The sequence below is a fragment of the Ylistrum balloti genome, unplaced genomic scaffold (assembly GCF_031769215.1).
Source record: "Ylistrum balloti isolate Yb309-2 unplaced genomic scaffold, AGI_CSIRO_Ybal_v1 Utg370108, whole genome shotgun sequence".
Lineage (NCBI taxonomy): Eukaryota > Metazoa > Mollusca > Bivalvia > Pectinida > Pectinidae > Ylistrum > Ylistrum balloti.
In genome coordinates, this window is record NW_026782131.1 from 96,142 (window position 1) to 231,119 (window position 134,978).

Below are 134,978 nucleotides of genomic sequence, written 5' to 3' on the forward strand. Positions count from 1 at the left end.
GATCAGATTATGTCTTTTTTAACCAAAGAGAGATGTCCATGTATAAATTTCTGGCATTTCTGTCGTAAAGAAATAGCCAGAGAAGCCAACGTTTGAATGAGTGGATCAAAAACTGTGTAGGTATTGCTACATGTTGACTGCAGGTAATGTTATACATAATGGTTAAATGTCAAGACAATTTAGAAAAACATGAGACCAGGTCAGGTTGCCTACTTTGTTGAAACAATGAAATGTTACACATTCTGTGAATTGTCATTGTGAAAAGTTCAACAACATAAAGTTAGTTCAACTTCCTGATACACAAATTTCAAGCTGTTACAGAAAGCAGATATCCTTACGTCTAGGGAAAGTAAGGATTTTAAGGTGATGTTACAAAGAAAAAAACTGAAGTCGTTCATAACAAATCTTTCTCCCATTAAAATGATGGACTGTTTTGCCAGCAGGATGTTTTTTCTCTACCAGTTATTTCAACCATATTGCTGTTTGTGAGCAGAGTGTTGGTACCAGCATATCCTAGGTATCCAAGATTTTCACCTGACGTGAGTTTATACTGAGCATATCAGATCAGATCTTATCCAGAGGAAGGAAAATAATTTTGAAACCATGGTTGCTTGAAACAATGATAAAATATTTCATAAACATAACCATGTTTCCAACCAAAAATCAATAACAAGTGGATTTGTGTTGAAAAAAAATTGCTGTTTAAATGTTGTGTTGCTGCTGTGTGATAGTAGCTTGAACTATGGTACAGGATTGGATGTGCTTGTGGTGACTCTCCTGGGATAAATGACAGCAAGAATTCCGCTTCTGTTGTTTATTATACTTCCCATTAAGTCTTGAAAGCTAGAATTATGTGGTAAACTTTAAAAAACACTAAAAAAAAAGGAAAAGTCATGCTGGTTTAATGCCACTTAGCTGTGTATGAAGTGTCATTTTTCAGTGCTGTACGTTCCTGACAGATTTTAGTGAATGTGCTGCTCGGTAATATTAGTGTCAAGACATACAGAGAAGAATTTGTAGCTAAGCATGAGGAGAGAAAAACAATAACATAAGGAAAAATCCAAACTATAAACTAAAGGATTGTGTAATTATACACTACAGAAACATTTCCTGCACCACATGTGGTTCTCATGTAAAATCCAGGGTCGAGGATGGCATACATAGAACAGGGCTTCTGTTTTATAGCAGATTAATTAGAAGAATCACAAGTTTTGTTTTCATTTATTTTTCTTATGTTTTTACATACATGTGGATCTATATTATGATGTTTGCTTGTACAAGATAAACATGTATTTCTCATGAGCCATTGGACATTGTTGTTTCTTTACCTGATCAGTCAAGATTTAATTGCTAATATCACTTCTGAAATAGGTGATGCTATTTTGTAAAACATGAATTGTTTAGCTTTTATCACCCTCTTCTTTAGTTCTTTTGGCAATTCTGTTTAATAGAAAATGACATGGCTGTTTTTCACCTTGAAAAAAACAAACACTTTAGATAAGAAAATAAAAAAACCTATTCAATGTGATCCCTTTGAGAGATTTTATCAGTGGTCTATGACAAAAATACTATACATATATATTGTTTTATAAAAAAAATAAAGTTTTTAGGTTTGTTTTGATTTTTTTTTTTGAACTGGACAGAAACAAAACAAAATTATACTCTTTTGTAACCCATGATGAAAATGTGAGATAAATTTAGGCAAATAACATGTATTTTACAAATACAGTGTTAAAAGATACTGCTAATTTTTGTAGGATTTTACAGCTAGAGTCCATTTCTAAAATACTGATGAGTCCAATAACTTATAGATCATAGTAGATTCTCAGAATTTGAATGAGTTTCATAGGAAAAACACGAGTCCAGGATTCAAATATTTTAAAGGTGGTACAGTGTTTTCTAATTCCAATATGATAAAATTCATAGTAATTTAACCTCCAATCATAGACCACCTACCTGTAAAGGTCAGTTATCTCAGGTACCTTGATTAACCCAAATATGGACATGCTTGGATGAACTAGCTTAAAAAAGTCCCTGAAGAACTCCTCTTACTGTAAAAAAAAAAAAATAAATAAGGTATGCTATTCCAACTAAACATTCTGTAATTAATGGTGTCTTGTTGCTGAAGGTTTTACATGTGAATTTTATAGATAATATTAGAGGTTTTGTAGACCGTTCTGACAGGATAAGTTGATACTTATGGCAGAATGACAAACTCAGACTGGCTAGTTTATTGAGTAGGCTGGACTACAGGGACTGTTTTATAGGTATCACAGTTCCCAAAAGCATGGCACAATGTGTCCATCACCTTCACTAGGAATTACCTACCATCATTTTAGTTGTACGTAGATGTTGCTTCTCCGGAAATCAAACATATGGGATTTAGACCAAAGTTGATAGTCCATTTGTCTGGAGGTTGGACAAACATGGCTCCACATGAATACTACTTCTTTCCTTTTGGGGATATGTACTTCAACCTGAGTGACTATCATATTGGAAACTTAAGTAAATCAGGTCAGATCCGATATTGACTCCTTCTGTAATGGTCAGTATCGTGTTTGACTAGAGTTACTATTTATAGAATAATATGTCAAATAATTGCTCCTCTGGATACAGAAAATTTATTGATTAAATGTTGATAAATCCTTAAAACAAGGTTCTAAACACAGAAATGTCAGTATATTGAAGTATATTTTTTAGAAAGGGCATTTAAACAAAATACATTGCATCTTATTTATTATTTTTTTTGCCTTCAAACATGTCTGTAACAAATATGATATTGGGTTCTGTGATCTTTGGCCTACTTCAGCAAAAGCACAGCTAATTAGAATTCCTAAAATTCCCCCCTCCCTTCAAAAACCAAAAACAAAACAAAAAATCCTGCCATTATCTTAAGTAAGAGTTATCTGTCTTACATAACAGACCCATATTTTTTGTTGGAGTTATCTCTCATAATTTGTACACCAGTTTAGCTTATATTTTTTCAAATTATTTCATAAACTGCCAACAACTGTGATAAATTCATCCATAGTGATTATTTGCTTGCCGGTGTTGAATCACTTTAAAGCTGAGCATATATCCCTAAGTGATAAGGAATTTATCAGTGGATTGCCAGGTTTTGCTGTGTTATAGGGCTTCTTCTGTCTCAATGTTAATAGACATGGAAACATGTTCTACATTTTATGATAAGGCTAGATCTATTTCAAGGTCAGATCGTTCAGGGATTATACGATAGCACTTCATTTCTAGGTCGTAACTTCAAATGAATGCTTCAGAGGTTTTAGGATTTGTTTGATTATTTAGAGCAGATAAAATTTCCGTGTTTGGAACCTAAAATGTGATTTCTTATCTGGAGTTGTCAAGGATTTTACAGAATTTGACAATTGATTTTCGATAGGAATGTGGGAATGGATGTGACTGACAGTACTTCTGGTCTATATATAAACGTCAGGAATTACTTCGGAGTTTTAATATGAAATCTTATCACGAAACCATTTTATTTGTGATACTGCTTCTGGCATATTGTCATTACTTGATTGTTTTCGACTGAAAATTTGAAATTTGATTTCAGATTGTTAGTGTTTTACTTTGTAATGTACAACCAAAGTCATCTCAGGAGCGTCCATCAATCAAGGTACCTATCTTAGGTGTGGTGTTGGAACAGGAGATCTCGGTCAAGCATATCATTATAAATAGATCATACTTACATACACTAAGCCTCAATTTTCCGGGCTGACAGAAGAACTTAATTTTGAATAATTAAAGCAGATGCTAGCGTGAAGGATCCATTATGGTATTGAATGCTGCACTGCTGTTAAGCTTTGTGGGATTGGATTTCAGATATTAAGATATATTTCTAGACGAGCAGTATTTGATGTACCTGTAGGCTGTAATTTCATGCCACACAGAGGTTCATTAGATGGCAGTTTAATGTTAAAATCAATCTAAATAATGACAACAGTTATTGTACATTTGACTCTCGGAACAGAATAAAGTCATCACCATTAAAACAAAATCTATATCCATGATTACAAACTGTAAAAATTGCAAAACGGAAGCAAAGATGATACATGTTATATTCAAATAATATATAAAGTCCTGAAAGATGAATTGAGGTCAGTTTTATAGTGTTTTTTACATCAATAATTGTTTTTGTCAGTAGTGAATGTAGTTGACATAGCATTGACCCCATATATGTATTAATTGTTACAAATTGGACTGATACAGATTGCACTGTTTATATGTATGGAATGGTGGAATTGAGATGGGGGGAGGGGGAGGGGGTGTGAGGGGTGAGGGAAGGGGAGGTTAGATGGAGTACATGCAATCCTGAACTCAAACAAGAGTTATACAATACAAATAGGCTGTATTGATCTGAGATCCAGAGATGTTTTATCCAGACAGAATAAATGTCAAAATAAAATGTCGGAGTATTAGCCTAATTGACTTAAATATGTGAGGTGAAATGATTGATGGTGAGGCTCATGTTTCTGTCATGTAGATTGGCCCTGGTGTTTGCAGTAAAACTGGACAATGTTGTAATCAATATCAGCATCTGTGATTTTTTCTGTGTCAATATTAACTTTGTGTTCTCATCTTAGATAACTTGTGTCCTCGATCTAGTTTGGCCATTAAAGTCATTTGACCTTGTGACCTACATGTCTGTCAGACAGTTGATATGAATGCATGTATAACCTTTGTGTCCTAGACTACCAGACAGTGGATGTCAGTTGACCTTTGTGTTCATGTCTACCAGACAGTGGGACCTTTGAGTCCTAGACTACCAGACAGTGGATGTCAGTTGACCTTTGTGTCCATGTCTACCAGACAGTGGATGTCTGTTGACCTTTGAGTCCTAGACTACCAGACAGTGGATATCAGTTGACCTTTGTGTCCATGTCTACCAGACAGTGGATGTCAGTTGACCTTTGAGTCCTAGACTACCAGACAGTGGATGTCAGTTGACCTTTGTGTCCTAGGCTATCAGACAGTGGATGTCTGTGTGAATTTTACTGAATCAGTGGGTTGAATCATTAAATGTCAGCCCATATTAATTGCTATACCTGTTACATAATTATAACAATCATTTAGTATATAATTGATGTTAACTTACTGTTTATATGATTTAACTAAAACAATATTTGGTATATATCTGACATATTAGTGTACCACTTACAAATTTGGCATAAAACGCAAATTAGAAAATAAAGAAAAACAATGTATTTATGAAACACTATTTCCTCAGTTACACTACATAATTCTGAAGTGGGACATTTAAATTGTACTGTGCAAGGCATGTGCTAATTGCATGCACAATTTTTCAAGTGAAGGTCAAAGGACATGGTCAATGTCACATGATGAAAACTTTGTTACCACCAGAAAGGTCTTGTCACAAGGAGTATACATGCCAAACATGAAAGCCCTACATCTAATGGTGCAATAGTTATAGGCAAGGTTAAAGTTGACAGACAAACAAACAGCACAAAAACAATATGTCGCTGATCTTTCAATCTGGGGGCATAAAAATAGACTGATTAGACATTAGGTTACTGTGTTTCTGATATGCAGATAAGAAAATGAACCTTGAGTCATTTTATCAGAAATTCCGAGCTGTTCTAAGCTAGGTCTTTTACTGTTTGCTGGGATGTTAAAGCTTCCTATCACAGGATTACACAAGATCCTATAGCACCTGATTGAAATGTTTTCAGAAGATAGGTAATAACCAATGTGTCTGTAGATCCTAGACCAGTTTGATTAAGGTTACTAGATGTCTGGATTCTCAATAAGGACACCATCACCTCAGTGTTTTGAAGTGATTTACGAACCAGTATGTTGTTTGAACTTTCTATGAACCCAGGCATGGAATTCTCTGTGAATTAAAAGCTTTGGTTCGGCTGACACATTTATGATATATTGCAAAATGACATAAATTAACGACTTTATACAGCCTTGTTCTTGCTATCACTGATATTTGATTTATTTAGAGAGCATTGATGACTCACTCTGCTTCATGACTTATATGGTAAGGGTATATTACTTTGATGGAATTTTCTTGGCTTAAGTACACCAGAAATAAGCAATGTCATTATTCAATTTCTAATTATGACTGTTGACAACCAGGTATCATTTAATGTGTGGCACTCTTTGGATTGGTAGTAAAAAGACTGCAAAAATGCCATTTTGAGATGACGCTCCACAGGGACCCTTCTTCATGAATCATTTATAGACATAAATCTTCATATGTTGGTGTTGGAGCATCTCTGACTATTATCTAAGTTAGACATCAACTTATTTGATGGAAAGCGAGTAATTTATACCAGCAAACTGGTTAATTGAATCAAAATGCAGACACAAAAAGATTTCCCAACAGGTTATATGTGATTGCGTAGAATATATTGTAAAAGTTTTCAACAAGGAGAATTGTGTTACCATACTCCAAATTTTTAAATTTTCAAAAGTTTTTAAGATTTAACATAGAAACTGCACAAGAAACTGGGGCAGCATTGAATGACCTGTTTTGTGTTTCTCAAGAAACTAAGACCATAGTACATTGTGTGCCATCTTGGCGATGTCCTTGGGCAAGACAATTTGTCCCAATTTGCTTTGGATGGATGTGGGACAGGCTTCCCTTTGTTCAGTGAGCCACTACAGGGAGAATCAGTCTAAAAATTACGCTGGCTGTCCACAGAGTGCAAAATCCTGCACAGAAGCACAGATAAAATCCAACTGAGAGCTTAATATTTAACATCCGTCTGTAGGTTTGTCTGTAACTTTTTGTGGAAAATTCTCACATTCTCTGTCACACAGTATAAACCATTGCTTAATTTTACATTTAGTATTGCTCTACGGATTGTAAGGTGTTACAGTCAGTACAAACTTCCTGAGGTGACAAATGATTCAAATGATCACACTTCATCACAGAAGATTATTGTAGAGGTCACTGTAAATATGAGTATCATATGTTCCGGTTTATAAACCTCACCTGTATACAAGTCGCAGAACCAATTTTTAACAATTTTTTTTCCTTTGATCCACATATTAGCCACACTAGAATGTAAGTCACACCCTTTCTTATGATGTGGTAACCATTATGTTGATCAAAGTTTGTTGATGTAACAGACAACGGAAGGCAATTTATCAAGATCATCAGTGAAACATTTAATAAAGTTTACAAATGACTTCTACACAGACAATCCTTCATTCTATTGATGTGTTTCAAATGTAAAATAGCAATTATTGAACTTGTTTGACTTGGGAGCCTCCAGAGATTATCTACGCTCAGATATAGGGCCTGATGTTACATAAGGTTTACTTAACAATGTTTCCATCAGTGTCTATACTTTTGAATATTAGCATAGTCTCTTGCATGCTGACAAAATTCTAATAGTCCCAAATTATTTCTGGTAAGTTACATCAAGCCATTCTTATTGTAAACAAGCATAGCAGTCGTTCTAGAATTTGACCTATAACCTGATGACCTATCGATCCCAGGATGCAACAGGCTATTGTAAACTTTGCTTTGGCTTCTGAAGCTACCACGAAAGATTAGAAGATATTATTTTGATTCATGTTAAAAGGTATGATTAATCAAATTCACGAGAATGTTATTTATATTTCAATTTTAAAATCATCCTGCATACGATTGTGAATGGCGGTTCTAGATGATCTGTTTCAATCACAAACATGTGATGGATAGGTACTCATAAAAAACGTCTCATACTGGTGTACTGGTACAGTTATTTTATTTATTTATTTTTTTTTTTTCATTCTGCCGATTTTTTTCATTCACATATAAACTACGCTGGTATATAAGCCTCATACCAGACCAAGGAAAAAAGCTGCGGCTTATAATCCAGAAAATACCAAAGCTCTACACCCTCATCCTGGGAATATAATAAAAGAAATCTGTTGTATTTATTTATACTTGCAATGATTGAAATAAGTGGTTTGAATTTAAACAATATTGATGAGATGCTACAGGATAGAAAGCTCTGTTGGAGCTATTTGAGATGAAATGATTCAGGTTTACATTTGGCTACATGGAATCAAATATAGGACAATGCATGGTATAGAATATAGTGATTTGTGATCAATGTACACGAAGAGTTGTGATTAGCCAGAAGTATATATTGATACATAGAATGGGTCTGAACGGCCAGCAAGTTGGAGACTTGGTGACCAGTAGATCTTGTCCGATTAGCTGTGTTATTTCTGGCCCAGCCAATAGTTGATGAACAGTGTACTCTCTAAACCAAAGCCTTGTGTACGAGTTTGTATCACTGATTAATTGAACACCAATAGGTTCCATGTTTATAGTGATATCTGTTTGTTGTGTTAGACCAATGTTTTAGGTGATCATACTCCAGACAAGCCTTCAATTAGCCAATAATTACACTGCTGCCCTGATGTAGTTCGCTGGATTCTGTAAGCTAGGCTTCATTGTCATCCTCTCCTTACAGCCAGCATTGTTTGTTCAGGTTTATAATTGACTAAAGGCAAATCAAATCTATTGGCTAATGTCAGGTTTTCTTGACTATCCAGGCTTATATCCACGTATCTAAGCATACTCCAATTAGGGCAGACTGAGAGTTGACCTAGATATCACTTACTGGATAGAGCAGATGGAGCTCAATGTAGCAATTTCAGTTTGGATTTTTATGATCATGGTAGATTTTGGTTTTTCCAAGACAGGGTAGTGAATTTTGAACATGTAAATTGTATGACCTTAAACGTTCTTAGCAGGTCATGTCTGATTCCATCCAGACATCAATAGACATATGCTATGTTGAATGTATATGTCTGTCAAACATATTAAATGATGGTTGTATTCGTGTTTTTGAATTCTGGCATACAAATGTCTGTAAGGACAAGTAAGTTTTTAGGGTTTGTTCACTTTGTGTCGAGCAATAACTTTAAACTTGTTTAAAGATCAATGTCATCAAAAATGTCAAAATTTTGCCTCAGGCTTTCATAGTTTGGGGTCAAACTGCTATATATTTCATGCAGACTCAAGGTCATAATTAAGACTAAAATACATTATTCACTTCAGAATTCTGATAAAGATTCATATTACATAGAGTAATTATATTTGTTTTGAAGCTTTTTGAAGTAATAGTTTATTTGGAGTGTTATGTAAATACTGCAACACATGTCCTTTGGGACTTTTACATAGATTTGCTGGGATAATCCTTTTTATTGTTTCCTTTACTTCAGAGATTTTTTACAATTTTTGAAAATCTTGCCTCAGGAGCTGCATTTCTTTCTTCTACCTTGATTCTAAGATAAGTCTTGAGTAAATTAGTGATGCCATTGATAAGAACTGTTTGTTTGCATATATGATTCTAGGATTCTGCTTTACTCTGAAACAAAGGTTAATAATTAATCAACCCCAGCCAGTGTCAGGAAATAACAGGATCATCTCTGTGTATATATAGGTGCAAATAGAAGAGATCTCTGGGTACAAAGGCTGTCGAGACATTGTGACCAGTAATACACTCAGATGTATGGTTTTTCACTTCAGATACAAAAATTTTCCTAAAAGATGTTAGTGTTCTACTTCAGATACAAAATCTCTCCTACAAGGTATTGGTGTTCCACCTCAGATACAAAATCTCTCCTACAAGGTATTGGTGTTCCACTTCAGATACAAAATCTCTCCTACAAGGTATTGGCTTTTCGCTTCAGATACAAAAAATTTCCTAAAAGATGTTAGTGTTCTATTTCAGATACAAAATCTCTCCTAAAAGATGTTTGTGTTCCACTTCAAAAACAAAATCTCTCCTAAGAGATGTTAATGTTCCACTTCAGATACAAAATCTCTCATACAAGACATTGTTGTTCCACTTCAGATAATCAATTTCTCAAGACAATCTCTTCCATAAGACCTTGGTATTCTAATTCATATACCAAAATCTCACCCACAAGACAATGATGCTCAACCTCAGATATCAGACCTCCATTGTTGTAACTTACTTACTTGGCATTGATTAGGATTCCATCCTGTTTGGCTATATTAGAACATAGCTGTGCCAAACTCATTACTGATCTGTCTTATTCAGGGTCACTCAGGTTCTTTAATATGCCATGTGACTAAGTACAATAATCTTATTGGACAGACAGACAGACTCATTTGTGTTACATTTTTATCTGCACTGGGATGGAAAAAATGTCAAGAAAATATTGGAATCTTTGCTTTGGATGCAAAGGAATCTTGCCATTTCATGGTTGGGGGCATATAGTATTAACCTTGTCTGTAACGCTGCCATAATTTCATTTCAGCCAATTTGTTCTTTAATTGCATGCATGTTGCTGAAATACAGATGCCGTTTTGTATGTAGCTGTACAATAATGATATGCAGGTCAAGATATCGTTGTGGTCAATTGCATCTTTGCATAATTATGTTTAAGTTTGAAGATTTTGATTAAAATTTTCACAAAAATGATATGACAAATATTGGAGAGCCTTGTCTAACTCCAGTGAGAATTAAAAAAAAATATCTGCAGGCAATTTTATTTCAGATTCTTTACCATTGATTCTGCAGGCAAGCAGAATTCAATTTTATTTCATGAATTATGAATACACCTTTTAACAAAGCCAATAACACAATAGAAATCTAAGTTTCTCCTTGGCTGCTGGCAGGGACATTCAATGTCACTCTGGTGCATATAGTTTTGAATTTCTTCAAGTTCTGTTTGGATATGTTTGTACCTTCTTCACACAGACTTGATATTTTACATTAGGAACATTTTTTCAGAGTGACATATGTAGTGTTATCATTCAATATGAGTTTAGACAAAAAAAAAACAATGTAGGGCATTGATGTCATATTGCATGGATCAGAGCATTTCTTTAGCTGGCTAAATACGTATGTCACCTAGAGCAAATCATAAAAAAACATATCTAAAGAGAATCAATTTACCTAAATGGACAATCCCATAGACATTGTTGCAGAAAGCTCTTAAAAAGGATCTAGGATTTCATTGTCCCGCTCTTTAACACTATGTCACAAAGACAAAATGTACTCTGTGTATGTACATACACTTATGTATACAGAGCCAGGAATATATTCAGGTTCAGTAGGGGATAGGACATCACATACACAAGTACATATGATGCATTTTATTAGCCACAGACAAATGAGCACTTAACTTTTAATAACATTTATTTATCCACGATAGCCAATCACTGATGAGGTAGCACTTTAAGCCTGATATATCTGTATACAGTCCAATGATTTGGTGTACTTAGGTCAGGTGACCAGGCCACCAAAGGAAATTTAGTTCCAATAACTACAGACACGAGCCCGGTATACAGAACTCTAGGGACAAGTGAAGCTAGCATGTTAAGATAGAAAACTGCATCTGTGATTATTGTGTAAGTCTCAAAGAAATGAAAACCGTGGCACCTAGAATCTCATCCAAATTGTCTGCGAGATTGGTGCTAAAGGACATGTGTCTGAAAATTATTATAGTACAACAAAAATTCCAACATACAAGTAAATGAAATATCAATGCTGCAATATAACACAATAGTTCTTCACTTTCCTGTGTAAACATGCATCAGTCAGGAACATCTTTTTTATATAACATCAGAGTCTATACAGCCAATACATTATAAAGTCATCTGATCTTGATGGTAAAGAATACTGATATGATATTCAGATATTTAAAGGACTTTTCTGCTGAAAATCTCAAAATTGTTATCAATAAAAACATCTTTTTTATCAAAACCTCTAGTTTGGTATCTGTCTTTCTGATCACACCAAATCATGTCCACAGTAGATTAGCTGTAGGACCTGAGGTACAGAATCTCTGATCACACCAATCATGTTCATAGTATGAATCTCTTATCACACCAAGTCATGTCCACAGTATGTAAGCTGTAGGACGTGAGGAACAGAATCTCTGATCTCACCAAGACATGTTCATAGTAGGTACGCTGTAGGACCTGAGTTACAGAATCTGATCTCACCAAGTCATGTTCATAGTAGGTACGCTGTAGGACCTGAGTTACAGAATCTGATCTCACCAAGTCATGTTCATAGTAGGATCTCACCAAGTCATGTTCTGTAGGACCTGAGTTACAGAATCTGATCTCACCAAGTCATGTTCATAGTAGGTACGCTGTAGGACCTGAGGTACAGGCTCTCTGATCACATCATTCCAATAAGTTGACCATTGAACTTAAGGTACATTTGAGTCTCTCAGATCACACCAGTTTTTCTGACTATGTCACATATTCTGTCAACAATTCGTAATCAACAATGCTTGAGACTTGGCTCTGTGCCAGGAATTATTTAATGAAATATATTTAAGAATAATTGTCATAAATTTCATTTCTAACCTAATCATACAATTCATTGGATTTTATTTGTGGCAGCCTTTCTTGGCAATGTTCCCTGTGGCTATTGGATGTTGGCATCCCGTCTTTGGCTGCAGTACACTAGAGGAATTGTGTGTAATTGTGGAGATCAGAATAGCTGACAATGCTGGTAGCAATAACTAGTATAGCGGTGAGCAATAGTTGATACCATTTGAGTGTCTCTATCTCTCCAGTAAACACGTTATTGTAGACGAAGGCAAACGATAGGATTGATATCCCTGGTGTTCACATATTTCATTATATTTGGCCTTAAAATGTATGACATACATACAGTCTTTATTTGTCAGTGGAGTAGCTAGGTGTTGATCCTGCTTGGGGCCCAGGAGGGGAGGTTCTTGGGGGGAGGAGGGGGAGGGGGGATTTGAAAGAAAATGCCATAAATTAGTATATACAGAAGCTACTCCACTATTTGTAGAGGTCAAACGACGTAGACAGAATTCTACGGAAACAAGCAGTCTATCATATTCCAGTGAAAACAAATAGAAAATGACCAAATTGAAACTGTTACCTCTTCTCCTATTTTTTTTTCTAAGTACCTATGCTAGACTTGTATATAAGAGAGTGAAGTGTTAAGTGAGGTAAGGTGTCTCAGATAGGGTGGTATTCCCAAGGATGAACAGTTCATTTCTGTGTGCTCTCTTTACTGAAAAAGATTTGCTTGCCTATTCATGATCTTGTTAATGATTGTGGTCACGTTCTCATTGATATGAAGTTTTGAACCTGAAATCTCTGATTCTATACATATCAGACAGCCTATGTCAGAATACTGCCTGGGCATATTGTTTAAATTGTTATGTTGAGGTAAATTCACATCATTTCTGGATTGCAATACTGTGAATGACAGATCAGTGATCTCATCCACCGTACAGCCAACACTCATATCTGTCACAATAATGTTATACACAACATTTCCAGGATCAATACTTGGGATGACCAAACTGGATTTTATTCACATCATTCATATATTTTTGTTTATGCAATATTAATACATGTAGTAATAATTTCAAAATGTTTTCATTTTTTTTTTTAAATGGACTCCTGCCAGTAACTGCCTGCATTCAATATATGCATACGGAGGAAATAGCATAAGACTGGAAATACATGTATTTTAATGAGTTTATAGTGAAGATAATTGGCGAGACTAATGTTAACTATAGAAACAGAGGAAGAAGATGGAGTAGTTTTGACTAGTGTTGTTTCTTGTTCTGAACTGGTACGCTGGCGTATGTTGCTATTGATAATCAATATACTACCAGTTTTGGTTGAGGCAGGTGGCCAAGATTTATACGGTCTCGGCACGAACATTTCTATGAAATGAATTTAAATGATAAGATTGTAGTAATGCTGTTTAAGCCAGATAGACAGTGGCTTTAATTATTCTTTGTTACAGTGTTTTACTTTGTAATTTTTTTACACTTGTGAGTTTGCCAAACTGTTTGAGACAGTTCTTTTTTACACTGGAGCAGTTGTTATGCTTTGGTTACTGCCCTCTTTGGATCTTCATTAAACGCCAATCTAAATTTGATTGAGGTGCTGGTCCACTTTTCTGCATGAGTTATTTATGCTATTGCGAGTGAGGATGTACTTTGTCGCCCGACTGGGTAGCTATAGTAAACTGAATTAACAACATTAAAGGTGATAATATATCGGTCAGTGACTTACTGAAAAGTACATAGAGGTCTCCTCTCAATAACAATCTTATCTAAAGCAATTAGAAAGGACTTCAAATTCATCAAAGATCAGGAATATTATTGGACATGTACTCCTAAAATTTACTGAACATTCACCAAATACAAAACACATTTCAGTATTGCTTATAAATTGTACTGTTTTTCTTTATTTAAACCAATTTTATTGAGGAAGAATGAAGCAAAAAAATATATCTTATATCACAGGTTGAATAAGATAAAATGGTCCTTTAAATTTTATCAAATTCCTTGAAAAATCAAAACAACATGCCTTTAGTGATCTGTTTATAATGGCTGACCTTGCTTCTGTCACATCAGTCATAAGGAATATTCTAGAAAGTCGTTTGTAGTCCTTGTTAACTAAGTGATGGTGGACATGTTGTGTTAGAACCATAATTAGTAACAATGGTGATTAATCCTGTCCCAACAATTATGATCTAATTTCTGCCTCAGACTGATTAGAAAACTAATCCAATGGGAAATTGGTTATCAATACGGAAGGGAAATGACAAGCTTTCTATGACAACTTGACATGGTCTTGAGCTGTAATGAGAATGTTACTAAGACTGTTAAATTAATTAATTATCATTGTGTTAAAATCAGACGAGTAATATTTCCTGAATAGTACTGTACAAGGATAAAAATGGAAATGCATTCGATAGTCTGTAATCTGCTCTCCCTAATCAGTATCTGACAAGGATACGCCATCCTATCCACAAGTCTGCTGTTTAACCTCCTCTCTTTTGATAAATAATGAAAATGTTTCTCTCAATTTTGGGCTTCTTATCTCCCCATTATACAATATATGCCCTCCAGGAGGTGCTGTCTGTTGGTACCAAAATTAGCATGATAATAATATAGATGGTTCTGTCACCAACAAAATGTGTTATTGACCCAGGCTGCTGACCTCTCATTCCAAGTGTTGGTGTGAACTAAAAAAGGACCTGTAATCTATTGTTATTTTTACATAGAAGTACTGTTGACAGAACCAGGCTTATCTAAACACTCTACAGTTTTAACCATTATACATGTTGATTTGCATCCAAAGAATATACACACAATTATAGTTTATATTTATGATGACAGTGTGTTTCATTCAATCCAATTTAGTAACATTTTTTATATATTTTTTTAAGACAATAGGACAGCTAAGCATCTTAAGCTTTTATTTCAGTGTCAGATAGATTTACTGTAAATTCCCTTTGATATAGTACTTAACAAACAATTTCTGAGAAATATTTGTATTGTGTTTTCCTTGACTCCTTGTTATGGAAACATACTATGCTTGAATTTTTAAAAGTCAAGGTCACAGCGGACCACTTGCATATCCTCTCAACATTTATAACATTTAATGAAGCTATGTTCAGATCTTTGTAAAATACTTTAGGGTATAAGGTCAAGGCCTCATAATTAGAGGTCAAGGTCATTTCTTAGGAATGTTGGGTTTTGCTGATGGCAATTGTTAAAATCCCCTTGGAGAAAATGTTTGTATCTCTTTGAATCTAAAGTTTGATATACTAAGATATTGAAATTATTCTTTTGTCCTCTAAGATACTAATGGTTTGATAGACTTACATGTGAGTTTAAATTTATTACACTTGTGGTATATAGAGCAAATTATGAGACAGGTTGTAAATACTTTTATAACACTCAATGATGTTTGTATTGTTTTCTTACTTAATATAATCCATCTAAAAAAATGGAAATTAAAGGATGTTGATCATTGATGCCTTTACATTACACAGCAATAAGGTATAAAAACAAGCCATTTATCTGCCCTGATTGTTTACATTAGTTTCTTTGTTCATGTCTGTGACCTGTAGTTCACCTCATATATTTTCATTGTATAGCTGAAACAGACTTAGCCCAAGAGCAATATTTCAGAAGCAAACTATAGGTCTGAGAGGATTTTTTATTATGATCCTTATGTAGTACGGTAGTTAAAAATGAACACACTTTTGACAGGAATTTCCTGAAGTATTGCTCCTAGAGTGATGATAGAGTTATATCAGAGGTCTTTGTAAAGCCCATTGTGATACCAGCAAGTTATTATTCAGAAAGGATCGCACCAGTCCTAGAATCCCTCAACATACTGATAGTTTTCATTGTATCATCATGTTGTTGTCAGCACCCTTACTGCTAGAGAAAAGAGCTGCAAGTCATATAACTATTGACACTGTGATAACTACACATAGTACAGAAGAGTCAGTCTCTGGGGATTTAGGCTGTAGTGTTAAACATAGAAACATACCATTAAGTGATTGCTTCTTGAATAAGTTCATTGACGTGTATACAATGTAAGTCTGTAATACACAATACAAACCTTGGCTACGTTATGGGTAGTCTTGCACTGAATTCTATAAAATTTGTGTTTGGTTTAAGGTAATTTTACTATGGATGTTGGATTTTATTATTTATGTTGTTCAATGATGGATGAAGGCAAACAGTAGTGTTTGAAGAAACTAAAAATTACGGTTTGAATTTGTTTGCCGGGTTTGTTGCAGAATGAATTAAGCCAGGACAATTTTGAGGTGTGGTACGTGTCCTTTTTGGTAATTAGTGGATACCTCATTAAATATGTTACAAAAGGCCTGCTGCACAAAATCTATGACAGCTGGGGTAAAGTACCTAGCTAGAGATCAATCCACACATCTTCAATTTTTACATCAGATTGCACAGTTTGATGCTTTTAGCCAACTGAAGGTTTTGCATCCCCATGACTTTTAATTAAAATGTATATTAAATTTAACGTCTGTCTCTTTTTTTTGGAAGATTAATTTTATAAGTGATTTAGTGACCACCACTAAGACTGTCATATTTATGTTACAACAATCTGCAACTGTCAATCATCATCTTGGACTTTATTTTTAACATCGGGAGACATTTTTGTTCCCACTTGTCAGGATGGTAACGGAGAAGTGTGTGATAAACATGGGAGGGGAAATATGAATGCTGGAGTCTTTTGTTCTCTTATGTTTTTTTGAAATATGTGGGTGAAATACTTTGAATATGTGCTGGCTATTCTCACAGGGTTTTACCCCAGGCGAGGGCGGAGTACAGCAGTAGTAATTATCAGGGCTACTCATCAGAGTTTGGGTTAGGGCCAGAGATTTACACGCTATAGACACATAAATAAACACGTAATTTCACATAATCTAAGTACAACTAAATCATATCCTCACACCTATCTCCTGGACCAGTAGGACTAGAGCAGTTGTCAGGCAACAGAAGGTCTGTAGGGACCTTACATATTGACTTTTGACCCCAATTGGAATATCACTGACCCCAAATAAGGTCCCAAAAGCCATACTTCAATGAATTGGTCTTGGTGATAAACAGAGAGAGGCTTCACTGGACCAGTTACTAGCTTCTGTGTGGTTTACAGATATCTTGTATACTGATGATATGTGATTCAGATACAAACATCATAAGTTGATGGTAAGTATTCTCAAACAAAGATATAGTCAGTAAGAGAAATGTCAACCTGATGCTTGCTAACCCTGCCTGTTTTTGAGAAAGGCTCCAGATTCTTTGTTATAGACTTTTCATTACAAAATCATTTTTATAAACAAGCATGAACAAATTATTAAAGTATCACCTTAGGTCAGTGAGTACATCAGATTGTATCATAATTCCAAGGTGTGTACGTTATTAGATGTTCTCTATGTACAAGTACATTCTGGAATTTTTGTTCTTAGTTTAATCCCTTTAGTAGTTACAACTTATTAAATTCTAATGTAGTAGGAGTTTTTCAAGAGCAACAAAAATATTTCATTGCTAATTAAGAATTTTTTATTGGAAATCAATTGTCTTAAACCTTATACCCACACTAATGCTCTTTTCTAATTTTCATTTTAGGAAATTCATCATTTTAAATTCAGCAGTATGATTGATACTTGACAAGTTGTCATGGTTTTAAAAATCCTCTCTTGTTGGATTTGACATTCAAAGCTTAAATACAATTTCACACAACAATTCCCAGGTGGAAGAAGATGATAAGGAAGTGTTTAAAATTTTGTAATTTGACGTAAGGGAATAGAAATTCAATAGTAACTGCCTGTAGAAAGTTTCTGTTGCATCAGGTAGATTTTACAGGTAACCTGATAATTCTACAGACTTATACCATACATAGACATACAATGCAATGTTAGATCCTGTTTACGTTCCATAGTGACAACAAGGTGTTATTGTATCTTTTGGTCTAGGGAACTTGCTCTCACTTAACACAATAACGTTCATGTCATTTTGCAATTAGCTTGTAGGCAATGTGTTGTCATCGCCATAGCCATGTCCCTGTGGGAGGCGGACAGGTTTGCCTCCATGTCCATTAACAAGTTGAAGGACAGAGAAAAAAAATCACTGTGATATAACCAGGATTGATGCGGTTATGTCTGAAGATATTTGATTTGAGGAATATATTTAAACGACATTTCTGCCAAGAGTCACAATATATTCTTCAATGTAAAATTTGTAAATCTTAATCGCATGATAGGTACTGTTCTGTGTAATATCATAACGATAACTGATAATCACGAAGGACATTCAGATGTCATTTGTCAAAATGTGTATCAGTTCAAATATCTCTTCTCCATAATTTGACAACAATTTGGCAACACCAAAGTAATGAGTAGAGAAGTTTTGAAAGAACTGGACAGTAGTCTGTTTAATGTGTTGTATAGTGGCAGTGGTGGGCTAAACTTTGTAAACCGATTAAATGTAAATTGATACATAAAAGTGTCACACAACCTTTGCTCTAATCACTTAAGTTTTAGATTGCTGAAGTGAAAATCCATACCCTGTACTCGTTCTAGGAATGTAATAGGCCTGTATTTTCTCTCAGAGTTCAATTTAAGGTGTAAACAACTGTCTGCTTGTGGAAAGGTGAAATCTATTGGACAGTTTCTTCCTATGATTTTCCTGTGAAGAGGCTGTTATGGTGCTGAAGCGAGAGCACAACATGACATGTACTGAGCTTTTAACACAGCTCTGTGTCTAATTTAACTTTAACTGGAAGAGATAATGACTAAAATATGGAAAACATCTCATACAGTTGATATGTTGATGGGTTTTAAGTTGTTCATACCATCAGTTTTATTGTTTTAATTGTTTTGAGAACAAATTTATGAGTGAAGGTTATGTAAAAGAACAGGGTAAAAAACCCATTCTTGGTGAGTGTCTCAACAAGAATTAAACCCTAGAGTTCTCCGGCTTGATAATCCACAGCCCTGCCAATTGAGCCATAGAAACATAGAGAGCATATTTTATGCACTATGTACAAGCCATATTGACCTGGTCCATGTACGATGATAAGGTGACATAGAGTGCCCATCTGGTAGGCTATCCATTAGTGTTCCTTCTGAATCTATAGAATCATTCTAACAATTTCATTCTTAAGGGATTTCAATCAAATGATGTGTAGAGGTCAACTACAACCATATATTTTTGATAAACTTGTGGTTCACCATGAAACACATGAGAACAGATGCATTCATTTGTTACAGATATTTTATGGTTTTTAAGTTTCAATCATCTTATTGTTATCTGTTGCTTTTTTGTCAGCAGAAAACTGATGTGAAATTGAAGTGTATTAACTGTAAGTGATATCAAGTGGGATAATGGGGGGGAGGACATACTTTTTTGTTGTGTGTTGTGTCCATTTGTCCATCTGTCCTTTAGTCTTTTCTTCTTTTCATCCCTTTGCTGTCTTGTCAGGGTACTATCTATTACATAATTTCTCACTGGAACTTCATACTTGGGAAATGGATTCACCTTGGAGAAGTGATGTGTCATTTATCAAATGCAGGTCACTCTGACCTGCAATTTGACCTTTGACCTACACCAAAGCAACATTTTTGTACGACCTCTTTTTCCTTAACCAGTAATTACTGGTTCTTCATACTATGGCTATGGGATCACCTGGGTAAGGCAAGAATCATGGTTCAAAATCAGATCACTCTGACCAACACTGACCTTTGATCTACACCAAAGAATAGGTGTGTCTTGACTTTGACCTGCATTTTGACCTTTGACCTATACCAAAGAAAGTTTGTCCAGGCAATAACTCCTACACTGTCAGCTATTCACTGGAGCTTCAAACTTTGGCATGAGTTTATGTTAGTGAGGTGGTTTGTCTTGTATTACAGATATGTTCAATATAAAATATTTTTATTCTTCATGCAATATAACATTTAGGAAAATTATAGGCCAGTGGAGAGTGTACAGCTGGTTAATATGTGGATTTATAGATTGTCTGAGATGTTTTTATCTGTGCTGACAAATTCTATGTCATGTAATGTAAATGGCAAAGATTACTAACAATATTAGGAGACCACATGTCAGAAGTAAGAAATTTTATATATCCAAATCCTAGAAAAACAGTGCTGTGTGAATCTCGTTTACAATATAAAAATGAAGCTTCATTTATAATAGCACTGTACGACAAGAATCAAACTCAATAATTTATCATAATCTGTGAGAGGAACAAATTCTATTATCACAAGGGCCTCCTTGAAAAGTTGCACTGAATGGTTATAATGACGAAATAAATATCATGAGCTGAGGTCATTATTTTTTAGTTTGGATCAGATATTATCTTGAAGCTGATGAATCAATACACAAGATCAAAGACATGTTGATTTAATTAGATAAGAAGGCATTCTTGAATATCAGGTAATTCCATATGTTTATAAAATCTACCTGGACATCAGGTATACTGATACAGTTATAAGATCTACCTGGGCATCAGTTATACTGATACAGTTATAAGATCTACCTGGGCATCAGGTATACTGGACATCAGGGGTACTGATACAGTTATAAGATCTACCTGGGCATCAGGTATACTGGACACCAGGTATACTGATACAGTTATAAGATCTACCTGGGCATCAGGTAAACTGGACATCAGGGGTACTGATACAGTTATAAGATCTACCTGGGCATCAGGTATACTGGACACCAGGTATACTGATACAGTTATAAGATCTACCTGGGCATCAGGTACACTGGACATCAGGGGTACTGATACAGTTATAAGATCTACCTGGGCATCAGGTACACTGGACATCAGGGGTACTGATACAGTTATAAGATCTACCTGGGCATCAGGTATACTGATACAGTTATAAGATCTACCTGGACATCGGGTATACTGGACACCAGGTATACTGATACAGTTATAAGATCTACCTGGACACCAGGTATAGTGGACATCAGGTATACTGATACAGTTATAAGATCTACCTGGACACCAGGTATACTGATACAGTTATAAGATCTACCTGGACACCAGGTATAGTGGACATCAGGTATACTGATACAGTTATAAGATCTACCTGGACATCAGGTATACTGGACACCAGGTATACTGATACAGTTATAAGATCTACCTGGACACCAGGTATACTGATACAGTTATAAGATCTACCTGGGCATCAGGTATACTGATACAGTTATAAGATCTACCTGGGCATCAGGTATACTGATACAGTTATAAGATCTACCTGGCCATCAGGTAGATATCAAGCATTCTGATACAGTTTCAAACAAGTAAAACCAAATGATTGCATTGTGTGATGCAACTGTCTGATTTCTTAAGATTTTTCAGTGAAAGATTTTATAAAAGACACACAAGTGAATAACGCCTATAGATTATATAATTCCTTGCTGGTATAAAGTTACACACTGGTAGATTTATTTTATATATTCCCTAGGAATCATTACCCATTGTTAAATGGGTCTTTCATGACATTGATGATGATGAGTGTTCTATTCTCATACGATGATTTGCTTACTGATAGATAAACATTAAGATCACAGATCAGGATTGGTGTGGTGTTGATGAATGCTGTTCTTACTTGCGTCAGGGTTAGGATGCGACAGTATATTGAGAACATGGCCTCCATCCCAGTGTATTTCATGAGAGAGCTGTGATAGTTCAGATAGTAGAGTATTGGTCTTCACAACCTCCAGTGAAGATCCAAGGTGTGTGGTCGAAGCTTCCTTTTTGTGATTGTTTATACTTTCCAGGAAGCTTATTCCACTGTCTGTGCTGTCTTGGTTGTGCCTATGGACAAGACAAGTGACCCCCACTGCTGTGGATGGCATGCAATGGGTCACTCATATCTAAGAAGTTGTTTTAAACCATTTTAAAATCAATACATCAAAGTAAAACAGACCTGTTACATTGGTACAATGTATTTTTTACATACTGAGTTCATTATTTTGAAAATTTACAATTGACTGTTGAAGAAAAAGGTCCAATATTGTTCTTGAAGCAAGCAAAATTACCTTAGGAGAAAATTTGTAGCTGAAAAAACAGTATGGTCATATCCTGTTCAATTTGGAGATTAAAAAATGTTTACGGGGCATTTTATCTGTACTACGTGACAGATCCAAGGGCACTGATAAGAAAATTACCATTTTACTAACATTCATAGAAAATTTCTGTCATAAACACTTGTGACTTGAGTTCTTTTATTATTGAAGCTGTCATTCCCATATATCCTTGCATGACTTCTTAAGATAATGGATCCTCAATTTCACGTCGATTGTTTGAAACTTCTATGTTGTCTCATACCATTTGTCTTTTGAATGCAAGCCAAGACTTCCTGTGTTAAACTATGGGATGTTTCTGAATTCTTTTATGTAAAAGCCCTAATTTTGCAAGGTTTCCTAGCAATCTGTCATTTTACGTATTATTTCATTGTTTGAGAGGCTTTTGGGAAATCAAATGCTGAAAAAGAAGAGAGTGTATATTGCATAAACTTGTTGATGGGGATTCTCAGTATGTAGGTATAATACTGTAGATACATATCTATCATATAATCTGTAGGGAGTTCTGAAGCTTTGTTATAAACAACAAAAACTGCTGCATCTACAACATTACTCTTTAACACAAGACAAAGTCTTTTGTATCCTTTTAGTTTTGCAATCTTTTTTGAAAATTTATGAGATACGTTCAGTGTTTTCAAAGTGATTTATCTCTTCATGTTTAAAAATAGATGAAAAAAGGATTAGGAAAAAATACATAAAGAATCTCAAGTAAAAAAAAAAAAACACACACATGTATATATGATACTGTTGACAGATTATCTTTTCACATTCAGTCAGTTTAGATCTATTGTATACAGAAGTTCACTGTTCTTATTCATTTTATTTAGGTCTAGTATACACAGGAGTTATCTGTACACGGACAGTAGATTAAGATCTAGTGTACACAGGAGTTATCTGTACACGGACAGTAGATTAAGATCTAGTATACACAGGAGTTATCTGTACACAGACAGTTATCTGTACACAGACAGTAGATTAAGATCTAGTGTACACAGGAGTTATCTGTACAGGGACAGTAGATTAAGATCTAGTGTACACAGGAGTTATCTGTACACAGACAGTTATCTGTACACGGACAGTAGATTAAGATCTAGTGTACACAGGAGTTATCTGTACACGGACAGTAGATTAAGATCTAGTGTACACAGGAGTTATCTGTACACGGACAGATTACAAGATCTAGTACACAGGAGTTATCTGACAGTAGATTAAGATCTAGTGTACACAGGAGTTATCTGTACACGGACAGTAGATTAAGATCTAGTGTACACAGGAGTTATCTGTACACAGACAGTAGATTAAGATCTAGTGTACACAGGAGTTATCTGTACACGGACAGTAGATTAAGATCTAGTGTACACAGGAGTTATCTGTACAGGTTCAGTAGATTAAGATCTAGTGTACACAGGAGTTATCTGTACACAGACAGTAGATTAAGATCTAGTGTACACAGGAGTTATCTGTACACGGACAGTAGATTAAGATCTAGTGTACACAGGAGTTATCTGTACACGGACAGTAGATTAAGATCTAGTGTACACAGGAGTTATCTGTACACAGACAGTAGATTAAGATCTAGTGTACACAGGAGTTATCTGTACACGGACAGTAGATTAAGATCTAGTGTACACAGGAGTTATCTGTACACGGACAGTTGATTAAGATCTAGTGTACACAGGAGTTATCTGTACACGGACAGTAGATTAAGATCTAGTGTACACAGGAGTTATCTGTACACGGACAGTAGATTAAGATCTAGTGTACACAGGAGTTATCTGTACACGGACAGATTAAGATCTAGTGTACACAGGAGTTATCTGTACACGGACAGTAGATTAAGATCTAGTGTACACAGGAGTTATCTGTACACGGACAGTAGATTAAGATCTAGTGTACACAGGAGTTATCTGTACACGGACAGTAGATTAAGATCTAGTGTACACAGGAGTTATCTGTATCTGTACACGGACAGTAGATTAAGATCTAGTATACACAGGAGTTATCTGTACACGGACAGTAGATTAAGATCTAGTGTACACAGGAGTTATCTGTACACGGACAGTAGATTAAGATCTAGTGTACACAGGAGTTATCTGTACACGGACAGTAGATTAAGATCTAGTGTACACAGGAGTTATCTGTACACGGACAGTAGATTAAGATCTAGTGTACACAGGAGTTATCTGTACACGGACAGTTATCTGTACAGGGACAGTAGATTAAGATCTAGTGTACACAGGAGTTATCTGTACACGGACAGTAGATTAAGATCTAGTGTACACAGGAGTTATCTGTACACAGACAGTAGATTAAGATCTAGTGTACACAGGAGTTATCTGTACACGGACAGTAGATTAAGATCTAGTGTACACAGGAGTTATCTGTACACGGACAGTAGATTAAGATCTAGTGTACACAGGAGTTATCTGTACACGGACAGTAGATTAAGATCTAGTGTACACAGGAGTTATCTGTACAGGGACAGTAGATTAAGATCTAGTGTACACAGGAGTTATCTGTACACGGACAGTAGATTAAGATCTAGTGTACACAGGAGTTATCTGTACACGGACAGTAGATTAAGATCTAGTGTACACAGGAGTTATCTGTACACGGACAGTTGATTAAGATCTAGTGTACACAGGAGTTATCTGTACACAGACAGTTGTCTGTACACGGACAGTAGATTAAGATCTAGTGTACACAGGAGTTATCTGTACACGGACAGTAGATTAAGATCTAGTGTACACAGGAGTTATCTGTACACGGACAGTTATCTGTACAGACAGTAGTGTACACAGGAGTTATCTGTACACGGACACAGTTATCTGTACACAGGAGTTATCTGTACACAGACAGTAGATTAAGATCTAGTGTACACAGGAGTTATCTGTACACAGACAGTTATCTGTACACGGACAGTAGATTAAGATCTAGTGTACACAGGAGTTATCTGTACAGGGACAGTAGATTAAGATCTAGTGTACACAGGAGTTATCTGTACACGGACAGTAGATTAAGATCTAGTGTACACAGGAGTTATCTGTACACGGACAGTAGATTAAGATCTAGTGTACACAGGAGTTATCTGTACACGGACAGTAGATTAAGATCTAGTGTACACAGGAGTTATCTGTACACGGACAGTAGATTAAGATCTAGTGTACACAGGAGTTATCTGTACACGGACAGTAGATTAAGATCTAGTGTACACAGGAGTTATCTGTTCAGGTTCAGTAGATTAAGATCTAGTATACACAGGAGTTATCTGTACACGGACAGTAGATTAAGATCTAGTGTACACAGGAGTTATCTGTACACAGACAGTAGATTAAGATCTAGTGTACACAGGAGTTATCTGTACACGGACAGTTGATTAAGATCTAGTGTACACAGACAGTTATCTGTACACGGACAGTAGATTAAGATCTAGTGTACACAGGAGTTATCTGTACACGGACAGTAGATTAAGATCTAGTGTACACAGGAGTTATCTGTACACGGACAGTAGATTAAGATCTAGTGTACACAGGAGTTATCTGTACACAGACAGTAGATTAAGATCTAGTGTACACAGGAGTTATCTGTACACGGACAGTAGATTAAGATCTAGTGTACACAGGAGTTATCTGTACACGGACAGTAGATTAAGATCTAGTGTACACAGGAGTTAAATCAAAACAGACATTAGATTAAGATCTAGTGTACACAGGAGTTATCTGTACAGGGACAGTAGATTAAGATCTAGTGTACACAGGAGTTATCTGTACACGGACAGTAGATTAAGATCTAGTGTACACAGGAGTTATCTGTACACAGACAGTAGATTAAGATCTAGTGTACACAGGAGTTATCTGTACACGGACAGTAGATTAAGATCTAGTGTACACAGGAGTTATCTGTACACGGACAGTAGATTAAGATCTAGTGTACACAGGAGTTATCTGTACACGGACAGATTAAGATCTAGTGTACACAGGAGTTATCTGTACACGGACAGTTATCTGTAGAGGGACTGTGTAATAAGTTCTCGTGTACGCAGCAGTTATCTGTACACGGACAGTAGATTAAGATCTAGTGTACACAGGAGTTATCTGTACAGTAGGACAGTACACAGGAGTTATCTGTACACGGAGATTAAGATCTAGTGTACACAGGAGTTATCTGTACTATCTGTACACGGACAGTAGATTAAGATCTAGTGTACACAGGAGTTATCTGTACACGGACAGTAGATTAAGATCTAGTGTACACAGGAGTTATCTGTACACGGACAGTAGATTAAGATCTAGTGTACACAGGAGTTATCTGTACACGGACAGTAGATTAAGATCTAGTGTACACAGGAGTTATCTGTTCAGTAAATTAAGATCTAGTACAGGAGATGCATTGTTTAATGTTTGTTATAGAGAGGCTGGTGTTGTAGATAGATAATCAACATCTAATTAACAACTAGGAGGAGATATTGAATTTTTGAGGATGATTATCTTTTGCAGATATCTGTGAATTCATGATTTACACCTAGAAAAAAAAAGAATCAAAATAAAACAGTATGCCTGAACATACTAGAATATGTATTCCGAGTCGTGTTGATCTGCGGAAAATGACATATATACATTTAAAGTTCCTTCCATACATCTTTGTTGGTAAAAGACAACAGAGACAAAAAGGAAAATGTCCCTTAAGATCTTCACACATTGTGTTTACAGGAAGTAAAACTATATATATTATTCTTTCTGCCTGCAAAATTTTCTTCAAATAGAATAAGAAGGTGTGAGAAAGACAGACATTTTTCACATCATCTGTGATCAGTGATTTAGACCTGTGATCCTTGGAGACCAATATCTGTTGTATAAGCTGTGGAGCGGCATATAGATATGGTTTAGCGACAGGTGATGCTATGTGAATTGGTGACATACGTCTACACTGCTGCCTTGGATAGCTTTGATAAATGTGCCTCAGGGGAACTGAATCTTAATTTACTTCTTGTCTGGGTCACAAACATGGTCTGTGACGAATGGTAACTAGCTTGAAAAAGTGTGATATCAAATCTAAGGACTTTCAAATTCGATACTAGAAAAATTATAGCATTTCCTGTTATAGAATATGGCAGAATATTTGATTTTGTTAATTTTTTTCTGTGTTGAACATTGTCAACTATATGTCAACTTAATCCATTTATTGATTTCATTCAAATTAATCAGGAAGTTCCCATGATCGTAAACATGCAGACTTCACCTAATTTACATGTTGCTCTTTAGAGGCCTGAGAGCCAGCAAAACAAGTAAAAATTAATGTTCCTGACTGCAAAACAAGTAAAAATTAATGTCCTTGGCAACAAAACAAGTCAAAATTAATGTTTTTGGTTGCAAAACAAGCCAGAATTGATATTCTTGACTGCAAAACAAGTCAAAAGTAATGTTCTTGGCTGCAAAACAAGTGGAAATTAATGTTCTTGGTCGCAGAACAAATCAAAATTAATATTCTTATGCATTTTACTGAATTCAAATATTACTTCATAGACTAATTTGATGTCCAAAGGTACATTTTTTTAATCGGTTTTCAATTCCTCACCCTCTGGACAGTTTTGATGTTATAACTCTGTCTCTGCTTTTGTTTCAGTAAAAACAAATGTAACAGGCCTGTTGAGTGTGCCTCCATTTGGTTTTGAGTACATTAAAACATCAGTGTTTGTAAACCTCAAGGCTTCACATGCCTGATTTATAGTTTATTTGAACTGTGTGTGGTCCTTATCCAACCTTTAATCTATTCAATATACAAAAATGGATTGAATTGAGTTATTGAATTATTTTTTGCTATGGATCTTTCCACTCAAATAGTGAAATAATATGGTCTGTAATGCTGAATGCTTTCCAATCCCACTCTCTGTATATAGTATCAAACTGTCTAAATGGAAAGTATCCTGTTTAAATAATGTTTTAAATAAATTTTCATTTGATGCTGAACTTTATAGGCATTTGATTGTGAATTGTGGGAAAGAATGTGATGGACATTTAACCAGTATTGCTTTCTGGCAGCAGTAGTGGCTGTTTGACTTACCGCAGGGAAAAGCATATGTGATATATTTATTACTATGTTTTATTTAATTTGTCCCTTGCTTCTGGAAATACTCCTTTAATTCATTTAAAAAATCATTATGTACCAGTCATTTCACTGTATTGGAACCAGATTCTGACCCAGTAGGATTTCTGCTGCAAACTGCAAACAAAAAATATAATTTCAACCAAATTGTAATGAATATACTTCCAACTTTTCTGCTGGCATTTATCAGGTAGTTGAAACCTACATCTTTCCCTTCTTGTCCCATTTACTTCAATCTCTTTACAGTTCCTTGCCTCCATGTTAATCATCCTCTTCTATATCCCCTTCTCATGGTTTACCTCTACCCCTTCACTCTCTTTATCCTTTCTCTGAAGAATTTCCCCATCTAAGCGTTTGATCACCAGTATGCTTTGATGCCTCTTCCCTCCAGGGGCTTCTTTTCCTTTATCATTGATCCAATTTTATTTCCACCTTTCCCCCTTCCTAATCCTATTTGATCTGAAGTTTCACTCTGCCCCCTTTTTTTTGTACTCCTTGACCTTTTCTCTTATGATTTGAAACTTCGTCTCCATTTTTTCTTGATCTCTTGGCATTTTCTTCTTTGATATGAAGCATCATTTCCCTTTTTTCCTCAACCTCTTGACCTTTCCTTTTGATTGGAAGTTTCTCCTCTTTTTCTCGAACTTTTAATTTTTTCTCCTTTGATCTGAGGCCTCTTTTCCTCTCTTTTCTCAACGTCCTTGACCTTTTCCATTATGATTTTAAGGTTCTCCCTTTCTTTTCCTAGAACCCCCTTTGACTTTCTCCCTTTGATTTAAAGTTCTTTCTCCCCCACGAGGCCACTTTAAATTCTCTTGATCTACTAACCCTTTCTTCCTTTTTTCTTCACAATTAAAAGTTAAATTGCTTTGTTTGGCTTCCATCTTTCATTCTCCTGTCTAAAGCATCAGTCATTCCCTTTTCTGTTTCCTTTCCATAATCTTGAAGTTCCCAGAAGTCTCATATTTCCTTAATTTCATGCAAAAACACAACACAAAATGTCACATACATTTTATCAGAATCACATGTCACCAGAAAATAAAGGACAGCAGTTTTTACAAAATTGTTTAAATCTTGTTTAAATCTTCATTAGTTTTCTGTTCCACTGCTGGTTTACCTGTCCCCTGTCTATAGTAGTGATAAAACCAGTGCGCTGCAAGTCTAGCTTCTCTGTGAAATCCTCTTATGTAATAAGTTGGTGTGGATGCCCTCAGACATGCAGCATTGTATTACAGTTAAGTGCCCTGAAATCCACTCACAAACCAATGATCTACTCCAGGCATGGTATTGTTATAGAAATTCTGTTTTCTTCTGTGATATAGATTGAGCAATGAGATCAAGTAATATTTTTCAGGCAAATCTTTTTATCATTGATTTTCTTGGAAGAATTGATCATTATTGATACAGCCTGAGGGTCTGTACGAATTCAATTTATAATTTCTGTCTGTTTTTCATTTCACATTTAGACTTAATGTCTGCTTCCTAAGCATTTAATAACATTGTGTTCAATTTGAATTTTCTCCCAATTATTGTGAAATTTAGTTTTTTTCAAAGTGACAACCGTAACAATTTCCTGTTCTAAATTGTGGTAGGCAGTTTCATTGAAGTCTTGTTTTATTAACCTTGGAAACATTTTCAGAAAAAAACTACTTAAAAGAGGCAAAAAGGTTGTTTCAATTAGGAATTGTATTATCTTTAGGTTAAGGAAGAAAAATGGAAAACCAATGTGTTCAGTCCAATAAGAATTGTTATAACTAAGTCTTGATGGCAAGAACCTCACTGTTGGTTAAAGGTTGAGTGAGAGTGTAAGGAACATTCAGGTCCCACATCCTCACTGTTGGTTAAAGGTTGAGTGAGAGTGTAAGGAACATTCAGGTCCCACATCCTCACTGTTGGTTAAAGGTTGAGTGAGAGTGTAAGGAACATTCAGGTCCCACATCCTCACTGTTGGTTAAAGGTTGAGGGAGGGTGTAAGGAACATTCAGGTCCCACATCCTCACTGTTGGTTAAAGGTTGAGTGAGAGTGTAAGGAACGTTCAGGTCTCACATCCTCACTGTTGGTTAAAGGTTGAGGGAGGGTGTAAGGAACGTTCAGGTCCGCCATCCTCACTGTTGGTTAAAGGTTGAGTGAGAGTGTAAGGAACGTTCAGGTCCGCCATCCTCACTGTTGGTTAAAGGTTGAGTGAGAGTGTAAGGAACATTCAGGTCCCACATCCTCACTGTTGGTTAAAGGTTGAGTGAGAGTGTAAGGAACATTTAGGTCTCACATCCTCACTGTTGGTTAAAGGTTGAGTGAGGGTGTAAGGAACATTTAGGTCTCACATCCTCACTGTTGGTTAAAGGTTGAGTGAGAGTGTAAGGAACATTCAGGTCCCACATCCTCACTGTTGGTTAAAGGTTGTGTGAGAGTGTAAGGAACGTTCAGGTCCCACATCCTCACTGTTGGTTAAAGGTTGAGTGAGAGTGTAAGGAACATTCAGGTCCCACATCCTCACTGTTGGTTAAAGGTTGAGGGAGAGTGTAAGGAGGGAGGGTGTAAGGAACATTCAGGTCCCACATCCTCACTGTTGGTTAAAGGTTGAGTGAGAGTGTAAGGAACATTCAGGTCCCACATCCTCACTGTTGGTTAAAGGTTGAGTGAGAGTGTAAGGAACGTTCAGGTCCGCCATCCTCACTGTTGGTTAAAGGTTGAGTGAGAGTGTAAGGAACATTCAGGTCCCACATCCTCACTGTTGGTTAAAGGTTGAGGGAGGGTGTAAGGAACATTTAGGTCCCACATCCTCACTGTTGGTTAAAGGTTGAGGGAGGGTGTAAGGAACATTTAGGTCCCACATCCTCACTGTTGGTTAAAGGTTGAGGGAGGGTGTAAGGAACATTTAGGTCTCACATCCTCACTGTTGGTTAAAGGTTGAGTGAGAGTGTAAGGAACATTCAGGTCCCACATCCTCACTGTTGGTTAAAGGTTGAGTGAGAGTGTAAGGAACGTTCAGGTCCGCCATCCTCACTGTTGGTTAAAGGTTGAGTGAGAGTGTAAGGAACATTCAGGTCCCACATCCTCACTGTTGGTTAAAGGTTGAGGGAGGGTGTAAGGAACATTTAGGTCTCACATCCTCACTGTTGGATAAAGGTTGAGTGAGAGTGTAAGGAACATTCAGGTCTCACATCCTCACTGTTTGTTAAAGGTTGAGTGAGAGTGTAAGGAACATTTAGGTCTCACATCCTCACTGTTGGTTAAAGGTTGAGTGAGAGTGTAAGGAACATTGAAATTCCAGATGTCATTTTTGTACAAGGTTGAGTGAGAGTGTAAGGAACATTGAAATCCCAGATATCATTTTTGTACAAGGTTGAGTGAGAGTGTAAGGAACATTCAGGTCCCACATCCTCACTGTTGGTTAAAGGTTGAGTGAGAGTGTAAGGAACGTTCAGGTCCACCATCCTCACTGTTGGTTAAAGGTTGAGTGAGAGTGTAAGGAACATTGAAATCCCAGATATCATTTTTGTACAAGGTTGAGTGAGAGTGTCCAGATGTCATTTTTGTACAAGGTTGAGTGAGATAAAGAACATTGAAATCTCACTTTTTGTACAAGGTTGAGTGAGGGTGTAAGGAACATTCAGGTCCCACATCCTCACTGTTGGTTAAAGGTTGAGTGAGAGTGTAAGGAACATTTAGGTCTCACATCCTCACTGTTGGTTAAAGGTTGAGTGAGAGTGTAAGGAACATTGAAATCCCAGATATCATTTTTGTACAAGGTTGAGTGAGAGTGTAAAGAACATTGAAATCCCAGATATCATTTTTGTACAAGGTTGAGTGAGAGTGTAAGGAACATTCAGGTCTCACATCCTCACTGTTGGTTAAAGGTTGAGTGAGAGTGTAAGGAACATTGAAATCCCAGATATCATTTTTGTACAAGGTTGAGTGAGAGTGTAAGGAACATTGAAATTCCAGATGTCATTTTTGTACAAGGTTGAGTGAGAGTGTAAGGAACATTGAAATCCCAGATATCATTTTTGTACAAGGTTATTGAAATTGTTGCAACATTCAGGCCCCTAATTGTCAAAAGAACAGCATCTTTTTCCAGATTTTCCAGTGATGAGTGCAAGTGTGTGATACATAACCCTATTTTTGATACAGATTCAGTAAATAAAATTCTGGTTTGAAAAAAATGGCTGTAGAAATGTTGTTATTGAATCAAATATCTGAACAGTGTTTTATGTACAGTCTTTTAAACTTTATGTACTTGATAACTCAACCTTGGGACTGAATTATCAGGTATCATATTATAGGCTGCATATTGGGTTCATTTGAGAGATGAAGACTCTTCTTGTGACAAATAATTTGTAGATAATTGAGTATAAAACAAGGTTTTTGTAAAAGTTTTGTTTCGTGATGGTATTGGCTGGAAGTAGAAATAGAAGGTTAATGTTAACTATCATAAATAGCTTCAAGGTCATATTTGATATGGTGATGTAGGTTCCCAAGTTTGGAATGAAGTAGAACAGTAGAGCATCAGATATTGATAAGAGAATAGTGACTCCATGTATGTACTTAGCAGGTACCCTTACAGAAACTCATAGCAGGCATAACCACAAACACCTAGAAATCTACATTAATCTTACTTAAGCCCTACTGAAATTTAGAGCAATCTTGTTCACTAATACACTTTCATAAATTTATTGAAGGTTTATCCACCAAAGCCCTGCAAAAATGTATAACAACCTTATCCACTAATACCCAAAAGAACTTTGTTGTAACCTTATCTGTTAAAACTGTACAGAAACCTATAGCAACCTTATCCACCAATAAAACACTGTTAAATGACATTCAATGTACTGTATTTTCAAGGCTATATACTGCACCTGAGTATAAACAGCAGTTAGTTTTTAGTGATTTTTCTGTTAGAACCACATGTAAGATGCACCAGAATATAAGCCGTACCCTTTCTTACGTTGTGGTAACCATTATGTTGACCAAAGTTCATTGATATAACAGACAACAGAAGGCATTGATTTATCAAGATCGTCACTGAAACATTTAATAAAAGTTTGCAAATGAATTATACACAGATATGCCTTTATTTCATTGATGTGTTTGAAAAACGTAAAATAGCAATTATCGAACTCATTTAGCTTGGGAGCCTTCAAAGATTGCCTATGCACAGATATTGGGCCTGACGTTATGTATGGTTTACTTAACAATATCTCCATTGGTGTCTGTAGCGAAGGCCCTTGTATGCTGACAACATTCTTACAATCCCTTATTATTACTTGTTAGTTACATGAAGCCATTCTTATCATAAAGAAGCATGACAGTTGTTCTAGAATTTGACCCGATGACCTATTGATCCCAGGATGCAACAGGCTATTGTAAACTTCCGCTACTGCTTTCGAAGCATCCACGTAAGTTCAGAAGATATTAATTATAGTGATTCATTTTAAAAGGTATGATTAAATAAGTCAACGAGAATATTATTTTCATTTCAATCTTAAAATCATCATGTATATGATTGCAAACGACAGTTCTAGATGATCTGTTTCAATCACAAACACGTGATGGACAGGTACTCATAAAAAATTAGGTACCAACGTCTCGTACTATTGTATCCTTGGCTTAAATTACTGTTTTTTATCCTTTCTGGAAACGTGGCATGTTACATCAACCAAACTTATTCGGGTGCGAGGTCACGCAGGCCAACAGTACATGTGATACACCTCGACAAAATGGTCGTTCCAAAATACATTATGTTCCAGAATCGATTTCCGGATGATGCTCTTCATTTTTGGCTAGGCTGCACATTGTGCAAATCTGGGTTATAGTATGGTTAATGTCGGGCAGGTGGGGAAAAGGGGTACAAGTTTTGTAGAATCAACTCCTCCCAGAGTTTTTTATGCAGAAGCTGGAAACTTTGTAGGATGTTTATATATATGTTGAAGATGTGTACCTCCTATTATGGATTTATTCTGGACATTTTTCTGGATTTTCCAGGCTTTGGAACTTAGTTATTTTAACAGTCTGCTGTGGAAAATCCAAGATGATACCCTTAACTGTCTTATAAATACCATACAATATTGCACTCGTCCCACAACCCGTCCAGTTGTGGCTTTGGCCCCATTTTTTTATTATGCTGCTGATTTTTTTTTCATCCACATATAAGCTGTACTGGTATATAAGTCGCATGCCCGGCTGCCAAGGAACAAAACTGCGGTTTATAACATGGAAAATACGGTATTCACATCGCTTGATAATGATAGTGTTGATAATGAAATTGAAGACTATCATTTTACTTGACTTATTAACACTTATGTAAGAAACATATATATATAGTGTTGTTAGCATGATGATGTTGTTTATCAATGTATTACAAGATGTAATACAGGTACTCCAAGATGTTCACCTGGTAAATAAAGCCTGTATACAACACATTCTGTATGATTAATGATTTCCAGGTATGTCGTACTAACCTCTATGGCATGCGTTGTCCATGCAATCCCAAACCGTGACCAAAGCAATATTGTAATCTTGAAGATTGAGTAAAGCTTTTATCATATGTAAAAATTTGTATGTAACATTTCTCACCAGCCTTGATCCTGCTAGATTTATTTCCCTTGTTAAATTCATTTATGATATTGTCACAATACAAGAGTTATCTTTCTTAGGACAAGATTGTATAGGTGTACATAGTGAAAGTGATTTGGAGTCTGTCTCTAAAACAGACCAAGACAGATCAATATTTTATACTGTAGGATTTGTGAACCTAATTTTACTAGCAGTAAGAAATTATCTAGTTCTCATTTTGACAGAAAACAGTGCAGAAAGGGAAACTGTTCCAGCACTAATACAGACAAAGGATTAGATGATAGTGATGCGACCTTGCAGGACTGACATAAATTTCATAGAGATAGACATTGATGTAACACTGCAGGCTCTGTTTATTGTTACCTGAAGCAAAGATAATTTTCTGTTATGTAAAATTTCTGCAGAACTGTAAAGCATTCTATGCTATCGATTATTATAAAACCTGGATATCTTCACTGTCAAACATGTTGTTTTAAAGTTCAAATTTTAAAGTTTAATTATCAAAACAAAATATAAATTTGTTGTATTTCTTTAAGAACACTTGATTTTTGTAATTTTTTCCTCTAACAAAGTTACAAATCTATTTATCACTATTTGAAACTAAACAAGTCCTGAGAAACATTTTTTTAATACTTTGAATTGTAGTATTGGGGCATAACGTTGGAGACAATCAATTGAAACCTTGTCACCATTGATTAAGATGACAGAACTATAGGAAGGGAGATCACTCTCGCTGTCACCTCATAGTCAGAATAAAAAATGGCCAAAACCAATCATGAAAAGGTGACTGAAGTCTGAAGGGTTCTGACTATCTGCCTGCAAATTTATTCTTAGCTCTTTCACGGTTGATTGTGACCAAGGCCAAGGGTAAAAATACCCTGAACCTTTTGATGAGATGAGATATTGTGTCTCTATACAGAGACAATTAAATAGAAAAAGATCAGGTTTTGAACTGTTATTTGTAGATTATACTAAAGCTAAACCAACAAAGGTAAATAAACCGATGTGAAAGTTTTTTTTAATCCTTTAACATTCTGTTTGTTAGTGTGCATGATACACACATGAAAATAGATTTTTGAAGACTAATCTTAGTCAAATTGTTAAAAACGAAGCAGTTACGTCACCAAAATTTAAGTGGTAATGTACACTCATTTACATAAAATTATGTAACTCATTACCAAACAAGACAAATACAATAGGAAACAATACAAATACAATACAACAAAATACATATTGTAAACATAATAAATATCATACATTTAATGTACCGGTATATAATAATCTGAGGTTTTTCCTGCATGTGTCTTACAAATCTACTAATATTCAGTTTATTTGGGTTTCAAAAAAAAGTATGTTAAGATCAATTCTGCTTATTATCTGTATGTATTTAGATGATGTTCTGTGTTATATTTGAATATTATTTTGACTTTATTAAACCAAAAATTGATTTTGAAACTGTACAATACTTATCAAAAGTGGTGGAATAGCATTGAATTTTAGCATTATTCAAAAACTTAAGCAGGTTATGATATAACTCAAATATCAGGTTGACCTAATGAAATCAGGTGAGTTGGTGACACAGATTTTTCTAAGATTGTTTGTAGTTTTTTTGTTTTTTAGGATTTCAATATTTATTCAAATTTTGCAGATAATTAATTTCATAAGGGTAGGAAGAAAGACATGCTTAATTCATCAAGTATCTAAATGTCACTGTTTCTTTTGTATTATTTCATAGTAAAGATCCTGCTTAAGCCTAAAAGTTCAGGAAAAACCTGACAGCATACCAATAAACACATGTCCGAGGCTTGTTGTGATTACTCTTTAAGTCTTAATTTGTGCCTGTAATCCAATCGCCCTGCATACCAGAAAGTATCCAAGCAAGGGGTTCAAGGAACTGATCAAACGTTTTCTAAAAGGACGGCATTGACTCTGTTTTAGTATCTATATTTCATAGTAATGAGTATTTATTGAGTTTTTAGGATAATCCTGCAGCAATCTTTTATTGGAAACCTTAATTAAAGCTCTGCTACATGTTATTTTCTAATCCTTGTCCTGCTGCACCTAATATGTCACCTTTTGAATGGAGAATTATTCCGTCAGAGAAAATTTCTTTTGAGTTCTTCAATCTTGACTTAAATCCCTTTAACTCACTTCCGTTATTGCATTTTTGTCAATTATTTTTGTATCTAATCAGTAAAATTTAGTTTAAACATTCATTAGCAAAAGGAAATGGCTGTTTGATTTGAAACCTGTAAAGCTTAAGAAATTAAAGTACTGGAGTTGAACTTGGCACATCATACATTGACACGCCTTCATATAGCTGCCTGTTGTGTGCTCTGTGATCATATGTAGTGGCTTAGCCATGATTCTGTCTTTGTCTTACTATGTTACATCAGAATCCACTAAAGTACTATACCAATGATATTGTGCTGCTCAAAAATGTCACGATAGCTATCTTTAGGCAGTGGAAAGTACTTGTTACCCATGAGTGAAAAATTTAATGAGATGACTGGCTATGAGGTACTTGTGACATTGAAGTGTTACTTCTACTGAACATGTCTAGTATGTAAAGAGTACTATAGAAGGCAGACACTTGTCATATGATTGACTGTCACCATGATTACCTAAACCTAAACAGTATGTGACATGGCAGAGAATTTTCTTGGGATCTGTCTTGATTCATATAAGAAAATAAAATGACCAACAGGTGGCCATCTTGTATTTCGACAGTGATATTTTGTTTTTTCTATTTCTAGACAATTTGTTACTGTTTTTTCTGTAGAAGTACTGGATGGATCGTTCCCAAATTTCATATGTTGGTTTTCTTTGGTTTCTTGTTTTTGATATTGATTTTAAGACTAATAAAAAAAACAAAAATGGTTGAAAGACAGCCATCTTAGATTTTGACTATCAAAATTTGTTATGGACGTTTTACTTAAGAACTTGATGGATCTTTCTCAAATTTCATATGAAGGTTCCCCTAGAATGTTAATTTCATCCTTTAGATTTTCAACTTGTCAGAAAAATGGTATGGCTGACAGGTGGCCGTCTTAAGATTTTAACCTTGCTATTTTAGGGGGAGAACTACAAGGAGTTTTCTCAGATTTCATTGATAGGTTCTTCTATGTTACTATTTGTGCCCTTTTATTTTGGAAGACTGATCAGAAAACAAAATGGCTGACAAGTGAACACAGTTAAAAGACTGGTATTTGAAAAAAAGGAATTTTCAAATTCCACATCACGAACAAATAAGGAAAAAGACAGGAAAATATCCAAATGTCACAGACCAAATACAATTGTAGATGCCAAGATCCCTCTGGAATATTTTGTTTAGATTTCAGACACTATTCAGTGAAGGTCAACTTGAAAGACTTAGGAAGTCTTTAACGGTTTTGTTTTGGAGGTGCATAAAAGTGTCTCAGCAGAGTGCAATATATTTTGAAATTAATTTCCTTTTCCTTTCTGAACTTATGTGGAATATTTCATTGTCATCATAAAAATGTATGGTTGGAACAGTAAATATGGTGTTTTCTGTTTTATGGATGTTAGGTGACATCATACAAAGATCACTCGACATGATAGGCATTAGAGTCGTCGAGTGATAGGCATTAGAGTCGTGATCTATAACAGTCAGGGAACATGTTGGTTGTCAGAGATCTGCCAGACAACCTGTATTTTCCAAGTGCACTTAGTGACCTGTGATTGCTCTGGGCCTCCTTATCAGACGAAGAAGTCTTAGCCATTACATTGCTCTGTAATTCTCAGTAATTATAACCGACAGCTAAAAACATAATTCTCCCCTAAATAAGGAACAGAATCTAAATCAGCAGCATACCCTTCTGTAAGATATCCATTCCTTTGTCGTAAACATGTAAAAGTTCATCATCCGTAGGGCGGCAAAGTGATGGTTAATATCATGCATCAGTGGTCTTTCTCCGACATTTGTACAGATACCAAGACACTTGTGGACATATGGATTCATCCAAGGAGATAATAAACTGTATCAGAGGGATTTCAGCTCAAGCGTCCTATCATTATTCACAAACCAATCAAGCGAGAATCTGTATATAACTATTGAAGAGTACCGCTGCCTGAAGGCACTCATCCTGACCCGTGCTTACAGCTACACATTAAATCTACTAAATGGATTGATTATATTTGTTAATCAAGAGTACAATGACAAATTTAAGAGTATAGGTTGTTGACTGGGATGATGATAAGATTTAGGGTATAAAGTCTTCTACATATGTTTCTATAATTGTGTTCATTTGACGGGGAATTCGTAGTTCATACACTGCTGTTTTGTCATGTTTAAACAGCTCACAAATCTTTTGTCGGATTCTAACAGGTAATTATTTGTTTTTGATACATTGATCAATCAGATTTTTTTTTACTTGTGAAATATGTGCTGTGTGATAATTATAATACATATTTATTGATAACTTTCTTGGTGACACTACAAACTATTAAACCCTTCCTTGTTTACAGTGATGTTATTAATTATGATAAAAACTTCTTTATTTGTAATATTTCTGTATCTACAATGTTATCATTTGTAAACGCTATCGTCATATGTAAATAATGGATTTACTTTTAGAAACTGTTCGATTGGAACTCGTTGAACACTTTATGTAGTAGCAGGTTTGAATCTTGGTTTGAATCTCATGTGGTATTGAAGGTCTAATATGATACATGAATCCATGGATTAATATTGTGTTTTACATTTGTATTTATTATGATTTGTCCTAGATTGGGTTTATATTTACAATTATGTGAATCATTAGATTTTAGTTTATTTTTAGACTTATGATATCCCAAGTATATTTTTATCTTTCATAAAGGAAATCAATTAAGCTTTTGTGTATTAGACTAGAGAGGAACTTTCATTAAGTTATTGTCATCACAAGGATCAGTGTTTATCATGGATTATCATAGATTTCTTGTCGTTTACTAGAACATCTCATACCTGAAACGTGGGAGTAACATATGTTAGTTGCTCATCACGAACAACTGGATTATAGTCTTCAAGAATGTCATCATGCAAACTTTCCTGTCATCCTCTCTTACACACCCTACACTGAAAATAAAACATTAATTATGATCTACTAGGCATTTGCTGTTGTTAAAATTTGCTTAAACAATCTTTATCACTACTTTATCAAATCTTCATTACATCTGTAGATGTTGAGAGTTCAGGTGGTCTTAGTTAACAATGGCTAGTGGAAATTTCCCTTCATTTGAGCAGTAGAGCGTCTGGTAAAAGACTGAAGGGTTGCTAGTTTGAACCCCAGCGAGTGCAATGTGTTTTTAATTACTTCTTATTAAACATGTGAATGTAGATTCGTCTTGAATAAATCTTGTTAAATGAATTGTTGAAGTGATCAGGACAATAAAATATCATTTGGCTGGTAATTCTAATGAACAGATATAAAAGCCCCTGTCAGATTTACACTGTAAAGAATCTATAGACAGGACAGATATGTAAAAAAGTCAATGTTACACAGTATCATGCTACCTTCAAATACACAACTTTTCTTGAATTCCCGTGAGCTGAGATATATTTGTATAATGTATTACATGGACTGGATAAAGCAGTTAGAAAAGAGGATAGATGAATGTAATCCTAATTAGATAGACTACAACCTGATCTCTAGCTGTTGTGTCTTATGACCAATGGTTACTGTAGGTACATATTAATGAATAAGGTTGAGGATCTCTGTCTACATCTCAAGTCTCAACAGGAAAAACAGAATTTTCTGATTTGGTATCAAATTAATTGCAACTTTTACATGGTGTTCAGATCAACTGGGAATAAACACACACACATGTATGGAAACATCTAATTGAACACTGGCACCACTCGTAAAGGAATGGAAGGTATCTCATAGTGTGACCAAGTTTTATCTTGGTGCAAAAGTCCTTAATATTTTGCAATTTTGATGGGAACAACAACAAAGCTAATTACAGTGGCTTAGCTTTATTGACAGATTTGCTAATGTAACAGTGGCTAGTCTTGTCAAAAGAGTGGCTAACTACATTGTCTGATTTTGTTTACAGTGGCTATTATTAAAGTAGCAAGTTTTGTTGATAGAGTGGCTAATTACAGTGGCTATTCTTGTAGACAGAGTCTTTAATTACAGTGACAAGTCTTATCACCAGAATTTCTAATTACAGTGGGTAATCTTGTTGATAGAGTCTTTAATTACAGTGACAAGTCTTGTCACCAGAATTTCTAATTACAGTGGGTAATCTTGTTGATAGAGTCTTTAATTACAGTGACAAGTCTTGTCACCAGAATTTCTTATGCAGAGGTTTGGTTTTGTTGGCTAAAAATTGGGATATCATTGGTAGATTTGGAATGACATAAAAATTCTTAATTTTACTCAAAACCTAGCTTATGTGGGGATAAAAACATGGAAACAAAGTTAAGATGTAACTGGATGTCCAGATATATTAGTCTGTTAAAATTTGTGCTTTTTCTTTGTCTGTTGTCTAAAACATTACCCAGTAAATTGCTGTGCTTAAAAATTATTTTCTTTATTTCATATTTTTAATTGTCAATTTGGGCAAGCAAATTTACCATTACAGAAAGCTCCTTTAGTTTTGAAAGTGTGCAGACTAGGTAAAATTTGTGTGTAACATTTTACATAACCAATAAACTTCTCACAGATTGCATGAGAAAAGGGTTTGTGTTCTAAACAAGAATTCTTACAACAAATTATGAATGTTATGGTGTATGGTGCCGGATTAAGTCAAAATTATACTGATTTGTGAAGCTGGCGTTTTACTGCCAAAAACTTATTGGTCAAAAAATCTGTTGTCTCAGCCAATTATAGAGTCTTTACACCTTGATGAGGAGAAAGGTCAGAGGCCATGTAGGCTTTGTTGTCTTACTGTGGTTAACCAGTTAAAACACACACTGGCGTTATTTCTGTGGAAACTGTTATATATTGGAACAATTTTACGACACCCATTGTATGGCACTTAAATGGCACAGTATCATGCATATCAGGGAGTACTGAGTTCATCTAATATTGAGTTGTCTACTGACAGCAGAAAACAGGAAGATAGGTTAATAGTAAATCTGACATGACTGTAAATACTTTGACTGTGGAAAATCACAAAACACGTATAGTATAAAAGACTGAAAACCTCCAGTCAGTGTAACAAATGTAATTAGTAATTTGCATGGGAAGGATGAATCTTTCCTGAAGATTTCTAGTAACTGAAATCATGATAGGATTGTGCCTCATAATACTGTGATGTCACAGTGATCATCAGGTAATAGTGTTACCACATAAACAAAGTGACATTGTGACAACACAAAGAGCACATTAGATACAATTTTTATGACATAGTGATGTCATCAATTAATGCAACATTAAATGCAGTTAAGACATTTAAGACCTAAACATAACTCTATTTTCAGCCCAACACCTGGAGATGGTAGACTAAGTCAGTGATCCATCATCTATTCATATAAAATCCTTGATCTTGCAATTTCTTGGGAAATCCAAAAGGATATTTATCAAACTTCCTGTAATGGGTTCGTGTCGCTTCATAATTGTGTCCATTCAATTTTCAGACTGACAGTGAAACCAAGTGGCTGACAGACTACAGTTTTTAATTAATTGTGGCATTTAAAAATTCTTATTACTAATTCTCGAAAAGTAACAGAGGGATATTTCCCAATTTTAATATGTATGTTCTCTGTGGTCCCTAGTTGTGCCCATTTGATTTTGAAGACTGATCAGTGAAACAATATGGCCGAAAGGTTGCCATCTTGTATTTTGACAGGTAAAATTTGTTATTGTATATCTTGAGAAGTACTGGAGGGATAGTTTTCAACTCGATGTGTATTTCCCCATGTTCTCTATACCATGGATATGCCCATATTATTTTGAGACTGATAATTGAAACAACACAGCAAGCCATCTTGGATTTTGACAATTAAAGCTTGTTATCACTCTTTCTCAGAGAGATCCTGTTCAATCTTTCTTAGATGTCATATGTAAGATTCTTTTGTTATCAAATGATAAAAAGGAAAAGAGAAAAGTAGAGGGAAGATCTGTCTTGCATAGAACCAGTTTAGATCATCATTCAATAGTTGATGTCAATATCCCACTGCGATGTCTTGTTGATTGTTTAGAAATCTCATGAAAACTTCACACATTTAGTCAAAATAATAACTTCTTGGCTACAATCACTACCCCAGTAATGTGAAAATGCTCTCTATTTTGCGAGGCTGTTGCTGAATATTCTCAGTAAGTTCCTCACGAAAGCGGTTTTACATTCGTGTCAACATGCAATCTCACATGTTATTAATGTCTTACACAACCCGTTGTATGGTATATACGTTTAAATCAATCTAAATGATGAAAATTGTACTCATGTTTAGCATATTCAGTCAATTTTATGTGTTTGTCTATGAGACTATCAATTACAGCTTGTATATCCTGTGTACATAAAATGTGAATCGCTGCTAACAGTAAATATCAGAGTAACTGGGAAATGTTATAATGAAGTTTATGGAGTATTATCTGTTAAGTGGAAAGATTAAATGGCATTAATCAATGTATTGGTCATAACCAGAGGCAATCTGTCATCTGATTGGTATCACTGGGGCCAGCTGAGGTACCTAGTGTATGTACATGATCTAAATGGTAAGTGATGGACAGAGATCTATAAACACATTGAATCAGAGGCACTGTCATTATGGAAATCAGTGACTTGTGAGTAGATGTTATACCATCATTGTGGTAATAGAGACTCAGATCTGGGGTAGAGATTATACCATCATTGTGGTAATATTGACTCAGAGGTAGATGTTATACCATCATTGTGGTAATGGAGACTCCGATGTAGGTGTTTTACCATCATTGTGGTAATAGAGACTCCGATGTAGGTGTTATACCATCATTGTGGTAATAATGACTCAGAGGTAGATGTATAATTACCATCAACCTGGTAATATTGACTGAAATCTGAGGTAGAGATTTTACCAACATTGCGTTAACAGTGAATCACAGTTAGATGTTATGCTCTCATTGTATTCAATATCTTATGTCAGAGTTTGTAGTCAGTATATTTCTATCTGGTTATCATTGATGTGCCAATAAATCCATCTCTATATTCCCTTCTGGCAACTTAAATATGGGTAAAGGGAGACAATCTCTGCACTGTTAAAGATAGTGTTTTGATATTATGCTTCTGTGTGTTTATACAACAATCATTGTGGATATGTACATATCATTGTGTTAACCTGAAGAAGTGATATTGCTATTTTACAGTATTCATGATAATATCCTAATCCCTTAATGATTACACAAGTCCCCTCCTCCTCTCACTCTTCTCTCAAGAAACAATCTTTATTACCAAGTGATGTTGTAGGAATATTGTTTTTTCTTTTTATGTTCCAACATTTTCTTATACTTTTTAAAAATATATATCAGAAAAAAAAAATATTTCTCTGCCCGGCAGATATCAGAAAAATAACATTTCTGTGCCCCACACATTTTCTTTGTATGTCCAATGTTGATGGCAAACAATTTCTGTCTTATACTTTTTAAAAACTAAATATATCAGAAAAAAAAATATTTCTGATTCTGACCCTAAACCGGATTCTGACCCTAAACCTTGGGTAAATGATGATTCTGACCCTAAACCTTGGGTAAAACATGTTCTGATTCTGACCCCAAACCTTGGGTAAATTCTTTGTATGACCCTAAACCTTGGGTAAATGAGTGTTCTGGCAAACCTTGGGTAAAATTTCTGTCTCTGATTCTGACCCTAAACCTTGGGTAAATGAGTGTTCTGATTCTGACCCTAAACCTTGGGTAAATGAGTGTTCTGATTCTGACCCTAAACCTTGGGTAAATGAGTGTTCTGATTCTGACCCTAAACCTTGGGTAAATGAGTGTTCTGATTCTGACCCTAAACCTTGGACCCTAAACCTTGGGTAAATGAGTGTTCTGATTCTGACCCTTGGGTAAACTAAACCTTGGGTAAATGAGTGTTCTGATTCTGACCCTAAACCTTGGGTAAATGAGTGTTCTGATTCTGACCCTAAACCTTGGGTAAATGAGTGTTCTGATTCTGACCCTAAACCTTGGGTAAATGAGTGTTCTGATTCTGACCCTAAACCTTGGGTAAATGAGTGTTCTGATTCTGACCCTAAACCTTGGGTAAATGAGTGTTCTGATTCTGACCCTAAACCTTGGGTAAATGAATGTTCTGATTCTGACCCTAAACCTTGGGTAAATGAGTGTTCTGATTCTGACCCTAAACCTTGGGTAAATGAGTGTTCTGATTCTGACCCTAAACCTTGGGTAAATGAGTGTTCTGATTCTGACCCTAAACCTTGGGTAAATGAGTGTTCTGATTCTGACCCTAAACCTTGGGTAAATGAGTGTTCTGTGTTCTGATTCTGATTCTGACCCTAAACCTTGGGTAAATGAGTGTTCTGATTCTGACCCTAAACCTTGGGTAAATGAGTGTTCTGATTCTGACCCTAAACCTTGGGTAAATGAGTGTTCTGATTCTGACCCTAAACCTTGGGTAAATGAGTGTTCTGATTCTGACCCTAAACCTTCTGACCCTAAACCTTGGGTAAATGAGTGTTCTGATTCTGACCCTAAACCTTGGGTAAATGAGTGTTCTGATTCTGACCCTAAACCTTGGGTAAATGAGTGTTCTGATTCTGACCCTAAACCTTGGGTAAATGAGTGTTCTGATTCTGACCCTAAACCTTGGGTAAATGAGTGTTCTGATTCTGACCCTAAACCTTGGGTAAATGAGTGTTCAGCTTCCGAAGGGTCCATTGTTCCTTTGAGTTCTCTACCTGCTGTGACAAAATATCTATCAAAAAATGATTTAATGAAATAGAATGTAATAGTAGCTTTATAATGAATCATATTTAGAATCAATTTCAGTCTAATGTATCATCTATTGTTCAGTGTTTTATAAAATGATATACAGAATTTTATTACACTGAGTACCATTTGGAAGTCGTGAACTAACTGTTTTAATGGAATCTGACAATAGAGCTGCATTTTGAACATAGAAACGTTATGTAACTTATCACCGATGTATACAGATATAGTGATGTATTTTAAGATTGTTATCTATATTAAGTACAGATGTACATACTAAGTCATCAATATACAGCTGTTGATACATGTATGTATATGTGGGAGTAAGAATAGCCCCAACTTATTTGTCATTGGAAGGTCAAAGTTCATCTGATGTTACACAAGCTGTTGCCCAAACATTAACTACATGTAACAGAGACTGCCCTGTTTTTTATTGTCAGACCTGTGTGGACTGAAGCAACAGCATGCTAATATTGATATATAGTGTTACTGTTTGGTTTTCAGATAAGCCTGGTACATAGTGATCTGTTTTGGACTTACAATGCATATATGCTGTCAGTGTTTGAGGTCAAACAATTACATCTTTGTGTTGTATGTCTCTGGAGACTGACGTGACTGTCAACTTAAGGATATATGCTACATATATTATGTATACACAAGACTTTTCAAAAGACTTACATGCAAAAAAATTAGAATATACCTTTTATGAATGTGCAAATCTATGGTTTAGGCATTGCTTTATAGAGATGCATCAGAAAGTATGAAAACGTTCCCCAACTTGTCAATTATTATATAATAGTTGATACAGAAAATAAAGAAGATCAAGCTACAAATTACATTGGCTAATGTTAGATATCACTTTCACATTTCTTTAGGTGGTATTTGTTTTTAATATGTCAGTTTTACAAAAGCATTGTATTTATGTCTTTTGAACTCATGCAAATATTCCTGGTGATACAAATATTAAATACTCATGTAGGAAATCTTTTAATAATCTTTTGGTTTTTGGATTTCAAATTAATGTTAATCATGGAGCTTTTGTACCTTTTTTCGTTAAAGAGTAGCACAAGGGGAGATAAGTTTGTGCTACATGAATACTTCCTGTAATAATTGTGTTTTCCTTGCTGTTGTAGCATTATCAATGGACTGCTGGACAGGTAATATCTGTGGTGTATGTTGTTGGTGAATCCCCTTTGCATGTTTGTTGTATTGTCCTGTAGCTTACATGTATTACATTCTTCTTCTATCAATCCTGGACTCAAAATGAAATACAAGTTAGAGCAGATATAACTGTCTAAAAGCCATTTTTTGTCCTGGAAAGTTAACCACTTCATAATGTGAAATAAAACATTGGTCTTACGAAGATGGGTATACATTATGTCATAGAAATTTTAGAAAATTTACACTTCGTACACAATTTTTTATATTCAACTATAATGTATGACGAAATCAATTGTTCCCATTACACTGTGCATTGTTTATGGTAGATCTGTGTGAGTTTTCTCTCAAGGCAATCATCTTCTGGAGAGTAACTGATGTGATTTACAGATGGATTGTATGACATGCTATAGAGTGATATGTGTACCTTCAGCTAGATTAGGTTCACATTGATCAGTTTAACCTTGTTCACATTTGAAGACTAAATAGATGTGATAATACAATTATACATGACGGAAATGAAACACAGTAGATGCCCTTTTGAACAAATGTCAAGGATAACATCGATCTGTTGGAGAGAAAATAAAATAAAAAATAAAAATGTTATTCTCAACTGAAATCTATAATTTGTTTCCAGAACCAACTCATTGACCAAAGTAACCCAATTTGTCTAGGACCTTTTTGATCAAATCAATGTTTAATGAAAATCTTTTTTTAAAAAATCTATTTTCCCTCAAACCAAAATTGAATTCCTTCTGTTGATAGACAGAAAAGTTGTAAACAGGGGGCTTTTATCTGAAACGTACAGTAGAGCAGGGATTGGTGGACAGATTAAGGAATTTTAGGAGTTCAGTAAAAGGTGGGTGCATTTTGGAATAAACAAGAAAACCTTGAATTGCATTAGAATGAAAATAAACCCGTATTATCAAAGTTGAGTAATGTTTTAGGAGAGAAATGAAACTCAGGTTGTGATGATATTCTGTGGTGTTTTCACAGTGTAATTAAACCTGAAACTAAAATCACACTTTTGTTTGATATTCACGGTTTGTTTACCTTACATGTGTTTAGTGTTAAGGAGAATATTTGTTACTGAGTAAAGACTGATCACAAAACATTTTATATACATTGTTCAACAAACACAACAACCTGTTAAACACTGTACAAAAACAGCATTTACCTCAGTGTGTGTCATCTTTACTAAAGACAACACACAGAACTGTGTGTCAGTGATACCATAGATATCACACAGAGATGTCAGACAGTATGTACCAAAGTGTGTGTCACTGATACCTGAGATATCACACAGAGATGTCAGACAGTATGTACCAAAGTGTGTGTCAGTGATACTATAGATATCACACAGAGATGTCAGACAGTATGTACCAAAGTGTGTGTCACTGATACCTGAGATATCACACAGAGATGTCAGACAGTATGTACCAAAGTGTGTGTCAGTGATACCATAGATATCACACAGAGATGTCAGACAGTATGTACCAAAGTGTGTGTCAGTGATACCATAGATATCACACAGAGATGTCAGACAGTATGTACCAAAGTGTGTGTCAGTGATACCATAGATATCACACAGAGATATCAGACAGTATGTACCAAAGTGTGTGTCAGTGATACCATAGATATCACACAGAGATGTCAAATGATGTATCAGAGAGTGAATCAATGTTAAATACATAACACACAGAAATGTTTCCACAATGTCAGCTGGTGTTATCAGCAATTCAAAAAAACAAAACAAGAAATACGTAGTTATAAGCAATCATCTGTATTATACTGGCACCCTAATGACATTTTACAGCAGGACACTGAGACAGATTCTGGTGGTAATATTAGTTTGAAACACTAGTACTAAAATGATAATGATATACAATCTACTATTGAGTATTTCTGAATGATGGCAAGTGTCAATACAGGACAGACACTATACTGTACATTCAGACAAATACTGGCCATTCAGAAAAAAATAAGGACAAAAGATAATGATTAGCACTCAGGCAATGGACAAAAAATACCACAATAAACATATTGACACACCATCATACAAGGAGATTAACATTGTATAATTATCATTACCATTTTACCACGGTCAACACCAAACTTATTGTACACAGTGATATATGATATTAAGTAAATATACATGGATGATGTCATCATAATTTCATTGAACATTGTTACTGACATTTGTTATAGATAATAAATGACATTTAGCGCTCTATAGGAATCATTATTGACACACAACCAACACATGGTTTGTCAGTATGAACTGCACAATCTCAATCAGTTGTACTGTGAACGATGATAGATCCCTTGGGAGCCTACCATCATACAACGAACATGATTACAGACCCAAAGGGAGCTCAGATAATCATACACAGTATTCTGTAAGACCAGTTGTATGTTTGGTTTTTCTTCAATCAATTTAGGAAAATTGCATCTTGGTAGTAAATGTGTGATTAACAATTTGTATGAGGTCTGGCTCAGCCAGTCAAGGTTCTCTGTGTCCAGTTATATCAATATCCTGTGTCGTCTTAATCTGATTGGACATTTCATGACTGTTAAACCAGGTCGCCTTGTAGGCAGACCTGTGTGTGACAATTGCTTTCTGTCTGTGTAGTATATGTAATGGTATAGGACAGAAGGAACTATCTTTCTCTTCTTTATATTTCTACTCAATGACTTCCCAAAATAAGTATGAACTAAGTACAAGCTTCAAAAATTGAATGACCGTTCAAGGTTAAAAAACGACTTTCTGGAAAACATTGTACAATTTCCCACAATTAAGACCAAACTGTTTGTTCTAAGCCTTTTGAGCGTTTTCTGATTTCCTTGTCTACAGAGACAGGTGTCTGAGACTTAATGGATTCCAGTCACCTAGTCTCTATTTACCTGTGTATGACAATATCAATTTCCTGTGTTCCAAGTTAAGTGTAAAAGCAATACTATAATGAAAATGATAAAGCCTTCCTGTCTGTTTCTCAACAGACAATTGACATGTGGTTGCTGTGAATTGGATGAGTATGGCTCTGTACAATGTAACCAATTGATTCTCATAGAACATGCTACAAAACTTTCAATTTCAAATTCCAAACTTCTTTATAAAGAAAATGGTTTCTTTTTCCCAAATTGAAGTCTTTTTTCAGGCTTCAGTAATTATGATTTTTTTTCCACAAATGTCGAATTTTGTATAAACAATTTTTTGATGAGCTTGGTGTGACATGTACTGTTTATGAATGCAAATTTAAGTGATTTTTCTTGTGATATTTATCACTCATTATCATCTTCTTTCTTAAAACAACAGATAAGATTTTGTCCAAATGAAACATTGCATTCATACACCATGGAAATTCATTTTATTTTTAAAAAGGGTTTGCAGGAATCCTAGCTATAGCTAGCCTCTTAGGAGACTGAGAGATAATGAATACATGTAAACCCCGGGGTACTATTAAAACAGAGATCAGCAGATTTTGACAGTTTGTGGAACACAACAATTTCTGGCACCAAGAGATAACATTTTGTGTAAATAGTTAATAGAGACACATTAACGGCTTGAAGCACCTTTGGCACAAGGTCATTCATTTGTATAGAGATCAATAGAAGTAAGAGATCGCAAGAAAATAATTTAACCAAAACTTTGACTGTTCCATGAAGAAATTTACCAAAAACTCTCTCAATCACTTAACTTTGTTTTTTAAACCACTTCAGACTGACTTGTAAGACTGACATAAACCTCTTACCACTACAGACTGATATAAACCTCTTACCACTACAAACTGACTTGTAAGACTGACATAAACCTCTTACCACTACAGACTGACTTGTAAGACTGACATAAACCTCTTACCACTACAGACTGACTTGTAAGACTGACATAAACCTCTTACCACTACAAACTGACTTGTAAGACTGACATAAACCTCTTACCACTACAGACTGACTTGTAAGATTGACATAAACCTCTTACCACTACAGACTGACATAAACCTCTTACCACTACAGACTGACTTGTAAGACTGACATAAACCTCTTACCACTACAAACTGACTTGTAAGACTGACATAAACCTCTTACCACTACAGACTGACTTGTAAGACTGACATAAACCTCTTACCACTACAGACTGACATAAACCTCTTACCACTACAGGCTGACTTGTAAGACTGACATAAACCTCTTACCACGACAGTCTGACTTGTAAGACGGACATAAACCTCTTACCACGACAGACTGACATAAACCTCTTACCACTACACACTGACATGTAAGACTGACATAAACCTCTTACCACTACAGACTGACATAAAGCTCTTACCACTACAAACTGACTTGTAAGACTGACATAAAACTCTTACCACTACAGACTGACATAAACCTCTTACCACTACAGACTGACATGTAAGACTGACATAAACCTCTTACCACTACAGACTGACTTGTAAGACTGACATAAACCTCTTACCACTACAGACTGACTTGTAAGACTGACATAAACCTCTTACCACGACAGACTGACTTGTAAGACTGACATAAACCTCTTACCACTACAGACTGACATAAAGCTCTTACCACTACAAACTGACTTGTAAGACTGACATAAAACTCTTACCACTACAGACTGACTTGTAAGACTGACATAAACCTCTTACCACTACAGACTGACTTGTAAGACTGACATAAACCTCTTACCACTACAGACTGACATAAACCTCTTACCACTACAAACTGACTTGTAAGACTGACATAAACCTCTTACCACTACAAACTGACTTGTAAGACTGACATAAACCTCTTACCACTACAAACTGACTTGTAAGACTGACATAAACCTCTTACCACTACAGACTGACTTGTAAGACTGACATAAACCTCTTACCACTACAGACTGACTTGTAAGACTGACATAAACCTCTTACCACTACAGACTGACTTGTAAGACTGACATAAACCTCTTACCACTACAGACTGACTTGTAAGACTGACATAAACCTCTTACCACTACAGACTGACTTGTAAGACTGACATAAACCTCTTACCACTACAGGCTGACTTGTAAGACTGACATAAACCTCTTACCACTACAGACTGACTTGTAAGACTGACATAAACCCCTTACCACTACAGACTGATATAAACCTCTTACCACTACAGGCTGACTTGTAAGACTGACATAAACCTCTTACCACTACAAACTGACTTGTAAGACTGACATAAACCTCTTACCACTACAGACTGACTTGTAAGACTGACATAAACCTCTTACCACTACAGACTGACATGTAAGACTGACATAAACCTCTTATCACGACAGACTGACTTGTAAGACTGACATAAACCTCTTACCACTACAGACTGACACAAACCTCTTACCACTACAGGCTGACTTGTAAGACTGACATAAACCTCTTACAACACAGTTTTTGCTATTATATCTACATAAACAAAAGCCATGGATTTCTGTGGAGCCTACATTCTGAAGTACCACGAGCCGGTAATTTATGACAAAATTTACCCCACAAACCACTGATCCAGTTAGTAACACCACCCAGTAATTCTGAAGACCAATTTTCTCCACTAGCCATATTCTGGTGAGCCAATACTACTACCCAAAGACACAATTTTCACGTCTCGGCATGACTTACAATGCTAGATTTCTTTCCATCAGCGCCATAGTTGTTATTGTGAGCCACATCATGATCCCCAGGGGTTTTGTATGATGCATCTCTGTGATCATGTCTTTTCACTTTGATTTATATGGAAGATATAGCTAATTTGTTTGTATTTTACTTATTTAGATATACCAAAAAGATCAATAGTACTTATATATATACTAACTTTATCCTTGTTCAACTTTCTCGTCACCAAAGGATGTAATAACAGCTGGGTTTTTTTTATCTATTGAAACTGTATCAGCATAGTGTCTAAGTTGGGAATAACTTACTGCGAAGCATTTTAATATAAGTAGGTTTGAACCATTTTAGGACATCTTCTGATCATGGGCATCAAAGGGACTGAAATTTCAAATGAAAGAGAGAGAGAAGAAAGAGAGAAAGAGAGAGATAGAGACAGACAGAGACAAAGAGAGATAGAGAGAAAGAGGGGGAGAGAGAATCACTGCCATAATGGCTGTAAATCTAGGTTTTTTCCCTGATTGGCAGAGAAAATTACATACCAACAATGTATGAGGGTTTTCTTTGGGCCTATGGTTGAGTCTCACATGTGGCTCTGTTTGCTGTATATATCCAAGCTGTTACAAGATTATCATTGATTTGGCAAAAATGGTGAAATAAGTACAGAATCAAATGAAATGGAAGATAATACTAGGGCTATAAAGACACACAATTAAGGACATATTTCCACATAGCTGTCTTTCAGCAACATTTTTCTTGTTTGATTTTTTTTTTTTGTTTTTTCTAAATTATCACATACAGATATGAGGGGATTTGAAAGCAAGTTAGTTGAATTTTCAAGATAGTCCCCTGCTAACTCCACACACTTCATTGTTTCTTCAAGTTTGCCAGTCATTGCTACTCAATCGGTAGAGCCCATTGTGTTGGTCCCTTATCCTGAGCCCTGTACAGCAGCCCTAACATCATCATTATCCTTTTCTCCACCCTGGAATTTTTTTTTTTTTTTTAATTCTGGGAAGGAAATGGAAATTGCAGGGGGCTAGGTCTTAGAGAATAGGGCAGATAAGGGAGAAGCTTACAGCCACACCCACACATTACTTCCAATTTGCAACTTGCGAAGTTGTGGACTGGCATGTTGTCCTGGTGATGAGGAAACTCTCCACTAATGTCCTGCTGTGTATATTTCTTCTTGATTGATGGGCACACCTGCTTCAGTAGTTTAACATAATACTTACATAAAGTGAGGTATTTTTGTATTTTATGGATGAGTGAAACCTTTTTATACAAAAGATGAAAATTAGGGTTTTAGTTATCTACCAATATTTGAATATTCATTCAGTAGAGTGGTTTATGAATAGGAAAACGATATTGGAAAATTTGTTCTTGCTGTTGTAAGATATCATTATTTTGAAAAATTGCAAAAAAAACCCTATTTCTGATGAATAATTGTATATAATTTGCAGACATTTAAAACATTTTTTTCTTAACACAAACCTCAAGTGAGTGTTCCATGTTTCACACCAGTGACATCTTGACATTAATAAATGCTGAATGGTTTGATGTTAACACTGTCAAGATACGTTAAATCACTATCTATTTGTATATATAAGGTTCTAAGTAAGTTCCGTCACACCGTGTGAGTGTGTGAAGATCAAACCTATAGCTGTCAGTAATTTTGGTCAAACAGCAATATGACAATCAGGATTTAACATTTTTAAGGTCTCCGGGCGTGCAGTTGTTATACCTGTGGGATATTATAAATATTTGTTTGAAATCTTCCTGCAATGAAGATATTGTTTATTTATTTTAAACAACCTGCATTCAAACTTTTTTTCCATTTTTTTTTTTTTTTTATTTCTCCTTTTCTTTAATTTGCAATATATTTCATAGATTTCGGACACTTTAGTGTCTGTCTACATGTGAGATCCTGTCGTTTGTACACACTGGCCTTAAGTTATACACCTTGGTATAATTGACATTGCCATATGTTAACATCTCACCTCAGACTTATATTTATATTCAAGATTACCAGGCTGTATAACTTGTTTACTCCCTCTGTGAACTTTATCAAAACATTTAGTTCAATTCCTCGGCCAGCAACGCTTCACTTGTTTCAATACATACGTATACATACGTTATTGATAGTAGACAAAACTTACAAGTCTCATTCTGGTTTACATTCTAATTCACACATCAAACATACGTCTAATAGGTTTCATGCTTATCTGTGAGTTTTTTTTTTTTAAAGATGTTTTACTACTTGGTTATACATCCTTTTATAGAATATTTCAGTATCTCATGAATCTTTATAGCAGGTATTTTGATGTTTTATTTATAGTTACTCAATACCCACAAATCAAACGGAGTTATAAATAGGGATCAGTCACCTGTAACGATATAATACCTACAGTTACACCTGTAGAAGACAGGTAGACAGTGGTTGTGTGATGGTTCTCACAAGGCTTAATCGTCCACACTATGTCAGCATCATTAATTCCACTAGCCCTTATTGGTCTGTTAAACTAGCTTAAGTTTTTAGCTGTCATATAGTTTGCACAGGTTATAGGGAGGATGGAAATCAATACAGCCTGCCTCTGAAGCCTGCTTATAGTAGGACAGAAGCCTAGTGATCTGTTTACCACACTCACATGTCCACCTCAGTCCACCTCAGTCACACCGGACTCACTGACTCGTGCACTCTACTACTATTGCAGGGGTGCTCAGAGTTTCCTCTGTCTGCAGCGCTTGGAGTTACAAAGAGTAATCTGGTGTAGAGAAACAGTTGTGTTTAGTCCAAAACAGGATATCACTACTGTGATTTTTTTCCTTCACCTGAGATTTATGGTATCATATCTACTTTTCAAAACAAGTTGTGTTTACAAAATTTGAAAATGGAAAATGATAAATAACGAATCCATTTTAGAAGCAGGCTGTGAAATCTCTATTCTTGGACATTATAACATAACAGTGATACCAGATGTTTGGTGAGGTTTTAATAGTTAGGTGTGTTTAAAAGTGCAAGGAATGAGATATGACGTAAGTCCAACGTCCCCCTTTGACTGACATCATCTCATCTGATCACTAGAGGTACTGGTCAGTTGGGGACATGTGACAGTGAGTCCTATAGATAGGATACGGAGCTGACACGCTAACCAACACCTTAAGGATTACAATGTCAGATGTGTATGGAGCTGAGAGCTGTCCATTTTGTCCATCATGTTTTGGAGTTATTTTCTCTTTCTTCAGGTTTGAGCGACCTGGAAGGAGCCAGGTTGTCACTGAACATGTGCAGCCCCTGCCTAACTCCCACACCGCCTTAAATGACTCCCTAGGGGTCAGTCGGCAGTCGTCCACAGGATCCTACCAGACTATGAGCTCTACACATCCAGGACACAGGGTAAGTCAAATTCTAGTTTTTCCTTATTGGCAGTGCTTCCCTTGATTTACAATACAACAGTGGCCTTGACCTTTAAAGGTTCTGAGTTGGTAAGTCATATGTAAACCTAACTCTTACAACGACAAACAATCAAGGGATTAAAAAGAGGGTTATTTATGCTCTGTAAAAATTGTTGTTATCTATGAGTGACAACAAAAACAATCAACATTGGATATTAGATTAATCAATATTTGTTTTCACAATTTATAGTAAAATTGATGACAACTACATACATTATGTCATACAACGGTTTGAAGGAGATGTACATTTCTGAACTGGGGTGATTTTTACCCTTCAATGATTGAAATTTGAATTCTTACTGCAGATTACAAATTCCAGTCATCTGACTTAAATTAGTTGGTTATGTAGGGTTGGATTCAGATGACATGTAGCCCCAGTTAAAATTGCTTGGTAATTTAACTATTTGTCTATTAAATATTACATAACCAGTAATTTGTTGTCGGGATACCAAGTTGTCAGAAACATATTACTAAGTTAAAATGTTATGAAATCTATTTGATGTCCCTTACCCTTAAGAGGTTCCTCTGAATATCAGTAGAATTATCTCGGTATATCGATAATTATCATAGTTACATCAGTAGAATAAAGTTTAAATCCATTGTTAATGTACAATGAGAAGGTAATTGCAGTCGATCAATGAAAAGTAATAAAAATGATTAATTGACAACGTTCAGTTTTCCATTTGAGTAGAATTTACATACAAAAAAATCAGTCATTTTTTGTGTGCTTTATACCTTAGCAAATGATACCACTACCTATTACCATTTGAATTTGCAAACCACTTCCCTTAGTTATATTGTGATGGCAATGACGGAAAGTTTTAGTTAAAATGTGATGATAATGACAGAAAGTTTAAGTTATATTGTGATGACAATGACGGAAAGTTTTAGTTATATTGTGATGACAATGACGGAAAGTTTTAGTTATATTGTGATGACAATGACGGAAAGTTTTAGTTATATTGTGATGACAATGATGGAAAGTTTAAGTTATATTGTGATGACAATGACGGAAAGTTTTAGTTATATTGTGATGATAATGACGGAAAGTTTAAGTTATATTGTGATGACAATGACGGAAAGTTTTAGTTATATTGTGATGATAATGACGGAAAGTTTTAGTTATACGAACATTGACTTGTTGACTTCTATTTTTGTCATAATTACTTTAGTAATCTAAAAAATTTTGTTTGAATAAAAACTTGATGCGGCTGGTCTATTTACCATTAACCATGGTATTCTGAGAACCTGGTGGGCATTTAGTATTAGTGCTGTGTCTTTCAGAAAGTTATATGCAGACTTGAAAATAAGGATATGAACATTGTTAAAATGGATGTCCTTGACCCAATCTTAATGTCACAGCTAAGGGTCAAATATATTGAAATCATAAAATAACCAATCGTAGATAATGACCATAATAAAAAGTCAATGATATTTACCAAGTAACATGCTGGAATTAAAGTTCATATAACTTAGAATACACTTAAAATGATTTTTGAAAATATCACAAATGAAATAATCTTCGAACAACATCCTCACACAGAGGAGATAATAAACCTATTTTTAGATGACCTTGACTTCATTCATTTGAGATAACTCGGTTTGAGGATCACTTTAGTGTAAGATGAGTAACAGTATGGTGATACAGGCCTAATAGACATCTTGTTACATCTTTATATCATGTGTCATTGAGCTTTATTATTGGATTTTAATTGTGTTTTAGTGTAATATTTCAACTCTCCTGTGTCTCAGTTTGGTGCTGGAAAACACAACTGGAATACAGTTATCATTGATCTATTGGGATCCATGTAACTATAGACTGGTACAATTCTAAGGTAGCTTGAAAAAAATCTATTTTGCCTGAAATATGCTACAAGTTGCCTGAGCCTTAGATGAAGGTTACCTCCCTTTGTCTCAACCTTGCTATATAAGCAGATGTTACATGGGAGTCTGGATGTCATCCTGTGGTGAGAGCTACTTCCTGTTGTTTCCATACCTAGTCATGATGACTGTCAGCATATCCAGGAAATGCTTCTCATAATTATTTCCTGTCTCCAATTGTACAGAATTCCAGTAGCACCTGTAAACTGTTGGACAGATAGGAACATTGAATATCTGTAGAGTATAGACAGATAGGAACATTGAATATCTGTAGAGTATAGACAAATAGGAACATTGGATATCTCTAGAGTATACACAGATAGGAACATTGGATATCTGTAGAGTATAGACAGATAGGAGCATTGGATATCTGTAGAGTATAGACAGATAGGAACATTAAATATCTGTAGAGTATACACAGATAGGAACATTGGATATCTGTAGAGTATAGACAGATAGGAACATTGAATATCTGTAAAGTATAGACAGATAAGAACATTGGATATCTGTAAAGTATAGACAGATAGGGACATTGGATATCTGTAAAGTATAGACAGATAGGAACATTGGATATCTGTAGAGTATAGACAGATAGGAACATTGGATATCTGTAGAGTATAGACAGATAGGAACATTGGATATCTGTAGAGTATACACAGATAGGAACATTGGATATCTGTAGAGTATACACAGATAGGGACATTGAATATCTGTAGAGTATAGACAGATAGGAACATTGGATATCTGTAGAGTATAGAAAGATAGGAACATTGGATATCTGTAGAGTATAGACAGATAGGAGGAACATTTGACATTGAGTGTATATTGTTGCTTTAGATTGAGTGCATGTAGAAATTTCATCATGGACACTTTATAGAAATTTAAAGTGATTGTTATGTTTGGAAACTGTGACCATGTGGAATACCCTCTGACCTACTTCTCAAGTTGATTGGGTTTTCTTTAGATGATACTGTTACAGATATCAGTTAGTGTGTTGATTGGACACATATTTTGTTCTTCCTTATCATTCGTTGAAGCAATATTGTAGTTTATTTCAAAGTCTTCCCTGACTGAAATATTGGTGGCGATATATCGTCACAGTCTAAAACAGGAATAACACCATGATTGATGATACCAGAGGTGATAAGAGGTGGAGTTGATCAATGATGAACATATCTACTATTGGTCTGAATGTCGAACAAACTTCTAAACGAATTGAATCATTGATTAAGATGTTCCGGGTTTCTTCTTTTCTGTTATTTATAACACAGGCGCTATCATTTTAAATTATTCACAAAGTTACTTATAGCAACTGCTGCTTACACTTGCAGATGGATAAAACAGCTTGGTGTTCTGTTTCAAGATTAATGATCAAAAAGAAATGCTTTTGTGACAAGAAACATTTGTACTAACCAAGGTTTAGGAACTGGAATTTGACTAGTTTGACGTGAATTCTTTTTTGTTTCCTCCACTGCTCTACAACATTGCCATTCCCATCTCTACGATGGTTCTTGTTTATACTGGTGTAATTTGTTCCAGGTAGTTGCCTTAATTCTTAATTTGTACCTTATACTTTCTGATCCATTTCGTAAGAAATATGTGGCTTTTTGTTTAATTTGATGCCGGTTACTGTGAGTACCATATCATTCTTGATTGCTGTTGTCTTGCTCAGTATATCATTCACCTAAACCAATGTGTCTTCTCAGTAGTTTTCCATTCCTCCACACGTTACTCGATAAATCAGTGGTCCATGTTCACAGTATCATACCTACGGAATAAATAATGTATTGTATTTGATATTATTTCTGTCCTAGATTGCATGTCGAAGAAACCCACAGTAAAGGCGTGATGGTTTGATAGTTGGTTCAAACGCCTGCATGTGATAAGTCTTACACAGTGACAGACACTGCCGTACTTACAGACTTCGATAGAAAAAAAAAATTGATTAACAATGTCTGTATAGTTACCTGATTTCAAGTGGGAAAAAGGAAGCTGGAAATTATCACATGAACACTTGTTCTGATTGAACTTGTGACTATATCAATACTTAACAGTGTCTTCTATGCATTTCTTGTGTTTGAATGGATTACCTGCTGTGGTATGATATCATTGCTACATTTATTGGAGTAGGCTGTATACATAAGAATGTCACTGCCAACATAGACAAGCTGGCCCGTTTTCTAACAATTTCCTCATTATATCTGCTTCCTTGTGATGTCTATTTAGGTGAAAGTTATTTGAAGTAGAAAATTAGTTTTTGTATTAAAGAGTTCCCTTGGGATAAATACTAACTTCACAGAGTGCGTTTGTACCAAAGTTCCCTCATTATCCATCAGGATTTACCTTACACAATTTTTTTAAAGTGCTTGATTTTCCTCTGGTCCATTAAGCTTGAACTTGTAATATTGTTGCGGAATGTGTTTGAACGTCCTTGGGTCCATCCAAAATAAACTGATTATTTCTTTATCATGGATGATGTTTTCTTAAGATCAGGTCTGAATTATTTAAGGTCAAGGTTATGGTTACGAATAAAATGCTGGTTTTCACATGTATATTGAGTTCCATTTGACCATCTAACTGCCTCTTCGACACTAGAAGGGACTTACTTGAAAGTCATGAAGGTCAAGGTCACTGGTACAAGACAGAAAATTGCTCATATTCATTGTTTTATTATCTCTCTATAGGCAACACATTTGCTTATGTAGATTTATTTTTGAGGTTGGACATTGTTACTGGGGACTGATAGACACTTTGTGTTGTTGTAATAATTACAGCATGATATCCTGATAGGTATAAAATGATCACTATATTCTACAGACATCTGATTGGTTAGGTAAAGTGGCTGTTCTGATCTAAGAGATGCGTGAACTTTGTGACACTACAGGCTAAGACCGTCATCCACATCTGTCAAAAAATTCTCTTAAAGCAATCAGGTGACCAATGAAGTACCTCAGTGTGTAATACATTGAGTTATTGGTGCTGAGAGATAGGACAGAGTGTACTCTATCTAAATACACAAGCTACACATTAACCAATCGGACAATGTCACAATGTTTAGAAACCAGATATCTCAGAGGAATACAAGTCTGTTATATAATATGTCTGATAGAGGGTCAGTTGATCTCCTTTTGATTGCTTAGACCTGTGTGTGGACTTCTGTATGTAGCAGACAGGCTAAGGGAATCAGCTGAATAAGGCATAGTAGCCTTACTGATGACAGGTTAATTAAAATTTGTTATCAATTAACAGAACAATGAATTCACATATGTCAAAACAAGTGGGATCAGAACACAACACAAATAATTATAATCGTATTAGTGACTTTCTGAGTCAGATTTCATTGGTTAAGCTATTAAAGATGTTTACAGAGAGGATATAATAGATCCGTATATGTTAAAGGATGTATACAGGAAGTGGATATAATGGATCAGTATATGTTATTGGATGTATACAGGAAGTGGATATAATGGATCAGTATATGTTATTGGATGTATACAGGAAGTGGATATAATGGTTCAGTATATGTTAAATGATGTATACAGGAAGTGGATATAATGGATCAGTATATGTTATTGGATGTATACAGGAAGTGGATATAATGGATCAGTATATGTTATTGGATGTATACAGGAAGTGGATATAATGGTTCAGTATATGTTAAATGATGTATACAGGAAGTGGATATAATGGATCAGTATATGTTATTGGATGTATACAGGAAGTGGATATAATGGTTCAGTATATGTTATTGGATGTATACAGGAAGTGGATATAATGGTTCAGTATATGTTAAATGATGTATACAGGAAGTGGATATAATGGATCAGTATATGTTATTGGATGTATACAGGAAGTAGATATAATGGATCATTAGATGTTAAATGAAGTATACAGGAAGTAGATATAATGGATCAGTATATGTTATAGGATGTATACAGGAAGTGGATGTAATGAATCAGTATATGTTAAATGATGTAAACAGGAAGTGGATATAATGGATCAGTATATGTTAAAGGATGTAAACAGGAAGTTGATATAATGGATCAGTTTATGTTAAAGGATGTAAACAGGAAGGGGATGTAATGGATCAGTATATGTTGGATGTAAACAGGAAGTAGATATAATGGATTAACTTGATAATTATACCATACCATTAAAACTGGAAAATAAAACACAACTTATTTTCTTTCTTAGTAAGCAAATGCAATTTTATTCATGGAAGAAACTTCACACTTATTTTCAACATAGACATGATGTTTCATATTGTTTAGATTCTAAAGCAGTTTTCTGGTGTTCTCAAAAGTGTCAATAAATCTATAGATTTAGGTCACTGAGTTCTGTATATCCTTAAAATATTGACATCATCTGCACAGGTTCACATGTTATAGACAAGGATAGGAATATCTTTGATATAATTTATAATGCACAGGTTTGTTCTACTTTGAGAAGCAATCAAAATCCTTTGAATGCAGACAGTTTTGTTCAGCGTAGAACCATGGTTACTGTAAATAGTGATTAACTATTTTTTCAAAAGGTAAATACCGTCAGTTGCAGTATTAAATGCATTAAGTGAAAAAAAATATGTGGATCTTGTTTACTATGACATACCAAACATATGTAAAGAATTTGTCATCAGAGGGCTTTGTCACCTGTATTGATCAGCAATAGATTGGAGGATAACTTGTTCAGGTAGATTGTTGTCTTGCTGTTACACAACAATGTTTCATTAAGCTGTTTACACTTCAGGACACAGCTGAAGCCATTTCTATGGAGGTAAATATCTATTATTGATTAAAGTATATACCTGCACTACTTTTATTAATAGCAGTGATTTATCTTATCCATTTACATTCTGCTCCTAGAACATTGCCTTCTACTGATCAACTACAGCTGCTAGTTTTCATCAATCACCTTTAACACTTGGAGTGGGTTAGTCAATGACAGTAACACTTAATAAATGCTTCTCAGATTTCATGTACTCTTTTTAATCCTTCCAATATTGAGGACAAAGTGACAGCCCAAGTTCCTATGTCAAGTCAAAATAAACTGTTAGATGTAATTCTTGCGTTTCAAGGGGAAGTAAAAAAATATTTGTAGAACAGGGTATTAAGCGACTAGCACAGTTTTTTCAATATAATATATATAGATTACATCAGTCACCAATTCAAACATTTGTGTGATCCTCATAGACATTGGATGTAGGTGGATATAAGTCATGAAGCAATGACATAAAACTTTACCACAATAATAAAATTCCTAATTGGAAAAGATGGTCCATTGCTAAAGAAATTCACCTGTGACCGGCTGAGGTTACAGTAACGGTAGTTCTTTTTATCCAATGGTGGTTAATGCATCTAGAAGCCATCTGAAAGGTAATGGGTCGCTTTTCTGGACATCCTTATAAAGAATGATCACAGTATCATTGTAGATGTCCTTTATAGGGAAATATTTATTCCATAATAAATAGACATTTTCAGATGTCAGAGGAACACTTTGTCTTAATTTTTGGGGATTTCTTCCAAAGATTTGGGATTTCTTCTTGTTTTTAATGAGGATCCAATGAATAACTTCCATACATATTTAGTGAGTGGAGATGTAAAAGACAGTCGTCACTGGGACCAACAAACAGAAAGAAAACAACAGAACTGCCATGGCTCTTCCCTACAACAAATTTTGAACTGATAAAATCATTATTTTGTTATTTTTTATTAAATGTTTCCGCCTCCTTTTTTCCATGATTTCCATAGAAAAAATTGTCCATGTAAATTTCATGGATATTTTCTATGAACATTATTTATGATGATGAATAAAAACTTTAGCAAGTCTTGTTTCATTATAGTTATCTCCCCTATGGGAAATAGTTTGTCAGACTTGTTCTGAGAATTCTTTGGTGAACTTATACATTAAATTCTGTCACAAGTCCCTGTCATATGTCTAACATTGAGTCAAAATGTTTCCCCAACACTTTACCAAGATATATTCACAATTATCGGCTGATGTGGTGATTAAATTTCAGATAAAATGTTTGATTCTGATGGCTACTGTAAAAATAGACACATCAGCTGTAAATTGACACACAATTTTTTACGTCAAATATTGATAGTTTATTCACTGTTTTTGAATAAATCAAGATCAGAATTCAGCGATCATTTGATGTCATTGGAAGTATGATGATATTTGTATTAATTGGCAGAAAGATAACAAATATTTTCCTACCAGAAATGGTCGTAAATCAACCAGCTCTTCATGATACTCATTTGTCCAGGACGTCAGGCTACTGGAATTGTGTTATGCTGCTTTTGATTGCTAGCTCAATTTAACATTTTGAAGATGATTGAATAATCTGTCAATCCGCTTCTTATATTAATTTATTATAATAGACAGCCCTTAGATGTAGCTGTAATATAACTTATAAAGTGTTCAGTAGTCATGCCTCACTTGTATTGCAACCAATGAATCACGGATACCTAACGCCAAAAAGTCCTAGAATCACAAGTAGCACACTCACACAATATAATACTGTATTTGCAAACATTTCCAAGGACTCTTCTAGTCATTATTCTCCCATCAATCCAGAGAATCTCTCCTGAAAGCAATGCTCACGTCAGCCGGAAGTTACATTTTACATTGAGTGTCTGTAGTATCAAAAAGGAGACAGTTACTGTGTTCAATATCTCTTTCTGTGCAAACAATAGTCAAGTATGCATGTGATACAAAATAACACTGTGAAATACAAGAGGACCTTGGAAATTTACAACCATTTCTAGGAAGTCCATGGTCTCACCGTGTACATATTTCATGAAGTCCAGGGCTTTGACCTGTGCATGAGATTTATAGACATGTCAATGAAATCCACGGTTTATTCATAGACTTACACATGTCCATGAAATTTACAGACATGTCCACCAAATCCATAGACATTGTCACTGGAATTTATTTTGTCCTTGTATTTTGGGTATTTTCCATGGAAAATGTACAGGTGGGTCAGGTCTTCTCTAGTAACATTTATATTGAATCAAACATTACTCTTGGAATCCTAGTCTGATGCAGATCTAATGAAGCAGGTTTAGAGTTTCTGTTAAAGAAAAAAGAACATGCCAAGCAGAGGCGCATTGCTTCTTCATGGCTTACTGCTTCTGTGCACAATTAAAGTCATGAATTGCACAAGTCGCTATTTGCAAAGGAAATTAAGACAACCTTATAACCCTTGCTAGAGCCAAGATCTGACCCTCAGTGAGTATTTCTTTCTTAGAAAGTAAATGGCAAGAACCAGATTTCCTGATATTGGACTTTACCTATATTCAGTACTTCCACAGATGTATATATTAGTTTGAGGACCAAACTGAAGACTTCTATTCTAAAGATAAAGACAACTTGAAATAGATTGGTTCAATGACATACATGGGGACTCTATATATAATTAATAGTATGATGTATATAATGCTGTAATATTGCAGTTATACCTCATTTTAGCAACTTGGCACATTGATTAGCTGTAGACAAGGGGACATACATATTTTATAGATTTCATGAATATTCATGTAGGACAAAGGAAATGAGAATAGTGTAAAGTGTTCTTTATATTAAAGACTGATGTTAAATTTAAAAGCAGAAACTATTGTTTAGATTTTTCCTTAGTCCTGTATAATCAATGAGACTTGGTAGAGTTAGTATGAAATAAACTAGACTAGCTCTCACAGAAACCAGTAGTAAAGCACTGCTTAACATCGGATGCTTTAATAAACTATAAGAATTGTGAAGTAACTCAGTATATTTTACTGTGTGTGCTTCTGATTTGTGTTAAGTGAAGGTAGTGTTTGCTAAAGAGAAGCAATTCTAATTGATCAGTATTTAAATGTAGGATTCCTGAGCAAATACTGCATTTCTTTAAACATGTGTAAAGTGAAAGAGCTGGGAAAGATCACATTTTTCTTTGAAGTGTTATACTATCATAAAAGCATGATAAGGAGAATTTTATTGTTATTTTTTTATTGTGAAGATGATTTGATTTGTTTTGTGTACTAGAATATTATCAGAAAAATGATGTGTACCATTCAACTTTCATTCCCTTTTGCCAAGTTGAAATGAATGTAGCCGGCTGTGCCTACAGAATTGAGATATGGCAAAAGATATCCTTATAATTATATATTATTATCATTGGTGAGTATGATTGTATATCTAAATAATGTTTTTATGGATGATGTATAAGAGGTGGTTCTGCTGATCAGCGGTTGGATATTGTATTTAGGCTGTGGAACAGCTGTTCTTGAAATGCTGATCTCAACAATAAGGATAAAACCCCTACATCAGATCCAGCCTAATATAGGCATGTTAACATGTGTATAAAATACGGAGATCAAAGTTTCTTTCTAGGACTTATACAACTACATGTATCTGGGGAAAAACTGATTGTTGTGTGCAGACACAAAGGCGACTGTTTGATGTCATCTCGTCTATTCTTTGCACCTGACGAACTTGATAGATTTCAATGAAACTTCAAACTTTTCTTCCTTACATAAAGTTCCTTGGTTGAATTAGATAGTAGATTTATTTATTGAGGTCGCGCAGGTGACCCATTCCTTTTCACATCCATTTGGGAATCAAAGTACCAGACAGTTTGGTGAAGGGCGAGTTCAATGCTTATTTCTGCCATTTTGTTCTTGAGGTTTCTCTGCTTTTTAGGCTATAAAGGTTAATATTACTGTAGCAGTCAGAGTGTGGCCTAGTACCGAGGTAATAATGTTTCAGACAAAACTGTCACCATCATCATATACTTAAACATAAAACAACTGTTGGTATCTTTTTCCTCAATGAAGTGATCTAAAGAATTACAGGAAACTTCACACCACTTTTCCTTACACATTCATTTCTCTGTCATTGCTTTATATAGATAATCACAGATCTCTGTGATACATGAGGTATGATATACAATCTTCACTAATAAAGTATAGATCATTACAGATATCAAATGGACATCTAAACGATAAATGACAATTAAAAATGATAAACAATTGATAAGATATTCAGTATAGAAGTCACCCACACTTTCTACAAGGAATGAAAATTATCAAACATAAGTCCGTGAATGCCAAATAAAATTTCAATGCTTAAGTCATCACCATTGACTCAATATGATTTGAAACAATTGTAGATATTGTATACAGTTTTTTATTCATTTATTTTATTCTTTTCAATTTCACGAAGAAAAACAAATGTTGGCACGGTTTAGATTATGTAAAAGAGTATTGATCTGGAACTGTCATTTGGACCAACAAATGTATATCGCATGTTTGTCATGTGAATCAGTTGTCACTGCAGCTGACATGTCCAGTTGGTTGACACTAGGTTGTAGAACTTCCCCTATTTGGCAACCCAAGCCACATCGAAAAACAATCTTTGTCATGGGAATGTTTGGCTATTGGCATTTTTAGGTGATAAAGGAAGCTTTAGGAGCACACAGATCTAATTTTCTGTAGTCTAGTTCCTGCCCTGATTATACACATAACCTTATTTACAGTTAGCCAAAGTAGGGCGGTGATTTAATTAACAGTTCTATGTTCAAAACTGCTGTTTGGAACCATTGGCTGTCGTATTTATCTTTTGACATCACACTAAAAAACCTCGATGAGAGGGACAGGAGATACTTGTGATACAGAAGAGTAAAGGAATTATATAGTGAGGCATGAATCAGTTCAGTACTTTATCAACCATGTTTTTGTTACAGAGTTTGGCTAGAGTTCTGACAGTATAACGTTTGTTACCAGATTTATTTATAAAACCTTTGAAATGTTTCAGCTCAAGTCAAGTAAACTAGTAATTTATGTCTAAATAATCTGGCCATTTACAGTTAATTAACTTACTGGTACATAAGACAATTCTGTGGATATTTGAGCAAACATTATCCAAGACTAGGGTCATTCTAGTTGTATTGAATATTTTCTTTTTACTGTTGACAATCTTTGCAGCATGGTTACAATTTCAGCCAGTGTCTGATTGCTTGGAATCAGATTTAAAAGACTGATAAGACCTCATGTACAATTCCTCCTGCACTATCACAAATCTATTATCACGTTCTAATATCTATGTCAATGGGTATTGATTTCTTTCACGTTTCTAATGATAGACCATCCAATACAAAATGTGGAGAAGCTAATCATTATAGTCAATTTGATAGTAAAGAGCTACAGTGTCTGATCTTATTTTCCTCCAAAGATCCCAGAGCCTGTGAAGCTATGGCTACTGAAATGCATGAAAGCTATAGTTCTATATATCCAATTATTTTTACTAATTGATAAAATTGCTAACAAGGAATGAAAACATGTCCTATATACCCTTTCAGAAAGAAAACTGGTCCACAGCTAAAAAGATTCCATCTTAAACCCTCCTAGTTTTTTTTTAAATTTAGGCCTGGAGCATCTAAAATAATTCCTAGAATGACAAAACAGCTGTATGGTATAGTTCAATTCATTGTTTAGCTCTACAATTTCTCATTCTAAATTTGTATCAAAGGTGCTATTTACATGTGTGTCTTTTGTACAATATTTGTGACAAAGGAACATACATAATCTTACATTCAGATAGATATATATTACAAGTCTATTCTAACAAGCTTTGATATAAGGGATAAAACAGTTTTCTAGACATCTTGTAAGAAACATAAGTTATTATAGTACTGTAGATAAGTCAACCAATACTATATCGATGCTGTACCCAATTGCAGTAATATATTGGCCCCAGGAGTTAACTGTAGGATAACTATATATAGTAAATTGTATTATAGTACTTAAGTGATGAATGTTTCAGTAAATGGTTATGATGGTCATGTGACATGAATTGCTATATTGCTATATATTAACTGACTGGTAATTAGGGTTTATGTTCTTAAGCAATAGCAATAGACAATAACATCATACAATTTTCAGTAAATGATGGTATACCCACACAACAAATAATGCAACACAATGCAATATACATGTGAAATTCTGATTAATGAAATGCCTACCAGATTGATACAACTATATCTAGTACCATGAAATAAGAAAATCACACTTATGTTATAACTCAGGTTTGTGTTGAAGTTATCTCCCTTTTATAAGATACCTGTTATCTCCTATCCACATGATTTAAGTTTTCTCCCCATCATAATATACTACCAGTTATGTCCCCTCCACATTATACCAGTTATCCCCCATTCCCAATTTACCAGTTATCTCCCCTCCACATTATACCAATTATCCCCCCTCCCAATTTAGTTATCTACTGTTCAAATCAAACCAATTATTCCCCCTCCCCATTTTACTAGTTATCTTCCCTCCACATTATACAGTTATCTCCCCTTCCCATTTAGTTATCTACTGTTCAAATCATACCAATTATTTCCGTTCCTCATCATACCAGTTATTTCCCCTTCAGCCCTGAAGCTCTATTAAAATTATGACTAATATTTCATGGAATACCTTAATGGTACTTTTACAGAAGAAAAAATAAGGGAGCATACATCTTTAATGTAGATGAAAGATTGACTAAGCAGGATGAAAATTGTGGAAATGGACGATCAGAGATGGCAACTGGTGATGACGTTTCTGTGGAATTGGTTTCTGCCAATGCAATTGTCTCCAGTTCATTTTGTCAATGAATTGAGCCATAATTAACACTAAAAGCCATTTATCCCAAATGACATTGACCATTTTGTACACATTTTAAATGACCTAGTTTCAGGATAATGGAACAAACGATGTGCACAGAGACTGCCTCCTCTTACATGGGTTTTAGATTGTAGTCTCATTTGATAATGGTTAGGTAGGACCACAGACAAGTATATTTAATTATGTATTCTTTGATCCAACAGAATACAAACCATTATCCTTCAGTGTGCCTTATGACAGACTTGTTGAAGCAAACAAAGCCATTAGTAAAGGGGAGTTTAAGTACCAGTTTCCTCATCATTTCCTCTCTCTTTGTTAAGGTATGTGATGCCTTAATAAACAACATGTCCTCATCAAATTTGACTTTGGCATTTTTCTTTTACATTCTCTTTAATGAATGTCTGATTGTATATATGATCTGAAAATGGCCTATGAGCTAGGTCACAATATGGAGAAGTTCTTACAGAATTGTTCAGAATTCTGTTGTGACATTGATGTTTTTATGGAATGTTGAGGACAAGTGTATGGGACTGATTCGAAGATGAACATAAACTGCCAATGGTCTCAGACAACTCACAGCTATCAGATTTCCACGAATACTGTCAAGTGTCCTGCACATTTTACACAGTTGGCTTCCTTAGGTTTTAATACAAATAAATCAATTAATACCTTCAAATCCGATCAATGGATGTCTGTGACAACAACAAGAATGAAAACTGTCTTTTACAGTATTCCAAAGAATTAAGATATCTGGTTATGTAAAAAACATATTGGAATGGCAGCCTTTTGCCTGGCAAATTTTTGAAAACTTTTGGTTATTGTCAGGTATTGTGTGCAAAGGGAGTACAAAACGTGTCCATTGTAGTTTTAGATAGGAATAGTAAGCAGATAGTCAACATAACCACATCTTTCAGAGTTTGAGCTTCTACATATATGCAGGTGTCATTGGCTCCAAATTCAGATAAACTTCAACTTTGATGGAAATTTGGGTCAGAAAGTTTCCGTTATAGTGTGTGAAATACGTAATTATATGACTGGCTCAGCTGACATGTGCGGAGCAGTTAGAATAATGTTTGTAAACTTCCTGGCAAATAGAATTTACAACACACAGGTGGAAGGCGAGCAGCTTGAAAAAGACTGACTTTATGTTAATCAAGGGAGTTTTTTTATACAGAGAAAACATTCAGAAAAATGCACAACAAAAAAAGATATTTTGAGTCTGGAAGACTTGTTTTCCCATTATGTAATGCCTAGACTTGTTGTAATGTTTTATGATATCAGTAAATTCACAAACGAAATGAATAAATAAATTTAGAAATTATCTCCAATTGGTTTTTGTACATAAATTCGAATGTCTTGTTGACAAGTGGTATTGTCAATAAATGTATGTTGGGACTATATACATAGATATGACTATCATGTCATCTTGATAATTAGCGCTGACTTTCTCCTCAACATCCTCTTAAGGGATAGCAGCCAATCACAGAATTGTCATAAACCATGAATATAAAGCAGGCTAGAAAACATTTTTTTCTGACACTATGTCGCCTCGGTCCTCATGGTGCTCATTTTCTATGTGTAACCATGACAACATAATGTTTGTTAATTCATTGCTTGGTCAGAAATGACTCTGGAGTAAGACAAAAATGTCTTTAGGTTCAGTATTGTCAGGTCATTGGTCTTGATTCATGAATAACATGCGATGACATTTTAAATTTTGTGATATCATTAACATTCTGACAGTTAAGCTGATATTAAAGCTTGACGAATGATCAGGTGCTTTTAAGGTTTTTAATGGAAAAAAGAAGCAAGAAGTTTCAATGTATGCCATTGGTGGATAGCTGATAAAACATTGTCTATGTCATAGAACCTCTACCCCAATGTGATCTTTGATGATAGGCTTTTCAACAGGCTATACCCTTCTACTTATACATTTCTTATGATCACAATCTCTTTCACATGAACTTGAAGGAGTTCTAATCTGCAAACTTCATTGATTCCACAGGAATGCTATTTGTGTATGTGTTTTATAATTTATAATTACAATTTAGAAACGGATTAGATAAAAGTATTGGCTGACAGGTGGCCATCTTGGATTTTAATGGAAAAACTACATTATCTCTATTTTGTAAATCTTATAAGTTTAATAAGTTTTCGTTGGTCCCCAAGAGCTATACATGTCAAGTATTGAGACTGTTGGAATAAAAGGAATGAAAGGCAGTTAGACATCTTGAAGTTGAAGTGTATTTAAAAAAAGATAGTCTTTTTAAAATTTCATACAAATTCTATAATGTTGGGCACCAGCATCCTTTTCAGATCTCTTAGCATGAATAAACTCAATTATTAAAGATTTTTGAGGAAGGGAGATCACTCTATGTCTCTCTTATTTGGTTATGGCTCATGTGATGGTAATAAGGGCAGAATATTTGAATCTTTTGTTCTTTAAGCCACAGATACAGGTACTGTATTTCCATACTAAAGTTATGGTACTTAACATGGAAATGAAAGAAAAACTTCTAAATTTTTCTACCCTAGCTCGCAAAATTCATCACATCTTTAAAATCTTCTGGAATTCAGAGTGCCCTGGAACAAGTAGTAGATGAATAATTATGCTCCATCTGGTTTGAAATTTGCAATGTTGTTACTGGTCTGATATCATAACATTTAGAGTGCTTAAATATCTGAAGAAAAAAAACAAACTTTTTATTATTATAATTGGTGATCACTTCCTTTTTGGCTCAACATGGTTTAAACCAAAATCTTTACAATGAAAAAACAGCTAGACGGAAAAATATTGATGACATTTAAGTATTTTTTAATTTTTGTTGAAAGATTCTAAAATAATAGCAAGTTGTACATGTGGAGATTATAAGTTGTGCTTTTAGTAACATTGTTTCATTAAGATAATAAATAAATAAATAATGAATTAAGATCCAAGTAGAAAATATGTCCTATATACATTAGTTCAGCCCATATCATTGTAGAATACTTGGTAATTATGATGGGTTTCCTGCCCAGTTTCCAGAATATGTACTGTTTATTGGGAGAAGGTGTGTCATGTCTCTGGTTACCCATGCTGTCTCACACCTTAACCTAAACTCAAGGACTGGCCAATTTGCTGCTTTTAGTTACTAGTGATGTGATTGATAACATGGTCTCAGGATATTGGAAATGTTTGAGTTTTAGATATCTAGAGGATCATGCATTCTCATGGCAGAATTGCTCCTTATAAGTAGATAAAAATGAATGAAAAATTCTTCATAGAAATTATTTCACACTCCAATGTCTGTGTCTGATCAAGTTGATGAAAATGTTATATTTTAGAACTTTTATTCTTTTCTAACCTGTGTTAAAGTGATTGCTTCTGCTTATGTATGGGAAGGATATATTTTCACTGCTGAACAGATTTGATTATACACTCTTCAGACTATACAGTACAGTAGAGAAAAATATGCCTTCCTTACATGTGTTAATTAAACGTCTCTTAAACATGCTCTGATCAACAGGACTGAACAGGAATATCGGCCACTTCATTAGCTGGCAGAAATAAGATAAAGGCCAATGGATGATTAGGTAGCTTATTGGTTCAGGACAGGACTAATTTATTGGATAAAGCCATTTAGACGGAGATCATTGATTGGTTTAACTTATAGGTAATATTTACAGCTGGGAGGTATATGATTAGCAGTACAATTTTTGTATATATATATATAGGTATATGGACATGAAAGGCAGAAAGAGGACTGGAATTAGTACTGTGTACAAATTTCTAATAGCAATTTGTGGCTACATCTTCAGGGTCCTAACAACTACAAAAGGGTGTCTGATCCCACTAAATCAACTGAACACTTGGTCATTTCCATGAGAGGGACAACAGGGGAAATGTATATCTTAATGAATGTCATGATGTATGGCAGGAGGTTAAGTTAAATGTTTAAAATATTTGTACAATAGTCTGAGTGATTTATGTTATAACTACAGTTAAAAATGATCATTTTATTAATTTTCTTTGTAAAAAGCCTAAAAAGTAATGTTTTATGACGATATAATTTGTTTCACATCCTAAAGGGGTAACCTTAAGTCAGTCATAAGGAACAAGGGGATTAAAACTGCCACTTCCAATCTTCCTAGAGGTGTTGACTGTGAGGCGAGTTGGCCTTCCCCTGGGAACTCGGGTCTATAATGGGTAGTTGCTAAAGCTATTTCCTGGAAACCAAAACATATCAAGCTAGCGAAATGAAAAGTCAGGACCAAACTATGTTATCAGTTTATCCTCCGAATATATAGGACATGTGGGTCAGTGACTTTATCTAAAGAATGTACACTTCCCTAATGATAATGTCTAATTTTTATTCTTTTGCAACAAGTTACAGAAGATAGATTCTTGGCAACATTTCTGTGCTCCTGTCTGTTTTTCGGTCTATGAATAACATGTCAGCAGGATTCAGAGAAAATATGACATGGAGTAAAATCTAGCTTGGCATACTACTTGTCCTCCTTCACGGTAAAGTGAACTTTATAATGTTCACTTTCAAAGTATGATATCAAAGATAAATGTCATTCTGAGTTATATAAATGAAAATAGACCCAAGATCAAAGGTGTCTTGTGATTGATTGCTATCTTTTACACGTTTAAGGTTTGTTGGATGGTATTGCTATTTCATCTTTTAAATGTTTGCTGAATGGTTTATTAGTATCAAAACAACTAGGATGTCTCTTCTGACATCATGTCAACTTGTAACACTCTGAATGATAAATGTCAGAAGGTAACCAATATGAGCTTTGTTTACAGTTTGGTTGAATGTTAGAAGGTGTTCTAGTATTAGGAGCTTTGCTGATTTTAGAAGATGACCTGAAATCAAGAGCTTGGTTAAATGTTGCAAAGTGTAAAGGAATGAGAAGCTTTGTTAATCAAATGATAGAAGGTGTCCAGGAATTAGGATCTTGGTTAAGTGTTAGAAGGTGTCCAGGAATTAGGATCTTGGTTAAGTGTTAGAAAGTGTCCAGGAATTAGGATCTTGGTTAAGTGTTAGAAGGTGTCCAGGAATTAGGATCTTGGTTAAGTGTTAGAAGGTGTCCAGGTATTAGGATCTTGGTTAAGTATTAGAAGGTGTCCAGGAATTAGGATCTTGGTTAAGTGTTAGAAGGTGTCCAGGTATTAGGATCTTGGTTAAGTGTTAGAAGGTGTCCAGGTATTAGATCTTGGTTAAGTATTAGAAGGTGTCCAGGAATTAGGATCTTGGTTAAGTGTTAGAAGGTGTCCAGGAATTAGGATCTTGGTAAAGTGTTAGAAGGTGTCCAGGAATTAGGATCTTGGTTAAGTGTTAGAAGGAGTCCAGGAATTAGGATCTTGGTTAAGTGTTAGAAGGAGTCCAGGAATTAGGATCTTGGTTAAGTGTTAGAAGGTGTCCAGGTATTAGGATCTTGGTTAAGTGTTAGAAGGTGTCCAGGAATTAGGATCTTGGTTAAGTGTTAGAAGGTGTCCAGGAATTAGGATCTTGGTTAAGTGTTAGAAGGTGTCCAGGAATTAGGATCTTGGTTAAGTGTTAGAAGGTGTCCAGGAATTAGGATCTTGGTTAAGTGTTAGAAGGTGTCCAGGAATTAGGATCTTGGTAAAGTGTTAGAAGGTGTCCAGGAATTAGGATCTTGGTTAAGTGTTAGAAGGAGTCCAGGAATTAGGATCTTGGTTAAGTGTTAGAAGGAGTCCAGGAATTAGGATCTTGGTTAAGTGTTAGAAGGTGTCCAGGTATTAGGATCTTGGTTAAGTGTTAGAAGGTGTCCAGGAATTAGGATCTTGGTTAAGTGTTAGAAGGTGTCCAGGAATTAGGATCTTGGTTAAGTGTTAGAAGGTGTCCAGGAATTAGGATCTTGGTTAAGTGTTAGAAGGTGTCCAGGAATTAGGATCTTGGTTAAGTGTTAGAAGGTGTCCAGGAATTAGGATCTTGGTTAAGTGTTAGAAGGTGTCCAGGTATTAAGGATCTTGGTTAAGTGTTAGAAGGAGTCCAGGAATTAGGATCTTGGTTAAGTGTTAGAAGGAGTCCAGGAATTAGGATCTTGGTAAAGTGTTAGAAGGTATCCAGAAATTAAGGATCTTGGTAAGTGTTAGAAGGTGTCCAGGAATTAAGGATCTTGGTAAAGTGTTAGAAGGTGTCGAGGAATTAGGATCTTGGTTAAGTGTTAGAAGGTGTCCAGGAATTAGGATCTTAGTTAAGTGTTAGAAGGTGTCCAGGAATTAGGATCTTGGTTAAGTGTTAGAAGGTGTCCAGGTATTAAGGATCTTGGTTAAGTGTTAGAAGGAGTCCAGGAATTAGGATCTTGGTTAAGTGTTAGAAGGAGTCCAGGAATTAGGATCTTGGTTAAGTGTTAGAAGGAGTCCAGGAATTAGGATCTTGGTTAAGTGTTAGAAGGAGTCCAGGAATTAGGATCTTGGTAAAGTGTTAGAAGGTGTCCAGGTATTAGGATCTTGGTTAAGTATTAAAAGGTGTCCAGGAATTAGGATCTTGGTTAAGTGTTAGAAGGTGTCCAGGTATTAGGATCTTGGTTAAGTGTTAGAAGGTGTCCAGGTATTAGATCTTGGTTAAGTATTAGAAGGTGTCCAGGAATTAGGATCTTGGTTAAGTGTTAGAAGGTGTCCAGGAATTAGGATCTTGGTTAAGTGTTAGAAGGTGTCCAGGAATTAGGATCTTGGTTAAGTGTTAGAAGGTGTCCAGGTATTAAGGATCTTGGTTAAGTGTTAGAAGGTGTCCAGGAATTAGGATCTTGGTTAAGTGTTAGAAGGTGTCCAGGAATTAGGATCTTGGTTAAGTGTTAGAAGGTGTCCAGGAATTAGGATCTTGGTTAAGTGTTAGAAGGTGTCCAGGAATTAGGATCTTGGTTAAGTGTTAGAAGGTGTCCAGGAATTAGGATCTTGGTAAAGTGTTAGAAGGTGTCCAGGAATTAGGATCTTGGTTAAGTGTTAGAAGGTGTCCAGGAATTAGGATCTTGGTTAAGTGTTAGAAGGTGTCCAGGAATTAGGATCTTGGTTAAGTGTTAGAAGGTGTCCAGGAATTAGGATCTTGGTTAAGTGTTAGAAGGTGTCCAGGTATTAAGGATCTTGGTTAAGTGTTAGAAGGAGTCCAGGAATTAGGATCTTGGTTAAGTGTTAGAAGGTGTCCAGGAATTAGGATCTTGGTTAAGTGTTAGAAGGAGTCCAGGAATTAGGATCTTGGTTAAGTGTTAGAAGGTGTCCAGGAATTAGGATCTTGGTTAAGTGTTAGAAGGAGTCCAGGAATTAGGATCTTGGTTAAGTGTTAGAAGGTGTCCTGGAATTAAGGATCTTGGTTAAGTGTTAGAAGGTGTCCAGGAATTAAGGATCTTGGTAAAGTGTTAGAAGGTGTCCAGGAATTAGGATCTTGGTTAAGTGTTAGAAGGTGTCCAGGAATTAGGATCTTGGTTAAGTGTTAGAAGGAGTCCAGGAATTAGGATCTTGGTTAAGTGTTAGAAGGTGTCCAGGTATTAGGATCTTGGTTAAGTATTAAAAGGTGTCCAGGAATTAGGATCTTGGTTAAGTGTTAGAAGGTGTCCAGGTATTAGGATCTTGGTTAAGTATTAAAAGGTGTCCAGGAATTAGGATCTTGGTTAAGTGTTAGAAGGTGTCCAGGAATTAGGATCTTGGTTAAGTGTTAGAAGGTGTCCAGGAATTAGGATCTTGGTTAAGTGTTAGAAGGTGTCCAGGTATTAAGAATCTTGGCTAAGTGTTAGAAGGTGTCCAGGTATTAAGGATCTTGGTTAAGTGTTAGAAGGTGTCCAGGTATTAAGGATCTTTGTTAAGTGTTAGAAGGTGTCCAGAAATTAAGGATCTTGGTAAGTGTTAGAAGGTGTCCAGGAATTAGGATCTTGGTTAAGTGTTAGAAGGTGTCCAGGAATTAGGATCTTGGTTAAGTGTTAGAAGGTGTCCAGGAATTAAGGATCTTGGTAAAGTGTTAGAAGGTGTCCAGGGATTAGGATCTTGGTAAAGTGTTAGAAGGTGTCCAGGAATTAGGATCTTGGTTAAGTGTTAGAAGGTGTCCAGGAATTAGGATCTTGGTTAAGTGTTAGAAGGTGTCCAGGTATTAAGGATCTTGGTTAAGTGTTAGAAGGAGTCCAGGAATTAGGATCTTGGTTAAGTGTTAGAAGGAGTCCAGGAATTAGGATCTTGGTTAAGTGTTAGAAGGAGTCCAGGAATTAGGATCTTGGTTAAGTGTTAGAAGGAGTCCAGGAATTAGGATCTTGGTAAAGTGTTAGAAGGAGTCCAGGAATTAGGATCTTGGTAAAGTGTTAGAAGGTGTCCAGGAATTAAGGATCTTGGTAAAGTGTTAGAAGGTGTCCAGGAATTAGGATCTTGGTTAAGTGTTAGAAGGTGTCCAGGTATTAAGGATCTTGGTTAAGTGTTAGAAGGTGTCCAGGAATTAAGAATCTTGATTAAGTGTTAGAAGGAGTCCAGGAATTAGGATCTTGGTTAAGTGTTAGAAGGAGTCCAGGAATTAGGATCTTGGTTAAGTGTTAGAAGGTGTCCAGGAATTAGGATCTTGGTTAAGTGTTAGAAGGAGTCCAGGAATTAGGATCTTGGTTAAGTGTTAGAAGGTGTCCAGGAATTAAGAATCTTGGTTAAGTGTTAGAAGGAGTCCAGGAATTAGGATCTTGGTTAAGTGTTAGAAGGTGTCCAGGAATTAGGATCTTGGTTAAGTGTTAGAAGGAGTCCAGGAATTAGGATCTTGGTTAAGTGTTAGAAGGTGTCCAGGAATTAAGAATCTTGGTTAAGTGTTAGAAGGAGTCCAGGAATTAGGATCTTGGTTAAGTGTTAGAAGGTGTCCAGGAATTAGGATCTTGGTTAAGTGTTAGAAGGTGTCCAGGAATTAGGATCTTGGTTAAGTGTTAGAAGGAGTCCAGGAATTAGGATCTTGGTTAAGTATTAGAAGGTGTCCAGGTATTAAGAATCTTGGCTAAGTGTTAGAAGGTGTCCAGGTATTAAGGATCTTGGTTAAGTGTTAGAAGGTGTCCAGGTATTAAGGATCTTGGCTAAGTGTTAGAAGGTGTCCAGGTATTAAGGATCTTGGTTAAGTATTAGAAGGAGTCCAGGAATTAGGATCTTGGTTAAGTGTTAGAAGGTGTCCAGGTATTAAGGAGCTTGGTTAAGTGTTAGGTGTCCAGGTATTAAGAATCTTGGTAAAGTGTTAGAAAGTGTACAGGAATTAGGAGTTTACTTAAATGTAAAAGGATGTCCTAGATTTTGTTAAATTATGATGAAAGACATCAAAGTTTTTCTTGAACACTAGATGAGATCAGAGCTTGGGCTGAATGGCTGTAGACTGCATTTGACTAATCTTGTCTGACCACATACAGGGTGTTATCAATGTCCTTGACTAAATGTTTTATGTACATAGATGTGTTTATAAATTATAAAAAGTGTACTTAAGTTACAAACAGGAAAGCTTAATTAATTAAAAACTTTTATACTTCACAATCAAAAGTAGAAAACACCTTTGAGAGGAATTGATTTTTGTAAAGCTGTTCTATAAGGACCTGTTTTGTCCTGTACTATGTGAAGATCACATACAGGGTTAAAGTATGAAGAAAAGAATATGGTCCTTGACATTTAGCTTCAGATCTGAGACTGATGTGGAGGAAAAGTCAATGTAATTGGTGGATAAGTTGATAAGATGTCCGTGTCACTCGTTAATCTTGATTGTTCACTGGCACCTCAGTATTATTGAACGCAAAGCAGATCTACACTGAATGTCGAGTTAAATGAAGCTTGTCTGTCTATCTGTCCTCCTTTCTGTGTTATACCTACCTGCAGCTCCATAAAACATCTCCTTCTCCCCTGTGTTTATAGCGGAGAACTCCGTGCTGGATTCCTGTGTGACCAACATGAACTGCTGGCCCAATTTCCTGGTGTAATTAAGTGAATGTTGTAGAGCTTAAAGTTTTAATCCTACCATTAAATGTGTCTTCGTCTCCCTGTTTCTATTTTCCTTTCACCTTACCCTAGTCAGATGGTTGGCTTTCAAATAGCTTTTTGTTCATGATTCATCTATTCATCAATCTATGTTAAAGATTTCTTGTCAAGGAGCTTAATGAAACCACAATGGAAAGTATGAGTCTTTGGTGTTTAAACAAATTATGTTTGGAGCTTGATGGAGGATGTATGAGAACACAAGTGACCATTTTCTGTTTTCACATTTCAGAAGGGATCATTGTGAAAGGATCATTATGAAGGTATCATTGTGAAGGGATGGGATCATTTTGAAGGGAAGGGATTATTGTGAAGGGATGGGATCATTATGAAGGGGTCATTGTGAAGGGTTCATTGTGAAGGGATGGGATTATTGTGAAGGGGTCATTGTGAAAGGATCATTGTGAAAGGATCATTATGAAGGTATCATTGTGAAGGGATGGGATTATTGTGAAGGGATCATTGTGAAGGGTTCATTGTGAAGGGATGGGATTATTGTGAAGGGGAGGGGTCATTGTGAAGGGATGGGATCATTATGAAGGGGTCATTGTGAAAGGATCATTGTGAAAGGATCATTATGAAGGTATCATTGTGAAGGGATGGGATCATTTTGAAGGGAAGGGATTATTGTGAAGGGATGGGATCATTATGAAGGGGTCATTGTGAAGGGTTCATTGTGAAGGGATGGGATCATTATGAAGGGGTCATTGTGAAGGGATGGGATCATTATGAAGGGGTCATTGTGAAAGGATCATTGTGAAAGGATCATTATGAAGGTATCATTGTGAAGGGATGGGATTATTGTGAAGGGATCATTGCGAAGGGATCATTGTGAAGGGATTATTGTGAAGGGATGGGATCATTATGAAGGGGTAATTGTGAAGGGATGGGATTATTGTGAAGGGATGGGATCATTGTGAAGGGATCATTGTGAAAGGATCATTGTGAAGGGATGGGATCATTGTGAAGGGGAGGGGTCATTGTGAAGGGATCATTGTGAAGGGGAGGGGTCATTGTAAAGGGATCATTGTGAAGGGATGGGATCATTATGAAGGGATCATTGTGAAGTTCTTGTACATACTCAGTCTAGAACCGAATGGTAGAATCAGGAAGTATTCGGCTTACCTTCAGTAGCTGCTAGTTTGAGTTTTGACAGATGAAAATTGTTATTGTTATTTCAATAAGAAGTACTAAGGATTGTTCATGACAGTTTATTTCATGTCTTATAATGTTAAGAGTTACCTTGAAATTCTACCATCATACAAGTGCTCACTTCTGGTCTGAGAAGGGTATTACAAGGCAAGAGTAGAAATTGTTTGTTTACTATGATAGATTATAGTAAACAAACTAATATTGATCTCCTCATGATCCTCTCAAACTACATTCTAGTGCCTTTGGTATCTCTGCTGATATTAACAGGGAGCCAAAGCACTTTAACATTCAGTAATTCATACCTAGTGTATGACTCCTTTGTGTCTCGTTCTGTACAGTATCTTTTGACTTCCATCACCTATTCTTCAAAAATATATGGTTTTCCAATAACGTTTTTAAAATCATTATTTTGTTTGGTACTTTATCAAATTCCAAATTTCTATAGTATGATAAAATCATTTGTGTGTCATTTGCACAATCTAGGGGAGTGAACCAGACTAAAGAGGAACTTGATGATTGGTATGATTGACAATGGTTTTGATTAAGACTGGTGATGAAAAGTCAGTGAACGACCACGTTCAGATGATTGTTGTCCTCTGTAATACTGTGATGTATAAAGCCAGTCTATTACCCAGTCAATTACTAGACCTGCCCTCCTACTACAGAGCATCCCACAGTACAAAAGGGCAAAAAAATATCCCAAAGCATGTAATATACAGTAAAGAAAGATTCTATTCTCCAATCAGAGCTACAATGTGGATACTGGTCTGAATACATTGTGTAAAACTGACACAGCAAAGAGACTGCATAATGATGCCCTAAAAACTATTTGTGCTCGATAATTTTGTCTAAACAATAAATGAAAGTAAACAGAAAACTTCTATGCTGTCAATTTGTGAGAAGGTTTTTGACTGCCTTGGCATCAATTACAGGTGCTTGGTTCAATAATGTGTTGACCTACTGGTTCAGTTCTATGGAAAACATAGAAGGCATTTGAAAACAGCAGACAGATGGTCATGCATGTCTACTGTGGCTTCCTTCGCCGTTGTCCCTCATTGTTACCACATTGCATTAGCTGGTTGAGCCTGACTTTTCAGGAAAAAAATACATTTGTTCGCAGGTTAATTGTAAAATGCACTTGCTTTGCTGGTAACAACTTTAGACAAAGAACATATTCAGAAAACACTGATTTGTTAAAAAAAGAACTGCTTCAAACATTGATCAGATGTATCAAATTCAGAATGGCTTTATACAAAAACGTTAACTACACAGCTTCATACTGAGTAATTGGGATAATTCCATCCCATTTTACTTCTTGCCAACACAACTGCTTCAGACAGACTTAACACTGCTGCAATGCATTGTCCTCTTTTAATTACCTGACAGACTTTCAAACAAAGAGATGTGAAAGTATGTGATGACAGAAGATTTGTGTACAGTAGAAACTTGTCTTGGTAAGACTGATGTTTTGCTATAGATATGTCTTCTGTACAATAAGGGCATTGATTTCTGTCAGGAAAGTTTTACCATAAATCTTCATTCCTTCCTGGTTGACATGATAAATGTACAAAGTTATAGACATAGAGGTGCCATGTTCCCTTAAACCCTTTGTACTTGTTCATGTAATGTCCCTGTGCCTGGGACTATAGACCCACCCATCTTTGCCTTGTACACTAAAAGTTTGATATATATGTATAATGGAGGAGAAGTTAACTACTAAAATAACAGATGAAGTCAAAGAAATGCCTTTGTTGATTTATGATGTCGTTATTTCAGTAGTGATCTGATCAGTGCTGGCTGACTCACAATCAATGTTAAATCAGAGATATTAACAACAGTTCAGTTTAGGGCAATATCAATTTTTATTTCCATAAAATGTATGAGAGACAAATGCTGATAAAATCATTATGTTTTACTCATAAATAAATGTTTGAAGTCATCTTATTTTTATTTTTTGCTACTTACATGTATAAAAAGTATTACTATTTTTAAAATTTTGACTCGCTTATTTTGAATTGAATACAAAATCTTCATTAAGTAGATAGATTTCATGTTGTAATGAAATCCTGTTGAAATGGTTTAGGTTTTTTTATTTGAATACTATGAAAAACAAGTACAGATATTTGATTTTTAACACCCCCACATATTTCACCACTAACAAATGAAGTGGCCATCTGGTACCACTACTGAACACTGAAGTCATTGCGACCTTGTATCTGATATGTGTAGATGTGCTGATATATTTGAAGGTCGCTATATGTAACAGGTTGGAGGAGTCATTACCAGTGGTCGATTGATGGATTTCCTCATACTCATTTGTATCTGATCATTATAAATAGATGACAGGTTCAGTGTCCGAATCTCATAATGTATAAAAGCTTTCTGATGATTAATTTGTCACATATGTAGGACCTGCAGTGCTGGTGAACTTGTTACATATGTAGGACCTGCAGTGCTGGTGAACTTGTTACATATGTAGGACCTGCAGTGCTGGTGAACTTGTTACATATGTAGGACCTGCAGTGCTGGTGAACTTGTTACATATGTAGGACCTGCAGTGCTGGTGAACTTGTTACATATGTAGGACCTGCAGTGATGGTGAACTTGTTACATATGTAGGACCTGCAGTGCTGGTGAACTTGTTACATATGTAGGACCTGCAGTGCTGGTGAACTTGTTACATATGTAGGACCTGCAGTGCTGGTGAACTTGTTACATATGTAGGACCTGCAGTGCTGGTGAACTTGTTACATATGTAGGACCTGCAGTGCTGGTGAACTTGTTACATATGTAGGACCTGCAGTGCTGGTGAACTTGTTACATATGTAGGACCTGCAGTGCTGGTGAACTTGTCACATATGTAGGACCTGCAGTGCTGGTGAACCTGTCACATATGTAGGACCTGCAGTGCTGGTGAACCTGTCACATATGTAGGTTCTGCAGTGCTGGTGAACTTGTCACATATGTAGGTTCTGCTGTGCTGGTGAACTTGTTACATATGTAGGTTCTGCTGTGCTGGTGAACTTGTTACATATGTAGGTTCGGCAGTGCTGGTGAACCTGTCACATATGTAGGACCTGCAGTGCTGGTGAACCTGTCACATATGTAGGTTCTGCAGTGCTGGTGAACTTGTCACATATGTAGGTTCTGATGTGCTGGTGAACTTGTTACATATGTAGGTTCTGCTGTGCTGGTGAACTTGTTACATATGTAGGTTCTGCAGTGCTGGTGAACTTGTTACATATGTAGGTTCTGCAGTGCTGGTGAACTTGTTACATATGTAGGACCTGCAGTGCTGGTGAACTTGTTACATATGTAGGACCTGCAGTGCTGGTGAACTTGTTACATATGTAGGTTCTGCAGTGCTGGTGAACTTGTTACATATGTAGGTTCTGCAGCGCTGGTGAACTTGTTACATATGTAGGTTCTGCAGTGCTGGTGAGCTTGTTACAATTATAAGGCTCAGTGCTTGTGAACGTGTTATTTACATACATCACAAACTTGGATTTTCTGTTTCATCTGATAACATTAAATCTAAATAAACAAGTTTAAACTGTATACCTGTCTACTACATGCAATAATCATATATCAGAAGCTTGGCACTGGTGAACTTATTGTGTACTTCTGAACTTGTTACTTATCAGAAGCTTGGCGCTGGTGAACTTATTGTGTACTTCTGAACTTGTTACTTATCAGAGGCTTGGCACTGGTGAACTTATTGTGTACTTCTGAACTTGTTACTTATCAGAAGCTTGGCACTGGTGAACTTATTGTGTACATTGTGTACATCTGAACTTGTTACTTATCAGAAGCTTGGCGCTGGTGAACTTATTGTGTACACTTGACTTAAGAGACTTGGCGCTGGTGAAGTACTTCTGAACTTGTGGTGTTCTGAACTTGTTACTTATTAGAAGCTTGGCGCTGGTGAACTTATTGTGTATTCAGGTACAATGCTAGTGCTTCGTTTACAGTGACAAGTGAGACTCAGTGGTGATGAACTTTCTTCATATGAGGTTCGATGTTGAAGCTTGAGTGACCTATGCAGGCTGATTGCTGGTCAATTCAGTTTTTGTGAAGTTCAATTGTCTGATACTCATATGTCATTTGGTTAAGCCATGAGATATACTGTCTGATGAATGTGTGGGAGATTATATGATTTAGTTTTCATCAATAAATCAAGCTGTTGTGACTTCCCAGTCATATCAGTTATTACTAGACAATGTTTCATTATACAAACATGTATTACCTAATACAAACTTTCTATCCATTCTATTGAAAGCTTGATGTGACCATTAGTTCTGGAAGCTGTTCACACAATGCCTAGTAGTATCTATTGCAGTGTCTCTGTGATTTGTTTGGCTTTCGATATTAAGGTTGTGTATCAATTAAAAACCATTCTAGCTTTAATGGTTTACAATAATTGTGATATGATTGGAAATTGCTATTGAAGATATATTCTATCTGGAATTATAACTGGCAGGGGACTAGCGGCTGGTTACGTACTTAATCTGGTCTTGTCACCAACAGGGGACTTGACGGATGGCTGCGTTTTTCCTGTTGTATCCCTGACTACACAGCTGTCGAGGGGATTACGAGTACCTGAGACTGATAACAACACTGCAACTTTCCTCGGAGCCAATGCATATAAATCCAGAAAAACCACTTAAACATTCACTGATTTAATGAAAACTTGCATATATGAAACCTCACCATATTACAGAATCATTGATTGCAAAGATTTACAGGGTTTACATGAACAATAGTCAATGTGAAGCGGGCATAGTTCAAATTGCTTCTTGATATTACATAATCTAGAAACAGCAGCAACGGTGATGACGTTAACCTACACACTCATCAAGTATCGTAATGTTGTAAATAAACCTAAGATCTGCAGTATTGTATGGTAATCAAGAATTAATGTTATGGAATTAATCTCCTACCTGTCAATTCCCTCAAAAAAAAAATCTCAAACCCTCACAGGATGTTAAACCTTCGCCATAGAGATTAATGTGCTTGTATAGTTTTTAAATCTCCTCTCGTGTGGGTTGAACACTCGCTGACTATCAGTTCAGAGAAGTACACAGGACTTGCTGAGAGTTCAATAGAAACCAAAATCTATACCATGGCATCGTTAAAATTTTCACCCATATACTTCTGTCTTTTGGCAAGTTTAAAACCCTGACTTTGATTTGGAAAAATAAAGGAAACATCAGATACAAGGATATAAAATTTTGTGGGACTATTTGTAGGGGGTCAGGTCATGAACCCATGTTCTACAATTTGAACAAGTCCTTAGTATAGGTATATTAAAGATTTTGCATGCTCCTAAAACTAGAGTCCAAGTAGCACTGCCTGACAAGTCAATATTTCGCTAACATTGAGTGTGACCATTGACTTCTCAGAGGAAGGAAAAATAATCTTATAAAAGAAAATAGGGAAAGTAAAATGTATTTTATTGAATTTTATAGAAATGAATTTTAGTGAAACTGCAAAGAGAGTCATTGTTTTGTTTGTTGTCAGAAATACAGGAAACCGTGTAAGAGAAAATAATTCAGAACATGTATTTCCATATGTTTCACAGTAAAATCACTTCAAACATGATTTATTTTAATAACATAATCTTTCTGTTACACAGTGGATTTGCCCATGTTATATTTTTGTGTATATGATACTAGTGTAGTTATACCTTTGAGTGTTTATTCTTTGGCTGCCCAGTCAGGCAGCGATTGGGATATGGTAATATGGACAATGATGTTACATCGTGATTTGAAAATGCCACAACAAAATGGCAGTTCTGTGTTGATTTTTACTTCCACATTTTTATTTTAAAGTCCGTTGAAATGTAATTTTTTTTTGATAAAGTGAAAATAAATATCTCAGCTTATGAAATTTTGTGAAACTCTCCTTTTTTTTTGAAGTTTTGATTTTCGGTTGCCAAGGTTAGTGATAAAAATAAAGACTCCTAAGACTTGGTTTATCGACTATTAAATGAAAACTCATTTATTATCATATTTCAAGTGGTATGTTATTGGTAATCAAGCATTACAGGGTCTAGGCAATCTCAAGTGTTAGGTGGAAGGTTGGAGATTGCTGTGATATGAAAATCACTTTTAAACAAGTAGCAGCTACTAAAATACAAACTGCAGAGAGGTTTGGTATTTGAAGTAAAAATCATGGTAACGATCACTGTCATGAATGTGTCATTTTTACTATATTTGACACGAGTATGAATGACAGAACATGATCATCCTATTACTACCAATGCTGTGGCATCACGAGACCACATCCAGAGCTCCATCATTGATTTACATGGCGCTGTCATATGAATGGGACTTGTAGGCCTAGAACCACCATTAAAACACAATCAAATGATAAAAACAGGTGATCAACAATGTTGGAGAGAATTTTATGAGGATCAATGAAACCTGTATTTTCTAAGATTAAGTTGGATGAGACACAAAGCCAATACAGTTGCTGAAGTATGCTGTGAATAATATCAAAATTAAAGTTAAGAAAGTATATATTTTAAAAGTTTGAAAAGAAGGTTTATAATTTGAAATTAGGTATCCAGTTTGTTCAGAAATTACAAATGTAAGTTCACAAAAGATGTTGGTGGTACAGTGAAGCCCACTTAATATCATGTTCTATTTGTCATGGGAAAATGTGATAATAAGCAGAATTTGAGATCAACAGTTGACACATTTTCCGAGATGTATAAATCCCGAAGTTAATCTTCAGATGTGCCAAACTGACTTGTTTCTAACAAAAATTGTTTGAAAACTAGAACATTTTTTGGGAATATTTTTTTGGAATTTTTTTTTGTTTTACCCATAAGAACTGTGATTTTCCTTTGTTTATTCTTCGAAATATCTAATACTCTAATGATGATTGTCGGCAAAATGAAGTGATATTAAGGGTTGTCCACATTATTAGATGTTGGATTACATAGAATATAGAGGGAAAAATTGGTGTTTCAAGAAAACATGATATTAACCAGAAAGTGACATTAACAGATGTTACATTAAATGGGTTCAACATTATTAGACAAGTAAAGATACCTGTATATATCTGGCAATAAATCCACGTCCCCTGATAAATATAAAGTCACTCGATTATTTTTGTATATAATTCAGTAATTTGTTTGCCCTCAAGACTAATACTGTAGGATATATGCGGTTGCCTGTAGATAAACTAGATATGCGTCTTAATTGAAATAGGATGTCTCATATGTATTAGTTGTCCATTTTAATCTCTTTAGATAGAATTTTTAATGACAGGTTCAAGACTTCTAATGAAGATGTATTTGACATATATACATTATATAAATGCCCAGTGGTAATGTGTATCTTCACTAGATAATATAAACACAGTATTGTGATAGGTCGTATAAAGTACAGAGATGGGAAATTCAAGAGAACGGAGAATGGCAGATAAAAGCTTCTAGAAGTGGCTTTTTAATCATATTTTTGTATCTTCATCAGTATTTACACAATAAGCCTGGCATATACAAAACAATGAGATATTGTCTCCAAGCTCCAATGTGAAATGGGAACTGCACTGTCATTTGTCTGTTCTGGCAGTATCGTTCATCAGGGAGCCAGACTGCGATCAGCAATTGATTGCTCAGCCATTTCGGGAATACACTGCACTATTTGTAAAAGAATATCAGTGGAAATTTAATCTGAGGATGATTGGTAATCCATTGGTGATTGTACTTTTGAAATCCCCATTAGAACAAGGATATATAATACTGAATGGTGTAGTAGACAGTATACAAAGGTCAATAGTGTGGCTATGTTATACTCCCAGGGTCACTCTTATTTATTGGTGTGACATTCATGCCTAGAATTGGAAACAGATCCATAGCTGACACCTAAATGAAAAACTCTTTATTGTTCCTAAATATACAGCTTTCCTATGATACCTTCCCCCACATAGAATGGCTGAATACTTTGAGAGCACTCAGCAAGCCATTTAATTCTTAGTTCATCTTCTTTTCCTTCATGCCTTGTTAACGGCTCATTGTGTCATACAGGTCTTCTCCCTTTTTTTCGTGTGATATTTCTTAATCTTTAAAACGAGCAAGCCCACAACTTCAGGCATTTCTTTCATCTGTAAGAGAGCTCAATATGTCACCACCTTCATACTTACTCAAATGTCATTGTGTCCTTTACCTTAATCTTAATTAGCCTTCTGCTGGAACCAACTTTGAGGCAAGCACCCATAGATAATTTCTTAAATGTCACTGATTCCACCAAGTTACCTACTGTTTGATTTGTTGTCCTGGCATTTCTGTGGTAAATCATTCTTAATTTTCTAGGATTTAAAAGTGACATACTAATTGATGTTGATTATTTAATTGCCTCGTTCCTCCCACACTAACATGGGAGAAGTTGTAATGCTCATATATTCTCTCCAGAGAACAACTTAATACCCTAAACTCACGACACTGAGGTATGTTTGTGTCTCTTCTCTGTCCCACGCACCTCCATTTAATCCCTGCTTACATCACAGTAAGGACTTATCAACCCTTTGATCATTATTTTCAATTCGGTGGAGCAAAAGGCCATAAGTTACTCGCTCGTATTAATAATTTGACTACAAAGACTATATATTCAATATTTTAAAGGTCGGTGAATTTGCAGGTGAAGTTCATGCTGGTGTCCATGTTGAGTGTCAAATGTTTAATTTGAAGTCATTTAGATATCTAGTATGCATGGTAACTATTCAACTGAATAATGAGATTCATGTAACCTTGCATTGATATGAATTTAGTTATCTTACTGTATCTATACTGTAATATCCCTTGTCCATAACAGAGAAAATTAAGGTCAAAGAGAATTAAACTTATTTTAGAACAATGAAATAGCATTTGTTGGTAATTCTAGAATAGCAATATGGGTGGGCTTATTACCAGGCATTGGCTAATGATTGCCAAATAAGGTAATATACGGTTTAAGTACACAAAGGTCACTTGTAAATTGTAACTTATAGCATTTCTTAAAATTGTTCCATTGGAGAAATAATTGTTACAGTTTCTACGAAGGAAAATGGAATTGATTAATAAGCAATACAGAAGTGGTTTCATGTTGTTCTCCACTGACGTTTTTAGTAAAAAAGTAATTATAATGATATAATAATAACGAGGTACACTTAGGAAAATGAGGAAGACATATAAAGATGCCTTCAAAATATCAGAGTTGATTATTTCATTGACAACTGGAAATAATATGCTGTTGATTGATGTTGAGAAGACATTATTTTTACCAAACCTTATAAGGAATCTTAAAATTGTTACAGCGGATGAATAAGACGTTAGTGTCTTGGTGGCGGAAAATTGAAATTTTGATTACGGGAACTACTTGGAAAGGAAAGAATTAGAAAATGTGTAGGAAATTGAAGTTTTCATTGGGTTTGTTTTTTGTGTGAAGTGGTAGTGAGGAGGAGGACAGTGTTAAACAAGACTTTGATAATAATGCTGTTGTGCCATCATCATGGTGATGATTATTTCATGGATTAACATGATACATTCATTTGTTAAAGAATTCGATCAGACTTTATGTAGCAATGACAATATCTCCTATGAGTTTGTATATTTATAGCTAAGGTCAAGCTTACCATCACTATTTATAGAATGTTGTCAAATAATGATACTTATATATGCTTGGGGCTTGGGGCAGTCATGTCTTACAGACATTTCGCTCAACTGATATTTTTGACAATGCTTTGCTAAACCTCATGATATCATTTACATACTGTCTGTTATCTTCCACATATCTGTACAACAGCAGAAAATTGAAACAAGCATTTAATATGTTGAAGCTGTATAATAGAATGACTTTTAATGTTAGAAAACATTCCTTCATATGATGTTTCCATATGTTTCAGATGCTAAGTCATTCAGACTCACAGCGATCACAAAGTGCTGACGATGAAAACAATAGTGTGTGGAAGGGGATGCGCAACATTGCCAACATGTTAATGGATGATGCTGAAGAGGACCCTGGACCTCAAGTTATTGACCCAGCGGAGGGTGTTGACTGTAAATTAGGACGGATACAAGTGGCTCTAAGTTATGATTTCCAAACACTAACGTTGAACTTAAAAGTTTTTCAGGGAGTTGGGCTTCCTGCTAAGGACTTTACCGGAACAAGTGATCCTTATGTCAAAATTTTACTATTACCAGATAAAAAACATAAACTTGTCACAAAAGTCAAAAAGAGGAATTTAAACCCTAGATGGAATGAATGTTTTCTTTTTGAAGGTAAGGAACTCTTTAGTATGAAAAGACACTATTTTCTTGTGTGACATTTTACTTTGTGTATTTTGTATTACTTTTACACTTTAAGAGACCCACGGTAAAATGCTGATTGGTGATAAATGATGGTTCTCATTGATACTGAATTTGTACAATCCCACCCCCAAATCAAGTAGCAAAGGTAACATCCCATGGCAGAGTAACCAAGGTAACATCCCAGTTCAGTGTAACTAAGGTAACATCCCAGGACAGTATAACTTAGGTAATGTCCCAGGGCAGTGTAACTAAGGTGACATCCCAGGACAGTGTAACTTAGGTAACTTCCCAGGGCAGTGTAACTAAGGTGACATCCCAGGACAGTATAACTTAGGTAACGCCCCAGGGCAGTGTAACTAAGGTGACATCCCAGGGCAGTGTAACTAAGGTGACATCCCAGCACAATATTATCAAGATAAAGCCTCACTACAGAACTACTACTTTATAACAATGCCCCTGCACAGATTTACCAAAAATAGCAAACAAATAGATGTTTTGTAGGCAATACTTCAGCATGTTCTACATCAAAGAATGAAATTCTTTACTTTAGGCATTGTCTGATAAAGGTTTTGTTGTCAGCAGTGTCACAGCTGTGTATTCCTTTAAACAGCTAATGAGGTATGCTAGTATGATGATTTCACCTACAAGGAATAAGAGGAGAAGGCCTTACTAGAATGAATTACAAAATGTTAACCACAAAACAATAATAAGATAGTAGTATAGTTTTGTCATTTTGAAACACCTATACATGTTATTTACACAAAATTAATATTAGCATCATTATTGCTCTTTGTATTCTTGTAAAAAGAGAGCAGAGCATTAATGAAGAACTTCTGCATACATTGTAACATTTAGGTTTAAAATACCATTTGCCAAGAAAAGACTGAAAGGTAATATTTAGATATGAAGCTATGATAAATTTCGTGTACAAATATTAAAAATGCTGTAAACATATTTTGATAACTCTTGTTGGCCTTGATGGATGTAAGATAGAGTCGGATAGGATAAAAAAAAGAACAGCAAGTGGAAGCCTGGGCATTAGTGACTTCATCCAACCTTTGCCATCTAGTTGAAGGGCTTATTAGTTGTGGAATGTAAATTAAGTTCAGTGATTGAGGAAATGTGGCCATATTTATACAAGTATATGTGGTATTTAGTACCATTGAACTCTTAAATGTCATTGGTCAAAAAGGTTATAGGTTATATCATGGTTTATGTAAAGGTATTCATTGGACAAAATCAAAGTCAAAGGTCAGGTATCTGCTTTATGAAGGAAACAACATCATCAACATCTCTGCCTAACTTTACACAAAACATTCCAACTTACCTAAAGCAAATACTTCATTATCTCAAAAGTTCTCAATGGTCTCCCTGAGTTCAAGTTAACAGGGTATGACTGTAAGTTAATTTTGACATGGTTGCATGTCTCTGACATTTATTTTATATTTAATTGGATTTTCTTCAGTCACCTCCTAGATTTCAACAATTTAAGCTTAATATAGCATCATAGTTGAGTCTGAGGAGGAGGATAAAATTGTATGATATAGTTAATTGACTCTATTTTGGAAGGTGCTATTCACTTGTGTGTCTGTGCAGTCTGTGTGTACAAAATGTGTATACTTCTATGCTTTTTTTCCACAACAGTGATATAAACCAGGGAATATTTACTGTATCCCCATTGCTTTTGTAGAATGTCAACATGGCTTACTATTAATATTTCTGTAGTAAATGAGACAGTCCTTATGACTTCAAATAATAGTTACCAAACAATGGTCTGATATTTCTGGAGGACATCCTTCCTGATTGTTAGATTATACGTCTGTTCCATGTATCAGTTTCTTTTGGGGGTCAATCATTCCTAAGGTCGAAGATGTCAATAATTTGAATTGGATATCAGTGTTTTTTGCTGATGGTAGCAGAATTGTTGTTCTGTTTGTGGTCAGCAGCGTTACTTTATGTAGAAATTACTAATGATTCATCTCAGACAATTGGTCTTGTTTACCTTATTTAGCCAGAATAGGTAGTCAGATGCTGTGTGAATGATGTGGTCAGTAACTTATGTTACACTAGTGGAGACAAAGAAGATAAATCACTTACCAATCAAAGTGTCAGACATTTTTCTGACATCATGGGAAAGTGAATGGGATGCGTCTCCCACGTCTCGCTGTATGTTCTATACACACATAACATTAATTATGTATTATATAATGTGGGATTTCAATATGTGCTGATATTAACAAATTAGTGATGATAGCATTGATCCAAACTTTGGAGTTATTACACAGGGAAAAGCCTGTCTAGCATCCAACAAATGGCCACTTAATGTCCACTCTGAGGTCACTTCAGGGTCACTCTAAATGCTGAACTTGTCATGTGAGAGTGTATTTGTCTAGCTTTCAACAGTCTCAATGTTCTATTGGAATCTATAACAGACCCTTGACCTGGTGCTGAGCTGGTCCCCAGGGTTCCCCCCAATCACTTTAGAATTTGAGTGATTTGTTATGTATACAGCTACAAAATGACCACAGCATGCACTCCAAGCGGTCAATGTAATGATTACATGATAATCATTGTTTTTTATTGTGTCCGTCTTTCTGGAGGTCAATGACCGTCACTGTGTGATGTAACACAGGAGGTTATTTCAGGTATCCCGGTGCTTTGTCGATAACCTTTAATGTTATCAGCCTGTGAAAAGCTAATGGCATTTGTTAGTGAAAGGGTCATTACACTTGTTTTAGGAGACACAGCGTAGTTACCAACAACCTGGAAATAATTAATGTATCTTCTCACCTGGGCTTCCTTATGGACCAATCATGGACGTACAAAACTTTAATCAAAGTGCTGACTTTACTCCTACATCTCTAGGTTTTATTAACATATCTATTATATTGAAAATTAGTCAAATTTTTTATCAGAAATACATCAATATTTAAAGTAATAAAATCTCTTCACTATTGCTCTTTGTACAATTTTCTACACTTGATTTTGTTACATTGTGAGCTGCAGGATTTCAAATATATCGGCCATTGTTGATTACCTTAAAATTTGAACAAGACGGTATGGTAGAATATTTCTCCTTAACAGATTTCTGCAAATATTTATATTCTTTCAGACCTGCATTTAATTTAAAACCATTCATATTTTTATGCCTTCAGAATAAACGTAGAATAGATTTGCTATGGCCCTATATATGACATGTCAATTAAACATTCAGACACATCAAGAGAGAGGGTGATATTTGTTAGAAGATGTTAAAAATAAATATTTCCAAAAATCTAATTTATATCCCCAAGCACAAGAAAAAACCACAGAAACATCAGTCCTGTTGAAGTGCATACCAGCAGATCTTTGGGTACATGGGTCATGTATGTGTTATGTATTTTCGACTTTTGAAGATCAGGTCATGTTCACCTTGTTGAGCAACAAGTAACTGTCCAGCCTCCAGTCTTTCATTACTTATAATACATTTCTTCTATCATATAGTGATACTTGGATGTGGGAGTAGATTTTCCAAAATTTATTCACAATTGTAAACCGTTGTGATACATGTTCACTTGAGGTCAATATCTATTTTCCAGTAGAAGTCCGTCTTTGTAACTGCTTTTCAATGTTTGTTTACCCTTGGGACAGATTGAAGGTCAAACCCTGGGATGATTGTCCTCTTGAGTTATTCCCCTTTAGGATCAATTAATGACATCTTTGGTGTGATGTTTAGAGTAAGGCTGCAGCATAATGCTTGTTTTGGGTTGGTTTAATTAATCGCCATCGGAGTTGATGTGCTGTAGTGTTTCGTAATTGTGTTCCTTTTTCAAAATGAATACAATTTGAGAGTGAAGTGTTATGTAACAAATTGATATGCTCACATCTGCTGTTTTCTTGACAAGCAGATGAAACATGAGAAAAAGGGAGAGTGTGTTTTATTCAAATATTGAAATTCAGTTTAGTCCATCCCTAAGTCATGACAGACCAAAATAATTTTGTCCATTCCTGAGCTATGATGACTCAAAACAGTTTTGTGAATCCCTGAGCCATTACAACCCAAAGCATTTTTGTGCACCCCTGAGATAAGACATCCCTAGACAGTTAATCCATCCCTGACAGCCATAACATTTTTTCCATCCTTGAGCAACAACAACCCAATACAGCTATGCCCGTCCCTGAGCCATGACAACCCAGTACTACTTTGACCATCCTTGAGCCATGAAACCCAAAACATATTTGTGTTTCCCAGAGTCATGACAATCCTCTAAAGATTTGTCTATCCCTGATCCATAGGAACCATGTACAGTTTTGTCCATCCCTGATCCATAGGAACCATGTACAGTTTTGTCCATCCCTGATCCATAGGAACCATGTACAGTTTTGTCCATCCCTGATCCATAGGAACCATGTACAGTTTTGTCCATCCCTGATCCATAGGAATCATATACAGTTTTGTCCATCCCTGATCCATAGGAACCAAGAACAGTTTTGTCCATCCCTGATCCATAGGAACCATGTACAGTTTTGTCCATCCCTGATCCATAGGAACCATGTACAGTTTTGTCCATCCCTGATCCATAGGAACCATATACAGTTTTGTCTATCCCTGAGCTTTGGCAACTTAGTATAGCTTTGTCCATCCTTGATTCATGGCAACAACCCCAAAACAGTTTTGACCATCCCCAAACCATGGTAACCAAAACAACTTTGTGCATCCATGAGCTATGGCAACCCAAAACAACTTTGTCCATCCATGAGCTATGGCATCCCAAAACAGTTTTGTCCATCCATGAGCCATGGCAACCCAAAACAACTTTGTCCATCCATGAGCTATGGCATCCCAAAACAGTTTTGTCCATCCATGAGCCATGGCAACCCAAAACAACTTTGTCCATTCCTGAATCATGAAAACAGGAAACAGGTTTTTTCATTCCTAACCCATGACAACCCTAAACAGTTGTGTCCAACCCTGAGCCATAACAATCCTGAATATCTAAATAAGTCAATCTATATGGATCTATGTTGATCCTTACATTGATTTGGACTCAAAATACCTATTTTCTTCTGCTAAATGTGTAAATGAATTAATCTTAAAAAAGAAGCAAAACTATTGAACAGAATATACTTTATCTGACTAAAAGGTTGAACCCCTATCTATTATGGATTTACTTTTAAGCTCATTATTCTTAAGATCAATATGGCTTGCTTAAGGGTACAATTGTTAGTTGATCTTTAGATTAGCTACATATAGATACAATTTAAGCTCAGTGGATTGTGGGGGAGGGACAACATCATCTTCTGAGAAGTACCACTTGTCATTATGGCTACAAAATTTTCAATTTGAAGAGAAGTAGGGCTAATATAGTCAACCCTTTGTTGGTGAAGTTGCATTGTTTTTTTAATGCGATGGAAAAGAGTTTGATATACTGTTTATCATATGGTTAGTTTAAGAGTTACACATAAGAGTTACACATAATGACATAACAGGAAAACAACATGATAAGTTTAAGCTTTCTATCTTAAAATCACCACTTCATAACATTGTCATTATAGAAAATTTAATTCAAGTTTAACCAGTGGAATACTGTTTGGCTATCTTTATCACAGTGTTGTCAAGGAAATTCTTCTTCTAACGAAAAAAATGAAAAGGGTAGATAAAAGAGATGCTCTAATAAGAAAGACATGTCAGCATTTAAAACACATGATTACTATTTTGATAGTTGGATTCTTATGCTGATGTTTTCATTTGTGAAAAACACACTTTAAAGAACAGTTTAAAAATCATATTGTGACTCACAGCTGTATAATATGCTCTAACTTTATCTCTGTGGTTTTTAATAATTTATCTCAAGTTTGTAGAATAATCTAGAAAATTCTTTGGTTATTGTTATGTTTGGTCCTCATGAAAAGCATATAATCAATAATTGTTTGGCTGAGTGAATTTTACATAAGCTGTTATGTCTTGCAAAAAATTCACAATATGTTAAAATTGCAGTTAGTTTGTAATTCTTCAACTTTAAATATATGATGTCTTTTCCCCTGTTTTTGCTGTAGTAAATAAGGGTCCTTGCCTTAAATTTGATTGGTCTGTTACTATTGTTCTTTTCCCAGGGTGGCCTCACAACAAACTTCTAGAAAAGACTTTATACCTACAAGTGATAGATTATGACCGCTTTAGTAGAGACGACCCTATTGGAGAGACATACCTCCCTCTGAACGAAGTCGACCTCTCTCAGTCACCCATGATGTGGAGGTTTCTACAGCCTTGTAAAGACAGCAGGGTAAGTGATGGGCATAACAAGGGAGGTAAGTCAGGGACATGGCTGGAAATGTGAGTCAAAAGTCATAACTTGGCCATGACAAGAGAAGTTAGTGAAGGAAGTGGCAGGAGATGTGGGCAGGGGATGTGGGTCAGGGAAATAACTTTGGCACAAAAAGGGAGGTTATTCAGAGATAAGGCAGGGGATGTGGGTCAGGGATAAAACTTTGCTACGACAAGGGAGATAAGTCTCTGATGTGGCAGAATAGGTGAATCAGGGACATAAGAATACAATAAAGGAAGTTGAATTCAGAGACATGACAAGGGAGTTAGTTAGGGGCATAAAAAGGGAAATGGAAACAGCTATGAATCAGAAGCATGGCAAACGAAGTACATAACAAGGTCACAACAAGGGAGATAAATCAGTGATATAACAGGCAAGGCAAGTCAGGGACATGACATAAGGGTGGGATTTTAGACAAAGAGGGTAAGTTAGGGATGTGTCAGGGTGGATGTTTCATAATTGTTAGAGATATATTACTTGGTGGTCAATTCAGGAGAATGGCACACTAATAGATAACTTTTCTGATGTAAAGGAAATTAAAGTTATGGTCATGACAAGGAAGGTAAGTCAGAAATGTGACAAGAGGGGTTATGTCTAGGCATTTAAATTTCTTGGAAGAAATCAGAAGTTACTTATGGACAAAGCAAGCTTAGATAAAACAAAAAGAGTGTCAAGTTAAGGTTTATGTGTAAGAAAGGGAGGTATGATAAGGGCTAATCAGGGAAGTATAATACAAATGATTTTCTAAAAGTGCAGTCCAGACATGTAAAACATACAGGATAACACAGCAGTTGTTAACATATGTTATCTTCTGAAACATTTGGACTTCTTTCAAGTGTCCAATCAAATAAAGATTGCTTTGTCATGTGTTTACACCAACAACACTATCCACTTTAGACAGACCTGTGCTTAGAGAGACTTGTCACGTTTAGTTTTAGCCTCTTCCTGTTTCATTCGTATTTCCAACATGCACAACATTTCCTGTGTAAATTTTGATTTGTCTATTGGCTATAATGTAACATGGAGTGTGGATTGAGTGCCATCTACTTCTAAAACCATTAGCACAGAGATATTGCATTCAGATCAAATTCATGACCCCTGAAATGAATTTATGTAGGAATAGCACTTTATATTATTGTTTAATCTTAGAAATGTAAATTTGATGATGAAATAGGACATAGGGATTGTAGTTATCAGATATTTATTTTGTAACAATAGTTACTGGGGCCACTGTTCAAATACATTGGTATCACTCTATGATAAATGTAAGTGTTCCACCACTGGTATCACTTTCTGATTAATGTAAGTGTTCCACCACTGGTATCACTCTATGATAAATGTAAGTGTTCCACCACTGGTATCACTTTCTGATTAATGTAAGTGTTCCACCACTGGTATCACTCTATGATAAATGTAAGTGTTCCACCACTGGTATCACTCTCTGATAAATGTAAGTGTTCCACCACTGGTATCACTCTATGATAAATGTTAGTGTTCCACCACTGGTATCACTCTATGATAAACGTTAGTGTTCCACCACTGGTATCACTCTGTGATAAATGTAAGTGTTCCACCACTGGTATCACTCTCTGATAAATGTAAGTGTTCCACCACTGGTATCACTCTATGATAAATGTAAGTGTTCCACCACTGGTATCACTCTCTGATAAACGTTAGTGTTCCACCACTGGTATCACTCTATGATAAACGTTAGTGTTCCACCACTGGTATCACTTTCTGATAAATGTTATTACATTCTCTTAACATCAAAAGTGATTTCTTCTTAATTCTAAAGTTTTCTATGACTAACATAATTGCACAATAGAAATAGATATACTAAACAACTAGAAACATAATCTTATACAGACTTAAGGAAGCGATGAAACCTTGGGAAAGTTGTAATAATTTAACCTCTTTCCAATTTTTCACTGAATATAGTTGCAAGTAAAATTGAGGTTATTTGCTGCCTGTTAATTTGATGCCTGAAATGTATTGTTACAGGGAAAACTTGGGGAAATCCTTTTATCCCTATGTTACCAGCCTGCTGTTGGTCGCCTCACTGTGATAGTCATGAAAGCAAAGGACCTCAAAGCCAAAGACATTACTGGTGCATCAGGTAAGTTAAGGAATCTAGGCGCCATCATTAAAATGATTTACTGATATACAGGAAACTATGTTATCCAGTATATATATATATGAATATCTGAACATATCAGACCAAGCTGAAGACTGAATTATGGAAATGCTATTTGTTATTTATCAGAAGTTATGAGTATCATAGAAGTATGAACTTCAGCAAAGTTGTAGGGGGAGATAAATACAGATAGCAGACATAATTGCACAATAGAAATGATATACTAAACAACTAGAAACATAATCTTATACAGACTTAAGGAAGCGATGAAACCTTGGGAAAGTTGTAATAATTTTACCTCTTTCCAATTTTTCACTGAATATAGTTGCAAGGCTGAAATGTATTGTTACAGGGAAAACTTGGGGAAATCCTTTTATCCCTATGTTACCAGCCTGCTGTTGGTCGCCTCAGTATCACTGATATACTACATTTTGAAGGCAGCCAAGTAGTTGAGAAAGAAAAAGTGAAAATTAGACAGAACATTTTTTCCGGGGATTCATGATTATTCAAAGTCTAAAAGCAAGGTAGAATAGCCAATTTAAAGAGTAAGTTTTTTATAAACATTCTGTTAATTGGTGTTTCAAACCTAAAGCATACAAATGTGCTAGCATGTTTGTGTTTTGATGTTTACCAACCTAGAACTTTTGAATAATTGTTCGCATGTTATTTGGAACTACAGCTGGCTGAATGGTACATTAGTAACTAAATGAAATTGAACTTTTCAAACTGAGAGATGATTAAATTTTTAGTCTGAATAAAAATACAGAATAAAAAAGAGCCAAAGTACATGGAGTGTGCTTACGTGACAGTAAAAAAAAAAACATGCAGCCATATTAAAAAGGATGTAACCACGGCGACAGTAATTCCCTGTTTAATAAAGACAACATTGGTGGTGATGAGAAAGGTGTCCTACCTCCTGCCTGATGGTCCTTATATTTATTAGTGTTCCTTCATTAGGGCCTTCAGTTTTCCTTTAGGCTAAATCTTCAGTTGACAGATTTGCTGATGTTGCCTATCTTGTATAAGTCTGCTGAGCTATATGAAAGAGTGGAATCTCTTTTGTGATATGAAGTATCACTCCTACAGTTTATGTGATAAATAAATTCAGTTTTTATTGTTATTGTGTGCCTGGAATAATGTTGGTGTGATTTAGGCACTTGTTGTTGATTATATGTGTTGTTGTTTCTGTTGTACTGACCCATAGTTTTTCAGTCGTACCATCGGTCTTACGTGCCATCAATTTCTGATATAAAATCTGGTCCTCCAGACTGGTGACGATGTTTGTTAATCAACGGTCTACCGGGCCTTGTAACACATCAGTTTAGATGGCTGTTTGAGATTTTCCAATGTTTAGTGATACATTTAGTGGTTTTATGTCTAGGAATCTGTAAAAATAGAAAATAAATGTGACAGTCCAGAAAATATACTGGCACAAAAACCAGTTTGTCTGATTGGTGTGGTAGATATCCTCAGAATTTGTTAGTTTTTTCTTAGGAATACATCATTATAATTTTCAATAAAGTGAATAACATAATAGTGTAAAAGAATATCTTCAATTAAGTTTCTTTGATAAATTTATGAAATTTCCATCTCTAATGTAAATATTGTGTTAGATTTGAAATTAGATACTATAAACATACTTAATCTGGAGCAGTCTAAGTGTAGTACCTAATCATTTTTTAGCAAATCAGCCCATTGATAAATTCACAGATCCTTCATTTTTTTTGTAAAACCGGCATATAGAAACCACTATTAGCACCAAAAGAAGGTTAACACTGAAATATGTATGTTTAGTATATAACTTGGAACAAATTTACTCTCAGTGTCTAAGGGCCATCTACTGTTATAATTACATTTGTTCTGTAGATCTGATTTGTACAATAAACATGCTTTTATCAACTCATCAGCAGTATGGGTTCCAAGAATGATGGCACTCATCCCGAGTGAGTGAGTTGTATGTCGCTTGTATCTAAATCTAAAATGAATATTCTGTATGATGATGCAATATCACTTGTTGATGTGCAATTAAGAACAATACAACAGTGTTCTTAGGTGTTCATACTTGCCTTACATCAAATTTTTGGCATGATCCTCACTCTGTTTCACCTTCTCTGTTAACATCTTGTGGTGACATTTTTTTTCACGTTTTTAAAAGTTATAAATCAGACGTCATGTAAACATTTGACGTAATTGTCCTCAGAAAGTTTTCTAGGGATGTTTTACCAACAACAACAAATACCTCAGTAGCTTTTTGACTGTCTGAAATTCTGTGATACACATATGTATGTCTGCTTAATCACTATAATATGGTTCATATTGTACTAAGTACTAAGTTCTGAAGTGAGCATTGTTAACAAACACCTGAGTGATGCTGACAGTACTATAAATAGTAATGAAGAAGCATTAGTAACAAGTGTCTTACTGATGCTGACAGTACTATAAATAGTAATGAAAAAGCATTAGTAACAAACATCTGACTGATGCTGACAATACTATAAATAGTTATGAAGAAGCATTAGTAACAAACATCTGACTGATGCTGACAATACTATAAATAGTAATGAAAAAGCATTAGTAACAAACATCTGACTGATGCTTACAATACTATAAATAATTATGAAGGAGCATTAGTAACAAGTCTGACAGATGCTGATAGTACTTTACATAATAATGAAGGTGCACAAAAACTAATAAATATGTAGGAAATTTGATCACCAACAATGTTGACATTAATCTTTCATACTACATAAAGATTGAAATATCTTTGGTAACTTATTGCAATGTGTAGTGAAACTGGAAGCCATGTTGTTTAACCACTGATTTTCTTTGGTTGGACCAAATCAACCATGCTGACACCATCTACATAGCTAAGGCAGTGATGTGTATCAGTATGTATAGACCACATATGATAAATTAGCAGTCATCAAAAGTAAATAGTTAGTGACCAAACTTGCCCTCATAGTAAATAAGGCAGAGGAGCCTGTTGTTCATTACAGTAGTGCATGTTAGTTTCTTATTGAGTTGTTTGTGATATTTTACTTTTACCCAGTAGATTTGGAAATAAATAGGGTCAAAATTTTGCTGACTTATGAAAACCTCTCATATTGAAGTTTATGAGAAAGAAAATAGAACTGACATATGGTTCATGAATTTTCAAAGGACGCCCCAGATCTGTGACAAAATAGTTATAATAAAAAAAAATGGTGAAAAAACTGTTGACACAGACAGCATTGGGTAATGATAAAACATCCTGCAACTTTTGTGATTATTCACCATAACCCAGAGGGGCAGTAGACAGACTAGCGAGTGGATTAGGTACACAAGTCTGATTCTATTTACATTGTTACATAAAAAATACACAGATCAAAAGCCCCATCAACAATCACTCTTCTGCCTAATCTATGTAACTTCAAATTAATTAACTGTTGTACCTATAGCTGTCTTTGCTTGTCCAGTAAGTATCATAGGGATATTTGTACACAGCTCTGTATCAAAATATCACTTATTTCTGTAATTTGTTATATTGAGACGGTTGGAGCAAAGCTTACCTAAACATCACTTATCACAGTCACCTTTATCAACTACACTACATCCTTTCTATGTCATAGTATTTTCCTGAGTCCTAATGTGTTACTAAGGCTTTGCATTAATATCTGCCTTTTGACTTAGATTCAAATCAAAGTCTTATCTGATTTTTAGTCACATGTCAATTCCATGACTTTTTTCATGTTGTTGGCCCTAGTTATTTCCTACAGGCATTTCCTATTGGCTTACAACTGATAGTTTGAGGCGAGGGAATTTGAAATATGCATCATTTTACAGTGTATATATGCTTTAATGATGGAAATAAAGAGAAAAGATGTTAATTATCATATATCAAACCCTAGTTTGTATTAGTTTTGACTCAGATCATTGGTAGTGTTACAGTACAGTCGATCTTGGAGGTTCATCCAGGCAAAATTCCTTCAAAAATCCTGTGACATACTTCTGACATGCCAGAATTATTTAATATGGCTTTATAGAATAAAAGGATGCTTTAGCGTGCTTGACATGTAATATTACAATTTTAGTCAGCAAATAAGTTAAGTTGTATTGATAAAAACTAGCAGTTGTTAGAACTAACACAAGGTAGCAAGAAAACATTTCAAAATATTGCTAGCTTGAAAGGCAGCTATGGAACACCAGTTTTTATCAAACTCATCTTTTTTTTTATAAAATAAAGGGAAAAAATGTTGTGAAACAACTGTACATATCCTTTGTTTTCCCTATTGCTCCTTAACCAATATATACATACAATCCTTTATATTGATTTTGTTTTATTTTAATGTTTTCTGACATTTCATAGGATTTTTCAGAAACAAGAAATGCAGTTCAGGTACTTGTTTTGATTTTGGTTTTAAAATGATTTTGTTTTGCATGCAAAATTATGGGTTGTGTTTTATTTGATTTTTCAGTGTTATTTAGAACCCTGTTTTCCAATGATTCCCAGAAACACTCCTCTTCAGATTGGCCTTAATGTGTAGGTGAGGGTGTAAATAATGTGACCTTCATTGTCATTGAGATTACTGTCAAACCTGTAGTTTAGAAAAAAAAATGGCTTTCCCTCTTCAACCTTTATTGACCTTGATTGCAAAGTCGTTCTGGTTTCTAAAAAAGCTTTGAACTTCAGGATAACTTTAAAGACCTAACAGCTTTCTGTTAACAGTACTAAGATATGATTGTTATTTTATTTGTTTATCCATCAATGTGCCACACCTTCGTTTCCAGACAACACCTGTAATTTTTTTGGGACAGGAATATCTATATTGGTAAGCTGATTAATTAGTAGGTAGTAATTAATTCTTCAATCAAGTTGTATTGGAGGTCAGTATATTGTCAAAGGAAATATAAACGTCTTCGAAAAAGGATTTTTCTGTTTCAAGAAAGGACCCTTTTTGAGTAGAGGCTCAGAAGTCATGTGATCAGTATAAGTGAAATATAGATATGTAGAAATTATCCTTTCTGCTGAGCATGTCTAAGAAGAACGCTTTAGAATCAGAATTCTGGTGGATGGATATTAACTTACATTTTCTTGAAACAGGAATGGAACATATGTACAGGTGTTTCTGAAACATTGTATGGGCTATTATACAGAACTTCAAACTCGAGCCGTTCAATGATCACCGAAAGATATATTGTGAGTAGAGATTGCCCCACATTCTGGTGTATAGCATTTCATGACCACGACCTTCCTGCAATGAAGGACAACAGTTTCATTCCTCCTACACCTACTGGACTTTAGTGGTGTTAGAAGATTTTAGCAAGTCTTTTTTCTACTTTGACTGTAGATGACCTTGGCATCACTACAAAGGATATATTGTAGAGATTTTTGTCTTCTAAAAGTCTTTCTAAAGTTTTCTTCCATCTGTTTGGTTTTTTTTTAACTTGGACTGATTTTACGAAACCTGTTTGAAATGTCAGCACTCAAGGTAAAAGGTACCATCAAATGAGAATATAGAACATCCATTTTTAGCTCTGCAGTGAGTGGTCGACCAGAAAAGCTTATTTGATGGATGTCATCCCCCATCTCTCTGTCTGCCTGAAAATGATATCTTTCTATCACTACCCTGATGAAAAGGATGATGATTCAGAGACAGGACATTGAGCAGTGAGTAAGAAATGGTTGCTTGTTGGTAGGAGATTAAAAATGTCTACCACAGCAGACATCTTGTTATCACTACCTCTCCTGAATTGAAAAAATATACGAAGACAAGACTGCCAATTTTAAGCTGGGTAATTTATACCACAGAAGGTCCTTAAGTAGTGTCACCAGTTTGAAACTCAAGCAGTATTCAGGATGGCTGTCATGGTGACTGTAAAAAAAGTTTTCCTGTCACTACTTCACCAGAACAGAAAGTTGTATTGAGCTAGAACTTCCAGCAATGGTGTGTGTGTATAGGCTACTGATAGCCATAAATCAAATCAAGATTGATGTAATAAGTGTTGCATTAGGAACTCCTCATCTAGGAACACTCACATTAAAAAATTGTAGCAATTTAAAGTACGAATATTTGAGAAGATAGCAGGAATGAATAAGATGAGAAATTCTAAGGGTGCCTTAACAAGGACCTCATCACAGATAATAGTACACTTGTCGCTTCCACACAAAAATCTGTCAATGCTTACGGTCAGAATGAAATAGAAATAATCAGGAAACATATGTGCACTAGAAGTCCAATTGTTACATTATCTACCCAACAGAAAATGGTCGGAATTTTTTTTAAGTTGATTTCCTCTTCATGATTATGTCTCCATTAAACGTTCTCTTTGATCTGTTATCTTCTTCCCACTCAGAAACACAGTTCAGTGGTTTGTCTGTAATGTTCAGTGTTCACCTTTAAAGACCTCTTATATCAACATGGACACCTGTGTACGTACCTTAGGTTAATACATTTTTATGGCAGTCTCCAATGTATAATGCTACATTGCGATAGCACTAGATTTGGTTATGGAGATCTAATCACTGGCTTTGATTTTTTGTGGACGTTTATCAGAGTTTTCACATGCTATCTCTAGCAGGATTCATGTCTAAATGATAAGATGGGAAAATCTTCTTCTTATCAAAATCTCACATAAATGGCGGCATTAGCGAAGTAGAAACCGTCTTGAAAATAGTAACCAACAGGGATATCATTTAGTATAGAAGTCATGTGAGAGTATAGTTGGTTACCTTGCTAGTCTGAACATGTGGGAACTGTAGCCAGCAGGGGTAGGGCATCCCCCTACCTCCCATAGAACAAGAGGTCACTACTGTTACAGGTTTAGTGTAGGGTTGGAGATGACTGGTAGCCTTACTAGTTCCAGCAAGTAGGAATTTCTCTTTAAGTTATTTCATGATGTAGATGACAAGAGTTTGTTAAGGGATTGCTGCCGTTATGATAGACGATGGTAAAGAACCGGATATTACAGGTCAAGTTAGAAGAATTTTCGGTTAGCTAGTGACAGGGCATCTCCTCTTAACAGTGAGAAGTTACTGATTGGAGCCCCAGCAAGAAGTAGGATATCTTTTCATTCTTCCATCATAAAAGAATATGAGTTCAGCTATCATATATAAAATCTAGAGCCTGAACCAAAATAGTACATGCTGTGTACCGGGGGGTATATCAAAATCTCTTCCACAGGCTTCTACCTGTGACCACCTGTAAGTAGACTTAACATCTGAATACACAATAATAGGTAGATGAGGTAATTATGTTTGTCTCTTGGTTATGTTTCACAGGAAATGTGTGTGGTATGTGATAGCCATGCCTAGTGGGAATCTCGGCATGTGTCTGTACAACTAATCATTGACTCTGACATTGATTCCCCTGATTTGACCAGCGATTGATTCCTCATTATGAACGAAATCTCCTCTGTTCCGATAGACATCATTTATTTATCATTACCTTTCACTTCACTCTATTGATTGGTTCTGTTTATGATTCTAGTATTAGAGGTGATCTCGGCATGTTTGGTCTATCTTCCACATCACCTCCAGCCTCAGCAACAAAACCAGCCATGAACTATAAAAACTCTCTCCTCTATCAGTACATTGTAGAATTTTTTGGTACTTGAGGGCTTTGTTAATTGTAATTTAATTTTTCATAGCCCAGGTGGAGTTCTTCGAATATAGAAGAGTTCTAGTCATTAGCTAGTGTAATGTAATAGTCTTATATAAGATTTGTGTTTATCAGAGGTGTAAAATGATATTCTTATTTAAGCGTTAGCTTTGTAGATCTAATTACAGGTGTTTATAAGCAGCCTGATGGGTTTATAAAAAGGCTGGTTCTCCAGGGAATTCCTGGGTATTACCACAATCACAGCTGTAATAGCCCAGACTATCAAATGATATTGTGTTATCCCTGTAAACATTAATTATGATCTGGAAGCTCTGTCAGATTTAATTAGATTCCTGATGTGACTATAGGTAGGGATGTGAGACATTAATGATTCCTAATCCCAAGTCACCACAGGTTTCCAGGTGATACATGAAATATCACGACACAAACTGATGTTGGCAGGTCTATTCTTTATCAACTGTATAGCTGTTATATATTATATAACAATTTCAGTTCGGAAAACTTTGATTTGATTTTTCCTATAAATCAAATCAGATGATTTATTGGAGAATTGTATTTACACTTCAGCTGTTCAATTAGAAAGTATCATGTGTTTATTACTGACATAAAAACCAGAAATCAGTTTTTAGTATTGATAAGGATGACATTGCTTGTGCACATTATGGTCCACCATTTATGTAGGGCATATTTATAGTGTTATTCATACTTGTCCCATCTTGTACCATCCTGTCCCTATCACATCCCATCCATGTCCTGTCCCATCCTGATTCACTGTCATCACTCTGCAATGCCATGTTCTTTAGGGATTTGGATAAATGTTTGTACAATATTCAACAACTTTTAAGTTTATGGTATTTCTTGCTTATGAACTCATGGCATATTTTCAAAATATTATGCTATATTGGAGTATTTCAAAGACATGTACATTTCCCTTAAAAAAGAGGATGCTCTTTAATTTTCATGATAAAAAGTTCAATGTCAAGGTGACTTTGAGTTGTTTAACATAATCATTTGGAGCATGTCGGCAAGATTCATGAAAAATAGACATGTTATTGAAGGTGATCATACTTCCTTATCTCAATTGAAAGATGAACTCTCTTGGTTTTCAAAATAGTGGGTCATAGGTCATGGTCACAAGGGGTCAGATATCAAAATTAGACGTCAGTATTATTTAGACTACACTATCATAGAAGATTATTTGTCTTGGCATGCATGTTTTTCATCATCAATTTTATTGAATTTAAAAGTCAAAAGTCAAAGTTCAATGTCAATAAGATATCCAATGATAGGTGGGATAGAGATATACTTAGAATTTTATATCTCTATGAGGCAATTGAATTTCAGCTAAGACATGCTTTCACTTTCAATTCCCATCAGACAATAGTGTGACATCATACATGATTGATTGATTGATCAGTGTTTGACAATCATGGAAATAAAGATTTGCATAAAAGCTGGAATTAATTTAGAATGTCAAAAGTGTTTTTCCAAATTCATTTTGAAAATACAAATTTTACTTCATGTATTGCATCAGTCTTTGTTTCACAAAATTGAAAGCGTTTTAATTCGACTGCTTACTTCCCAATACACATGAAGAAGATCTTGTGTGATACAACATCCTCTCTGTTCAACAGTGGGCCAGTGATGCTAAATGTTTTTGTTGAATCTTTTTGCCTCTTATTGCCCTTTTATTGCATATTTCCACCATCTTTTAAGCCGGCTTTATGTACTGAATCGTGGAATCAGGAGTATTGTAACATATATTGACAGACACAGGTTTTTAGCTACATATTTCATTTTATCTGTTAATTTCAGATTTGAGGCCAGCTTTGTTCATTGTCATATGTGAATAATTTTTCTTTAACTTTTTGTTTTTGTTTTTTTTCTGTGTTGAATTTACATTGAATTACTGTTACCATTTTATTTAATTGGGTTCAGTGTTAACTTGGTTCATATTGATCGGCAACTGGGTTTAGCCACAAGGAGTTTATGTACATCATTTGTAACTTTTTTTCATCCTTGGAGACATCTCTGCTTGAATTGATTTCTTTCTTCTTTTATTGATAATTTATGTATGTCATATTCCAGACGCTTCTTTCTTTCTCATAATATTTTTTCAATCCTTTTTGTAAAGCAAAATTAGCTCAGATCAAGGGGTTTAGGAAAGGTTTGTTGATGTGTTTGTACCATCTCTGGTTCTGCTTTGGGGATTTCTTTTATGACGTGTTTGAACCATCTCTGGTTCTGCTTTTGGGGGTTTCTATTATGACATGTTTGTACCATCTCTGGTTCTGCTTTGGTCGTTTCTATCTTGACGTGCTTGAACCATCTCTGGTTCTGCTTTGAAGGTTTCTAATATGACGTGTTTGAACCATGTCTGGTTCTGCTTTGGTAGTTTCTATCTTGACGTGTTTGAACCATCTCTGGTTCTGCTTTGGGGGTTTCTATTATGACATGTTTGTACTATCTCTGGTTCTGCTTTTCTGTTTGAACAATCTCTGGTTCTGCTTTGGTAGTTTCTATTATGACATGTTTTTTTCCATCTCTGGTTCTGCTTTGAAAGTTTCTATTTTGGCCTGTTTGTACCATCTCTGGCTATCTTTAAAGTTTGTTTTCATCTCTTTTAACCATCCCTGGTTCTGCCTTTGAGGTCTAGAATTCAACCAGAGCTTACCATCTCAGATTCTGTCACAAATGTCCAGGTTTTTATCCTAGCTGTTACCTGCATGTGTCAATAACATCAATGCATATATTTCTTTGAGGGCTGATATCTTTGAACCTACTCTTATCTGAGATGTACGCCTTCAGAAAATTGATCCCCAGCACATACTGATAACATACGTCAGATTATTTCTGTTTCATTTTGTGTCAAATATGCATAAAAGCTTCTTGTACTAATCTTAGACAAAACTCCTTTAAAAAACTGCACTTGAACAATAAATGGATATGCTGGCAGTTTGTCAGTTTAGATCTGTGGATATATCCAAGCACTAGTTCACTGATACATGTGGGAAACATACCAAGGCAATTTAATCTTCAATACCTCTTCAGCTATTATGCAGAATGTCCGGGTGTTCATAAGTACTTTCAGTGGTACATACTTGGGACTGGGGGACCAGCCACAGGCTCAGACTACAAACCTATTGACACAACCATCACCATACTGGTCTCTAACAGAGTAAGGAATTAGGTTCACAAACCTAATTACAGATGGCTTGATTGTGTTACTGTCACTATATAGCAATCGGTCAGTCCTGCCCAAAGTCTTCTCTGACACTATCTATTATTCAGAAATGCTACACATTTTTATTCTTTTCAGGAGACCTACAACACTTTAATATCATGTATTCGAAAATCTCATTATATTCAAATATTACGTTCTTATTCCTAATCTCATGATATAGTCCCCAAATATTAATTTATCATAAACAAAACTGATATGGACTTTCCTCACAGTGCTGAAATTTTTCATGGAGGAAAGCATTTTTCAATTTTCCACCAATGGATGTATTTCCCCAACACAGGAAAGGATATTTCTGTAATTGAATTATTCCATGGAGAGAGCATTGCTTAAATCATCTGAAATAAAAACTGATGATTTAATGCCCTCTCTAGTTGGAAACATCACTTTAATTTTCAACAAGGTGGAAAATGCTGCTTAAGAGGACAACCATTGCTATACAACAGAGAGAACTTCACAACAGCATTGCTACACAACAGGGAATTATTTCTACTCAATAGGGCAAGCTTTGCTAAACAACAGGGGAAGCATTACGGTACAACAGAGCAAGCATTGCTAAACAACAGGGGAAGCACTGCTACACAACAGGGCAAGCATTGCTACACAACAGGCCAAGTATTGCTGTACAACAGGGCAAATATTGCTACACAACAGGTCAAGTATTGCTGTACTACAGGGAAGCATTGCTACACAACAGAGCGAGCATTGCTACACAACAGGCCAAGTATTGCTGTACAACAGGGCAAACTTTGCTAAACAACAGGGGAAGCACTGCTTCACAACAGGGCAAGCATTGCTACACAACAGGTCAGGCTTCACAACAGGGCAAGCATTGCTACACAACAGGGCAAGCATTGCTACACAACAGGGCAGGCTTCACAACAGGGGAAGCACTGCTTCACAACAGGGCAAGCATTGCTACACAACAGGGCAAGCTTCACAAAAGGGCAAGCATTGCTGCACAACATGGAATTATTGCTAAACAACAGGGCAAGCATTGCTACACAACTGGGCAAGCTTCACAAAAGGGCAAGCATTGCTGCACAACATGGGATTATTGCTTAACAACAGGGCAAGCATTGTAATACAACTTGGCAAGCATTGTTATACAACAGGACAAGCATTTCTATACAATAGGGCAATCATTTCCACACAACAGAGCAAGCATTATTACTCAAACAGAGCAGACATTGCTACTCAAGCATACAGGCATTGCTACTCTACAGGTCAAGCGTTGTTTTTATTTTATCATCTAGAAAAAGATGACATAGAATTACTTACAGTGAAGATATTTCAATCCAGATTTTGGCAAAGGAGTTAATGTGAAACCTTGATTTGATAATAAAAATCTTTCTTAAAAACTTAAGCTGTTTAATTTGCAAACCTAAAAGCCATCAATGTGTTTTGTACTAAACCTAATGACAGCAACACATTCAGATAAGTACCTCTTAACATCTTTACCACCTCATAATGCTTGCTATACAGAAATTTCAGAAGCATGTAGAGTATAAAATGTGCAGACCTGAGAGATATTGATGTAGTCAGTATGGTGTGTCTGTGCTCTCAAAAGGCTGTTAATGATGAATGGATTAAAAATTACTCCTCGTAGAAGTCTACATGTAATCAAAGTGCCATATATTTCTTCACCTAATCGTCTTAATCAGGACTGTTTGGTGTTCGTTGCCCTGGCCTCGCCATGACTTCAGGCATTGACAAGAGCGTCCTATTTGTGTCACCAACACCTTGACAAGTGTTCTTAGGCATCTTATTTCCATATTGGTAAATTGAGCAAAGGAATTTTCCCCATTAGCTTCGTCAAATGTAGCATATCTCTAAAGACCTGACAGCTCCACCGTGATGGCTACAACTATGGTATTGTTATCGCAGATATGCATTTTGAAAGCTCTGTTACCTTAATGGGGAAGAAGAATAAAGTATTCACTGTCATGGAAGTTTCAGACCATCAAATTCAAATTTCTTGTAAATCATTTATCACCAAAAAAAAAATTGTTAAAGCAAAGGTACTGAATGGTAAACCAAGATTGAAGTTGAAGTGTGACCAGTGTGAAGTTTTCTTGTTAATTCAGTCTATGATGAACAAAAAAAAATATTTTACAGAAGTGTTCCATACAATTCAATATATTTATTTATGAAGATTATTGACTAAATAGGATTTATCCAAGGTTATTCAACAACATTGTGACTTGATAAAAGAGTTCCACAATAGCAATGCCATTTGTTCAGTCACAGATAATTTGAACATCAGTATGCTAGCCTAGCTAACATTTGAAGGAAACACAATAAGGATTGTATTGAAGATGCTAAATTCAAAATGAAAGACAAGGGAGACAACTACAAACTTTGGTAAATGTAGGCTATAATAGTAATTAAATGAATTTGAATCATAAAACAAAAAGGTGCAAACTGAATTTATAGATAGACGTATATTTCTCATGGAACCCTCTGTTTCTTGTCATAGGAAACATTATTTGTGAATAGTGAAACTAATTGTCCTTCTGTTAAGTTGCACTGCCAGCAAACAGATCAATGAAACAGATTGTCAGCTTGTTTTGACATGGATAAAACAGGAATTTAAAAACCTAGCTGGCACATTCATAACAAAATATGCAAATAGTAAACACTTTTGCAGGATATTTTGTATTCATGCAGATGGAAAACATTTAGATCTTGCTCCGTGGAATATTTCCATAAGATAATAATGAATTTCAGAAGAAAAAGAAAAGATATGATTATGCAAAGTGCCTGTGCGGCCCTTACATAAGATAATTCAGGTTTGTGATGTTCTTGAATGTGTTGTAGCATAAAGTCTATGAATTAAGCAGTTAAGGTGCCATATAGTAGCGTGTTGTTCACTACAATTATTGCACTTATAAATACTCACAAGTATGCGAGTCAGTATTTTTACTATTTCAGTGGTATTTACTCTGTCAACATCTGTTAGCCAGCATGTAAATTGTACTGTTAATAGGCATTATACATGCACGTTTTCTATCTTGTATAACTTTGTAAATAATGAAAAGGTCTAGAATTACTTCACAAGTGAATAGTATCAAACTTTTAACAATATATATATTTTGTTTAATGTTTCTTTTTATCAGCGATAGTTTTACAATACAAACTTGCTGATGAAATTTGGTTTAGGATAGCTTTCCTTCCCATTTTACTGTAAAATAAGGGGGAGTAGGAGAAGCATTGATTTAAATCCTAAGTCCAAGTCACACTTATAGAACAAGTACAGATGGAGGTGACCATATGTTATGTGTTCAGGTGTGGAAGTGGGATTACATCTCTTAAATCAAAAGTAGCTAGGTTTCTTAACGCCTGTCACGATGACCAAAACAAGGAAACCATAGAATTCCTAGAGCTGTTCTTACTGCAGGAACGACCAGATCAAACGTGAATATATCAGAGTTTTTCTTAGACTAGAAGTCTGGGTTAATGAGAATATTGTCAGTGAATTATTAAAAGTCAGAGGAAAGTTGGCCTGTACCCAGTTACAGATTGTACAAAGGTCACTACTTACTGCCTATACTCAGCAATAGGATTTCTTCACTAGTCATTTGCTGGCACCTGATACGGTATAGAAGTGTATGTTAGCTGGGGTATAGAATCCATTGGTCCTCTTAGCTCCATATATTTTCCATTTATCTGTTTAGCAAAAATCTAGAAGATGACTTAGACAGGCATCACTGACAGTAAATGTAAGGTGCCAAGATATATATATATATTTAAAGGAGTTAGACCCATTGTAGATACCAATGACTTCCTGTCAAGATTTCTTGTGACTATACTTATTTCTTGGTCATTTAAGCTCTTGACAACTGCCCATTTCTTGGCTTCATCCTCTTTCTATGTCTCATGGCCAATCTGGAAGACTGTGTTTAAATTAACAATTATTGAAAAAGACTCCATGTGACATTGCCTCAGCAGAGTAATCCCATTCTTCCCATTTATTTCTTCTAGTGTCCTCAGACTCCCCTCATACCAGTGGTAAACAACTTGTCAGAAATTCTATTCCTTTCTACACAAGGGTATTAGAGTTCTGTAATCTGTCTCTGTGTACTCTAATAACAGTATCCTTCATTTGCCACACCCCTGGCTTTACTTCCAGCCACCAATGCTGTGAAATGTCTGTAGTCTTATTTGTGTTCCTTCATTTAGTATTAACTTGTAGGGTTATAGTCTGAATTATATTCTTGCCAAATCCTTGTAATGAAGTTTTGTTTCTATATCTAATTTATCAGTATTTATCATTGTCATGACCATATAATTGAGGAGTTTGTGACCTTGAAAGGGGCCATATTGATTTTGTAGGCACCATTGCTATAATGATCAACAATATGGAGGTGCCTTGCATGAATAGCTATTGGTGATCACGGTCACATCCCAAGCTATGCCTGCAGTCAGGCTAGTCCTCCATCAACTGTCCACACACACTCATTCCCGCTGTCAATTTACTTTCGGATGTAGGTTGCTCATTAAACTTTGGTACTATGGGGACATTTGTCATACTTCCTTGCATGTGTCAAGTCATATGGAGGTCAGCTAGGTTACGTGATCTGGATATCAAAGATGTACAAATGTCTGTAAATGTTAACTTTGAGACCCAAGCGTGTGCTGCAGCAAATATGCATTTGACCAGAAAGTGCATTAAATCAGACACAATGACACTTCAGAATCTGTTATGAACAGATTCCTGTTACAGATAATGTTATGTAAATATTTAGACAATGATCCATCCTCGATTACAAAGACTGTTAATGTGAGTGAGCTTTGTGTCATAATCCTCATGGGTAACACCTTGGGCAGTTTTATTCTCTGATGTTATTTCTCATAGTCCTAAATTGTCATAATTTTATTGATGAAACTTGCAATTAAATGCAAAAAATGTAAAAGCATGGTCATTAAATTATCAACTTAGATACTTCGCAAAAGGAATTCAGGGTAAATATATGTATATTCATTTTAACAATTTTTTCTCTTTTCTCGATAACTTTACCATATGTAGTTCTGAAAAAAATCAATCTCTCATATCATTTCCTGTTGTAGGCATAAATGTATATATTAGATAACATTTCAAGCTGCATATCATGTAGTTTGCTATAGGAAAAAGATCAAAGTACTGCAGTGCCATATTTTGATCCTCAGAGCTCATTATTCTCAACATTGTGTAATATTTGTGACTAAAAATATATTTGTTGATATGACAGGACATTGCCCTTGGTAAAATAAACATTGTTCACTATTGAAGACTGTATGAGGCTGTTTATCTGTTAATGTAATGTCGCATACTACCTTAGTTAATATGTATGAGTTATCTCCCTTGTTTTATATGTACTTAGCATTACTTATTCATGACCCCAACCTCCATTCCCGCTACCCCTGACCCCCCAGCTGTCAAGCTCTATCACTAATATACCATCAGAATCAGCAAAGAAACACAAAACACAAAACATCCCAAAATTGAAATGTCCATGTTTTGAGAATTAAAGTAAATGCAAAATATGTCCAGGCTGCTCAGGTGCATGGCATGAAAATGACCATTACTCATCTGTTACCTTACCTGTACCCAACTCTACAGGGCAACATGTGCTGCTCATTCTTGCGTGCTGACAAAACAGATTAATCCCACCTATTTTGATAGAACACCAGGATTATTTGAATATCACTGATAGATTGAAACAAAGGGAAGTAACTTTATGAAATGAAAATATGTAGACCCCCTCATTCTAACAGTCAAGACATACATGTGTATTCACTTTCATGATGCTATAAAGCAAAAAATAAATGTTTTCTTTAATCATGTGGAACTCGTAAAGAAAGGAGACATGAGAAGCACTAAGCAATGTTAACAATTCATTTACATGTTGATTTCTTTTTCTCAGCTTTATTTATAGCCCCCATAACTTGATTATTTATTACCCTTCCTTTCACCATTAGGACAGGCTTGACACAACTTCCAAGATGAATGTTATCTTAAAAGATAGGAAAATCAGTATGGAAATCAGTTGCCATGGCAATAGAAAGATTTGTATGACAATTAATTGTAGTTGTAATTAATCTGTATTAAGTGGAGGTAATCAGGGGTAAGTTTACTGGAGCAACAGTCATATTATGGGAGGATGAGATGTATAGCTACAGAAGGTTTGTAATGAAAAAGGGTAAATGATGTGAACATCTTCAATATGTATAAATATATAATTCTAAAATGTCAGAAACTTTGAAATTCAATTTCTCCTGTGCTTTTTTTTTACCTTCAACACTTTTAGTATTAAAATTCAAAATTAGATAGTCAGCAAAGAAACACAAAATTCTTTTTTTAATCTTTTCGTTGCATTGAAGTTATATTCCAAAATTTACGAATATTATTTGTTACAAAATGGGTTCTATTTGACAGAAGACTGGTTAATTGTGTTTTGGCAGTAAAAATCAGCATTGCTTCCCTGTAAAATGCTTATTTTTGACAATAGGAGTTTTGTTAGACAGTTGACTGATCATGTTTGACAGTAGGAGGTATATTTGACAGTTGACTGATCATGTTTGTCTGTAGGAGGTATATTTGACAGTTGACTGATCATGTTTGTCTGTAGGAGGTATATTTGACAGTTGACTGATCATGTCTGTCTGTAGGAGGTATATTTGACAGTTGACTGATCATGTTTGTCTGTAGGAGGTATATTTGACAGTTGACTGATCATGTCTGTCTGTAGGAGGTATATTTGACAGTTGACTGATCATGTCTGTCTGTAGGAGGTATATTTGACAGTTGACTGATCATGTTTGTCTGTAGGAGGTATATTTGACAGTTGACTGATCATGTTTGTCTGTAGGAGGTATATTTGACAGTTGACTGATCATGTTTGTCTGTAGGAGGTATATTTGACAGTTGACTGATCATGTTTGTCTGTAGGAGGTATATTTGACAGTTGACTGATCATGTTTGTCTGGAGGAGGTATATTTGACAGTTGACTGATCATGTTTGTCTGTAGGAGGTATATTTGACAGTTGACTGATCATGTTTGTCTGTAGGAGGTATATTTGACAGTTGAATGGTTATATTTTGCAACAGGAGTGAAGTTTGGCAAAAGGTGTGAATATTGCTCGACAACAGACTTACCAGGTTTTTATGTTTGATAACAGACTGGTTATGTTCAACAGCAAACTTGCCAGGTAATGTTTGACAGCAGAGCAACCAGGTTGTGTTTGACAGCAAACATGCCAGGTTATGTTTGACAGCAGACTAATCAGATTATATTTGTTAGCAAACTTGCCAGGTTACGTTTGACGGCAGACTAACAACATTATGCTTGACAGCAAACTTGTCAGTTTATGGTTGACAACACACAAACCAGGTTATATTTGTTAGCAAACTTGCAAACTTGCCAGGTCACGTTTGACGGCAGACTAACAACATTATGCTTGACAGCAAACTTGTCAGTTTATGGTTGACAACACACAAACCAGGTTATATTTGTTAGCAAACATGCCAGGTTATGTTTGACAGCAGACTAATCAGATTATATTTGTTAGCAAACTTGCCAGGTTACGTTTGACGGCAGACTAACAACATTATGCTTGACAGCAAACTTGTCAGTTTATGGTTGACAACACACAAACCAGGTTATGTTTGATAAGCTGTATTTGACAGTAGATATGTTATGTTGGACAGTTATGATTGACAGGTTACTTGTGAGAGTAGAAGATGAGTTGTGTGTAACAGGTGATCAGTTATGTTGTAGTTAGGAGGTTACAGGTATAGTTATGTTGTAGTTAGGAGGTTACAGGTATAGTTATGTTGTCAGTTAGGAGGTTACAGGTATAGTTATGGTATAGTTATGTTGTAGTTAGGAGGTTACATGTATAGTTATGTTGTCAGTTAGGAGGTTACAGGTATAGTTATGTTGTAGTTAGGAGGTTACAGGTATAGTATGTTGTAGTTAGGAGGTTACAGGTATAGTTATGTTGTAGTTAGGAGGTTACAGGTATAGTTATGTTGTAGTTAGGAGGTTACAGGTATAGTATGTTGTAGTTAGGAGGTTACAGGTATAGTATGTTGCAGTAAGGAGGTTACAGGTATAGTTATGTTGTAGTTAGAAGGTTACAGGTATTGTTATGTTGTATTTAGGAGGTTACAGGTATAGTTATGTTGTAGTTAGGAGGTTACATGTATAGTTATATTGTAGTTAGGAGGTTACAGGTATAGTTATGTTGTAGTTAGGAGGTTACAGGTATAGTTATGTTGTAGTTAGGAGGTTACAGGTATAGTTATGTTGTAGTTAGGAGGTTACAGGTATAGTTATGTTGTAGTTAGGAGGTTACAGGTATAGTATGTTGTAGTTAGGAGGTTACAGGTATAGTTATATTGTAGTTAGGAGGTTACAGGTATAGTTATGTTGTCAGTTAGGAGGTTACAGGTATAGTTATGTTGTATTTAGGAGGTTACAGGTATAGTTATGTTGTAGTTAGGAGGTTACAGGTATAGTATGTTGTAGTTAGGAGGTTACAGGTATAGTTATGTAGGAGGTTACAGGTATAGTTATGTTGTAGTTAGGAGGTTACAGGTATAGTTATGTTGTAGTTATGTTGTAGTTAGGAGGTTACAGGTATAGTTATGTTGTAGTTAGGAGGTTACAGGTATAGTTATGTTGTATAGTTACAGGTATGTTGTAGTTAGGAGGTTACAGGTATAGTTATGTTGTAGTTAGGAGGTTACAGGTATAGTTATGTTGTAGTTAGGAGGTTACAGGTATAGTATGTTGTAGTTAGGAGGTTACAGGTATAGTTATGTTGTAGTTAGGAGGTTACAGGTATAGTATGTTGTAGTTAGGAGGTTACAGGTATAGTTATGTTGTCAGTTAGGAGGTTACAGGTATAGTATGTTGTAGTTAGGAGGTTACAGGTATAGTTATGTTGTAGTTAGGAGGTTACATGTATAGTTATGTTGTAGTTAGGAGGTTACATGTATAGTTATGTTGTCAGTTAGGAGGTTACAGGTATAGTTATGTTGTAGTTAGGAGGTTACAGGTATAGTTATGTTGTAGTTAGGATGTTACAGGTATACAGTTATAAGTTATAACAAATTAAGACAATCATCTGATATACAGCTTCATCCATCGAGAGAAGTTCATCTACTCTGATGGACTCATTTCCATTCTAAGACCGATGTTTTGTCGACTGAATTGTGCAATTTGTTAACTGCTGAGCTCTAGAAGAAAAAGAGAGCAGCTAGTGTTCTTACACTGTTTCAGTTTTACTTTGGGGAAATGACTCATTAGAAACAATCACACAGAACAGGAAATGAATCTTGTTCTGTAAGGCTATCCATTATTGATGATGTAAACAATTATTCACAGATAAACATTTTTCATTCAGTTTTTAATTCTGGATCTTTGGTTTGGGTGTTAATCATCCTGGATATAGCCTAATGGTTCTGTTAACACTCTAGTCTACACTGTATATTAAACATCTTAAATTGTTTTAAATGATGTACGAATCTTTCATCTTCATTTGAAACCATTCAGTGTTTTCCCTGGGGTTAGTGTACTCAGTGAAACAAGGTTTACAGATATGTGTGATTAAAGTGAATAATGGATTTCCACTTGAGTTGTTTTAGAGTACAGCTCACAGACATCTCACACTTACAATGTAATTGTCAATTAATTACTCAGCACATCAGGAAATATTGATAAATTTCTTCATTAGATTGGTTACATTCCTAATGAAAAGGCCATGCTGGCAAGTTTTTCTTTTTTTGTAAATCAAATATTTTTGTAGAAAGATATCAGATTCATTTAGTGGGAAAGAAGCATCAAATGGCTTGTGATTAGTAACATACATACCAGTTATTTATATAGAAACCAAGAATTAGACTGAAGTTTACTTTTTCGCAGGAATTGTTGAGGAAATTACAGCATTATTTGTTAATGTCTGTTCTTAATCTTTTAGCATTCAGTAATTATTTATGATTTAACTCAAGGATGCTCCGTGTTCAGATAAAGTTATCATTGATATGTCCAGTATAAACATTTTGTCTGTATACCTTGTTCAATGTGAGTCACTCTCTTCATATTGTCCTCAACCTTATGTACTCTTGAATGATCCTATTACTAGATATATATGCAGATACCAGGTAGTATATTCTCTTTGTTCGTTAAGTGCATTTCCATGGATCTAATAGGTTTCACATGTCCAACAAAGGACAATTCCACAGTGAAAAAAATATGGAAAGATTTCTTTAGAACCAAGAGATTTTCTAGAAGAACAAGTTTGAAGAGTTGTTAGTATATCTCAGCAATAATGAACTGATATTCTAGAACAGAACAAGCAGGGCACACCCCTTAGAACACTTAAAGCTGGGGATATCTCGGTAACAAACAAAAAAGGAACATTTCTAAAACACAAAAAGCAGTATAATATACTTATCTGTGTGTTTCAGATCCCTATGTGAAGTTGTGGCTAATGTATGGTACCACAAAGGTGGAAAAGAAGAAGACGTCTATAAAGATGCGGACTTTGAACCCTGTATATAATGAATCCTTCATCTATGAGATACCCTGGGAAAAGATACGTGAAGCAAGCATAGAAGTGACCGTGATGGATTTCGACAAACTTGGCCGCAATGAAATGATCGGTAAAATATTTCTAGGTAGTCGCAGTGGTCCTTTAGAGTCAAGACATTGGACTGATATGATCACAAAGCCACGACAACAGGTAGCACAGTGGCACCTTCTCAAGGATTAACCTCTTAAGGCTTTGGTGGCATTCCATGGACTACAGATCTCATGGAGTTAGTAGGCTTTTAATATGGCATTCATTGGAGCAATGGTTAACAAGAAGTCGAGGGGACACTGGCATTCTATCCAGAATGAGATGAGAACGTACATCATACACACATCTGTAACAAGTGATCTCAATTGCATGTCTCACACGAGACATTTAGTAGCACAGCAAAGGCTATCTTAGTATCCATGCAAATATTGTGGACATGTCAACCACTACAACCACTAAACAATGTGAAAACCAGTGCATTTAAAGGCGAATGTCACCTCTCAGTGTTTCCTTAACAACACAACGTCATCAACATTGGCAATCATCAAGACGCCACTAAACTTGATAATGTAGTGTCTTTATTAAAAACAAATCTATAAAATTGTCTCTTCAAGGCTGAAAAGGTTCACTGCATAAGGTCAGCTTGGTGGAGAACCTAATACCATATGGTAGCGAACAAGACAGTTATCATAAGAATACATCAAATACAGCAAGATCTCCAAGCAACAGCACATGGTGTAATGGACAGCAACAGTACATGGTGTAATGGACAGGGCAAGGATTGCCTAGCAACAGTACATGGTGTAATGGACAGGGCAAGGATTGCCTAGCAACAGTACATGGTGTAATGGACAGGGCAAGGATTGCCTAGCAACAGTACATGGTGTAGTTGACAGGGCAAGGATTGCCTAGCAACAGTACATGGTGTAGTGGACAAGGCAAGGATTGCCTAGCAACAGTACATTATGTAGTGGACAGGGCAAGGATTGCCTAGCAACAGTACATGGTGTAATGGACAGGGCAAGGATTGCCTAGCAACAGTACATGGTGTAATGGACAGGGCAAGGATTGCCTAGCAACAGTACATGGTGTAATGGACAAGGCAAGGATTGCCTAACAACTGTTCATGGTTTAGTGGACAGGGCTAAGATTGCCTAACAACTGTTCATGGTGTAGTGGACAGGGCAAGGATTGCCTAGCAACAGTACATGGTGTAGTGGACAGGGCAAGGATTGCCTAGCAACAATGCATGGTGTAGTGGACAAGGCAAGGATTGCCTAGCAACAGTGCATTGTCTAATGGACAGGGCAAGGATTGTCTAGCAACAGTACATTGTGTAGTGGACAGGGCAAGAATTGCCTAACAACTGTTCATGATTTAGTGGACAGAACAAGGATTGCCTAACAACTGATCATAGTGTAATGGACAGGGCAAGAATTGCCTAACAACTGTTCATGGTTTAGTGGATTCGACAAGGATTGCCTAACAACTGTTCATGATATAGTGGACAGAACAAGGATTGCCTAACAACTGTTCATGGTGTAGTGGACAGGGCAAGAATTGCCTAACAACTGTTCATGGTGTAGTGGACAGGGCTAGGGTTGCCTAATAACTGTTCATGGTGTAGTGGACAGGGCTAGGATTGCCTAATAACAATAAATGTTTATTGGGTATGATACTTATTGCCAAATTTGTGATGAAATGTAGATGGGAATTATTATGTAAGCAACATGTGACCTTACATGAATTTACTTAAAACATGAAAACAAGCTTTTAAAGGCAACTTGGATCTAGAGAAGTGTCTTATCAATGTAGAGGATGATTGATCTCCTGAAACCATGCCAGTGGTCAGTGATAACTGGTGCTCATTGTCAACTTCCTAGAACATCAACCTAACTCAGGTTGTTATCGTATATATCAACCTAACTCTGGTTGTTACTGTACATACCAACCTAACTCTGGTTGTTACTGTACACATCTACCTAACTCTGGTTGTTACTGTACATATCAACCTAACTCTGGTTGTTACTGTACATATCAACCTCACTCTGGTTGTTACTGTACACATCGACCTAACTCTGGTTGTTACTGTACACATCTGCCTAACACTGGTTGTTACTGTACACATCTGCCTAACACTGGTTGTTACTGTACACATCGACCTAACTCTGGTTGTTACTGTACACATCTGCCTAACACTGGTTGTTACTGTACACATCTGCCTAACTCTGGTTGTTACTGTACACATCGACCTAACTCTGGTTGTTACTGTACACATCTGCCTAACACTGGTTGTTACTGTACACATCTGCCTAACTCTGGTTGTTACTGTACACATCTGCCTAACTCTGGTTGTTACTGTACATATCAACCTAACTCTGGTTATTACAGTACATATCAACCTAACTCTGGTTGTTACCGTACACATCTGCCAAACTCTGGTTGTTACTGTACACATCAACCTAACTCTGGGTTTTACTGCACACATCTGCCTAACTGTGGTTGTTACTGTACATATCAACCTAACTCTGGTTGTTACTGTACACATCAGTCAAACTCTGGGTTTTACTGCACACATATACCTAACTCTGTTTGTTACGGTACATATCAACCTAACTCTGGTTATTACACTACACATCTGCCTAACTCTGGTTGTTACTGTACACATCTGCCTAACTCTGGTTGTTACTGTACATATCAACCTAACTCTGGTTGTTACTGTACATATCAACCTAACTCAGGTAGTTGCTGTACACATCAATCTAACTCTGGTAGTTGCTGTACACATCAATCTAACTCTGGTAGTTACTGTACATATCAACCTAACTCTGGTTATTACACTACACATCTGCCTAACTCTGGTTGTTACTGTACACATCTGCCTAACTCTGGTAGTTACTGTACATATCAACCTAACTCTGGTTATTACACTACACATCTGCCTAACTCTGGTTGTTACTGTACATATCAACCTAACTCTGGTTGTTACTGTACACATCTGCCTAACTCTGGTTGTTACTGTACATATCAACCTAACTCTGGTTGTTACTGTACATATCAACCTAACTCAGGTAGTTGCTGTACACATCAATCTAACTCAGGTAGTTGCTGTACACATCAATCTAACTCTGGTAGTTACTGTACACATCAATCTAACTCAGGTAGTTGCTGTACACATCAATCTAACTCTGGTAGTTGCTGTACACATCAATCTAACTCTGGTAGTTACTGTACATATCAACCTAACTCTGGTTATTACACTACACATCTGCCTAACTCTGGTTGTTACTGTACACATCTGCCTAACTCTGGTTGTTACTGTACATATCAACCTAACTCTGGTTGTTACTGTACATATCAACCTAACTCTGGTAGTTGCTGTACACATCAATCTAACTCTGGTAGTTGCTGTACACATCAATCTCACTCTGGTTATTACTTTGTGAACTGTGTCTCAATGTCAGTAAATACTAAATGTTGTAATGTAAAACAATCTGGAGCCATTCCACAGTGAAGTCAGGCAATGATATAATGTCTGGAATGTCAGATTCCCCATACAAATTATATATTCTGAGTAATTTTGCCATTCCTTCCTAGTAAGGGGTTACCTAACTAATACCTAATCTTGTAACTATGTATTCAGGCCTAAATCCAGAATAACACATCTTCCAACTGGAATCGGAGACATTTCTTCACTACAAAATCACAGGTCATCGCAAACCGCCACCTATAATTAAACTTGAAGGCAATATAGATCATGACAAACATATAGAAATTTTATATGTACATGTCATATGTGAATATTTCATCAGGACACAGACTGATGTAACGACTGTTTGAGGATGACAAGGACTGGGAAGTATGAGAGAGATTGTCTAGACAAGTAATCTTGTGTAATGGCTCCTTGCTGTCAGTCAGCGTCTGTATCGGCCAAAGTGACAAATGCTGTCAGTCTGTCTTTATCGACATATAACTGTCTGGACAAATGTCACTGTACAAACATAAATCAGGCTTTCTACAATTTCTTTTTTTAATAAATCAAAAGACAGTTGCTTTTGCCAAAAACTTAAAGTATTGAAATGACTTAATCAATGTCTAAGCTGATTTAGCATAAACAAAATATCGGTAATGAAGAAATATTAGATAAAATTTTATAATTAATGAAAATTTATTCACTTCCATTTTCATTAATGTCTGTAGATGATAATTCTAATGACTTACTTCAATGGGTTTTGTGTGTAGGATGGTGTATGACTTACGGAATCAATGAGGAAAAGCCTACCAAACATCATATTTTACCAAACTTGATGATTAATATGGTCATCCAAGCATCACATCGACAAAGATCCAAGAATTTAAACATCTTGTAACCTCTCCACTTAATGCATCAGAGAGTGCTGTTATTGTTTCCTATAAATTCAGTGCCAATTATTGTAATATATATATATATTATCATAATTATCAGTCGTATTTCTTTTAGCATTTAGACAATCTTGCTGTAATTATATAAAGATCAAAATTATGGATTTCATGAATATCATAATACATACACAGTGATTGGATAGATTGATGACATCATCAGAATTTATCATACAAATTGTTCTTTAGATAAAATCTTATTTACATGCTGCTGACGTAAATCAATTACACAGTATAAGTTACAAGCTTGGAATCTTACATGAAAAAGAGATAAGCAAAAATATTTAAAAAATCATCAAAAATATACCTGATTCATTGATATTTTTTCCTAGAGTTTGCTTAAAAATCAAGATTTAATCAGCATCTAATATAAACTTAGAGATCTTTAAACACAGGCTCATTGCATTATACTGGTGCACTGCTGCTCAGTCATGAACTCTATCAGGCAAACCCATTATGTAACATCTACTTATTACCTGAAAGAGCATTTATCATTTGTTGGGAACCTGATACTTCTTGTCAGTTTCTTGTTTCTTGAATAAAACAGAAATTCAGACAGGTAACATATGTTTGAATTTTGTTTTTTATATACTACTTCTTATTTGTAAACATTCCTGACATGGTGAAGTTTGACCTCCTCATGGAGAGCTTATCTATGTTTAGCCAATCAGTGTGAATGTTGAACAGTAACATGGGCTTTGATTGGTTTGAACAGTTAGCCAATCAGTGAGCTTGTTATTGATTTTTTAGACCCAGTTATCTACTTATGATTGTGTTGTCGATTGGTCTGTTTTTTCATCCAATCACAGAGCTTGTTACATTTATTGGTTAATTTATACTTTACCTTGTTGAGTTTTCCAATGAAGACATATTATGTTTACTGTTAACAAAATGTGTTACTATTTCTTTTTGTACTCTTTGAGATTTTTTTATTTTCATGTTGTTGGAAAGTGTTAGTTGCTGGTAATATTACACACCATCATTAATCTGTATTGTACTAAACACTATATGTGTGTGGATGTTTTGAAGATGACACCAGCTGTGTGTCCTGATATTGTATAAGTATGTCCACATTATATACACAGCCATATAAATCAACATTTCTTATGTGTTTGTTTGTCTTGTTCATAGGGTACTAATTCACATGTTTCCTTAAACAAGAATTCCAGAAATAGAGATATGATATTTTCAGACAATATTACTGTAGAATATTTTCAGAGGACCGAAGTTTTATTTTTGAATTTCATCCTTGTATCTTTGACCATTCTAGCATTACATGTTGTGTGTGTTTTTACACATGTATGTGTACTTATGGGCAATTCATTCTGCCTCTACTAGACACAGGTATAACTGTAGATAAAACTTGGTACACTGTAACCAGAGCTTGTAACTGGTAGTACTAAGGATGTGTACCTGGGCTCATTACCATATAAATGTTGTTCCGTGACGATAGTGATAAACTAAATATACCATATTTTGATATTTTGTACATCATGTATATGAGAAAAATCAAATATTGAAGAAAAAAAATTAATCACTTGTAAAATATATGATTAATGTAATGATGATGGAAAAAATTATGATGAAAGATATTGATTTGGAAACACCATCAGTGTGAATTTTGGCAGGGTAAAGATATAACCTGCCACACGTGTTAGATAAACATTTCAATAGTTTATCTTTCAGTGATGTATCATATGATGACATTTAATTGTGTTCAATTGGGTTCTTTTACCTGACTGAGAAAAACCAAACATGAAACAGGGACTAGTACTGTTAGTGTACTGATAGGTTCTAACTACAGTTATACTTAACCAGTAGATGGCTTTATGTACGTGTGACATCACAGTAGCCGGTGATGACCACTGGTCTCTGAGAGATCAGTTCTTGTGCTAATGTCATCCTTTCTGTACAGTATGTGTAAAGTATGCCCATATATCACAGTGTCTAAACACATCAAGACAAATAACCATTTTTACCGATTTTGTGTAAATGTAAGCATAGACATATAAAAGGTAGTAATATGAACACACGTCAGAGATGTTACGCCAGAGACCGGTGTGTATCACCGTGACAACAGGTGTGTCGGATGTCTGCGGCACTCTGTGTTCATCATTCATAGAGTAGATAATTATGATCATAAACTACATTTTGTTCAAAAACATTTTCATGGAATGAAAATTAAAATTCTGAAGAAATTCAGAAATACTTACTGGTTGAATGTGTTGTTGTTTTTATGTAGTGATAACATAACACTGATTACCAACAGACAACAGGCACATAATATACAGTTAATATGGCAATCAGTGGTAGCAATTAAGCTTACCCAATCAAAATTGAATATCTTTTCTCTACCTTAAAGTACCTATGGATGTAATTTTCATTATATATACTGTGTAAAGAAATATTCACTCTGAGCTTTTTTCACCCTCTCATAAAATTCACTTTAATTTTTGCCCATGTGTTTTTATTATTCCTCCCAAAGTACATCAAACCATATCTTAAGTTTTGATATTACATTCCAGCTCACTTTTCATTTTCCCATTTATAACAGAAGGGCAAAAATTCAACTGCTGCAAAAGTTTCCATGTATTGAGATTTAAACAGGTATATTTGATATGAATACCTACAACATTTCTACTTCATAGCTGGACTGAAACTGCTTTTTATGTAGTTCATGTGGACTTGAGTGTTAAAATCTTGTCCTGATTTTGAAGCTCGTTCAAGCTGTAAGAGATCTTATGATTTTCCACTGTAGTGTTTCACTCTTGACTCCTCTAAATCTAACACAGCCAGTAGAAGATTTGTGTGAGACGTTTCAATGACTACTGTACAAGATCTCCTTCGTCAGGTGAATGACCAGTGGGAAGTGTACTAGCAGTGTGTCCGAGTCGGTAATGAATTAATCAATATATGTTCCAAAATAATGGAGGACATTGTTTACATCGTTCCTGGTGTTCCTTTACCAATAACTTTGAGACTTAAGTATAGATTTTGAATTCAGAAGAAATCTGTCTGTGTTGATGAAAACACAATCACCTTAAGTATTGTTCCTCTGTATGTGCTGTTCTAATTAAGCTGAAATGGAATTTTATTTATGTTTTAATAAAAAAAAAAACATTCTTCCATACAAGAAGGCTGATTTTGATAAGCTATTTCTAGTTTATTAATTTTCCTTTCCACAGCACCTGCTACAGGCTTCATCAATGATGTCACTTCTATTATAACCATTTTTAGAACAAACTTGTTTAAGTATGTGTAGTCACACCAGGACAGAATTTTCTGTACTGCTTCAAAGTTAAAACCTTCACAGCAGGAGTACATTTTATTATTCTATTTCCTAGCTAAGCTTCTTTACAGGAAAAGTCTTCCCTTAATGGACATTGAGGTATTCCAATGAGATTGTAAATTAATGATCTATATGTTATCATCTCATTCTTACCCCACCCGGTGTTGACTCTGGACCCATGATCTGTAATTTATTGTACTAACATCCTCATAAAGGGTCCAAACTGTTAAGATATATAATTACGGCAGCAACTCTCGTCAGCAAGTTGTTTTTTCCTTGTAATTAGTTGTCTAAAGTGATCTAAGAGCTGCAAGTCGTACATGAGGATTATATAATTTTAACAAAAAAGACAAAAGCAATTAATGACCATTTACACTGTAATCATAGATCTAGGCCAAACTTGTAAGTGTATCACCACATGTCTATAATCTAAATACTGTTTCTCCAACATTAAAGCTGTTGTCTCCTGGTATCTTTAACAACTGTTTCTCCAACACTAAAGCTGTTGTCTCCTGGTATCTTTGACAACTGTTTCTCCAACACTAAAGCTGTTGTCTCCTGGTATCTTTGCCAACACTAAAGCTGTTGTCTCTTGGTATCTTTGACTACTGTTTCTCCAACACTAAAGCTGTTGTCTCCTGGTATCTTTGCCAACACAAAAGCTGTTGTCTCCTGGTATCTTTGACAACACTAAATCTGTTGTCTCCTGGTATCTTTGACATCACTAAAGCTGTTGTCTCCTGGTATCTATGACAACACTAAAGCTGTTGTCTCCTGGTATCTTTGACAACACTAAAGCTGTTGTCTCCTGGTATCTTTGACAACACTAAAGCTGTTGTCTCCTGGTATCTTTGACAACTGTTTTTCCAGCACGAAAGCTGTTGTCTCCTTGTATCTTTTACAGCTGTTTTTCCAAAACTAAAGCTGTTGTCTCCTGGTATCTGTGACAACTGTTTCTCCACCACTAAAGCTGTTGTCTCCTGGTATCTTTGACAACTGTTTTTCCAACACTAAAGCTATTGTATCCTGGTATCTTTGACAACTGTTTCTCTAACACTAAATCTGTTGTCTCCTGGTATCTTTGACAACACTAAAGCTGTTGTCTCCTGGTACCTTTGACATCACTAAAGCTGTTGTCTCCTGGTATCTATGGTACGTCTGGTATGTCCCTTTTTACAGTGTTTCAATTTGGTATGTCACTTTTTACATTGTTTCAATGTGGTATGTCTCTTTTCAAACAATGTAAAAAGGGACATACCACATTCAAACAATGTAAAAAGGGACATACCACATTCAAACAATGTAAGAAGGGACATACCACATTGAAAAATGTAAAAAGGGGCATACCACATTGAAATAATGTAAAAAGCGACATACCACATTGAAACAATGTAAAAATTGACATACTTCATTGAAACAATGTAAAAAGTGACATACCACATTGAAACACCGTAAAAAGGGACTTACCACATTGAAACAATGTAAAAAGTGACATACCACATTGAAACACCGTAAAAAGGGACTTACCACATTGAAACAATGTAAAAAGAGACATACCACATTGAAACAATGTAAAAAGTGACATACCACATTGAAACACTGTAAAAAGGGACTTACCACATTGAAACAATGTAAAAAGAGACATACCACATTGAAACAATGTAAAAAGTGACATACCACAATGAAACAATGTGAAACAGGACATACCACATTGAAACAATGTAAAAAGAGACATACCACATTGAAACAATGTGAAATGGGACATACCTCATTGAAACAATGTAAAAAGAGAGATACCACAAAGAAACACAGTACAAAGGGAGATACCACATGGAAACATTAAAAAGGGGCATACCACAATGAAACAATACAAAACGGGACATACCACACTTGTTTCCTGATGTCATAAAGCAACACATGAAATATCAGTAAATTCCCACACATCACATGAGAAACTTCAGAAAAAACAAAAACTTCTGAGCAAATGTCTTAGTTCAAAGGGACATAACTCTTATAAGAAACAGATAAACTCATTATTGCACCTGAATAAGTAGTTATAAAGCCACATACCACACTTTTACTCCTTTTCTTTAGGTACTTAGGAGGAAAAAGTGAGAATGTCCGACATATATGCATGATCTGGGTTAGTTACTAGTTATGGAAAGATTAGCCTTTCCTTAATGTGAGTGAGATCCTTACTAGTGAGTGGGATGGTGTAGAGGCTGTAGTTACCATGGACACCTGAGACTGTGAGAACCTTACTAGTGGATGGGATGGTGTAGAGCGTGACATTACTGTGGACACCTGAGACTGAGAACCTTACTAGTGAGTGGGATGGTGTAGAGGCTGTAGTTACCATGGACACCTGAGACTGTGAGATCCTTACTAGTGGATGGGATGGTGTAGAGGGTGAAGTTACAGTGGACACCTGAGACTGTGAGATCCTTACTAGTGAGTGGGATGGTGTAGAGGGTGAAGTTACTGTGGACACCTGAGACTGTGAGATCCTTACTAGTGGATGGGATGGTGTGTTATCTGGGACCTTCAGTTTTTGTAGTATTTATGAAATAAAGCACTTTTAGTATTAAGAAATAGTTAATGTATTTCAGTTTCTATTATAGCTTTACAATAAACATTTCTCTGGGGATGTAAATGAGATTCTGGAAATCACATTGCAGGAGATGTTTTATCATGGTGATCTAATGCCCTGGAAAGGCATACTGGTGATAATTTTTACATTATTGAATTAATCATTGATCATTTTATCTTGAATGCAGATGATTCTATTTCATTTTTTTCTGAAATAGGATTACATTTTGTTTTTCGGTTCTGTAAAATTATCTTTATACAAATCCCTGTTATGTCATGGGATGCTTAATAATGACCCTTTAAGGCTATGGAGAATTGCATATCAGACAGAGATAAATGTTTAGCAAATTTCATGGGAGTCACATAACAGCAGAAGTTAACATGTTCAGAACCATCACAAAGTTTTCTTTTCATCAAGACACTTGTGGTATATCGAGGATCTTAACACAAAGACACTGCTGGTAAACACCAGACCCTTATACAAAGACACGTCTGGTAAACCGTGGATCTTCATACAAAGACACCTCTGGTAAACCATGGATCCTCATACAAAGACACCTTTGGTAAACAGTTCATCCTTGTACAGAAACATCTCTGGTGGATAGCTGATCCTCACACAAAGATACCTCTGGTGGATAGCTGGTCCTCACACAAAGATACCTCTGGTGGATAGCTGGTCCTCACACAAAGATACCTCTGGTGGATAGCTGGTCCTCACACAAAGATACCTCTGGTGGATAGCTGGTCCTCACACAAAGATACCTCTGGTGGATAGCTGGTCCTCACACAAAGATACCTCTGGTGGATAGCTGGTCCTCACACAAAGATACCTCTGGTGGATAGCTGGTCCTCACACAAAGATACCTCTGGTGGATAGCTGGTCCTCACACAAAGATACCTCTGGTGGATAGCTGGTCCTCACACAAAGATACCTCTGGTGGATAGCTGGTCCTCACACAAAGATACCTCTGGTGGATAGCTGATCCTCACACAAAGATATCTTAAGTAATCAGCTGATCTTTATACAATGACATCTCTGGGAAATAGCTGGTCCAAAAAGACACCTCTCTTCACCTAGGAACATGACAGACTAAGAAAGGTTGAATTAGGGACCACCTAGGAATGTGAGAAACTAAGAAAGGTTGAATTAGGGATCACCTAGGAATGTGACAAACTAAGAAAGGTTGAATTAGGGACCACCTAGGAATGTGACAGACTAAGAAAGGTTGAATTAGGGACCACCTAGGAATGTGACAGACTAAGAAAGGTTGAATTAGGGACCACCTAGGAATGTGACAGGCTAAGAAAGGTTGAATTAGGGATCACCTAGGAATGTGACAAACTAAGAAAGGTTGAATTAGGGACCACCTAGGAATGTGACAAACTAAGAAAGGTTGAATTAGGGACCACCTAGGAATGTGACAAACTAAGAAAGGTTGAATCCTGTTCATGAACGAAATGTTGAAAGGAAAGGCAGGTTGATTTCTGTTCACATGAGAGAGAAATAGATTGATTTCCAGTGTTCAAAGGTATACTATTCAGATATTTTGGAGAGGATTGATGGTTCTATACATTGTTGTTTGATGGACACTTTCATTTGAATTAAGATGACAGTCAGCTCTGACAGGGGGCATTCAAGGGAAGGCCGATAGGTACCTTTCAAAAGGAAATAATACCATATGATCTGCCTCTGTTATTATGTAATCAAAAAACAAATCAATGTGTCATTTATGTATTATTCCATGTATTCTAATAGAAGAGTTTCCTATACATACGTGGCGATTTTAAACAGTAAATATATTCCTCCAGTCAACCAACAAATATTCACATGCAATTTATTCTGTGATTTTTTGTTTAAGGAGAGGTGCTTAATTTGATCATGTGGTCTGAAAGACAAATTGCAATCATGTTTTCTTCCACATAGTGGGCTGTGCCCCATTTGACATCTGTCAATTTTTCCTTGAAATATTCGTCCTCCTAAACATCAATGCGGATTTCAACCAATTTTTGTTTGATGAATGATTTAGAAAGGCAATCATTTTGTTAAAAAGTTGATTTGACCCCAGAAGATGGGGAGAGAGAGTCAGAGGGGAAACTGTAAAATTATGCTCTGAAATGCTACTCCTCCTTAATGCCTGAGATAATTTCAACCAAAATTTGGTCTGAACATCACATGGAAGGACAGTATTTCTGGAGTTATTTAAGTTGATTCATCCCACATGGACAGCCAGCAGGGTATTAAAGGGAAATCATAATAAAGATTTCCTTCAAAACACTTGTTTTTCTGTCTTCATTTGATCCATGTATATACAGGTTTTTTCAAATGCATACTCCCTATACTAAAATGACAACCAAACAACCAGATGATTTACTTAAAGTTCTGTTGTTACATCCAATTTGTTGGTAGTGATATGGATTTTAATGCTTACCTGTAATTGTTTCCTCATTAAAAGTTATACAATTTAATTTTTCCAAATCAATTTTTTTTTACAATAGTCAATAAAGTGATTTTCTGAGTTAATTTCCCTCCACCCAGCTGACATAATAGAAATATGCATATATACAAAAAAGGAGGGGGATTGATGAACATTTGTCGCTTGTTTATATAAAAAAAAAATTTTCACTTTAATTATCATTTTTGTGTTAACGATCTTAACAAATTAAATAAAGAGACAAGTTGTACTCTTTACTATAAATCACAGAAGCTTTTCCAACAAAACAATGAATCAAATTTAAAGAAGATATATTTGAACAATGACCTATTGTGATTTTTTGTCCCTGATGATGTTAGGATGATAAATCAGACTGTCTTACACCTCCATCTCTGGGATCTGCTACAGTGCTGATATTGATTGAGATAAATGAAGGGTTCTGGTATTTCGAGTGTTTCATTACAAATCGATTTCATTTTTCAAAAGAAAAAAATGGTCACTTGTCAGTAGAATTGTGTTTTTCATTTTCATAAACCATGTTGATAATAAAATGTAACACAAAGTAAAAAGAAAAAAACCCAAAATAGTGTGAAAAAATATCCTGATTGTCTTCAGTGGTAGGTCGAAACAAGATGGATACCCAACAGTATTGAATAGAGCCCCATCAAGGAAGATAGATACAATTGACAAAGAACATGGAACATCAACATCTAGATTTCATGGTTTTATTGTTTAAAAAGTTTACCTATTTTGGCTAGCTAGCTTGTCGTCATCAAAACAATGTAATTACATAGCAATTCCTTTATTGTACAAAGATGTTTGATTAAAGTGTGTGAATTGTTAAAATTGTTCATTGTTTGAATATCCCACACACCCAGGCTTACATTCCTGTCCCATTACGGCTCCTGTAGATCATCATGGTAGAGGGTCACATTTAACGGGTCAGTTTCACAGACACAGTTATAATATACATGTCCATCTGATGTAGTTAGATCAGATTCAGAGTCAATGAGGTACAGGTTCTCTTCTAACTTATACATGGAGATTAGTTTGGGTTTTCTTCTATATCCGGTAGTGTCCTGGATTGTATTGGATTTTGCAGGTTTAATAATATCTTTTAGCGGTGGCTTCCAAGTAGTTGGTTTCATGGCCGTAGATTTCGGTTTAGGGTCAAATGATTTCTTCTATGTTAGCACTGGGGTCTATTCCTGAATGCACTTTGGTGAGGTGCAAGTTTCATACATCTTTA

The 134,978-nt window shown here is 35.5% G+C and overlaps 1 protein-coding gene across 1 annotated transcript; it reads left to right on the forward strand.

The window, feature by feature from the left end:
* The first annotated feature begins 55,782 nt into the window (after positions 1-55,782).
* Positions 55,783-121,192, forward strand: LOC132550164 (synaptotagmin-7-like). The gene is made up of 6 exons (XM_060214181.1): positions 55,783-55,787; positions 55,998-56,148; positions 90,747-91,122; positions 97,246-97,415; positions 99,459-99,573; positions 120,888-121,192. The coding sequence occupies exons 1-6, from the start codon at positions 55,783-55,785 to the stop codon at positions 121,190-121,192; spliced, it is 1,122 nt and encodes a 373-aa protein (XP_060070164.1).
* Positions 121,193-134,978: the final 13,786 nt, after the last annotated feature.

Coding starts and splice junctions, on each gene's coding strand:
- LOC132550164 (XM_060214181.1), top strand. Junction 56,149..90,746: donor CTACACATCCAGGACACAGG/GTAAGTCAAATT, acceptor CATATGTTTCAG/ATGCTAAGTCATTCAGACTC. Junction 99,574..120,887: donor AGACATTACTGGTGCATCAG/GTAAGTTAAGGA, acceptor TGTGTGTTTCAG/ATCCCTATGTGAAGTTGTGG.